Source organism: Ursus americanus, chromosome 10 (assembly GCF_024610735.1).
Source record: "Ursus americanus isolate L20-20 chromosome 10, mUrsAme1.1.p, whole genome shotgun sequence".
NCBI lineage: Eukaryota > Metazoa > Chordata > Mammalia > Carnivora > Ursidae > Ursus > Ursus americanus.
Window position 1 is genome coordinate 77,361,541 of NC_142136.1, and position 144,179 is coordinate 77,505,719.

At 36.2% G+C, this 144,179-nt stretch overlaps 1 protein-coding gene across 2 annotated transcripts; it reads right to left on the bottom strand.

Annotated features, from left to right (window-relative positions):
• Window positions 1–13,034: 13,034 nt before the first annotated feature.
• On the bottom strand, window positions 13,035–117,614 carry ZMYM2 (zinc finger MYM-type containing 2). 2 transcript variants are annotated; one of them, XM_045797139.2, is made up of 27 exons: window positions 117,456–117,614; window positions 116,569–116,634; window positions 99,957–100,016; window positions 87,206–87,707; window positions 86,851–86,944; window positions 82,041–82,326; window positions 79,724–79,889; window positions 78,767–78,979; window positions 66,197–66,268; window positions 62,170–62,320; window positions 61,323–61,438; window positions 58,316–58,432; window positions 56,020–56,170; window positions 53,499–53,671; window positions 46,600–46,765; window positions 45,965–45,999; window positions 39,464–39,593; window positions 38,635–38,750; window positions 37,518–37,689; window positions 35,903–36,028; window positions 35,022–35,116; window positions 33,610–33,778; window positions 33,220–33,371; window positions 16,869–16,983; window positions 15,733–15,984; window positions 15,338–15,458; window positions 13,035–13,909 (listed from the first exon to the last, which is right to left on the bottom strand). In XM_045797139.2, coding segments are annotated over exons 3-27 (3,885 nt in total). In that variant the 5' UTR covers window positions 99,959–100,016; window positions 116,569–116,634; window positions 117,456–117,614; the 3' UTR covers window positions 13,035–13,716. The 2 variants fall into 2 exon arrangements, with proteins under 2 accessions (XP_045653095.1, XP_087721370.1); XM_087865244.1 differs by lacking the exons at window positions 99,957–100,016; window positions 117,456–117,614 and having other exon boundaries at window positions 86,851–87,707.
• Window positions 117,615–144,179: the final 26,565 nt, after the last annotated feature.

The following is a 144,179-nucleotide window of genomic DNA, read 5'->3' on the forward strand; positions in this document are numbered from 1 at the left end:
TTTCTAAATGTAGTGTATTTTCTTGAGTTTTTAACTTTTTAATGTAATCTGCTGATTCCTAACCATAAAGAGCAAGCTCTTCTACTACACACAACTTTCACGTATCCACAGAAATATCTCCCCTCTACTATTGTTGCAATACATCATACATTTTGATAAAATACATTTCAGTGTTTATCGTATTATGTGTGTCAGTTGAGGTCTAGCCGAGGTCTAGCCAGGAGACAGAAACCATACCAGTAATATGAACAGAGAAAATTTAACAGGAAGAATTAATTAGCAATTAGGAAAATGACTGAGAGAGAAGAATACAGAGATACCAGGTGTGCAGAGAAGTTAGTGTTTCCAGGATGGATGAGAGTGCCCAGGGAAGGGCCAGTTCGGAAGAGCCATCTCCCCACGGTGGAGAGGGTGTGGCTGTGGCAGATAAGTGTGATGAGGTGCAGAGGCTGGGCTAATACCCAGGTACCCATCACTGAGGTGCTGGTGAATCTCACTGGGAAGCTGCCCACTGAGAATCTGTTGGCAGCCTTACCGTGAAAATGAGGAAACCAAATTCTGAAATCCAAGAGAAGCCTCTTCCTCTTGCAATGTCCACCAGTGCCCTTTTATTGACAAGGCTTGACACTGTGACATCAGCAAAGGAAATGTTTATATAGAGTCCAGCTCCAATATCACAAAGCAGTGCAAAGAGGAGTGAATGTAGGGCTGAGAGGTAATACAGTGACAAACAGCACACCATGGTTATGAAATAGTTATCTTGAAACCCCTTCACCACCCGTTATTGTCTTACATCTGGGTTGGATCTCCTATGTTCTGGATTCATATCTTCCTCTTTCTTCATTTATAATCTCATTTTGGTACAAGTGTCACTTCTTGACAAAGTTACCAAGAGATAAACTTTCTGAGAATATGCATTCTGAAAATGTCCTTACTCTACCTGATAGTTTGGCTAGCTATAGAATTCTAAACTCATTTTCCCTCAGAATTTCAAGGCATTGCACCATTATTTTCTAACGTCCAACACTGCTGTTAAAAATCCTGATGACATTCTAATTCCTGATCTTTTGTATGTGATCTGTTTTTTGGATTTTTTTTTCTTCCTCTGTGGAAGACTTTAGGATCTCTTCTTTCTTCCAGATTTTTAAAATTTCACAATGATGAGTCTTGGTCTGAGTCTTTTTACGTTAATTACTCTGGGCACCCTGTGCCCTTTCAATCTGGGTAATCCTGTTCTCTAGTTCTGGGAATTTTTCCCATATTACATCTCTGTCATTTTCCACTCCTGCAACTTTCTCTGTTCTCTTTCTGGAACTTACAGTTGTTTGATGTTAGATCTCCTGGATTAAGTCTTTGGGAAGCTGCCCCCTGAGGATCTGCTGACAATCTTGCACTGAAAACAAGAAAACCAAAACCTGAAGCCCCTTCCTCTTGCAATGTCCTCCAGTGCCCTCTACTGACAAGGCAAAAGAAGTGTTTGTGGAGTCCATCTCCAATATCCCCAAAGAGAGAAGTGGATGCAGAACTGAGAGGCAGTATGTTTTCCTCTCTCATACTTTGCCCTTTTTCATCTTTTTTCTCACCTTATGAAAATTTTCTCAACTTCGTTATCCAGTTTTTCTGGAATATTTTGTTTCTGCTATTGTATTTTTAATTTTTCAGTCTTTCTTGTTCAATATTCCTTTTTCATAGCCTGATTGCTTCCTGAATGTGTTTATCTTTCTTCGTGCATTACTTCTAATTTTTTTAAGCTTTTTTTTTGTTTCCTACACTGTAGCTTGTTCTTCCACCTCCTTTTTTATTTTATTTTGATTTCCATCTTTCATTGAAGATTTCCTCAAATGTTTAGTCCATCTTTCTTTTTTTTTTTTTTTTAAAGATTTTATTTATTTATGTGACAGAGAGACAGCCAGCGAGAGAGGGAACACAGCAGGCGAGTGAGAGAGGAAGAAGCAGGCTCCCAGCGGAGGAGCCCGATGTGGGACTCGATCCCGGCACGCCGGGATCACGCCCTGAGCCGAAGGCAGACGCTTTAACGACTGCGCCACCCAGGCACCCCTTAGTCCATCTTTCTTAAAAGTGCAAAACACCTGAAAGGGAGCGCTGTGAATGTGGGTAGGTTTCCTGACTGATGGAGTTCAGCCTAAGTTCACTGTGCAGATTGTAATGTCAGCATCTGTAGGTATCTGTCTTTTGTCTTGGGCTGGTTGTTTCCCAAGAGGAATCCTCAGATCTTCTGCCAGACAGGCTAGAAGCCTGGCCTCAAGCATCTTGGGCACCAAGGGCCAGGACTCTCACTTTCAATCCTCCTGTTTCCAGAAGAGCCTTTCACTCCTGTCTCAGTTTATGCCTGGTTTCTGAGTCCCAGGCCTTTCTGTCTGACCCTCCCCTAAACCTCCAGACTTCTGTAGGTAGAGGGAAAGGCTGCATAAATTGAGGAGAGAGCTAAATGGCTTCTTTCTAGACTTTTGTTTATTATTTATATTTTTAGTAATTTCTACACCCAACATGAGGCTCGAAATCATGACCCTGAGATCAAGAGTTGCATGCTCTTCTGACTGACCTAGCCAGGAGACCCTCTTTTGTAGACTTTTTAACAATCTCCTATATCTTCAGAGTATCTGGTGCCTCCAATTCCTGAAACTTGTGGAGGTTCTGGGCATAAATCACTAGTTTTTTGTTAGCTTATCTTTTTGAAGGCACATATTCTCACCTTCTAGACACTATAGTGAATAAGCAGTGTCTGGAGCCACGATTGCTTATTGGAACCCTAGTTCTATCACTTACCAGCTGGTGAGCTTGGACAAGTTATTTAGCCTCTTTGTAACTCAGTTTCTCCATCTGTAAGATGGGGATGATACAAATACCCTATAATAGCTTATAGCAAAGGTTAACACATTACAATCCACAAGCCAAATCTGGCCCACAGCCTGTGTTTGTGTGGGCTGTGAGCTAAGAATGGTTTTGTATTTTTAAAGGGTTGCAAAAAAAAAAACCCAACTCACAGAACATGTGACAAACTTTAAGAGGAGCACAAAGCCTAAAATAGTTACTATTTGGTCTTTTACAGAAAAAGTTTTCTGTCCCCTGGCTTATAGGATAGTTGTATTAACTGAATTAATGCAGTTAAAGCACTAGAACAAAATAAAGTCATGCATTTATTCCCCAGGTTGGAGATACATATTTCATACATGTAATGGAGTTTTCAGTGTATCAGTGGTATTTAAAGCCGGTGAGACCACATAAGCACTCCAAAGGATTGAGTTAGATTAAAAAAGCCCAAGAACTGACCTCTGGGCACCCCAACTTTAAGAGATCAGAGAATAAGAAGGATAGTAGCAAAAAACATTGAGAAGAGCAACTATATGAAGTCAGAGAAAAATCGGGAGAATGTAGAATACCAGAAACTAGTTTTAAAAGCATTTCAAAAAGAAGGAAGTCATCCGCAGTTTGAAGTGCTTCTCATAGGCTAAGTAATATGATGACTAAGAATTGGCCATTGGATTTAACAACACAGAGGTCATGGGCGACATTAGTGAGCACAATTAGTGGAATGATGGGGACAAGAAACAGAAGAGAAATTAAAGACCATGAGGATAGAAAACTATTTTGAGGAATTCTGCTACAAAGGGAAGCAGAGAAATGAGGTGGAGGTGGAGGGAAGTAGAGTTAAGAGGATGGTTTTTTTTTTTCTTTTTTTTTAAGATGGGATCAACAAGAGATTGTGTATTAATAGAAATAATCCATTTCCATTAGGTGGGTAAATGTGGTGTGATGGGTGGAAGTCTCTTGATTGGTTTAACATTGCATTAATTATTTTCACTGAATTAGGAATCAAGGTAAGCAACTGAAGCAGGCAGGGGTTGGCAAATTTGCAGACTTTTCTTCCTATCCAGACTTGCAGGCCAAGTCTTACCCACAGACTGTTTTTGCCTGGCACACTAAGAAAGGGTTTTATATTTTTAAATGTCTGGGAAATTAACTTTAAAGTATTTTATGACACATGAAAACTACATGAAATTAAAATTTCAGTGTCCACAAATGAAGTTTTATTGGAACACAGTCATGCTTTTTCATCTACATATTGTTATGGCTGCTTCTGCAGACAGGGCACAGTTTTAGTTGCAACAGAGTAGCAATGTGGTGCTCTCCTAGGTTCAGGCTGCTATTCAGTGACTTAGTTATAACATGAGTGTATCAAGGGCCATGTGTATTGCCATAGACCAACATTTAAAAAACTTTTTTACCAGTGCAAACCCATCAAGTCAAAACAAAATGTTTTTTGAATGTCACACTTCCAAAGAACAGTGGAGTGTGCATTATTTTTATCAAATTAGATTGCAATGTCTTTTTATGCAATGACACTAAAGCTGTGCTGAAAGAATGCAATACTCATAGACATTACCAGACTGAGGATTCATCACAATATTTCCAACTCAGAGGAAAGCAATGGTCAGAAAAATAAGAAAAATTAAAATGGAATAGCTCAGTCCAGCAGAATTTCCTCACAAAAATGAAAACATTCACATGAAGCTGCAAACAAAATAAGTTTCCAAATGTCTCATTTGTTAGCCAAGCAAGCCTTACTAAATTGTTATCTGATTGCACTAACCAAAGAAACGTATCCAGATAAAATAAGCTTAGCCTTTAAATCATTTAAAAATTTAAAAATAAGTTAAATGATTTTAAGTGGTTTTTCTTAGCTCTTGATGAGTCAAAAGATTTTTAACCAGTACTGCTTAGGTGTCTTTTCAAGGAGTCAATGTCAACTTTGAAGAGACTGAAGAATTAGCCTCTATGAACAGTTTGTAGGTAACAACTACGGGCAAGAATATTTTCAATGAAGTTGAGAAAATACTAATTTAGTAAAACATGAAAAAGTAATCTGCTAGGATGTGTGCAACAGATGGTGGCAGAAATACGTATGGAGTATCAAATGTCTTAGTTGACATGTCAATGTTTAAAGCCTATGGTTGTTCATGGTACTGTTCTTCAGCAGGTACTTTAGTTGAATCTGTCATGTGTTAATGAACCCAGAATATCAAGAGTGAATTTCATTCTTGTGGACTTAACCATCATCAGTTCTGTGACTAGGTCAGATAAGAAGCTGAGTACCCTGACTTGCCTTACCACACAGCTGTCTGATGGCTTAGTAGTACTAAGGTAGCACTGTGAGGTTTTGAATTCAAGGCCACTGACACTGAATGAGAAGAACCTTATTCAGCCACTATTATTGAACACTGAATAACTTTTGAAATTGGCTTTTGTTGTAGGCTTGATAATGGGTTCTTAATACATTCAACCTAAAATTACAAGGCAAAACAGTGCTTATATAAAGAACATATTGCAGTAACTTCCAACAACTAACGTTTCTTGAATCACAAGTAACATCGAGCTGCTTACACTTCTCATGCTATAGGAAAAGAAGCATCTCCATTCCCACATCTTCCAAGCTCAAACTACAGTACCACCAGTACGTTTCAAGGATCAATGCAAGTGTAAAGGAAATTCCCACAGTTCGAAACTCATTTAACTGTGCAATTGAGATCCCATCAAATTTTCAGTTAGAAGTAATTAATCTTCAACACAATGACATGCTAAAAGGAGAAGAATCTAATTGTATAAATGCCTTCCATGTGACGAATGTGCTGGATCAAAATTATATAGTCATGGATTGATATCAGTATTTGGCAATACGTCTGCTTGAAAAGATACTTTCAAAGATGAAATGCAACAGAACCTAACAGATGAACATTTGCAATAGATTTTGATGATAGTGAACTAACTTTGAATCCCAATTAAAAGGATTCTTCCCCAAAGAGCATTCCATCCTTCTCAATAGATGTGTATTTTAAAAAGTTGTTCTCGGGGCGCCTGGGTGGCGCAGTCGTTGAGCGTCTGCCTTCGGCTCAGGGCATGATCCCAGCGTTCTGGGATCGAGCCCCACATCAGGCTCCTCCCCTGGGAGCCTGCTTCTTCCTCTCCCACTTCCCCTGCTTGTGTTCCCTCTCTCGCTGGCTGTCTCTCTGTCAAATAAATAAATAAAATCTTTAAAAAAATAAATAAAAATAAAAAGTTGTTCTCAATTATTATATTTTGAATTTTGTCAGTAAATGAATTTGTGGAAATTTAAGTATCTACATAACTTTCATGTTGCCCAAAATATGAACCCTCTGGTACTTTACAGAAAGTATGTTGACTCCTAAGCTTGAGGATGGGGTAAGAGATTTGAGAAGAGAGGACAAGGTATGAAGTAGTAATCTAGGAGAGTAAGACAATGAATGGACTAGAGTAGCATTGGTCATGGTTGTGTCTCTCTCAGGCACACCCTGCTGCAGATGTGCAGGGGAAGGCAGGCAGAGTTAAGTGCTCTAGGTGTGGATATTATTGGCTCTAAATCTGTCCATCTCCATTTAGCCATCTGCTTTCTATCTTCCAAAATTTTGCTGCATACTCACCTATTACCTTTTGTCCTGGCGTATGCTTACTGAACATCCGTTATATCATTGAAAAACAGTTCGTGGATAACTGGGATTGACTGAAAGGATTACCTACTTTCATGTTTGTAAGAGTAAATGGACAGCAAAAAGGTTAAGGGGCACACATGAACTTTCCCATGTAAAGACCTAAATTTGGGTCACAGATCCAGCATTGTTTGTGTGACCCTAGGTTTTACTGATCTTTGAATTGGAGAGAATACCAACAAACCTCATGGACTATCACACAAAAAGCACTCCAATAACTATTGATCTTATTCCCACTCTTATTTTTTTAAAAAAGCTCAAATTTATAGAAAACAGAGAAATAGGTTTATCTCAGATAAACCACATTAGTTTTAACTAGCCACTTACTTACGGCAAAATGAAAAGCATGAGTCTCCACAGCTCACAACTCTCTGGAGCTCAATGTAGATAAATTTAGTTACATTTGAACACAAAACAGGAGCTTAAATTATCAATAAATCTTCCATAGATGCGGAGTTTCCCCTTACTGAGTTTCCTAGAGGAGGGGTTTCAAACTTTTGACTAAAATTGTAAGAAATATATTTTACATTTGTCATCCAATACCCAAATATAAAACAAGTCTCACGAGGAAAACACCTTTATTGTGTTCTATTCCACTCAATTCTATTTTTTTATATGTGCGTGGGCCAATTCTTTGACTGTAGGTCTTTGAGGTTTTAACCCAGACATTAAAGTGCAGCTCTGTGACCCACTGAAAATCTTAATCAATCTCCAGGGGATAGGTCAGAAATCTGCATCTTTAACAAACTTCACAAGTCATTTTTAAGCATCTATATTTTGAACACTACTACAAATCAAGTCCTATGTCCCAATCCCCTTTGCCCTCAAAATGGAAAGTTATAGAAACTCATTAGCTGAAGACACACCTACAGAAACACAAGGAAGTGTTCAAAAGCACACCAAAAATTAGGTGTGACTTCATGGATCATATGTCCTATTTGAATGGTTCCTTTATTTTATAAGTTATTAAATTTCAAAGTACTTATAGTCATTAATTCATTCAACATTTATTAACTAGCATATGCCAGGAACTTTGCTAGGTGCTTGAGATACAGCAGGGAACAAAAAAAACTCCCTAACTTCATGAGCTTACATTCTAATGAAATATATTCTGCTGTTGTAGCATGGTGATTAAAAACTGAATTGAAAACACTAATGACCTTGGAGAGGCTTCAGTATGGTAGAGGTTCACTGCTATTTTTCAATTTGCATCTATCTCTGCACCCTAAAAGTAGCTGGCACCTCTCCCTTCCCAGAATGGGAAATAGACTGGTATAATACAGAAATCTGGAACTGCAGTCAGGAATTTAAGAGATGAGCTAAGAGTAGGATCTTGATAAATAACCTGACTGAATAGGAATTTGCTTTCTAATACAAGTGATTGTTCTCAGTAAGGCCTGAGACCCTATCTTATTCTAACTTTCATTTCTCCCCAACTAGACCAAGTCTTTGAGAGGAGGGGCTGGGTCTTACACTGAATTGTGTTCTCAGCACTGGGCTTAATGTGCCTGAAAAAATAATCACTCAAGTATTTGCTGAATAAATAAATGACTGGCTCCACGACATGACTGCATAAGTATATCATACCTATACAGAATAATTGTGCTACAAATACGGATGCGAAATGGAAAGTAAAAGTAGTTATTTTTAAGTTTCAGAATTCAATAATGGTTCTAGAACTGCTTTATTTATGCCTAAGCATTCCTTGCATTTTTTCTTTAAATCTAATATGCAAATTTTATAAAAAGTCTCCAATTATCTCTATCACAACTAAGCAAGAAGAGAAAAAACTAGATATTTTATTAGAAGGAAAATCCTAGATGGGACATCAGTCTGCAGTTCCTTGTTAGCAATTCTGAGATCCAAAAGTCTGAAAATCTAGTTTTTCCTATTTGTGACAAAAACTGACCTGAACTATGTAAAGCTTTCCATAGCTGCACAGTTTATTCCAGTTACTGTGAATATCTGATCTACTGCTGCATAAACAGTGATTATGGAGCACTGCCCCAGGCCCCAGTGAGGGTGTTATGTACTCTATAAGCATGTATTTTTGAAAATTCTGAATTCCAAATCTCCCACTGGGTTTCCGAGATCAAGGATCATCATTTACTCATAGTAGCATTAACAAAGAAAAAAGGCAACTGAAACCCTGTGCTGTATACTATTGCCATCTGCTGACATCAATTTAGAACTACAAATACATAATCAAAATGGGAAGGTTTCATCTTGCTTATAGTGTTAAGAATAGTATACCCATGACTTAGAAAATATTTGAGGGGTTCTATCTTCAAAAGCGCTTACTATGAAAAAAATCCTTAGTGTATGAAGCTTAAGAAATTTCCTAAATATATTGCATCTTGTATGTTCCATCCATACTACATAACCTAGCTGAATTACCCACCTTTATTCATGCCGTTTAGAATCCTCTCTGATGCATAATCAGGATACTCTAAGCTACCTCTTTGGGTGCTACTTTTTTTAAAGATTTTATTTATTTATTTATTTATTTATTTATTTATTTATTTATTTATTTGAGAGAGAGACAGAGATAGGGAGAAAGAGTTAACATGAATGGGGAAGAGAGGGAGAAGCAAGCTCCCCACTGAGCAGGGAGGCCTACGTAGGGCTTAATCCCAGGACCCTGGAATCATATCTGAGCTGAAGGTCACACTTAACAGACTGAGCCATCCAAGCACCCCTCTTTGGGTGCTATTTTTAACTACTCTTGTAACAAGTTGGTCTGAAAGCCAGAGATGAAGACTGATGCCATCAAAATAATCAGAAATTGTGCTGACCATTTTTTAACAGAGCTAAAAGCACTATCCAGCAGGTTACAGGAATCTAATATTTTATGTAATAATCACAGGTGGTGGCAATTCTATGAAACCTACTCTAGACCATAAAAGCTTTTTAGGGTATTTCTGAGTGTATACCATCTTCTCTGTTGTAAACTATCATAAATATATCCTATGCTCCCTAGGAATTGAATGTACCTGTAACAGTATATCTTGTTTACAGCCCACAATTGCAACATTGTCTTCTTAATCTTTTATTTTCTCTTCCTCCTTAACTACCATGGTTGGCAACAGTTCTTTGGCACAGAGGAAATATGTAACAAAGATCTGCTATTTAAGTTTTGAAATAATAAATTTTCATGTGCTTCTGAGGAGTTATTTGAATAGGACTTATAAAAATCAGGACTAACACCCTGTGTTAAGGGTATTTTAAGAAAGATCTTTCCCCTAAGAAAATGTGTGTCTAAATAAATCATAAGCTTCATACATAAATCTGTAAGATTTACTACTTAAGCCTAATATCAACTATGCTTAATTTGAGAATCAGAAATCAAGGTAATACCTTCACTTTACAGATAAAGAAACTGAGCCCAAACAGAATAAAGTACATAGTTGAAAGTCCCAGAAAGAGCTGTAATTGTTCTTTCCACTGCATTATAATAGAAAATAAAATATGCTCAGTTAGAATTTACACCTGCCTTCCTTCAAAGATACAAAGATACAAAGACCTCCAATGGTAGACCCAAATGGTCTGTGACCCTCTCTTTGGTTCTATTCTTAATTCTTTATTTACAGATTAAATCTTAGTTTTCTTCGGTTCTTTTTTCTCAAAAGGCCTAAATTCATGAACTTGTTTAACTCAATAATTAATTAGGACACTATCTGCCCAGATTTTAAGAAACAACTTCCTTTTGTCCAGGTCATTATAAGGCAACAGATCACAGTAACTTTTTTCAGGAGCCCCTCTATCATCAAGCTTCTAAGAAAAAAAAAAAAAGACAAATTGAGACACCACTTTAAGATGTCTCTACTGCCAGACCCAGACTGATGCAGTTAACCTGTTCTGGATATCAACTTCTAAATGTATACGATTTTGTTAGTATCATTTTCAAGTATGATAAACCCAGAAACAACAAAAGTACTTAACACTGGAAAGCAGCATTAAAAATGGTCCACTCCTAAAAACAAAGTAAAGTGGATTAACTAATATTCAAAGAACTTCTCTAAAAATGAGTAAGGGGCTTATTAAGGGGGGAAATCCAAAAGTATTATAATTTAGTTAAAAAAATTTATTCTTTAAAAATATTTTCATGTACACTTTCATGACTATTTTGTTTGAGGGGAACAAGGATATTATCCTACAGTCAGTGTTAACTTAAAACATAAGTGACATATGTATAACAATACATCTTGGAAATAACTGCAAAATAAGTGTAAATTTTTATAGTGATTTAAGACTGCAAGATATTAAAGATCTCGGATTAAATGAACCCACAGTAGAGTAGTACAAACCAAAAATTTGCAATTTTATGACTTCTCCATTACTGTAATCCTTAATACTATGCATAAGCAAGTGATCCCATTTCCAAAGTATCTGATAAATAAGTTACCCCATTCCAAATTGGCCAGAACATAGGGAAATTCCATTAGAAAAACAGTGACAAAAGTTTGAATGCACAGTACAATATGCATCTTCTTCCTATCTCAATTATGCTTAACACACTGGTAATAACTTATGTAATAAAATTATTTTTATGGCCAAAAAAGAAAAAAAAAAGTTGAGCTTCTTGCCTAGAAAAATGCTTTAATGTCTTAGATTACCTAATACAGTTTAAAACCTAAAAATTGTGTTAATGAAGATTCAATCTGCATGGGAAATTCACCCTTCTCAATATGAATAAAAACTTTGATTCATTTTAAATGGCAAAATCTTCAGAACAAAAAAATATAGCATCTCCAATAGACAGACATCTAAAGACAATAAAGTTGTATTTACAGGATGCTATAATCAGAAATCACTTAGAAGCAAAAAGAAACTGCTACCATTTCACTGTCCTTTTTCTCAGCAGTCAGCTATGACCACACAAACTAAGGACATCCAGGAGCCGATGAAAAGTATTATTCTAGGTGAAATAAGTTTCACAGAACAGACAATTCTTATAAAAAATTTTTTTTTCTTTTCCCCCTGAGAGTCAAGTTAATCAATCCTTGGATTGCATTCAAGACAAACACAAGAGCTCTAAATCCTCAATCATGTTAAGATCAAAATTATGTAGACATTTCTGTTTAGAAAAGCTAAAATGTACAATAAAGGAAATGTAAATAGCAAGACAAGGTGCTTAATAGTAGTACCACGGCAGAAATGTATGGTATTTGGTAGAATAAACATTAAGTGACATTTGGGGCAAACATTATTGCTTGATGGAATATAGCACCACTTCGAAGAATAAAAGATGGTTAGGATTAACCGCCTTTTTATCAACAATATGCATTTATAGGAAAAGTGCTTGACGTACTTCCGGAAAAAGGTTAAGTATGAGGAAATTTTTTTAGTATATATTTTAAATATGTTACCCACTTTTCTTCATTAAACAGACAATGAGCAATCTATTTTAGTAAAGTAATATCAGATTTGCTACTGTCAGTCTGGTTATCAAATCAACAAATATAAAATTAAGGGACAGAAATGTTATTCAAACTTATAAAACAAGTCAGAACATTATAATTTTATGCCAAAAACACTTCTGATAATTATTGCTTAAATATACAGTGATTACACTTGTGAAATTTTCCATATCATGATTGAGAAAATTCCTTCTGAATGCTAACATCCTAAGCAAGAGAGAAATACCTAAGGGACATGTAGACATTGCCTAACCACTGTGGAAAATAGCCCAAATTCCCCCCAACAATTTTAAAAAACTAAAGTCACCATGGTGAGTTAGGAATCAGAAACAAGACAATATGATCACACACATGCTCTATGAAGTCAGCCAAATGGTTTCTTTATAATAATTTGCAGCTAGCATTTTGCTCAGTTTATAAAGTAGGATTTTAAGTAAACTTCCTTGTTCTAAAAGAAAAGGTCTGAACGGATAAATTGCTATGCAGAAGCACAAAGTTTTTTAATGCAATCTTCTATAAGAAGTAATTAAATTTTAAAAGCCAAACAATCTTAACATCGAATGTGATTTCTCTCAAGATATACTTAATCTTATCCATCAGTTTCTTTGTTCTTTAATCATCTGAAATACCAGAATTACTACACTGGTAATCTTCATAGTAAAATGTGATACTATCTTATTTAAACTAGCTTGACTTTCTATAACAACTATTTTGGGAGTGGCATTTCTAAAAATAATTTTATCTAACGTATGCATTGGTCATATCTGAAGGCAATACAAAAATTCTAATAAAATCGGTAAAGTTTTAGAGTACTACTCAGATATTGCAACATGATCTGTATCTTTAAGGGGGGGGAAGAAAAATCAAACTTCTATAAATGAATGGGATTTTGAATACTTATGGTTGGCATAGAAAACAGAATTCTGTACTTTCACTGGACACTTTTATAAAGAAAATGTCTCAGTGATCATGTTTTCAACATCATTCTTCATATATATATATACATATACATATATACATACATATATATACATATATTATTATTATTATTATTATTATTATTGACTGGGATGATGCAGAAAGCCACAAATGAGAAAATGACACTAAGGTTTTAATAAGGGGAAGAAAAAGTTGTTTTCACCAGTATAGATTCACATTACAGTACACCAATATTGACAGCATTCTCTTGTCTATTTTTGGTACAGAAGATGGTATCTCTCTACATAACCTTGTAAGGCTTCAGTAACTGAAATGTAAAACAAAACAAACAAAACCCCCCAAAAACAAAACAAAAAACCCAGCCTATTAGTTTACAGTTTATTTTAAAAATTTGAAAGACACTGCAAGTTCTAAACTTTTAGTAGTGCTACCCATACACAACCATCTGGTCAAGAACCCAGTAAAACTGCCTCCTTTCAAGGAAGCCTTGCAACAGTAGAGTTGTGCAATATGGATGTTTCTTACTACAAGAAAAAATTATACATGGCACATTCTCATTCGTATTTTGTAATGTAAAAAGTTACAAACATACCTAATCAAATAAATAATAATAAAAAAAGAATCTGAATGTATTTGTTAAGTATCCTAAAACCACTACATAGAATAATGGCAACTTTCACTCACAGATTATTTACATGGTAATACCCAGTGTGGGTACACTGCTACAAAACTCAAAACAGAAGGAGTAAACTTGAAATGTTTTCCATAATAAAGATCTAGCAGCATGACTATCTAATGCTGTTTTATCCCGATTGCTTCTGAAACGTTCCTTTTTAGTCTGTGTCTTCATCCAGTTCATAATTGTCTTTATCATAAATATCTTTTACTAAAAGAACCCGTACAAGCATATTTTCCAAGGTGTTTCGGTCCAGTGAAGTAGATGTGTACCAGACAGGACTATCTGTAGAACTAGAGCATTCTGGTTGCAAATAAAAAACATCCATTCTCTGATTAAGATTCTGTGGACTTTGGGAGAAAGGAGAAAGTCAATTTCATAGTATATATACAAAATTCCCCACAACTTTCTTTTCTTCTTCCAAAAATAATTCCATGACTACCAACAATATTATGTGGTCAGACCACATCTCATTACTTACATTAAATATTGTATCATTAAGGTATTTTGAATGTTAATTTCTGTGATGAAAGATTATTTTCCCACCATAATGTAAACTCTGTATTTCACTGAGTCCAAAACATCATCAATAGAAACAATATTTTAACCTGCCACTAAACAAGTAAAATGCTGCCAATTATAATTTTAAGATGTATCGATCATTACATGTACCCCAGTTTCAGAGATAGTAAAATCTGAAAAATGTGTCTTAAAATTGATGAAATATGGTAGCTCATAAAATTACCTAATAGCATTATACAATAGAAACTTTAACTTTTAAAATACCAACAAGATAATAATAAGATAGGGATTTTAATAGTTACTACCACTGGAAGGTCTGACACTGTTGCAGCCAAATAGGGCCACCCCAAACCATTGTCAGAAATATTACTATTATCCAAAGATGACACCATTGCTTTTATGAGTTCTTAAGAACTAACTGGGGGGCCCAATTATAATTTGTAAAACTTTACATAAGATAATATGTAAACTATTATCTATAGTTCAAACTAACCCTTTGAACATTGAAGAGTACATATTGCTTTATAGCAATAGACAAGCATAAAATTTATGATCTCTAAACATTTCACTGGTTTAAAATTTTTAAAATTTTCTAAAATGTCTATTGGTATTAGATTAAGGGGGAAAAGTGGTAGTATTGTTGAAAAGTAATGTACTTTTAGAACACTATTATCTTTTAGACATTCTTAAAGGAACATTTTTTCTTATTAAGTACTTCATTTTCATCTTCACCTATACATTCTACATTGAACATACCTTTTCACCAGGGGGGTGGGCAAGTTGTAGCTCGTCACTTGTTTGTGTCAAGTTTTATAGCACAAAACTATATACTATAAATAAATAAATTTTATATGACCATTTATTTAGTATATGGCTGCTTTCTGGCTGCAACAGCAGAATGGAGCAGCTGCAGCAGAGGCTCTATAGCCCAAAAAAGCCTAAAATATTTACTATCTGATCCTTAACAAAAACAGTTTGTGCCCAGTGCTTTATATAATCATTGGGATTGCTGTAATTTAAAAGATGACAATAATGTAATTTCATTAGTAGACAACAATTTCTTAACATATGTTTGAATCCTGAAGTATGAAGTATAAGCTGGGTATTTTATCATAATGAGACTACAAACATTAGATGTGAGAAGATAAAGAAAAACCAGACTTTTCAGTGAAGAAAAGTCACCTCTTGGTAATGTTAAATTCAAGGCAACTAACCTATATTACCATTTAAAAAAATTAAATATCATTAACACCTACCTTTTAGATAAGTAGCATTCAAACATTTTCACAGGACATCTAGAAGGATTGGCTGTATTTTCAATTTGTTCAAATACTGGCTCATCATCTTCATGTTTTCTTTTTCCAGTAGTAATTTTATCTTAAAAAATAAAAATCACATAAACGTCTTAAGACTAATCTTGAAGAAAGAGCATTATTCACTCCTAGTATCTATTGTAACAAATATGTGGCTTCTGGTAATTCACAATTTTTCAAATAAAATGCACTAAGATGTTTTAAGAAGATATAAGTTATCTTATTTTATGAAAATGGCAGTCCTTAGATTCTTAACAAGTGACCCAATGTAGTCTTTACTAAGGCAAAGTTTGGTTATCCCTGCCACAGATGATCCAAAAATAAAAATGTCACCCTACCTTCATTATCTGTTCCACATAAGGAAGACACTTGGTATCGAAGACATGCTTTGTTTTCCATTGTTAAAGGATTTTTTTTCCATTGCCTAAATACAGTGCCAAAGGAAAGTCTTAAGTGTTGTTCCACTGTTTTCAGGCCAAAATACTTAGTGTTAAAGTAGAACAGGGTATTCAGAAGAGCTACTGGAGAGTGTGATCCTAGTTGTTTTATCCTCCAGAGATAATCTTCTTCAACTCGAGAAAATATTGACCCTTAAATAGAGAGAAATATTTTTAAAGAATTACAATAAATAAAACAATTTTCACTTAACCATCTAGAAAAAAATAAAGTTAATTCAAGAACAAACCTATTTCAATTCTCCATTCACACCAGGTTAAAACTGGAATGAATTTCAGAATTACCTATGTAGCTCTTTAAGAAAAGAGGCTAGGGAACACACCAGACTATGAAACTAGCATCTCTGGAGTAAGGGACTAGATGTTTGCCTCTGTTCTTCTGTAGGACAAGCAAACAGTGGTCAGAAAGGAATTTAAATCTGCAGAATTCCTGAAAAAAATTGGCGATTTTGATTCACAAACACATTTTCTTCACACATCTAGAACAGATTTCTTAGAGAAATTTACATCACAATATCCCCTGGAGGGCTTAAGAAACAAACATCCAGTGTCTTACTCCAGAGAAAGTTGGTCACATTTACTACAAATTTCTTCATAAACAGTAGTCATCAACTACATTCATTTCTAATTCAATAAGATGAACAGATGAGTTCATGAATAAGTACACTGAAAAATATGCTAATTTAATTATTTCCTAATTATTTTTAATATACTATTTTTAAAAATAAAAATCCCAGTAGCAAGTTAGCAACACTTTTATTTACAAGGCATTACCCGGGCACCTGGGTGGCTCAGTTGGTTAAGCATCTGACTCTTGATTTCAGCTCAGGTCATGATCTCATGAGGGGTCATGAGATGGAGTCCTGCATCAGGCTCCACACTCCGTGGGAGAGTCTGCTTGAGATTCTCTTTCCCTCTCCCTCCCTCCCAACGCCCTCCCCCCACATGTCCGCACACTCTCTCTAAAACAAATTAATAAATCTTTTTAAAAAATAAGATAAAAAATAAAAGAGCATTACCATCTGGAAGTATGCTGGGTTGCCAACTTCGGAGTATTTTATTCAATTCTTGCTCAAATGTTTGGTATCCCGGATCAATAAATATGTTGTCTTTTCGATTACTACCACACAAGTACTGCAATAAAAAAAAAAGTTTCTTGAAGGAAAATAAGCTAATTATAGGTAGTGAACATATTACTTATATTCTGTATGTCTTAAGAAAGAAAGAAATCTTATGTTTACAATAAATATGCACACTAATACAACATGGGAGATTACTGGCTTTATCCATATTATCTAGAAATCATAAACAATCCAAGTTACCAATTACTCTGTTGCCTAAAAAACTCAAAGCTGAAACACACCCCCAAGAATCCAGAATGTAAGAACTGGGAGAATTCTTCAGTCTGTCAGATAAATAACAGAATATCTGGCCCCAATGTTAATTATATAGCACATGGAGAAAACAAAATTAGACTTTCCAGTAAGAGTAACTAAATTATTAATGATTAAAGAAAAATTCTGAATGGTACAGATGGGATGAAATGTTACTCTGCAGCTGTCTGAGGATCTCTTCTAGCACTCTTTGTTAGGTGAACACTTGTTTACTTATTGCCTCTCTTTGTTAAACTCCTGTGAGTCATATGAATTTATGACTCTAATAACTTACTATGACAAACCTTAACAGTGAGGGTTGTTAAAGAATGATTTAAACACTAAAGTTTGCAAAGTCCATCTCCAATGTAATCTAAAAATAAAATAATGCAAAAGCGAAATATATCACAATAAAGCACAAAGAATGGGAAGCAGGAATTGGGAAATTTATACTATTATAAGGTTCATGCATTATACATAAAGAGGTACAATAATTTTTGAGGGTAGATAATGAACTGAAGATGCATATTATAAACCCTAGGGCAACCACTACAAAAAAACTTAAGAGGCATAAATAAACCAATAGTGGAGATAAAACAGAATCATAGAAAAATAACTAATTCAAAAGAAAGCAGAGAAAGAAAAACGAAACAAAACACAAAAGCCCACACAGAACAGATACAACAAATACAAAACAACCAGGAGGACAGATTTTCATCCAATGTTAGCTGTGACTACATTGAGTATAAAAGGTCTTGGAATCAAGCCCCATGGAGGGGCTCCCTGCTCAGTAGGAAGTCTGCTTCTTCCTCTGCCTCTGCACCCCACCCACACTTGAGTTAGCATGCACACACGCGCACTCTCTCTAATAAAATCTTTAAATTAAAAAAATGTTTTAAAGATTCTCTTAATTATGTGTGTCTGTATACACACATAATTATACACACACACATATATACCATGTACTAATCTAAAATCAGAGTAGCATATCATTCATCTGAACTGATCTAACATTAGTCCTACTAGTCAGAAGGAAGATTAGCCAGCATAATTTCAAAATGGCAGAACAAAAATTCCTAACTAATGCCTTTCAAATAGGATGCAAACCAAGTGCCTGGCAATCAATGAAGTAACAATGTCAGACCTCTCCCCTGCTTTTGGGTTAGTCAGCAGGAATTCTACCATTTCCTAATCTGGAAACTCTCAATGTTATGATTGTAGCATTAACTGGTTAAAATACAGTCTCACAATTCAACCTATTTAATGGGATTATAGGGTTTTTTTAGTTTTATTGTTGTTGTTTTTTAAGTAGGCTCCACGCCTAGCAGAGAACTCAACTCGGGGCTTGAACTCACCAGCCTGAGATCAAGACCTGAGATCAAGAGTTGTACACTTAACGAACTGAGCCACCCAGGCACCCCTACAAATAGTTTAAGTACGGTTCCTAGATAGTTTTTAAAATGTAAATTTAGTGCACCTTATATAAAACAATCACAGAAGTGAAATCCCCATGTTTGGAACAGCAATTTACATCTTTCATTCTTAACATAAAGCAGCATATGTAATTTTTAAAAAATGAGGGAAGTGATCCTGAAATAATTTTCAGCTATAAGTCAAGCAACAAGGGGAAAGCACTTTCTACGTACATTCAGAACTTTAACAATAACAAGCCAAAATTTAGGTTCTCAACTTAGCTCTACTACAAGTACCTCCTAAATGATGTGCCAATACTCAGTCCTTCTAAAGAGGCTTCTTTGGCAATCCCTGATGACTTAAGAGATCTGCTGCTCTTACTGTTACAGAAGGAATACGCTTTAAGAGTCACTGCTGTAGTATGCAAAACAATACTATATTATGGTTGTTTTTTCCATTAAAGACAGTCCCCATTTACAAATACTGAATGTACACAATTTATGAACACTTAATCACCAAAGCCCAATAACTTCTGGTTTTCAAAAGCAAAGGAGAAGCCGCCAAAGACAGCAGCACCTTCTAGAAAGGAACCCTTCAGAAAACGCCCTGTTGGGCCAGGCCTGTCTGAAGATTAGCAATCTTAATTAAAAATTATCTTCACAGGGGGCATTTGGGTGGCTGTCAGTTAAGCGTCCAACTCTTGATTTTGGCTCAGGTCATGATCTCAGGGTCCTGAGACCGAGTGTTACATTGGGCTCTGCCCTCAGTGGAGAGTCTGCTTGAGATTCTCTCTCTACCTCTCTCTCTATCCCTCCCCCTACACTCACACACATGCACACTCTCTCTAAAATAAATAAATCTTTTAAAACAAACCCAAAAAGCACAATGTAAACATAATTCATCATTAATTTAGCTACAAATCAGCAGCTCGGGTATTTCAATAACATTATGCCAACCCTCAGCTGCAAGAAAAAATATCTCCAAGAAAAAAATATTGAGTATGATCTTTAAAAATGCTTAAAATCTTTTCATGTTTCACCTTGGATAAAAGATGAAGTCTAGACAATTTATCAATGAATACAGGCCCTTTGCTATGACTCTTACCTACTTCATACCCCACCCCACCCCCAAAGCTCTCTACACTCCTATTCTACATTCTAGCCATGCCAAGTAGTTTCTGGAAAACTGTACCCGGTATGTATTTTTCTCTCTTCTTGGAATGCCATTGTTCTTCCTTCATCCTTCCTGCCTAGAATTTCTACATCTATTTCAAAGCTCAGTTTAAAGGTCTTCACCAGTGTTCTATTTTCTCAGATTACATCCTTAGAATCAATTAGTCCCACTTCTGTGCCACCAACATACCATACCATGAGAACAACATTGTTTAAATACCACTTGTTTATGTATTTCAAATCCTTGAGCAGAGTATATTACGGCTTTTAAGTCAAACTGCTTACCAGATTCAAAATGCATCAGCTATGTAACCTCAGGTGAGCTACTTAACTTTCCTTCATCACCAAAAAAATGGTGAGAATAACAATAAGGTTGCTGAGAGGATTAAATGACACGTCAAGCAGTTAACACAGTGCACAGAAAGCAGTAAATAGTCAAAAAAAGTAATCTCCAATATCTACTCCAATGTTCAGCATACAATAAGCACTTAACTAATATTTCCTGAAGAAACCAATGAAATAAGGATTAGCAAAACTCTGAATGTGTTACACCACTGCTATGAAAAATAAGGCAAATTCTTAAGGCCCTTTGAATCCAAGAAAGATTAAATATGTTTTAAAATGTTGTATGTATTTTAACAGAATTTAACTAACAAAAAAACCCATTTATACTGAACTCAAATTAACAAGATATAAGTGCATTTACTGTATTTTTTAATTGAGTAACTGGAGTTCTAACTCTTCTTTAAAAAAGAAAAAAAATTATAACCCCTCCAGATAAGAAATCTAGGAAAAACTTTTAGAAAATAACAATCTAGAATAAACAAGGAATTCTCACAAATGGAAAGAGATTAAACAAGCCAACAGATAAGGGGGAAATTCACATAAAAGCAAATTCAAATGGCCAATATAAAAAGATCCTCAATCCTTTTGGAAAGCAATCTAGTGATATCTTTTAAAGTAAAAAATATGCTTTTCTTATGATCCAATAATAATACCCTTTCAGAAATCTTATCTCATAGAAATAGAAGCACCAGTTCTTTAGGATAATTATGTAAGATTTGGGGAAGAAGGAGAAGGAAGATATACACTGTTTATCTACAATAGCAAAATTTTAGGAAACAAAGGGAATGCTCATCATTGTTGAAATGACTAAATTACATGTGGTATGAAATATAATATAGTTAAGCCTGTTCAGCTGACTTAGAGGGACTGCCACAATGTACTGGGAAATAGCGGGAAGGAAACTATAGTACAAAAGTGATTAATATGGTTCCACGTTCTCAGGTGACAAACTACTGTATCTTTTGCCATGTTCATAAAAAAACACAGAGAAGCATATACATCTAGCTAACTGTGATGAGGTGGGGAGGATTCAGGAAAAGAGTATCCATAATTCCACTGACAATACATTTGATGTGAGGGGCATGTATTCACATGTGTGAAGACAGTGGATGAAAGAACAATCATGATTGTGGGATTTCATACAATTTTCTTTTTTTAACAATAATCATTACTCCTTATTCTATCTAAGGGGAAAATCAGCTATTATATTTGTGAGGGAGGAAAAAAAATGCTATGCTCCCCTTTCATACAGTACCCACTTAAACATCCATAATTACATTTAACTTCTCAATATACAATACAGAAGTGGCTACATACCTACCTATGTATATTCATAAGACTTAGTCCTCACAAATAAAGATGTTATTCCTTCTCTAAACATGATCTAAGAAAATCATACTTCTTCAACATTATCTTATTTTTATTGTCAGATGTGAACAAAATCAGTAAATGCAACAGATAAATACACACACCCTTCCAAAAATAGCTTCTATTTCTGTACACATCCTTGAAGTAACAATAAACAGCAATGATTTCCAGAAAGGGTATTATAGATAGCTTATCTTTACAGAGTTTTAGGATTATTTTTAAAGCTGCTAATAAATACCATACAGTCTTTTACAAAATTAAATCAAGTCTGTGAAAATATGTCTAATGATGAGAATAAGGAAAAAAATAAATAAAAAATTTCAATTATGTTTAAAAAAATGAGAAAAATCTATCATCTTAACCATTTTTAAAGTGAAGGGTTCAGCAGTTAAAAATTATTTTGAGGAATCATTTTTTAGTACATAAAGAACCTGTTTAAAACAGGAGGAAATTCTTACACATGCTACAAAATGGATAAACTTTGAGGACATTATACAATAAACCAGTCACAAAAAGAGAAATACTGTGTGATTCACTTATACAAGATACCTAGAGTAGTCAAACTTACAGAGACAGAAAACAGAATGGTGGTCGCCAGGGGCTGAGAGAGGGGAGAAAGAGGAGTTATTGTCTAATGGGTAAAAAGTTTCAGTTTTGCAGGATGAAGAGTTATCAGGATGGACGTGGTAATGTTTGCACAGAATTACAAATGTACTTAATACCACTGACTTGTACACTTAGAAACAATTAAGATAGTTAAGTTTTATATTTATCTTATCACAATAAAAAAATTGGAAAAAAAACCAACTTAAAGACATGCTTTATAATCATTCATTATGCAATCCATTTAGCTCTAAAACCTCTAACAGTAGTTGGAGTTCTAATATTTACATAATCCATTCAATAAGAAGCAATTCAGAGATTCAACTTCCTGTATAGGGTTATAAGGAAGCCAGACAACTCTCTTTACTTTAAGGAAGGAATAATACCAATTCCCACAAATGAAAACAGGAGGAAGGCACACTTCCCAATTCATGTAATGAGTCCAGTGGTATTATCCCAATACCAAAGCCAGGGAAAGACATGGACTAGTATCCTCCATGAACATCTGCAAAGCCATTAACCGTAAATTAGCAAGTCTAATCAGCAATATAAAAAGGATGCTATATCATTATCAAATGGAGTCTCTCAGAAATTTGAGGTTGATTTAATATCTGAAAACTGATATGCCATCATTAATAGAATAAAGGAGAAAAACCATATGATTGTCTCAGTAGATGCAGAAAAAGCAGCTGACAAAATTCAGTAACCATTTATGATAAAAAGTCTCAGCACTATTAACTAACTAGAACTTAAATAAAAATCTGGAAGAAAAAGAAAGGCAGGGGGAGAACCCCTCAGCAACAAAATAAAAACCTAAGAAAAAATTTCAGCCAGTTAGGAACAGAAGAGAACTTCCTTGACTTGGTAACAGGAAACTACAAAAAACCTACAGGCAACATCACACTTAATGGTGGAGGACCTTCTCCCAAGAATTAGAAACAAGGTAAGGGTTTCTACTCTCATCACTTGCATTTAAATGTTGGGAGGAGGGAGGAGGCCTGAGATCCCTAACCAACGTAATAAAGAAAAAGAAGCCATGCAGATAAGAAAGAAAGACATAAAACTGTCTTTATTCATAGACAATATGATTATATCTGTAGAAGTTTCTCAGGAAAAAAAAAAGCATGTACTAGAACTAACAGTGAACTGGTATATAGAGAATATAAGATGAATATACAAAAATCAATTGTATTTCTACATGCAAGTTATGTCAGAGGAAACAACTAACAGAGGAAAGACTATTTGACTTTAGGGAGGTGAACTAAGTGGACTAGAGATGGGTAGGACAGAGGATCCCCCCCCCCCATTTTGTTGTCTTTTATTACACTGTAATTTAAAGTTATATTATCTGATACTGGTTTTTTAAGCTAAAGTTCTAGCAGAAACCATTTTTAAATGAAATTTTATACAGAACCCCAAAACATACCAAAAAGCACAGTTGGATTAAAACACGAATAAAAAGGAGGAGTTCAGATGGAGAAGTAGGGGGCCCCTGGGCTTTCCTCATCTCTCGAACACAGCTCTATTGAGGTCAGATCACTTGGAACACCCAGGAAATCAATCTGAAGATTGGAAGAAGGATCTCCATGGTTGGAGGGAGACAGCATGGCAAGGTATGTGGAAGTAAACTGGGGGAGAGGAAAGTTGCCATGCCCCGGAGGGAAGGGAACCCTTTCCTTAGGGAGAGAAAAGGGAGAGAGGGAGAGAGAAGTTGAGAGAGTGTGGCATAGGGTTCACACAAGAAAACCTCTCAGACCACAGACAGGGGAACCCGGGAAACTGAGTGATGCAGGTTTTTTGCAAACAGTGAATGGAGCTCAAGCTCTGAGGTTTGGAAGTGCGCTCCTGGAGAAAAGAAAGGTTCTGGCCCAGGAACCTTGTTTTGCGCACAAAGCAGTGTAGGGATCTCCTGCTGCATTGGGAGAGATGGTTCCCCTTTGTGGAGTACATTTGGAAGAGGGTTTATTGCCTCTCCAAGGACAAAAGACCTTGCAGGTGCCAGCAAACAGCCCTTCACTGGCAGGGGACAAAGGTGCTCACAGAGGGTGGGTAACCTGGTTGCTGCTTTTCATGGTGACACACCATAGATTCCACACACTATGTAGGTAGGGGACTGTTTTTCTGGGACAAAGGGCACTAGTCAGAGCACACTGAGGCTTTAATCTGGAGGAGGGAGCAAAACTGAGCAATACCGGCTCCTTTAAGATTTGGAGTTTTGGGGATGCCTGGGTGACTCAGCCCATTAAGCATCTGCCTTTGGCTCAGGTCATGATCCCTGGGTCCTAGGATCAAGTCCTGCATGGGCTCATTATTCAGCGGGGAGCCTGCCTCTCCCTCTGCCTGCTGCTCCCCCTGCATGTCTCTCTCTCTCCCTGACAAATAAATAAATAAAATCTTAAAAAAGAAAAAAAAAAAAGATTTGGAGTTTTGAATTCCAGCCACATGCCAAAGATAAAAAGCAAGAGAACTGGGCACCAGATTCACTGAGGGCCCTCACTTTTCTGTGAAGGCTTCTTGAACAGCAGGGGGTGTGAGATCCCCTGTCTGGGGGCAAGAGAGTGGGGTGGCATCATTTTAGCCTCCCTACCAACATGTTCAGACTTCAGAGAGCAACACAGTGGAGGTGGGAGCCACTTACATCAAACCCTGCCCCCGTGTGCCCAGCACATACTTTTTTAATGGGGCAAGACTAACTCCAAGCCAGCACAGCAGGGATCTCTCCCAGAAGAGCAACACAGGCAGCACACCACATGCACCAAGTCTACTGATCATATACTGCTTCAAAGTGTCCCCTTCAGGGGCGCCTGGGTGGCTCAGTCGTTAAGAGTCTGCCTTCGGCTCAGGATGTGATCCCAGAGTTCTGGGATCGAGCCCCACATCAGGCTTCTCCGCTGAGAGCCTGCTTCTTCCTCTCCCACTCCCCCTGCTTGTGTTCCCTCTCTCGCTGGCTGTCTCTCTCTCTCTCTCTGTCAAATAAATAAATAAATCTTTAAAAAAAAAAAAACAACAACAACAACCACAATAACAACAACAACAAGTGTCCCCTTCAGTTGTGGTGGAAATAGGACCAGGCTGTATTTTTCCCCCCCACTGGAATCAGGCTAATAGATTTTTGCCTGTTACTTTGTTTTTTCATTTCCTTTTCCCTCTTTTTTTTGAATCAGGTATCTTTTTTCTTCTCTTTTTATTTTTTTCCTTTCTTTTTCTTTGAAATCAGGCTTACAGTAAATTTTTTTTGATTGTTGGTTTTTTTCGTTCCTTTTCCTTTTCTCTTTTATGTGGAGCAGGCTTTTCTGTTTTTTCCCCCTTTTTTCCCCTTTCTCTTTCTATCCTTTTTTCCATGCTTTTTTCAACAAACAAATCAAAGCACACCTAGATAAAGGTCCAAACACTCCCCACCGGAAGAAAGGAGGAAATCTGCAGAGGACTGACCAGTGGGAAAGAGTAACCAAAATCCAATAGCAGAGTGCACACACCATACCCAGAAACACTTCCCAAAGTACGAGGCCCTGGACAGTATATGACCTCTTTTTAATATAGCATTACTCTCAGATGCAGGAGACATAACAAGCTTTCAGAACACACAAAAGATAGAAACTTAGCCAAAATGACAAGACGGAGGAATTCTCCACAAAAGAAAGATCAGGAAGATGTCACAGGCAGGGACGTGCCCAAAACAGATATAAGCAATATATCTCAACAAGAATTTAGATCAACAGTCATAAGAGTATTAGCTGGACTCGAAAAAAACCATAGAAAACACCAGAGAAACCATGGCTTCAGAGATAAAAGACCTAAAAGCTAGCCAGACCAAAATTAAAAAAAAAAAATGCTATTAACTGCGATGCAAATTGACTGGATATAATCACAATGTAGACTGAAGGAGCAGAGGAGAGAATAGGACAGAAGAGGTGATACAGAAGATAAAATTATGGAAAATAATGAAGCTGAAAAGACGAGGGAAAGAAAACTATTAGATCACGGAAGTAAACTTGGGGACTCCAATAAGTGAAATAATACACATATCATAGGAGTCCCAGAGAAGAGCAGGAAAAAGGGGCAGAAGGTTTATTTGAACAAATTATACCTGAGAACTTCCCTAATCTGGAGAAGGAAATAGGCATTCAAGTCCAAGAGGCACAAAGAACTCCCCTCAAACTCAACAAAAACAGGTCAACATCACGACATACCACTGTGAAACTTATAAAGATAAATATAGAAGTCTGAACGCAGCTAGGGAAAAAAGATCCTTAACCTATAAAGGAAGATACATAAGGCTAGAGCAGGCCTGTCCAGAGAGACCTAGCCCGCCAGAAAGCAGTGGCATGATATATTCAACCTGCTAAATGGGAAAAACATGCAGCCGAGAATACTCTATCCAGCAAGGCCGACATTCAGAATAGAAGGAGAGATAAAGGGTTTCCAAGACAAAAACTAAAGGGGTTTGTGACCACTAAACCAGCTCTGCAAGAAATATTAAAGGGGAACTTTTGAGTGGGAAAGAGAAACCCAAAGTAACAAAGACTAGAAAGGAAAGAGTCAATCTACAGGAACAGGGACTTTACAGGTGATACAACGGCACTAAATTTGTATCTTTTGATAATTAATCTGAATGTAAATGGAATAAATGCTCCTATCAAAAGACACAGGGCATCAGAATGGATTAAAAAACAAGACACATCTCTTGTAAGCATAAAAGAAAATCATTTTAGACCCAAAGACACCTCCAGATTGAAAGTGAGGGGCCAGAGAACCAATTATCATGCCAATGAACATCAAAAGAAAGCTGGAGTGGCTATCCCTATATATCTGACAAACTAGATTTTAAACCAAAGACTGTAATAAGAGATTAAGAAAGACACTATAGCATAATAAAGGGGTTTATCCCACAAGAAGATCTAACAATTGTATATATGTATGCCCCCAACTTGGGAGCAGCTGAATATATAAACCAATTAATAACAAAATAAAGAAACGCATTGAAAATAACACAATAACAGTAGGAGACTTTAACACCCCACTCACAGCAATGGACAGATAATCTAAGCAGATCAATAGGGAAACAAGGGCTTTAAATGACTAAATGGACCAGATGCACTTAACAGATATATTCGGAACATTTCATCCTAAAGCAGCAGAATACACATTATTTTTGAGTGCACATGCAACATTCTCCAGAACAGATCACATACTGGGTCACAAATCAGGTCTCAACTGGTACAAAAGACTGAGATCATACCACGTATATTTTCAGAACACAATGCTATAAAACTTGAAGTCAACCACAGGACAAAATTTGGAAAAACCACAAATACATCAAAGTTAAAAAACTTCCTACTAAAGAATGAATGGGTCAACCAGAAAATTAATGAAAATTAAAAAAAAAAAATTGAAGCAAATGAAACTGAAAACATCACAGTCCAAAACCTTTGGGATGCAGCAAAGGCAGTCCTAAGAGGGAAGTACACAGCAATACAGGCCTTCCTCAAGAAGTAAGAAAAGTCTCATATATACAACCTAACCTGACACCTAAAAGAGCTGGAAAAAGAACAGCAAATAAAACCTAAATCCAGCAGAAGGGAAATAATAAAGAGGAGAGCAGAAATAAGATAATTAAAAGAAGAGTAGAACAGATGAACGAAACTGGGAACTGGTTCTTTGAAAGAATTTAAAAAGTTGATAAATCCCTAACCAGACTTATCAAAAAGAAAAAGAAAGGACCCAAATGAATACAATCATAAGTGAAAGAAAAAAGCTCACAACCAACACCACAGAAACACAAAAAATTATAAGGGAATACTAAGGGCAGTTATATACCAACAAATTAGGCAATCTGGAAGAAATAGATAAATTCCTAGAAACATATAAACTACCAAAACTGAAATAGGAAGAAACAGAAAATCTGAACAGAACCATAACCAGCAAAGAATTAGAATCAGTAATTAAAAATCTCCCAATCAACGAGTGAAATTCTTTGTAGATTCTGGATACTAGCAGGGCCAGATGGCTTCCCAGGGGAATTCTACCAAACACTTAAGCAAGGACTAATACCTAGTTTTCTGAAACTATCTCAAAAAATAGAAATGGAAGGAAAACTTCCAAACTCATTCTATGAGGCCAGTATTACCTTGATCCCAAAACCAGATAAAGACCTCACTAAAAAGGGGAATTAGAAACCAATATCCCTGATGAACATGGATGCAAAAAGTCTCAACCAGATACTAGCTAATGGGATCCAACAGTATATTAAAAGGATTATTCACCACCACCAAGTAGGCTGCAAGGGTGGTTCAACATTCGCAAATGAATCAATGTGATATGCCACATTAATAAAAGAAAGGATAAGAACCATATGATCCTCTCAATAGATGCAGAAAAAGCATTTGACAAAATACAGCATCTTTTCTTGACAAAAATTCTCAAGAAAGTGGGGATAGATGGAAAATACCTCAACATCATGAAGGCCCCACATGAAAGACTCACAGCTAATATCATCCTCAACTGGGAAAAACTGAGAGCTTTTCCCCTGAGGTCAGGAACATGACAGGGATGTTCACTCTCAGTACTGTTATTCAACATAATACTGGAAGTCCTAGCCTCAGTAATCAGACAAGAAAAAATAAAATAAAATAAAACCCAATTAGCAAGGAAGAAGTTAAAACTTTCACTCTTCACATACAACATGATACTCTGTAGAAAATCTGAAAGACTCCACCAAAAAATCGCTAGAACTGATATAGGAATTCAGCAAAGTCACAAGATATAAAATAATGCACAGAAGTCTGTAGGATTTCTATACACCAACAATGAAGCAGCAGAAAATAAAGGAATCGATCACATTTACAACTGCACCAAAAACCATAAAATACCTAGGTATCTAACCAAATAGGTAAAAGATCTGTACTCTGAAAACTACAGAACACTTATGAAAGAAGTTGAAGAAGACACAAAGAAATGGAAAAACATTCCACGCTTATGGATTAGAAGAACAAGTATTGTTAAAATGTCTATACTACCCAAAGCAACTACAAATTCAATGCAATCCCTATCAAAACAACACCAGCATTTTTCACAGAGCTGGAACAAACAATTCTAAAATTTACGGAGCCAGAAAAGACCCTGAATAGCCGAAGTAATGTTGAAAAAGAAAACTCAAAGCTGGAGTTCAAGCTGTACTATTAAAGCTGTAATCAGGGCCGCCTGGGTGGCTCAGTTGGTTAAGAGTCTGCCTTCAGCTCAGGCCATGATCCCAGGGATCCTGGATCAAGTCCCGCATAGGGCTCCCTGCTCAGCAGGGAGTCTGCTTCTCCCTCTCCCCTGCCCCTCCCCACTGCTCATGTTCTCTAATAAATAAATAAAATCTTTAAAAAAAATGAAACTGTCATCAGGACAGTATGGGACTGGCACAAAAATTGACTCATCAGTGGAACAGAGTAGAGAACCCAGAAATGGACCCTCAACTGTTAAAAAGACAATCTCTTCAACAAATGGTATTGGGAAAACTGGACAGCCACATGCAGAAGAATGAAACTGGACAACTTTCTTCCACCACACAAAAAATAAATTCAAAATGGATGAAAAAGCTAAATGTGAGACAGGAATCCATCAAAATCCTACAGGACAGGCAACACAGGCAGCAACATCTCTGACATTGGCTATAGGAACTTCTTACTAGACATGTCTCAGAGGAAAAGGAAACAAAAGCAAAAATGAACTATTTGGACTTCATCAAGATAAAATGCTCTGCACAGCAAAAGAAACAATCAACAAAACTAAAAGGCAACCCACAGAATGGGAGAAGATATTTGCAAATGATGTATCAGATAAAGGGCTAGTATCCAAAATCTATAAAGAACTTATCAAACTCAACAACCAAAGAACAAATAATCCAGTCAAGAAATGGGCAGAAGACATGAACAGACATTTCTCCAAAGAAGACATACAAATGGCTGACAGACACATGAAAAAATTCTCAACATCACTCATCATCAGGGAAACACAGATGAAAACCACAATGAGATAGCACCTCACACCTCACACCTGTCAGAATGGTTAAAATGAACAACTCAGAAAACAACAGATGTTGGCAAGGATGTGGGGAAAGGGGAACCCTCTTACACTGTTGGTGGGAAAGCAAACTGGTACAGCCACTCTGGAAAACAGTATGGAGGATCCTCAAAAATTTAAAAATAGAACTACCCTACAACCCAGCAACTGCACTACTAGGTATTTATACAAAGGATATAAAAATAGTGATTTGAAAGGGCACATGCACCCCAATTACTTATAGCAGCACTACCCACAATAGCCAAAATACGGATAAAGAAGATGTGGTGTGTGTGTACACACACACACACACACGATGGAATATTAGTCATCAAAAAGAATGAAATCTTGCCATTTGCAACAACGTGGGTGGAACTAGAGCACATTATGCTAAGTGGAATCAGTCAGAGACAAATACCATATGATTTCACTCACATGTGGAATTTAAGAAACAAAACAGATGAACATAGGAGAAGGGAAGGAAAAATAAAATAAGATCAAAACAGAGAGGGAGACAAACCATAAGAGACTCTTAAATATAGGAAATAAACTGAGGGTTGCTGGCAGGGAGGTACACAGGGGTATGGAGTAACTGGGTGATGGGCATTAAGGAGGAGACGGGGTTTTTTTGATGCAATGAGCACTGGATTTATATGCACCTGATGAATCACTAAATTCTATCCCTGAAACTAATACTACACTACCTGCGAACTAACCTGAGTTTTAAAAAAGTCTTAAGAGAAAAAAAGCACTAATAAGAGCCTAGAATTCAATCTCCTTCCTTCCTGCTGAGTTTATTTGGCAGAATCCTAGTATGCTCATCAACATTTTTTACAAATGATTGATCTAGACAACAGAACTATTTCTGAGATGATGATATAAACATTTTTTTTTAAAAAAAGATTGCTCTACCATGTTAAGTAAGTACACACAATAAAAAGCAATGGAAACTGGATAGATAGACCTACTGTGTACTAGTCACTGACAATTATACAGGTCAATGAGTGCCTACCATATGCACAGAAAGGTGTAAGACACAGAGTAAGACCCAGATCCCCTATTTGCTCTGAAGAGGATTTATATGTAATAAATAACTTATTCTGATGCTTATTGAGATGTTTTCACCTACATCTGGCACCTGCTATTTCTACTCTTTTTTAGTACTAGGTATAATAAAAAAGGGGAAAAACATACATAGGTCTACAAACCCTGACTTAGACCCACTGTATCCAGATATGTTTTAGAATTCTTAATTTTTTGGATTTTACAGAGGAAATACAGGGCATGTATATACTTACATAATATTCCAAGAGTGGTCTAAGGAAGTACCCTATATTTGTTTAGAAACATTAACACTTCTTTTAGTGAATTACATAGTTAATAGTCTATGGATAATCAAACAGAAAGTGTAATAAATAGTTAACTTGACAACTCTTCAGGTCAGGTCTTACTATCAAATTAGTTTTTGTGAAAACCTAATTTTGGGATTTGGAATGGTGGACCTGTTATCGCCATCTAAATATGAGGCTCAAGGTACATATAAATCTACTAAAGAATAAAAAAAAGTAAATCTACTATGTATTTTTTAGGTTGTTACTGTAAAATATGTGATAGTCTTTGAACGTATAGTAATTTATAGCCATGTGTTATTTCCCCACTACCACTTATATAATCTTAGGCAAATTTCTATTCTAAGAAAATACAAGTGGGGCGCCTGGGTGGCACAGTGGTTGAGCGTCTGCCTTCGGCTCAGGGCGTGATCCTGGCGTTATGGGATCAAGCCCCACATCAGGCTCCTCCGCTATGAGCCTGCTTCTTCCTCTCCCACTCCCCCTGCTTGTGTTCCCTCTCTCACTGGCTGTCTCTATCTCTGTTGAATAAATAAATAAAATCTTTAAAAAAAAAAAAAAAGAAAACACAAGTAAAATACAAATTAAGACAATTCTAATTTTCTGAGTAATTTTTTTCAGTTTCTACCACCTGTTAGGAGCATAACATTAAATTCTGGGCCTATAAACAAAACTCTACATAAAAAGATCTCGTTCTATCATTTACCACTGCTAAAAATACATAGAATGTCAAGCAAGGTCCTGGGCTCAACCCCAAACAATTTGTTCAGAATTACAAGCTGATCTTTATGTTTATTATGGAAAATAGACTCACTATGATTCGCAGACATGTGGTTTACGTTTATCTAAAAACCCAAAGAATGATCTCCTTTTATAAGATGATTCCAAAGAACTAATGAGTAAATGCCCTATTTAACAACTTAGAAACATGAGAAGTGTACAATTGGAAAGAGATCCACTATTTGCAAAGGAACCCGTTTTTCCGTTTACACGTGTATCAGCATGGAAATATATATACACATATAGATCATACTTCAGAATATTAATTCATTTATTTGCAATTGTAAAGAAGAAATGAAGCCATCCTGATTTATCATATATAAGGTAACAAATATACAGCTTTGTTAGGTCTGTTACAAAAGATGCATTAGTTTCAAGTCGCCTGACCCTAATTCCATTTTTCACATAAATTCTCTTTGATTATGGTACAACATTTTTGGAGAACTTGAGGATTTTTAGGAACATACCTCATTATAACAGAAAGACCTATATACAAAGTAACTAAGAAAATCCTTTATAATATCCAGTATTTTCAATAGAGCAAATTCTTTTTGTCTTGGCAAGCCAAGAAATCATGTTCCATAAAGCTGCCCTTAATATTCTTGAAACATTAACAATTTTCTATTCTAAAATACTACAACTTTTCTTTCTTTCTTTTTCTTTCTTTCCTTTCTTTTAAGATTTTATTTATTTATTTATTTGAGACAGAGCGAGAGAGAGAGAGAGCACAAGCAGGGGGAACAGTAGGCAGAGGGAGAAGCAGGCTCTCCCCTGAGCAGGGAACCAGATGTGGGGCTGGATCCCAGGGCCCTGGGATCATGACCTGAGCCGAAGGCAGACAACTAACCAACTGAGCCACTCAGGCGCCCCTACAACAACCTTATTAACATTATATTCTAACGTAGCCATCAAATTACTAACCTCCTGTATTCCAAGGCAAAGATAATAGATGCTGTCAGGTGCATAACTCTCTCCATTTGGCCGTCGGATCTCATTGACAAAATGGGCTAACCCATAGTTAAGCTCAGCTGTGGTGTGAGAGAGCAGATCCTCTTTTAACTTTACTGATTTAGCTAAAAAGAAAGAAAAAATTAGTAATTGTTATTATTTACTCTTAAGATTAAGACACTTTAAGAAACTTTCCAAAATTGATTTATACCATATAAGAATTTTAAAGGAAAATGAAAGCTATATTTAAATGTACTTAAAATACTGTAAGCTACATTTGTTTTTTTTAAAAGTAAAGGTAGTTAATAACAAAAATATTGATTTGAAATACGACGTAGAAGAAACAAAATCAGAACAACTTACGAGATTTTAGCTCATCTAATACCAGAAGATCTTCATCAAGTTGCCTAGTTTTGACCCAGTGTTTCCATGCGTTTACACCATACGTATATTTGAAAGGAAAGGTGCATTCTGAATTGTCAGAACTATCATCATGAGACTGGTATCCTGATACAGCTTTTCTCTTGGCTCCCTATTAGTAAAACACCACTGTAAAATCTTTTTTTTTTAAAAAAAACCTGTATTATTTCATGACTTTGTGTAAGCCATCTCTCGAAGAATGCAAATCAAAAGAGAAATATATTTATATGCTTAGAATTGACTGGTATTCCAGAATCTGAGAACAGTTACTTGAAATACATCTCCAGGAATGCCATATTTCTACATAAACCACTTTGTATAACAAAATCATGTTAACTTCTGTGAGAGTCACTGATAAGAAAGAAATTAGATATAAGACATAATAAATAATCTAAAAAGGAGTCTAAATATTAATGTAAGAGAGAAACTGAACTTACTGTCCAGTAATTCCAGCTTATGGGGAATGACCACTCAGCTCCTTTCACTGTCATGATAGCATTATTTGCTGTATAGAAGTTTTAAATTTTAATGTAGTACACCTAATTCACCTGTTTTTTCCTGCTACTTCTTGTACTTTTGGTGTCATATTGAAGAACTATGCCTAATCCAAGGTAATAAAGATTTAGGCCTATGTTTTAAGAGTTTCATAATTTTAGATCTATTACCCATTTTTTTTAGTTAATTTTTGTATGGTGTCAAACAGGAGTCCAACTTTATCCTACTGCAGGTACTCATTCCTTTTTCAGTTTTTTTTTCTTTCTTTGTAGGGAAATTTGTGAAAGTCATCCTTTTATTTTTTCTTTTGATCTTGTTTCATGTTGCAAATCAGAAATACATAAAGTTGTTGATAAAGTATTTTTAAAAATCACACCTGTTAATACATGTAGATTTGATCTACCTGAACAATTAAACTGTTCCGCATGTCTTTGCATGAGCTGACATGCTGAAAAAAGACCAGATATTATAAACTGTGTATCTCAACCTCACAGATTAGTCTCATCAAAAATAATAGTGGAAAAAACAGATCCCTAGAAAATAGTCTTCCATTCTTGTCAAAGAACTGAGTTTACTTTTTTAGCAACAACGTCAACCTTTTGTCAGGATAAAATTAAAAAGCAAAGTTAAATGGCAATAATATTCACTCTTCTATAAAGTTACAAGTAATTCTGAGACATTTTTATTACTTAGAAATGAAGTAATAAAGACTTCAACTCTTAAAGCCTTTCTAAATCTAGGGGGAAAAGGTCTTCCCATAGTCTCAGGCCCAAGTGGATCACTATATCCTTGCTCCATACCTAAAGGGACACCGCTACACAGAGATAGTAGTTGAATGCAAAAATACTATTAATGTATACCTTTTTTTTAGATCGAGGTCTAGGCTGTTCCTCATATTCTTCTCCAAAAACAGGCGGTAATAAAAATTCATTTTCCATATCAAGCTCCTCAGCAGCTGGCAATCAAATCAGAAGAATTTGTATTTCCAAATATAATAGCACAGGTTTATATTACATAAACACAGCCAACAAAGAACTAATCATAGAATATAAACAAGCACCTATATATGGGGATAACCTATGCTGAAGGGGAGGGTGAAAAGAAAATGGTCTATGAGTTCTGATAAATCCTATTCAGACTCTTAAAACACATGTATAATGAATAACAACATGAAATTTTCATGGAAATGTATAATATCAGAAAAACTATTACAACCTGAAATTCAATTCTAAGATCTAAATGGTCTCAGTACAACTCTGTTTCAACATATCAAATTTTTCTCAAAATAAAATGCTTTACATTCTACTGGGCATGCCTATTAACCATCAATAGATTAAGAAAATAATGAAAAATAGAATACATTTCTTTTACAAAAGACCTGAAAATAATTTTTTCCTTTTGAAGGTGAACTTAATTTTTAAAAAGGTCTTACGAAAAATACTATCAACATTTTATTTAATTTTTTAGAAAAGAAACAATCACTTCTTTATCCTTTTCCTTATCTACAAAGTTTTCTATAATGAATTACTTTGAGAAAGTGTCTTTTTAGGCGCTAGGAAATGCTCTTTAAGTCGCTTCAATTCAATCCTATGCCTCATTTCAGAAAGTAACTGTTGAGTTTTGTTTGGGTTAAAAAAAAAAAGATAAACAGTAAAGGCAAGAACACGAACATTAAATAATTAATGATAACTAAATTCCATAACTGTAGTTCACACTTAAAATAAAATAGCATTTTGAGTACCTCTGGGGAAATCTATTTCAATATCCAAATCTGGTTCATATGGTACATCAGGCATATTGGACTGTGTCTCTGGGTCAGAGTTCTTCAAGAGATCTGAACCAATTATGTCTGTTTCAATTATTACACCTGTAATCAATTCATAATATCATTAGAAATCAAAATAGAAGACTTAACAGTACCTATATTTAATCTGGCAAAGGAAGTCATTTAATGGTAAATATAAAACAAGAATAAATACGTCACAAAAGGAAAAGGTATATAGCTATCTTGAAATGTAAACTATCATAAATTTTATAATTGTTACATAATCGTGAGTACACAGAAACTTTTAATCCTTTAAGTTTCTGACTGCCCCTTTTCAAAAGTTAATAGGCATGCTTTGATAATAAACCAACTCTGGTATGCAGAGTATTTCTAAAAGCAATCTCTTGTCAAAAATAAACTACTGAGGGTGGATAACTGCAATTTTCAATACTCTTTTTTGAATTGTAACCTAAGTTTTCTATATCATTCAATTACAACTGCTTTCTAATGTTTTGATCAGTTGCTTTCATTTTTGTATTGCAACCCACAGTAAGATATGCATTTTATCCATTTCAAGGTGGTGATAGAAAGACAAACATAGACACACACAGGAAACAAAGATTTCACAAAACAATATCCTTTTGATGAGATTCACACTAACATTTTCCCATTTCACTTCATTAAAAAACAAATAAACAAAACCATTGGTTGCAACCCACAAAGTTAATTTGTAACAAAGTCCTCTACAAACATTGTCACATTCTGAAATACATAGAATTCACAGTGTTTCTACTGTACTCTAGGGTAATGGGAATTAGGCAGCTCATGGTTGAAACAGGACTCTGGGTGTTCTGGAGTAAGGGTAGGAATAAATACTCCAAGAGAATCATCTACAACATACTTATGCTATGCCATTTGGCAAACACTGCCCTAACAGAAGTTAGGATAAACCCTGGTTTAGACAATGCAAATTACTTTATTAAATAGAGCCAACAAAACAAAATTGGGGATAACCATTACAAAATAAGAATTTGGGTTATTATTAAAGTCAAGTTATTTTTGTGTCTGAGCTAGTACATTAAAACAGGAATAATTTTGGGGCGCCTGGGTGGCACAGCAGTTGGGCGTCTGCCTTCGGCTCAGGGCGTGATCCTGGCGTTATGGGATCAAGCCCCACATCAGGCTCCTCCGCTATGAGCCCGCTTCTTCCTCTCCCACTTCCCCTGCTTGTGTTCCCTCTCTCGCTGGCTGTCTCTATCTCTGTTGAATAAATAAATAAAATCTTTAAAAAAAAAAAAAAACCAGGAATAATTCTGAGTTGATTTTACAAGTCAAATCCTGTTATAATTAAAACAGGGACCATACAAATTATACAAATTCCTGCTTAAAACTGGGCATGGTGTAAGAGAGCATGTGGCTAGATAGAGTATGGACCTCTTAATACAAAAATACATTTTTGTTTCAGTGCTTCCCCCACTCCCATAGCAAGTTGAAACATAATGATATGTCCTGCAATACACTATAATAATTACAACACTTATTGAAAACCAATGATACACTTATTCACAACTTGAAATAAAGTGCAACTCACTGTTGATGTTGGCAGCTTCTGTCTTCCCCTCATCTTCAGTCATCATATCTGTCATTGTAAGCAGCTCTGTATCAAGAGGATCTGAAGAAACTTTGCTTTTTAGTTCCTCAACTGCTGCAGGGATCTTCTCACTGCTATCCAATGAGGCAGGCAGAAAAACAGGAACTGGCACCTAATTAACCAAAGTATTTATTGTTAGGTTTACTCAATATTAGAAGATACTTTTCCGGGGGTGCCTGGCTGGTACAGTCAGCGGAGTGTGAGACTCTTTATGTTCAGACTAAAAACTAGAGCACCACATTGGTGTGGCGATCTCTTAAAAATAAAATCTTAAAAAAAAAAAAAAGGAGGGGGGGTGCCTGGGTGGCAGTCATTTAAGTGTCTGCCTTTGGCTAAGGTCATGATCCCATAGTCCTGGAATCAAGCCCCACCTTCGGCTTTCTGCTCAGCAAGGAGCCTGCTTCTCCCTCTCCTTCTGCCCTTCTCCCTTCCCACCTGCTCTTCCTCGTGCTCTAATAAATAAATAAATAAAGGTAATTTTCCAAATTAAAAATTATTCCAACACATGATCTTCTTTATAATACCACACTGGATAAAAGCTTTGGAAAAAACACATACCAAAACTAAGATGTCAACTGTAACAAAGAAAGCCCAGAATATAAGCAGCTACTTTTTGAAATAAAAATTGAAGAAAAATAATTTTTGAGATATACCCCAGGGGACTATGATCGCCAAGCCCTGGCATAGTGTCTTTACTGCAAGTGATTTAGGACAAAATAATATAATGATAACTCATACGAAATTCTATTCCATGTTTCAGTTTTAAATCTTAAAACCTCACAAATATTTTTCTCTAAAATGAACTCAAATATAAAACACCATATATATGCATAACTCAGACACAGACATTTGCTAACCTTCACCTTTAAGGATGAACATATACTTGGTTAAACATAAAGCAAACATTCAACAAGATTCAACCAAACCTAAGTTAACTGGTGAAGGCAAAGACTCAACCCTCTTCTACTAGCTTCACTAAGGTAGGAATTACAACACTGTTCTCCCACCCAATGCCTGATAAACCTCAAAATGAAAAAAACCTTAAAATCCGACTTACAGGAACAGGAACTGTAGTAGGAACAGGAATATTCTGACTGTACATGTGCATAGGTACTGGGATATACACAGGCACAGGGATAGGCACTGGAACATATTCTGTCTTCCAATTATCATCTAAAAGTACAAAATGTGTTTAAGGAGTAATGTTAAGTAACACTTATACATAGTTACCTAATGTTAATTTGGTGACAAAGAAAAATTTAAGTGCCTCATTTCCCTTTTATAAGAAATTCCTGGTTTTCAAAAATTAGGTAAGGTAAAAACAAAACCAAACACAGTTAACTGTTTTAATAAAGAAGGCAAAAACAGAATTTAGGCCGTTTTTCTAATACAAAGAAAACATCCCTTAAAAACATTATGTAGTTCCAGATATCCTATAGGATTTCCTTCACAACCCCTGCAAAAAGATTTATCTAATCAAACAATTAGAATATATTTAAATCTCATAAAAATATGTAATCAAATGATGTCATCTCATTCTGACAAGGAAACAGAATTGTTAACATTACAAGTCACATTTACAAAGGTGGTTTTCTCAGAGAGATTACCGTAACTTAGTGAATCTTAGCCCCAAGGAAATTTTTGATACAGCATTTTTCACTTGTGACATAATTTATATTATGAGCCTTTAACAGAGATTGATTTTCATTAATTATTTTAAATAATATGCCATATTCTCAAGGTAAACTTAGATAAGCAAAATCAACAGAAAATGACAAAGTAACCAAACAAATACATTCCATAGCCTATTATTTGAGAAAAGCATGAATTTCAGTAAGTGAGGTATTAAGTACAGGGAAGTATATAAATCAAAATTTTCCTGTTACCTGTCTGACAAGATTTGGTCTGCATGTGAGGTTTACAATAAGTAGCTTTTGTCATTGTTAAAGGTTTGCAAAGAACGGCTTTGTTCTTCATCTCTTTGTTAGGTGTTGGAGAAGGGGGTGGTGCTGAACCCTACAATGGAAGAAAAGAGAAACATTTTATTTTTGCCTCTAATTTTTTTACTGCCTGGTGTTAATGAATATCTGGTTTCTAGGTTATGTGGAGGGAACCCAAAAAAATTTAAGAGTATAACCAAATTATGTTATTATTACTATGTTTATCATAGTCTTAATCTGAAAGGATCAATGTGAATCTGTCCTAACTACTAATAAAGCAGGAGAACTCATTCATTTTACAGAACTATGTAACCTTCAGTGGATACCACCAGCATACTTTTTAAAAGACATAAAAAGACAATTTCCACTTTTAGGTAAAAAACGCAAGATTGTTAGCCTGAATTTTTAAAATAATTAGGTTCTTTTAATTAGTTTTTATGGGCCATCTGATACACACTCGTTCCCTCTACTGGATAAACAGCTTATACATATTACTAAATTTTAAAAGATAAAAAAAAATGATGAGAAGAATTACCATAAATATTACCAAACTTCAAACTGCCTGTGTTTTACATCCCAGCAACTGCAATTTCAGAAACCTGTCCTAGACAACAGTCTCTCAGATGTTTTCACCATGTTCACACCGTAGCATTATTTGCAAGTGAGGAAACCCCCCCTCCCCAGGCAATACACACACACATTCTCTCTCACTCTCTCTAAAATAAGCTAAAGATCTGTCCATAAGGGACTAAGCACAGGTGCCCTCCATACCACCTACTGATATAGGAAAAAAGGTACAGAAAACAGAACATTTGAGGTACTTAACTTCTAGACAGTCACCATGAACATTTAAGTAGTGAAGACAGAACCATTACTCCAAAAGAAAATACAAGGTTAGGTTCCTACAAGCCTCTGGTCACAACATTTTCATCAGCAGATCAATACATAAGAGTGTTTCTGTTGATACACACTTGATTTCATATACATATTTCTTACGAATAATTTTACTGTTTCTTTACAACACATCATGATTACAGCATTTTTATGTACTGTAGTATACTAGGATTATTGACTCAGATGTGTACACACCTGCACAGTACACAGATACAGTACACACATACTATATGGTACTCATGCTCAGTCCTGTTAACACATATTGTATATTGTACATTAATGTAAATAGTCCTGGGGAAAAAAACAAAGAGTACACATTTAACGTTTTATGAAAACATTAACATTTTTCTCTTAGTGGACATGCAGGATGTCCAATGGGGCAGTGCACTGTGTGGTTAAACCTCTCAACCTTTGGCATGCCCATAAAACCAAGGGAAAAGTTGATGGCAATTATTCTGCAGAAGAGGAAGAAGTTAGTGACTTGGTGATGGAAGAAGAGGATGACATCTCACAGTTCTACCTCAAGAGTTTGGCTCTTGTAATTTGTTGACAATGCCAGCGCTTTTCCCTCCCAAACTGGCTTCAAAAAAAGAAGCCAGCCTTGTCTGATTGGCTTTTCATCTCAAATCTTTTAAGCATCTTTACGGAAGGGGAAACCACAGTGGTGCTTAAACTGGAGGCTTTGTTCAAGCATAGGGTCATATTCTTCCGTGTCACTGGCAATTCTTCCCAAGGCAGAATTCCATTCCAATATTTTGGTCATTCTTAGGAGTCCTGGGCTGACTTTCATCACTGAATCTGATGCTTTGTTTTGCCATCTTGTCAAGGTCTTCATTGGTGGGCTCTACTGTCTTCTCTACCAAACTCTCTCCACATCTTCCTGCACGTCCCCAAAGCCTTCTTCACTTACTTGGTACAACATACGTTTTTAACACTGTTTTTTTTTTTATTTTCTGTGACACCTTCAAGACTTTGAAATTTTTCACACAGTCTGGTCAAACATTTTCCGAACAATTATTCATGGTAACCTGCTTGATGCTGTCCTAAGCTGTGCCAACATAATCGATAATGTTGCGTATGGTGACTAACTTCCAATAACCTATCAGGGTGGTTTCCTTGTTGGTGTTGAGAGCCTCGAAAACTTTCTCATGAAGTGGGTCTTGAAAGCATTAATTATGCCCTGATCGAGGGGTTGGATGAGAGAGACAGTGTTTGGGGGCATAAAATGAACTACACTGAGATAGGCATTTTTGAGTTCTTCACAACAATGGAAATTATCCAGCAATAAAACCTCAAAGGCAAAGTTTTCATTCTGGAGACAATGTTCAACTTCTAGGATGAAGCAGCTGGAGAACCAATTCCAAAATATTTTAGATACCATTCATGCTCTGTTCCACCTCCAATGGACTGGCATATAGTTCAGTTTTTCCCCTGGATTTTTTATGGATTTTGGGCTCTATGCACCAAGAGGGGGGTTGAAGATGGCCTTGGCATTGGCACACAATTGGTTTCTAAATGATTTAAAGTCAGGGGCTTTGAAGACCACTTGTATCATATACATTCAGTTGCCACTGACCTTGTGAAAGCAAGCCAGTTCCATCAGTGTTGAAAACCTGCTTGACTCTATATCCCTTTTTCCTGTGTTAACACTTAGCCGGTATTCTTCCACAGCATCTTGGTCTTGATCTGCAGAACCCACCTCGCATGTACATTTAACATTTTTCATACCCTTTTGCTTGAAATGTGTGAGTCAGCCAGGAGTAGGCAAGAAGGATTTAACATTTTCCTGATCCTGCATAACATGTTGTAAGCTGAAAACCTCACAACAATGCTGTTTCACTTTTTTTTTTTTTTTAATTAGTCCTAAGTCCATAAATCCGTAAGTATAATCACTCTTCCTTCTTTTCCATAGTTTCACCATGTACTATAGATTTTACTTCAGTACTGGGAGTTGCCTCATCTACAGACTGGTGAATTTCTTACTCGTTTTTCTGAGTGTACCATATTGTTGATTCATGAACATTAAACTCACTGCCAACTGAATGAGGCTTACCTAACACACATTATTTCCTCCAAAAGGCACAGAGCAGCCTTCTTGTGCTTAGGAACACTAGACAGGGCTTTTTAATACTATGCTTGGGGGATCTTTTATAAAGCAAAATCATCAACAAAAAAGACAAAATATGAAAAAGGTGGTACTATGAAAAGGAAACCTGCTTATAGGATGAGGTGAAACAAGAAGGGAAAGCCTTGCCTTGTTTCACCTCAGCAGAAAGACGCGTCTCAGGAGACTCACATTTATCACCACTCTGCATGTCTGCAAATCTCTTTGAAAGCACCATGGGTATTGATTTAGGGGTCCAAATAAATTTTAGAGAATAGGCAAATTTGCAAATATGAATGACGATCAATTGTACTTAAAGCACTTACTGTTTAATAAATGTATCTGTGCATATTTCAAGGTGTGGAAAGATACACATTTTTTAAAAGACTGTTTAAGGTAGATATTGCACGAGTTATAAATAATGCATATGGCCAAGGGGCTGGTACTATTCTAGATTCATCAGGATTTCAAACCACATTATTAATCAGCTAAGAAAAAGAGATATGAACAAGGAGCTAGGGAACTTAATCCTAAAACTACTGCTGTGTAACATCAGGCAAGTGACTCAGTCTCTTATGTCTCAATTTCCTCAACTGTAAAATGGGAAGAATAATTTAACAAATAGGTGTTGAGTATCTACTATATACCAAGACTAGGTAAGCTTGGTCCAAGCTGGAAAATCCCCTAGAATCCCCACGTAAGAACAAGGGGTCCAAAATCATATATATCATAGATTACTCAATGTTTTACCTCCTGTCATTTAGAAACACCACATCATGTCAATTAAACTATGCCACCTGGTGAAGACCTGCATTTGATAACACTTCTTACTTTTCTGTTTGTCAACAAGCAAGATCTACTTCTATTTATAATGAATACTGAAGGAGGACCCAAAATAAAATTATAATGACAAAAGCTACCATCTGTTCAGTATTTGCTTCATGCCAGAGACTATATGCTACAGACAATGTGTACCCCTAAAATTCATATGTTGAAATCTAATAACCAATGTGATAGTTATTTGAAGGTGTGGCCCTTAGATGGAGATTATATCATGAGAGCAGAGGCCTCATGAATGGGATTAATGCCCTCATCAAAGAAATCCTAGAGATGCCTCACCGTTTTTCTACCACATGAAGACACAGTGAAAAGATGGCTATTTATAAACCTGGAAGCAGGCCCTCATCAGACACTGTTATTTGCTAGCAACTTGATTTTAGATTTCCTAGCCTCCAGTACAGTAAGAAATAAATTTGGTTGTAAGCCACTTCATCTGTGGTATTGCTATAGCAGCTCAAATGGACTAAGACATTACGTAAAGCACCAAATTTACATAACTCATGAGATGAGTTATTTAATTCTCCTAACACTAAAAGAAGTAGGCCTTTTAATCACTCCCACTTTACAGATGAGAAAACTAAGGCGGAAGTTACACAACCTGGGAGAGATGACAGAGCTAAAAGTTCTGAGGTCAGGATTCAAGTAAATTCACCCAACACCAAAGCCTATGTTCTTAACCACTATACACACCGCCTTTATGAGGTCTGGAACATAGCAGCTACTACGTGTTTAATACTTACTATGTGATAACCCTGAAGCAGGTACTATCTTCATCCCCATTTTACAAACAAGAAATTCAAACAAAGAACTTGTGTAAAGGGACTTGTCCAAAATTATACAGTTAAGCTCTCACCCTTTGAAGTTTATGGGTAGGGAATTAAAAGATCTCAAAAGTTTACAACGAAAAGATGGGAGGGGGCTTTTATAAGACAAAAGGCAATAATTGCAGTGGCACACTGACTTATCCTTCCCTAGACCCTTCTATCTGTCATATAATGTAGTTCAAGTGCTATGAGAGCAAAAAAGTACTTGATATTATTTATGCTGGTAGAAGGTGGGCCTTAAAGCCTTGGTCAAAAGCTTACATATTTGAAACAAGGTTGGAAGTTGCCTTATGGCTACACAAAGTTAACAAAATACGGAGTGACCATCTTTATATTCCTCACCATGGATAAAAGTGCCTGGTATTAAAATGAGATGATTCAGCTGAATACTTTAATGTATTTCTGAATTATCTGATTTTAAATATATTTCCATAAGGGGGGGGATGACATATAGGGGAGGAAAGCAAAGAAGAAAGCACTCTTACTTTCCTAGGATTCTTAACTATTAACATCAAAAACAAAAACTGAACAGAATAATACAAAATCACCAATTTTTCATCTATGTCAGTGATCCTAAATTGTGGTTAAATCACCTAAAGAACCTTCTAAAAACACAGAATTTCTGAGTTAGGGGCTAGGCATTGGAAAATTCTAAAAATTCCCCAGGTGATTCAAATGCGTAGCCAGACCTAAGAACCACTGATTTACTCTTTCTTACCAGGACAAAAACTAGCTCAGAGACTTAATATAATGCCAATAAATGAATCCTATAGAGCTTCCCTTGGATAAGGATGCCAGAAATACCAGTATTCCAACACTGATGATATTGTTTACTCAGCGTACAAGAGGGCAGGCTCACTGTACTTCAAAGTATAGCTGCTTTTCTTTATTCATTACACATAAATGGACCCTTTCAACCAAAAAAAAGTCTTAAAATGCTAACATAAAAGCAGAATTTGACGTATTACACCAAAGACTAAAGAAAAAAAATCCACAGGACACGTTATGGAAATATTTCTCATAAAAATATACAAGTCCTGGCCCCCAACATAGACCTTCAGATATCTGTTTGAGAAACACAAACTCAAAGCCATTAAGAATCTGGACCAGCCTATCCTTTTACCTCATTTCCCATGATTCCGCCATAGGTGCCCCTTAAGTTTGGCCCTTATGAATAGTTATGCATGCCCTTAGCACATTCCTCCCACTTTTCATCACTGTCTATCTGTCAACCTTCTACTCAACTGTTCTGAAGCTTTCTCACAGCCACCAAGAACAGATACAATCATTTGGCCAATCATTTCAAACATAGTATTGCTTCTGCCTTAAAGATTATGGGTATTCTGAAGCACATGGGTGGGTCAGTTGGTTTATCGTCTGACTTCAGCTCAGGTCATGATCTCAAGGTCCTGGGATCGAGCCCCATGTGTCAGACTCCCCACTTGGCCCTTTACCCCCCCACACTCGTATTCATGCTCACTCAATCTCTCTTTCAAATGAATAAATAAAATCTTAAAAAAAAAAAAAGATTATGGGTACTTCAATTTAATACCATTTATATGACTATCTCCCCCAATGTGGGTAGAGGCCATAATTAATTCACCTTTACATTCCTCAGCATATATGAAAGAATCTGTTTTAATACTAGATAATTCACCTAAATACTTCAACTGTCCCAACAGAGGAAAGTAAAAATCTTTTACTCTGATCAGATTAAATTGGACTATTTATTTATGCCCACATTAAAAAAATCAATATTTAGCATTTTACTTAAGCAATACTTACTGTCATTTTGGCTCGGGATGTCTGACAACCCTGATCTAAAAACAAACAAATTGAAAATAAGACAAGTATCACTTTCTTCAGAATGTTCTAAATCTGTATTTCTCATATAAATGTTACTGATTTTTTAGAATAGTTACTGAAGAAAACATTTTAAGCTATTTTAAGTAAAGAGTATCAAATCTGAGAGCTGAAATACAAAGCTAAATAAGGAGAATTAACTCTTTTCCCATTTTGTCCTCTCAGAAAATATTCATTGCTTTGAGGTCAATACTATGTTCTTATGCTTAACTCTTAAATAAGTCACAACTTCTAAAGGTTTTCATTGTCCCTCCCAACCTACTCCCAGTACACAGAATTTCCTAAAATTGGTTTTCATTTAAAATTGCCATTTTAAAAAAATAAAAAATAAAAAAAAAAATAAAATTGCCATTTTTTTCCAACTAACAAATTTTTAAGAGAGAATAAAATAAAAAATACATCTACAGAAATATCACACAGGGCACTTCCACCAAGACAAACCATGGAAGTTGCTCTTAAACTATGCCCAAAATCAACTATTCGTTATCATTGGTTTGAATTCAGACCTAAGAAACTAAATACAGGTTTTTCAAGTTACTACCTAAATTATTACATACCATAATGTAAGTTTTCAGGTCCTTTCTGAGTTGTCATATTGGGCTCGTTTTGCTGACAGTAGAAACGTAGTAAGCAGTGTTGATCACAGAAATGTTTCATTTCTCCACGCCACTGGACTCTCTCTTTAAGCGTTCCTTGAGATTTACAACAGTCACACCTTGCAGCCTTAATAAAAAAAGAAAGGCATCAGACATTTCAAATTAAAAAATTTAAAAAGTCAAACTTATACTTTAAAATATTTCTAAAAGTTTAGCAGTGATTATTGCCAAATGTGATAAAGCAATTTCTGATAAAAAATAATATAAATCATAAACATACAGCAAAAATCCACAATAAAAGTGAAAAAAATGTAGCAATTTATCTAATTGTCAAAATCCCTTTCTATACTTACCAGCAGTTAAAGACCCGCATTACAAAGATAGGATAACCAAAAAAACTGAACATTGGTAGACCAAAGTGGTACAATATATTTTAATATTTTAAAATAATTTTGTGGATCCTAATGATATACTGGTAGAAGTTTCCTACAATCAGATTACACTGAAAATCTCTGATTAATAAACAGATTTCCTGTGTTCAACTGATAGCTCAGGATAAATCAATCTAAAGAAGTTGTATAAGACCAGAAAAATTCTGAAGCAAGCTCTTAGGAGAAAATCATAGATGTTAAGTTGAAGTATTTTCAACAGTTTAATAAATTTAAAGAGCTTCATTAAATATGCTGATTTAACTATTAACAAGAACTTTAAGTTCATGTTTGAAAACACTCAAATCTTTCATTTAAAAAGTTGTATTTTAAGACAACAATCAGCCCCAACTAGTAAAATTCATACATAAAACATTAAACCTTATGATGGTGAATCCATAATCCAGGGACAGATTTTCATTTTTAGTGAACCCATTTCCCCTAGATTTTGCCCATTTTCACGATTTCTTAACAACTTAATCAATGAGTGAACCAAAAGATATGAATGATTAATTCCAAATACAGTTCTTTTCATAATTGTTTGATCCAGTTAGAGTAGAAATAAATTACTCTATGTTTTAAATTACCCTTTGGTTTAACTAACAACTTAGAAGTTTTGATAAAGCAATACATATTAAGTTCATAATAATCATGTAGCTTTTCCTCATTACCTAAATAGTCTATAGTTCTATACTGTGGGTTTTGAAATCTCTCACTTTATTTCTCAATAGGAGTTCTATGAATAATTACTATGTCAAAATTCCTAGTCAGGAATATTAACAAATGATTGTGTTGATAAACAGGTCTTATATAACAAACATACCCCAAGGTTAGAACACAGGCTCTTTTTTTTCTCCAGGTCAGGTATTTCTCCTGCTGAATAAATGTTAAATGAATGAAGATTTGTAGTATAAATTATGACTATTAAGTGATGCCAATATCACATCTCTTGTCCAAAAACTGTGAGCTCAAATTTTATATTGCTGGTAATACTTTGTGGTAACTTCAGTAACATTAGCACTTATTATCAACTAAGTCATATTTTACTTAATAATGAAAAAGGTCCCTGGTCACCACCCAAAAACGGTTTTTTAAAATAACCCTGAAGTATTTAAAGTTTCAATGTTTGGCTCCCTTTTTATACTTTATACTTAAAGACAAAGCACAAAGGAAGAAATCAAAAGCTTAACATTTTGATTATTGAGTCTAAACAGTGCAAGAACATAGCAAAAGTGAAGCTGTAGCCCGACTACCTCTCATTCACTGAGAACCTGAAAAACAAAAGCCCAGCATGTTATATCTACTCTCTATAATCCTCACCACAGTACTGGAAACGAAGTAACTTGTCTAACGCCAAACATTAAAAATGCAAAGACAGGATTCCAAGCAGACAATCCAAATCAAAAGCTGGGCTTAATTTAGTATATCAAGTTATAAAGACAATTGAAAGACAAAATGAGTTAATATAAATAACTAGAGAATAAAAATCCTAATAGAAGTAAAATGCTGCAAGAATGTTCTCAATGTAACATCTAAATACCAAATCAATTTGTATAAAATGTATTCAAATCACTACATATACTATGCTAATTCTTAAAATACTTCCATGTACACAATTTAGAAGGTCAAAGACAGGAAGCCAAGCACATTCTACTCAAAGAATCTGAATAATGAAATCACTTATTTTATAATTACAGATATTTGCATTTTGTAGCAACAATATCTGAAGCTTTCTTCCAGAAGGTTCAAAACAAATTTAGATGATTTCTCTGTACCCAAGGAAGGGCAAAATTCATGCCAATTAGTAAATGGAAATAAAATATGTATATATTTTTTCAGACTGGGAGGACAGTAACAGTATTTAATACTAATTCCGAGTTCAATGCCTTAATCAAAGTTTTAGAAGTTGTAAACTTCTTTTCCATTTGGTTTTTTCTTTTATAGCCACTCATGCAAATTCTGGGTAAAGTGTTTGGAATTGAGCTTAAAATACAATGGCTAATTGGAAAACATCGTTAAAAATGACCATGATTCCTTACCAAAACCACTTCCTTCCAAACACAGGAGAGAACTCTTAGAAAAGCTTAACATTTCTACAGCCTAACAAACAAAGTACAGGGCCTGTGGGTGGCTCAGTCAGTTGAGCATCTGACTCTTGGTTTCAGCTCAGGTGGTGATCTCATGAGCTCCGGGTGATCTCATGGGTCGTGGTATCCCCCAGATGGACTCTGTGGTTGGGGTCGAGTCCACTGGAGATTCTCTCCTTCTGCCCCTACCCCCCCACCCGGAGTGTGCACGTGCGCATGCTCTCTCTCTCTCTCTCTCATAAATAAATCTTTATAAAAAAGGAAGAAGAACTGAAGTATGACTTAAGTTGGTTTAAAAAATACCACTTCATCATCTACTTAGCGGTCTTCCTGTCACTATGGAAAATTAGGGATTGTCTGTTATTGGTGGGGTGGGGTGGAGTGGATAACAGTCACCAGTTCAAAAAACCCTAAATAATATGAAGGTACTAAATGCTTAATTAAAAAATCTTAATCCAACTTCTCAGCTAACACAGGAATCTCTCCTTCAATAATTGATAACAGGTCATTCAGTGTATACTGATGCAGTCCCTTATTAGCTGGCAGTTTCAAATTCTCACTTTTGATTGACATACATACATCCTTGCAACTTGCCCATCCACTTGTTTCCCATTTCACCAGACCTAATTTTGAGGAGGGGAATCCATGAATATGAATGAAATAGGGGATTTTATAGTCATCTTAAAAAATCATTATTTATAACTTCCTACTACAGTTATTCACTTAAAAAGGGGGGGGGAAGAATGCAGTGATAAGAGCAGGTGATTGTAGGCAAAGCATTCAAGTGATAGGAATTCCTCAGTTACGCAAAAAGCACATTTAAAGCAAGAATATTAGATATTCCCTTTCTAAAATTATTTCAAAAACAAAGAATAATTTTTTAAAATCAGTATTTCTAACAATTTTTTACAAAAAAAGAGAAAATGTAAAAACCCCAAATTTTTTATTCAGCTATCCTTTTATGACTAAGAATTACTAAAACATAAGTATTAATTTGATTAAACCCCATAAATCATACTTTTATACTATTACAGGGCATTTACATTAAAGAATGCTGCCATTCACTACTGGTTTGTACAGCAAATCAAAACCCATGTTAAAAAAACTGTGATTTGAAGTAATAACATTCAAGAAAAATTATTAGTTCTACGAAGAATTACTGTGAAGTATTCTGGAGAAACAGTAGGTCTTTTGAATTTACTTCACATTATCAAACACCTCACTATTATTCCATTACAATACTAACCCCTTTTTCTCCTAAAATTTAAATAACTTATAGAGATCAAAAGAACTATTCTCCCACCTAGTTTCACATTATGCCTGGAAACATTTATTTTGAGGAATAGTAAAATCTACTTCCTTCTAAAGAACAATTTGGGACAAGGAAAAAACGTTAACTTTATTTTCAACATTTGCTGGTTGCATGATTTCAACAGATTTTGTATTCCAATTTAGAAGAGACAGTATTTAATAAACTTCTATTTAAATCCAAATGCAAATCATTATACAAACCAAAAAACACAGATCATTCAAAACATCTTGTCAAGTAAAAGAAACAAAAGCCAAAAATTTAAAAGTATAATTGTAAATATTTAAATTTAATTTAGATAAATAAAAATATAAAGTTATTTATACTCTAGATGGTCTGTGAAATTGAGGCACAAAGATAAGAAGGCAGAAAATACAATGTCCGTGCTCCTCTGGTTAGGAAGCAAATGCACATGACTAAAGGTGAAGTTAAGAACTAGACTGGTTACCTGTTTAAAGTTTCCTTGATGAGGAACTCTTTTAAAAAATTATTTTTCTAATAAAAGCTGGGTTGACTGTTAAAAGTCACATTTATAATGAGCTAAACTCTAAAACTTAAGTTCTTAAATTTAAAAAGTGGAAGAGGAAAGGTCAAAAAAAATAATTTGGTTTGGGAGTCAACTTACTACATTTTCAAGACGATGACAGGATAGTAGCAGTGAACAGAAGAGACTCATGAGAGTTATAAGAAAATACAATTTGATTCAAGCAGAAAGCACACAGAACAAAGTTATTCTTTGATTATAGTGTTGGTTGCCACTACAGAAAAGCCAATGATGAATAAGGAGGGGCAACTCTTCATCTCAAAGCTGATATTCCTATTGATCATAGAAAAATCATCATTACTTGCTTTACAAATCCCCACCATTATGATAAAAATGCTCTTACCTTTATTCCTCAGGTTAGTACGGTATGTAATAATTCTACTGTGCATATTATACAAACATTTGTTGGGTTTAAAATAAGACAAGGAATAATAATAAAAATGTGTTTAATGTACAAAATATTGACTTTAAACCAACAGATAATTACAACTGGTTATTTAACTAACATGCTGTTATATATTTTGAAATGCACTGCCTCACCAAAATTTCATCTTTAAACATTGTATAAATAAAAACATTAGACACAATTATCCTTTAAAATAAATAGCAAAATGGAACAAATGGCAACATCTAGAATAATGTGGTCTTTTGCCAAAGAACACTTCCTTGCTTCCCCCAAAAAAGAACAAACAAAAAAAACCCCAAAAAGACTTCTCTACTTTAAGTAATATAAAAGAAAACAAGAAGAATTCATTCAAAGGAAGAAGCCAAAAGGAAAAGTACATTCAGTGTTCTGTGGACAAAAAACAAAATCCTCCATAAAGGATTTTAAAATATTAAAGGTTTGGATTCACAATTATACAATTAGGCAGAAATTTGTACAATAAAATGACAGAGAAATCACACTTATCACATGATAATTTTTGTCTCTCAAACTTTAAAGTAAATGATTGAAAGGGTAACCGACAGTAAGACTAAAATGGAATTTTCCCATCTTTATAATGTAGCCACTAAATACCTTTACTGTTTTGAATCCAAAACAAATTTTCAAAAATAAAACCTCCCAAACAGGGGAGAGTGTTTGTATGTGTTAAATAAAATAAAGCTTTTAAAGCTATTAAAGTAACATTTTGAGTGATACCTCAAAATTGCTACTGTCTTTAATAGAACTAAAGGTTGGATTAGACTAAAACAAATGCATGTTAGAAGGTGTTAGTATGTTCGTCCTGTGTGTTTCTAAAATTTGAACCTTAATTGCAACACCTTAACTTTTAAAAATTTATTTTAGAGACAGAGAGCTTGAGCAGGGGAGGGGCAGAAGGCGAGAGAAATAGAGACTCTCAAGCGGACTCCGTCCTGAGCTTAGAGCTTCACAACCCTGAGATCCTGACTCCAGCTGAAATCAAGAGTTGGACGCTTAACCAGATGAGCCACCCGGGCGCCCCTAATGGTAAGACAAATCAGTCAGAAGCAAGAGTAAAATAACAAAGTAATTTTAAAACTGCACCAAAACTCTCAGCCTCCAAAACCTCCTTCAACTTGGAAAGCATCTTCTTTTAATTTAAAAAATGTTACTTGATATGTGGATCTGTAGACATTCAAGAACTATACCAAGAATTCTTGTAATTCTCCTAAATAGTATTGTTTAACACTAATCACTTTCATTAAGTGAGCTAAATAATATTCTACATATTTCAACCATTTTACCCTTTGTTTCTTTTAGCAATATTTCACAGTTTTGGAGTTATGATGATGTCGTCTTCACACGCTTTAGACGTGCAACCATAATGAGTTTTAACATTGAGATGGTTTTCCATGTTATGGACATATGAACTAATAACTTTTTCTTGGGTAATATCTGACCAAACAAAGCCCAAATTTACACTCATTTTTCTTATCTAGAAAAAAAACCAATGCAACGGACAAAAAAGTGATATATCTTTTCTAAAAGTAGATTATAGTAAGACACACACACACACATGCACACACACACACACACACACACATTTACAGTTTCAAATTAAATATTTTTGGTCTCTAGCCATATAGTCTTTTCAATATGAAAATCTCCAAAGATCCACAATTATAAAGGTAAAAAAGAACAAAGTATTTTAAAACACGTCCTAAGTGTCTAAGACAATTACCTGCTAATGTTCAACACTGATAAAGTAGACTATTTCTATTTGGTGAAATAAAGACACATAAATCTTAGAGAAATAATCCATTTTGTTAAACTATATTGCTGAAAATAAAGGTATATCCTAGTTTTGGGTAATAGCTAAATTATAAAAAGATAAAAATTCTATTTCAATTTGTACAGAAAAACTTTCTGAAATGACAAAAATTTTAATGAATTCTATAATCAGGGCAGGGCTTAATGTGTGTACGTTTTTTAAATAAAAAAGCTACCGTATTTGTAATGATAATAACTGTAATACTTTATTAAAGATTTGATAAAGCAGTTGCTATAATAAAAAATTTTAGTTACTCGCCTTGTAGTACCAATCCTGAAATTTCTTACAGCAGTCTTCACTACAGAAATCTCTCACAACACCATCAAGTTCTTTAGTTGCTCCCTTCTTACACAGTTGAGAGCAATAGTTGCAAGTAACACATCTCAATCCTAAACGTCGTGCAAAATCCTGTTTATACAATAGTTTGCAGCCTGAAAAATATAAGGTTTTAATATTAAAACAAAAAAAAATATCACAAACTGTTCTTTGAGGTGAGAAAGAGCTTTTAAGTTAAACAGATCACTAGCTTTATGAAGTGTCTGTAAGTTCACATATAAAGTCCTCTTTTTCTGATTAAAACTGAAATCTACTATAATCAACAACAACCTGTAAATACTGGAACAGAACATGGAATATTTTATTAGATCTCATGTGCATTCAAATAATGTTCTAAGACTTTCAAATCTAGTAATATCTCATAACTATTTTGTTTGCTCTATTTAAACATAATCTAGAAGTATCATATAGTAAACACACCACAAACAGGCACTGGAGAAATGAAACAGTGTAGACTGTTGAGAAGCACTGAGTAAAACTTAAAGATGTTCTCAACTAAGTAGGCATTTTAGCCAAATTTTCTAGCCTTACCTTTCTCTGTCACCCCACATGGACCTTCAGGGAAGTAAAACTGGTTTATGGACTTGATCAAAGAAAGCGTTTTGTTATTCTTTTAATAAAATATTTCTTTTATCTATTATATGAATGCATTATTTTAAGTGTTTTTACATATCAACCTTAATCTCTACAATATCTCTATACGAATTATGTAAGTTTCCATACTTTTTACTCATACTGTGCCACATAAGAATGACCTTGCACTCATATCTACTGAAATCCTACCCACTCATTACTAAGGAGTTCAAATTAGACCTCCTCTGCAAACTCTCCTGAACCTAGTTTTAAATAATCTTTCCTCTCTGTGAACTCAAACTGCAACTGTTTTCTATTACTTGATTTGGCAATTATTTAAGTACTGTCCTATGACTTCTTTTCTGTTATCATGAACTGTATTTAAAACCTTTTTAATATTTTACACCTGTATTAAAGCTTTATCTTTCTAATTAGATTTTGATGGTAGTACTAGGTATTACATCTTTTGTTATTTCTGCCAAGTTCCAGGAGAGAACTAAGTGTAGTTAGAGAAAGCACAAAATACATTACTAAACAAGAAAAAGGCACACATCCTTTTTAAGCTTTTACTGCCTAAAGATACAAGTCCCTCCAATTGAAAATTATAATCTTATATGTCAATTCTCTATTTGCTGCTATTTGTCTATTCATTTAAGTAAAATCTATATACTCTAAATGGTGTTAAGATCATGGACAGGTATGTCAGTCATCAACACATATATATTCAGACTTATGAATCACTAAGATTCTCACTGCATAAAAATTCAGGTGTGGAGTTAAATTAATTCAGAATCAATCTTTTCAATGAAACACTATGTCACTTTTCATCACAACTGTGATCTTAACAGTAAACATGGTTACCTTTCTCATCAGGTGAAATGTACTCAATTAAACCTATATAAACAGGAATGCCTTGTTTTGTAAGCAGTACCCTCCTACATACATAACCTTATATGTGAAATGTATACTGTATTAGATGAAGGCATTAACTGATTGGACTGATAGATCTCTTGAGTTTTCGGTCATTCAATAACTGCTGGCATTAAGGATTTTCCAACCTTTTTCTTGCCCCTAACCAGCAGTAAAAATCCATATAAAAAGTGGATTGGGGGTGGGGTGAACTAACTGGAAAACAACAGATGAGGACAGCAGATAGAAAAGCTGGGAGAGTTTAGTGCCTAGGGCCAAAGAAAGAATAGAAACTGAAAGCCAGCTTAGAGCAAGAATGTGACAGTTGGGGAAAAGTAATAATAACAAGAGCCCCAAACCCATAGTTACAATCCTGGTTCCTATCTCTGAAGAATTAGAATGAGAACAGGCGTTTATTTCTATAATCAGCTGCCTGGTACCAGAGCAGCAAAAGTGTAAATGAGAGGAGAAAAGAATTCTTGAATATACACTAACAAGAGCCAGTGTTTGCCTGGAAACCCAAATTAAAAACCTGAAAGTATTTTCCTATTGTAGTAATGCCACATATGATTTTCTTTCTGGTATACTGAAAACCTCTGTAGGCTAGGCAAGAAGCTGGGCAGGGAAATGAACCCAATGGAAAATAATTCTAATCCACTTTCAGATCACAATTTCTATGTTTACAAAGGACATATGATAAGGCTTTTATTTTCAAAACTTCCTTTTAATGGGAAAAAAGGTTATTAAATTTCTAGAGATAAAATACCTTGAGGCCCAGAGGTCTACAAATTAAAATAACAAAACAAGTCAGTAGAAAATCAAATTCAATTTTTCTTTTCAGCTACACTAAAATTGTACAGCTACTCTGGACATATGTAGTTATATATTTTGAAAATATTTTGGCAAAAAATTAACATTAAATATTAATAAAAATTATGAACAACACTGTATATACACTTGCCTTCACTACAGAAAGGTCTCTTAACGCCAGAGAAATTTACTGTTTCATGAAGAGTCTTCTCCTCTTGACAGTATTCGCAATATGTAACTATGCAATGCAACTTCTTATAGTCATCTGAACAAGTTTTGCTGCAGAATTGATGCACTTTGTTCTAAATGCACAATGGGAACCTTGGTAAGTATATGACAACCACCTCAAGAACAAGTTTAAGAAATAAACAAGCCACTTTTACAGAAACAAAGTTAAATCATTTACCTAGTTAATGTGATTGATAATCTTTGGGGATACATTTCCTATAGGCCATAGACAGCTAATTTAACTACTTCACCGCTATATTTAGAAAAAACTCCACAAAATTCAATACCATTAACTACGCCAAAATTACTCAGTGAAATTGCAAAAGTATCACTAGAACATGATGGCAGTCTGGTGTTGCTAAGGGAACTGGAGAAATGGGAAGAAAACAATGGAAGATACAACATGGGTAAACTACAAAAAGATGAGAAATATGACATTAACATCAGTTTCACTCAAAAAGAAATATTCTTTGTTGAGTATAGTCAAGTAGACTCAATCACATTCCTACCACCGCTAATAGTAACAGACCTATCATGGATAAAGTATTCAATTTGGGGCCATCACACAGTGAATGTGCTGCTAAACTTTAGACTGAGTTGGAACCCTTGAACAGAGCGAGGTTAGCATTATTTAGTCATTTCTCCTGGCCCCAACCTACAACTGCCAGAGCTACTTTCCAGAAACCAGCCAAACACAAACAAGTTACAATTTCCAGGGCAACACCTTTTCCCCTCTGTTATTATGGAGGACACAGACTAGGTCTAATCCATCTACCTAACAGGTGGCAAAGATAGCTGAAGGCCAAGATAAGGAAGGTGAAAGAGTCTAGGAAGTAACTCAAGTAATAAGTAATCAGTGGAAAGTTGCCCCATCGTGAACATATAACTTGTAAGAGGAAAAACAGCAACAAAGAAACCACAACTGCCAACCATGGAATGAGAAGAAAGAGGCCCCTGAATTCTCAATCGCCTGAGGGACAGGCTCAACTCTCATTCAGTTTGATAGTGTTTCTTAACTCCCTCCAACACTTAACCTCCATGTAAATAAAAGCAACACCAAGACTACAAAAGCCAGGTAGCACTAACATGGAGATGGTAGAAAGGACCTCAATTTCATCTAGTATTATAAAAATTCAATCTAGGCAGGATTTTTATTCCCTATATAACATTATTCTCTGTGCTTGCTTATGGATTTCTTTCCCCATCCCCTACCATTCCTTTATTCTTACTAGGCCTTCAACATTTTTTCCTGCTATGATTTAAAGAGGGTGTTAGTCACTAAAAATCATCATTGGGTACCAGCAACAGTCTCCAAGAATAATTTAAGTGCTCTTGAGAAAGCACCAAACACAACAGCAAACTAAATAATTTTCTATGGACTAAAGTGTTAAAATAATGAAATTTCAGATTTCCAAAGTACTTTAGTAATCATTAGTCAGGTTCTGGTTATCACCTTTCTCCTAGGACTCAGCTACTGAGTGACTTAAAAATAGCCACTAACAAGTTTTAGCCTAAGAGCAACCTACTGTTAGTACTATGTCTTGTACACCATTTTATTACATATTCCATGCCCTCAAAAAAGGTGAAAAGAAAGAATGGCCAAAGATGAACACTGATCAAGAAAGCAATATGCAGCCAAGTCCACCTGTCTGTTCATCCATCCATCCAACCATGCATTCATTCATCACTGCTCCCTTAAACAAAAAATAATGACCAGGTGTTGCTAATGGCAAAAATATATGGCAAAGTAAATTAATAAACTGGTGAAAGCAAGAGTGATGAGAAAGGGAAAGTAAAATAAGTTTATATTAGGATTCGTTTATTAAAACAATTATAAAATGTTAAATGACAACATGGTAAATGACTAACAAATTCTAATTTGTACAGGTAGCAGGCAATACAAAATATTATAGTTCAGACAATATTTATAAGGATGGGGGTAAAATGGAAAAATACAGCACAAATAGATGCTCCAAGTATGTAGCTAAACGAAGGAACATCCCATACATTACAAATATAATGTATAGAGAATATGACTTTGATAAACAGATCCTTTGTTGATGCTCTTCCCACAAAAGAAAGTAAATGATTCAATCATCACAAAATCTGAAGAACTAATCTTTATCCACTAAGAAATAGGTCATCAAATGCAAACACCATTATTATTTTACTAGACTCTCATTTAAGCAAGATATTATACATAACAAAATAGGACTTGCCTCCCATTCCAGGATTTCTGGCTTTGAACAAAAGGAATTTTTGCAATAGTTGCATTTCAACTGAATATCACTTGGAGCTACAAACTGACCATTTGAAGATGACTGCATACTTAGAGCCTAAAACAAAGAACAAAACATACTGAGTCTGACACAGATCTTAGAATTTTTATTTGTAATTATTGTTAAATACTATGTCCAGAAAATAGTATGTTTCTTGCTTGAATATTTCCTCAACACATAAAATTGTATTTCTGAATTTTGTCTTTAAAATTACTTACTAGTACACTAAGTTTTATGAAGCTGAAATTCATTTTTTATTCAGGATTATTACTACTTATTTTAAAATAATATGAAAAAGGAAAAAATCATACAGCTCAAATAGATTTTTTATCTTTAAAAAAACTTAAGCAAATAATAGTTAAGGTTAACAGGGTTCTGAACTAGTATTTAAATATTTTTTAAAAACCTGGCTCCAAGTTCTCTCCAATAGCTATTTTAAGTAGTAATTTGTCCCACGTGCAATACTGCTATCATTTTAATTTCAAGTCCATCAGTGAAAACAGCCTATAATACTTTTTAAAATTGATCATTTCTTTTACAAAGTTAGGGGGAAAAAGATTTACAGACTGGAATTGATACCGATAATTTTAGTTTTATTACATTTTAAAAAGTTAAAACAATTTACAGAATAGGAAAAGATATAAGCATACATGGGCTTAAACTGTTTTGCTCTAGGGGCACCTGGGTGGCTCAGTCAGTTGAGCATCCAACTGTTGGTTTCCGCTCAGGTCATGATCTCAGGGTTGTTAAATCAAGCCTTGCATAGGACTCTGCCTTCAGCAGGGAGTCTGCTTGAGATTCTCTATTTTCTCTCTTTCCCTATCCCTCTGCTCCCCCACCACCACTTACGCATACTCAAACACATCCATGGGGGGCGGGTGCCATGGCAGCACTCTCTCTCTCTCTCTAAAATAAATCTATCTTAAAAAAAAAGTTTTGTTCTAATTTCTAACCTGAGTAGTGAGTACACTGATATTTAATTATCATTCTCTAATATATTTTACATATTATATATAATCTTCTGAAAGTATAGAAGTTAAAATTTTTTCAGGGTGGCAGTGAAGAGAGGGAAAAAATCTTTATACAAAAAACCTCATCATTTTTTAAAAATTCTGCATGTATCATACAACCCAATTAAAATTTGTTAAAAAAGAAAACATGCAGATTTAAGACAGTAACTATTAGATGAATAAATTCTTTAAATAAAGACCAGCAACTGTGCCCTTGATGTTTCAAAAAAAAAATTGTGTAAGTCCACTAAAGTTAACTATTCTTTCAGGGGCGCCTGGGTGGCACAGCGGTTAAGTGTCTGCCTTCGGCTCAGGGCGTGATCCCGGCGTTATGGGATCGAGCCCCACATCAGGCTCCTCCGCTATGAGCCTGCTTCTTCCTCTCCCACTTCCCCTGCTTGTGTTCCCTCTCTCTCTGGCTGTCTCTATCTCTGTCAAATAAATAAATAAAATCTTTAAAAAAAAAAAAAAATAAATAAATAAATAAATAAATAAAGTTAACTATTCTTTCAAAATAAATGAATACTATCCTATTACCTTATTTTGAAATGGAAACATCATCTAATGAAAACATAAAGTTCAAAATCTATGGTGTGCTTTAAGATAAAGGAAAAAAAAATGGTGCTTTTCTATTCTTTGTATCACTTTTATGCAGAGTTACAGTGATGAGGCTGCCTACACTTATCTGGATGCATTCCCCAGAAATAAGAGTCTACATTAAAGGTTTCTTTAAAATATACAATGTACATATATACAAATTGTTTCTTCAAATAATGGGCAATACAAGTTGCAGTTAAATAAAAGAAGTAGTTAAAACATTTTCTATTTACATTTCAGTTTACCAACATCAAAAATAAAGTTGAAATCTGAGAAGCAGCATGCCAAAGACACTGTTGTTCTCTCATCTAATTAATCCCTACTCCTTAATTTCTAGTTTAAAAAAAGCCAACAAGTGAGAAGCAATATTTACCACTCAAAGGATGTATCAATGGCCATGATCACAACTTCCAAAATAAAAGTTTAGTCATGAAAATGGTTTATTACCTAAACTCAGTCAAGGATATAACTATTAATAAAAACAACATTCACCTGGCTGAATTTAAAACCACCTCAATTTAAATGCTAATAATGGTTGTAACTACTCTAACATACTTAAGACACTGCATTTTCAGTTTAACACAGAACACAGTGTCTGCAGCACTGTACAACTGCTGGAAGATTATCCTGAAGCACTGGTTTGAACCTTTCAGTACCTTGAAATTTTCACCTACAGCAAGGTAAACCTACCTACTCGTAGCACTTAACTAATGTTAAATTCCCTTTTCAACTATCCCTTCCAAATGGTCAATGAGTTTAAATTTGAACACTTCTAGTAATGCTACCTTCTGAGCTTATCCATAATCTAACTTTGAAGAACTATGCCAGAAAGTTCTTTACATTTATGAAAATGAACAACGTCTCCCTAAACTGATCTTATCTTAAATTAGGGTCTACTATAACAAGTCCCATCCCTATTTTACATGGCATATTTCTAATATATAAAGAAAACATTTATGCTTATCACTTCCAGGCTAAATATACCCATGTTCTTCACCCATTTATCATAAAACAGAATTCCCCTTAAAAGTCACATGTTATTGAAACCATCGACTAAGAAAATAGTACACATCAGGCACTGAGCTCAATTATACTAAAATTTATTTTCCTCCAAGTCTACCATAAACAACAATTAAAAAGTCAATTAGATTCTCCATGCTAAATGGTGAGCTGCTGCAGCTATATCTACTACTGTGACTCTATAATCTCTACCCTGCAGTTTGACCCTCAACAAACTACATAAAAGTTAGCACATTTAATAAAAATAAAGCATATTACACTGTTTATTTTCTATGTGTATTTATATTGGGAGTGAGAGTTATCCAAAATAAATAACAAACCTGAAATTTAGCCACACAACTGGAATTGCAAAAGTTATACAGTTTCCCATCAGGCATTGTGGCTTGATATTGAGGTAAAGAGTTTCGCTTACAAAAATGGCAAATAATTCCCAAACCTAGGAGAGAAAAAGTACATATCTGATTTCTTTATAAAGTGATAAAAGTCTAGAACAAAATTTTAACTGACCTCTGAGAATTTTTTTTTTAACGGAAGCTTCTATAAACTATTCTTTTTAATTTCCAAGATTATTTGCACCTTAAAAAATACCATTATAAAGAGTCTGACATCATGTCTCTAAAATATACACAGACACAGGAAACAATCTCAATTTTCGATCTTTGGAAGAAAAAACAATTTTAGCTAAGAACAGAGACATGGACAGAACTTCACCAATAACTTAAAACTAAAGAAAATCAAAGAAATATGGAACGGTCAAAATCACTAAAAAAAGTCTTCAGTAAGAAAGTTTAGTGTGATAAATAAAAATTATTTACGAGTTAAAAACAACTATAAGGGGCGCCTGGGTGGCACAGCGGTTAAGCATCTGCCTTCGGCTCAGGGCGTGATCCCGGCGTTATGGGATCGAGCCCCACATCAGGCTCCTCCGCTATGAGCCTGCTGCTTCCTCTCCCACTCCCCCTGCTTGTGTTCCCTCTCTCGCTGGCTGTCTCTATCTCTGTCAAATAAATAAATAAAATCTTTAAAAAAATAATAATAATAAAATAAAAAAATAAAAAAATAAAAAAAAATAAAAACAACTATAAAAACGAAGTTAAGGGGAAAGAGTAGTTAAGAAATTGGTCATGTTATTAAGGTTTTTTAACTTCCCAAATACCTGAAACTTACTTTGTGATTTTGCATATTTTGTCTTGTGACTGTTCATGCAAGCAGTTGAACAATATGGCTCCATATATCCATTAGGACCTATACACTGAGTCATATCAAAAAACCTGCACTGTGTCCGGCAACCAGTACAAGTGGTCAGTTTTCCATATTTCTAAAATTTGAAACATAAAAAGATAATTAAGAAAACTATAACTTACTTAGAAAAAAATTTTATATTTTTCAGTACACCTTTTCTCTCTGCAAAACAATTTTGTTAATCTCTAATCAGGTTTAGTGGGTCAGAAATCTTCATCTGGATGCAAACTGTTAACTACAATGCAGCTAAATCAGGTTCAAACAAAAGTAATGATCTTAGCTAAGTCTCCTTCAAAAACTAGGATTTTTCTCTAATAATTAGTTTAATAGAATCCCCACCTATATAGGTAAAGTATAAACTGAAAAACAAAGGCACAGTGTTTTCTGTTTACCATGACACACTTCTTTGTCATTTGACAGAAGAAATTAAATGGACCTACAAAGTATAAGCCTTAATAATCAAATGACTATGTTCCTTCAGAAGAAAAATTTGATCTTAAATATTTTTTTCCACTGAGCTGTGCTGTTGTCTCAAGAACTTTTGGAACTTCTCTTAAAACCAATTAACCACCTATGTATAGTACATTTAAAACCTCATTCAACCATGATAAAACACCATCATTTTAGATTTTTTTAAACTAAAAAAAAAATGTCATTTAACAAGATTTGGGGCTATTAACTAAAGCTAGTAATTAGTCAACAGACAAGACTAGTCAGCCCTTCTGGCAAGAGTATTTGCCAACACGTAATTCAAAGAAACAAGGTAAACTATATAATGGTAAGACCGAAGGAGGTACACTTTGAAAATTACTAGACAAAAGCAATATTACTGAAATATACATAGTCTTACAAAAATACAAATACAGCAGATGAACTGGTGTATTTCTATTAAAAACATGATAGTCACAATTAGAAATCAAACATAAGGAAAAGCAAGTCTTTAGAAAGTGCAACTTGTATTTGATCTTTCTTCTGAGTGGTTACACAACTATCAAGCCGCTAAATCAAATATCACATATCATACTGCAAAATAATTGCATCCATTTTTCCACCTGATGTTGAGATTCTTTAATCACTGTCATACCCAACAGCATCTAGTACAATATAATGATATTAAAAGGCCTCAAAATGTTCCATGGATGGATGACCAACAAATGTCAGGGAAGATGACTATCAGGCCAAAAATAACAAAATGGGTAAACTGCATGGACAAATATCATAAGCGCCACAGGATTTTAGAAAATAAAGGTAATAAATTGAAGGTAAAATAACCAAAACCAAATAACTAACATCAACATCAAAAAAAGAAAAAAAAAAAAACTTTCTCAGCATACAACAAATGGAAGTTATAAAAAAACATAACTGGTACCATAAAAAATAAGCAATGCTGCCTATTCCTCATTTACTTAAATCCCACTTCATAGAAGTCCTAAGTTTTACTTTTCAAAGTGGAAATCAACCCATTCTTCAATCTCTCATAGACTGCAAAAAGAAATACTTATCAACAGTAAAAGAATAGTAACAAGGAACAGAAAAGAATAACTGCAAACCTATTAAGTCTAATTATGACTTTCCCAGTGTTACAAAAACAATAGAGGAGAATGCTGGTTTTTTGCTTGAAATGACAAAATATTTTCCTGAGGCCTATATAATAATTCAAATTTTTATAATGGGAAAAGAGTCAAAGAAAACACATCAATAAAACAATGAAAGAAAAAAGAATTTTTAAAATCTGGCACCATAGTACAAATCAGGAATACTAAAAATATCAGGACACTTGCCATTAAATCACAGGATTACAAAGAGAAAAAGCAAGCAGCTCTCAGCAGATTCTTGTACAAGACCTGCATGTAGCAGCACCCATCAAGAATTCTTTTATTAATATAAATGAAGTCCAACCATCTAACCTAAACCTGGATTAGAATTTTTTTTTAACTTATTAGAAACATCCTTTAAGTTGACAATAATTTTATTGGCAGAATGGTTAAGTAATTAGTAAGTTTTAAGACGTACCAATAAAAAGTAGACCAGTTGAATTGGGTCAAGTAAACAAGGAGCTAAGCAACTGGTCCACACTGACAAATACTTTTATCTGAAGAGAATGAGAAAGTACTATCAGAAAGATAGAATCATTAATATTGAAAATATTTTAACACAGCCACTTTCACAGCCACCACTACTTCAAAAATAAAAGGACCCATTTAATGAAAGAACATTAGTAAAAAAAAGAAATATCTGTTCATGCCATGTTTTCTGTTCTTTGTGTAAACAATCAAAATATTTAAATTTCATTCATCCTACAAATAGACATTGAGTGAGTTAAAAAATGAAATTAACTGTAATAAATTCACAATTATTATATTCCCCATGCAGACATGGGAGAAAATAAACCTACTCACAAATTCAGTGAAAAAGAATAAGGTAAAACTAATTAAACAAGATACTGGTAAGGGAAAGGTATATATAATGGGGAATTTATGGCAAATTGGCTCATTTTCAGTCTACTCATTAAAAAATGGTACATTTAAATTTTACACAATTCCATATGAATATCAAAATTAATCATCACATGATTTTACATAAAACTTCCTCCTAATTTATTCTTTTACATGTATGCAATACATAATTCTTTTACTACATTTTGACCAAGTGAGTGAACCACATGGGAAGGTACTCAAGAGATAAAAGCTTGATGTACTTGAAATTGAGGGGCACTCTACTAAATGTCCTGTAGTATTCAAAAAATGTCAAGGTCATGAAAGACAAAGACTAGGGAACTATTTCATATTAAAGCTGACAGGACTTCCAACCCCAGCCATGATGGAGTACAGAGACTAGATTTAACCTCCCACTTTTAAAAACCAGAAAACGACACAAAAGATATGAAACAATGGCTTTTAAACATTCCACAAAACATAATATAACTCATTATATAGAAATTTTTAAAAATCAAGCTGTGGAAACATATCTAGAAATGACAGCTAAGAAAATACAAGGCAAAAATGTTAAAAGATCTATGATAAATATGCTGATATATTCAAGAAAGCAGTAGAGGAAAACATGAACATAATGAGGAAAGGAATAGAAGATATAAAAAAGACCCAGATGGAACTTCTAGAAATGAGAAATGCAAGATCTGAGACATAAAATATACCACATGGGACTAACAGTGTATTAGAAAAGATAAGTAAAATTAAAGATACAACAACAGACATTCTGCAAAATGAAGAAAAAAAAAAAAGACGAAAAAAAACCCAATAAATAATACAGCAACAGGGACCATGGGACAATAGCAGGAAATCTAATATATCTGGAATTGGGGTCTCAGGAAGGGGTTGGGGGGGCGAAAAACATTTTTAAAGAAATAATGGCCTATGATCCAGGATTGGATCCTAAACAAGAAGTAATTTTTTTTTTCCATTTGCTGCAAGGGACATTAATGTTTTAAAATTTGAATAAGGTATATAGATTAATCATATAGCAGGAGTATGTCAATATGAAATTCCTTGTACTACAGTTATAATTATTAATTGTACATATTTATTATACACATATTTCTGTACTAATCCATTCACCTAGAGTAAGGAATATGAATTTAGAAATTTTTACAAAATAAAGGATTTTTAATATCTTTCAGGTAGGCACAAAAGAGAGGACCTTTTATATCCTAGGTAAATGCCTACTCTGGACAAGGTACTGTGCATAAATTTTTTATCTGAAAATAATTTTTAATAAAAATACCTAAAAGCAAATGAGTATATCACAATACATGTAAAATTTAGTGAAATAAATTTTGCCTATGATAACATAAGAAAACATCATCATCTGACATATTTTAAGTTCATAAATTTTAATATACTTCAAAATCCACATGATTTTTCAGTTACATAATAAAGACAATAGCAGTACATGAAATTGTTAAGGGCTTAACCACAGCTACATTCCTGCTTACCTCGGGTTGCATTAAGAAAGAGTCCTGCATGTGGTCTCGAACCTCCTTCAGAAAGCTTGGATGGCTACCTACCTAAAAAAATATTTAAAAGACATTAAAAAAAATATATAAAGAAGCTGCTTAATTGAAAGACAAATAAGCAAATCAGTAAAAGTTGATTTTTTTTTTTTAATTTTATTTATTTATTTGACAGAGACAGCCAGCGAGAGAGGGAACACAAGCAGGGGAATTGGGAGAGGAAGAAGCAGGCTCCCAGCAGAGGAGCCCGATGTGGGACTCGATCCCAGAACGCCGGGATCACGCCCTGAGCCGAAGGCAGACGCTTTAACGACTGCGCTACCCAGGCGCCCCGTAAAAGTTGATTCTTAATTGTCTGTGTCTTAAAACTCATTCCAACTTTTAAAAATGCCTCTGTCCTATCCCCAGTGCCATTGTTAAATTATTTTAATTATCCTATAAGAAAAAAATCATTTAATGATAAAACAATAACAGGTAACAAATTATAAATATAAACAGACCTTTAAACTTACTTGACTTGCCTAAGTAGACCTAGACAAAAAAAAAAAATTACTTATTTCTCTTAGATGACAGTGTATTCTAAGATCTCATTATAGCCTATGGTACCTCAAAACATTCTAAATTAAGTGATTTGAAGATTATGCAGGTACAGTTTTCATTACTGGCAAATGGGTTGTTTTGGAAACTCTTTTTAGAGCACATGACAGTTTACAGCACATATGAATATACATCTTACTCCTTGCAGAAAGCATCCTCCTTTCCATTAAAGTCAAAATACCATATGAGAAAATGGAAAATAAAATATTGAAAGAGAAGTGTTAAGTATTATACAGTCTCCACTGCCAGGATCCAGATTATTAATTACCTGTATCAGTATATTCCAGAAACTAATTCAGCAATGGGGATACAAACAATGGCAGCTAAGTTAAATGTTAGAGAAAAATGTCAAAAGGGGAGGGAGAGGGCAAGGGTAAGAAAAGATCACCATACAGTTTTAGTTCCCCCAGATTATAGGAAAAGACCTTCACTATAGCATCTTATGTAGTGGTTTCCAAACATGTCTGATTGTGTTCCCTTGTCAAGTAACAATGTATATGCGTGGATTTCCATTTACTTACTTGTAAATTATGAACATGCAATATATGAATTACACATGAAAATAATTTTACAGAATGAAAGATGAAAAACTTTTTAAATAATTTTTATTTTATTTAATCATAGTACAAAGAGTATTTTCTATAGCCATTAGAATGGAATCATTTGGTGTCAGTGGAGGCTACGTGGGGAGCAGTAAGGTGGTATTCCTACTCCTCCCAGTTTGGGTGGATCAGCCAAAGCCCAGAGGGGAGCCAGAATGCCTACCCTCATCCAGCAATAACAAGGAGCCCACCTCAACGGGTATCAACAGAGGCCAAATGGAGAGCCTGGATTTCAACCCCTACCCCTACCCCTTCCTACTCCTACCACAGCAGTGTCAAATAAAAGCCAGCTGAAGAAGGTTTAAATAAGATCCAGAATATAATAACATAATACCAAAAATTTCCAGGCTTTGATTAAAAATAAAATCATGTATCCTATCAAAACCCAGAGAAACAACAATTTGAATGGAAAAAGACACCTGGGTGGCTCAGTTGGTTAAGCATTTGCCTTCAGCTCAGGTCATATTCCCAGAGACCCGGGATCGAGTCCTGCATCGGGCTCCTGGCTCAGTAGGGAGTCTGCTTCTCCCTCTGCTCTTCACCCCTCTGCTGCTCTCTCTCCCCCCCCAAATAAAGAAAATCTTTTAAAAAAATAAAAATAAAAATAAATGGAAAAAGATGATCAGTAGATGCCAACAATGACAGAGATGTTAGAATTATGACAAAGATTTTTAAAGCAGCCAAGATAAAAATGTTTCAACAAAGAATAAAAAACACACTTAACAATGAAAAAATAGAAATTCATATAAAAAAATAGAAGATATAAATAAGAACTAAATGGAAATTCTAGGACTCAAAAAAAACCAGTAACAGAAATTTAAAAAATCAACAGATAGGGTAAGTCAAAAGAATGCAGGAGCCAAGTGAAAGTGCTCCCAATGGCCAAAGCTAGAAAATTTTGATCAACAAAATAAAACTGTATTTTATTATAGCCCAAAATTATAAAATATCTATGAGTCCCTACTAATATTAATAAATGACTGAATAAATTAATAAATGTAGGAGAAAAGACCAATCTCTTATGCAGAAAAATTCCAATTAGCTGTATACTCCACCCGAAAGGAGACAGTGACTTCATTCTCAAGAATACAACAAGGGGAGAGCCTGGATGACTCAGTCAGTTAAGGACTGACTCTTGATTTCAGCTCAGGTCCTGATTTCAGGGCCCTGCCTCAGGCTCAGCACAGGGCATGGAGCCTGCTTAAGATTCTCTCTCTCTCTCCCTCACCTTTTGCTCCTCTCCCCTGCTGGGTGTACACTCTCTCTCTCAAAAAAAAAAAAAAAAAAAGAGAGAGAGTACAACATGGAAATGGGGTGGAGAATTTACAATGGAGAATCCTGACAAGTGCTACTTCAGCAAGGTGATCAACATCAACTTCAACAGTAACTTAAATCATGTTGATAGATGTACTCTTGTGATGTGATGAAAATGGCAGTGTAAAAAGTAAACACCTCTGTGACATTCTTCCTAAAAACATATAGCTCCAATCTGTCTAATGATGAGAAAACTTCAAATTCCAATAGAGGGGCATCTTACAATATATCTAAATCTTAAAAACTGTCAAGGTCATTGAAAACCAACAAAAGTCTGAGAAAATGTCATAACCAAGACTAGCCTGAGGTAACATGATTACTGGATATAATGTGGTATCCCAGATGGGATCCTGTAAAGAAAATGGGCATTATGTAGAAGTTAAGGAAATATGAATAAAAGATAGACTTTACAAAATAACAAATATATTAATGCCAGTTCATTAACTGCAACAAATGTTATCTTACTGATTTAAGGTATCAATAAAAGACCATCACAGGAGAACTCTGTACTATCTGCTTAATTTTTCTGTAACACTAAAACCATTCTAACTCTTAACTATAGAAAACAAACAGAGGGTGGCTGGAGGGGAGGTGGGTGGGGGATGGGGTAACTGGGGGATGGGGTAACTGGGTGATGGGCATTAAGGAGGGAATTTCATGTAATGAGCACTGGGTGTTATATGCAACTGATGAGTCACTAAGCTCTACCTCTGAAACTAAAAAAAAACCCAAAAAAACAAAAAACACCATTCTAAAAGAAATTATTAGTAAACAACAAGAGAAAACCCCAACCAATAGCAGAATGGAGAAGACAGAGGAAAGAATCATTGCAGGGAAATATAGAAATTATCCAAACTTAACTGAAAGAAAACAGACTTGGATGGAAAAAATAAAAAAGAAAAGAGCCTCAGGGATCTGTAGGACTATAAAAAATATACAGAAATTCAGGCTCCCTATTTGGCCTCTTTCAACAAAGAATAAAAGTCACTACAGTCCTGGAGGGAGAGAAGGAAGAGGATAGGGTTGAAAAAGTAGTCAAAGGAACATTGCAAATTAGGCAGAAGATACAAACCTATGGATAAAAGAAGCTGAGCAAATCCCAGAAAGGGAAAACTGAACGAATCACAATATTATCACAATCAAATTTCTGAAAATTTTAAATAAAATTTAAATTTGAATAAAAATAAAGACAAAAAAAATCTTGAAACCAGCAACAGAAAATGAATGACAAAGCTATAAAAGAAATACACTTGGAATTACAGCGTAGAAAGACAAAACGCCTTTAGTCAATAGCCCCTCTACTTGACCCAACCACCACAGGAACAATATGGCATTAACCCCACCCACACGAGAAAAGGACAAGTGGAGAGCTTAGACTCTACCTTGGCCTGGCTGCAATGCAGTGCCCCACTGCAGCAACCCAGCTATGGTGACGTGAGAAAAGGCGAAGTAGGGAGCCTGAACTTCTATCCTATCAGGAAGTAACAAGGTACCCTGTTACCTACCCCCTCAAGATGAGAACTGGTAACATAAGGACTTCCACCAGCAGTAACTAGGCCCAAACTGAAATTACAGTCTGAAGAGCAGAAAGAAAAAAAAAAAAACAACGAAGAAAAGTGAACAAATCCTAAGGAACCTGTAGAACAGATCAAGCAGACCAACATGTGCATTATGAGAGTCCCGGAAGAATAGACAGAACAAAGAATGATTATTTTAAAAAATAACAGGTCAACTGGGTGGCTCAGAGCTCTGATACCAGGATCCTGCGATGGATTCCAGCATAGGGCTCTCTACTCAGTGGGGAATCTGCATTCTGCTTCTCCGTCTCCCTCTGCCCCTTCCCCTGCTCGTGCTCTTTCTCCCGCTTTTTGTCTCAAATAAATACTTAAAAAAAAAAAAAGGAAGAAAACAAAGGAAAGAAAGAAAGAAAGAAAGAAAGAAAGAGAAAGAAAGAAAGAAAGAAAGAAAGAAAGAAAGAAAGAAAGAAAGAAAGAAAGAAAGAAAGAAAGAAAGAAAGAAAGAGAGAAAGAAAGAAGACTGAAAACTTCATAAGTTTGATGAGGCGAAACTAATCTACAAAGCTGAAAAGCACAACAAATTTTAAGTAGGATAAACTCAAAAAGACACACAACAGTACACAATATAATCAAATTGTTGAAAGACACAGAGATTCTTGAGCAGAAAGAGACAAGCTAATTATCAAGTACAAAGAATCCTCAATAAGATTTTCCACCAATTTCTCATCAGAGACCGTGGAAACCAAAAGGCAGTGAAATGACATATGTAAAATGCTGAAAGAAAAATACTTTCAAACAAAAATCTGGCAAAACTATTATCCAAACATGAAGAAGAAATAAAGACATACCCAAATAGAAAACTGAGGGAATTTGTCACCACTAGATCTACTCTACAAGAAATGCTAAAGAGAGTCAAAGATTTATGCCAAACTGGAAAGGAAACTAGACAGTGACTCCAGCAGAATGAAGAAATAAGGATCTTTAGTAAAAGTAACTACATGGGCAAACATAAAACGCAATAGTGCTGTATTTTCAGTTTGTAAGTCCAATTTTTATTTCCTACATGATTTTAAGAACAAATGCACAAAACACAATTGCAAGTCTATGTTATTATGCAAACAATGTTTAAGATGTAATTTATTACAACATAAATGAGGGTGAGGCTACACAGGAGCAGAGTTCTTTTTTTTTTTTTTAAGATTTTATTTATTTATTCGACAGAGATAGAGACAACCAGCGAGAGAGGGAACACAAGCAGGGGGAGCGGGAGAGGAAGAAGCAGGCTCCCAGCAGAGGAGCCTGACGTGGGGCTCGATCCCAGAACGCCGGGATCACGCCCTGAGCCGAAGGCAGACACTTAACCGCTGTGCCACCCAGGCGCCCCAGGAGCAGAGTTCTTAAATGCCAATTATCACCTCAAAATAGATATAAAATTTAGGATGTTAAATGTCAACCACATTCAGCAGCACATTGAAAGTATTACATACCACAACCAAGTGGGATTTATCCCAGTAATGCAAACAGTGGTTCAATAAAAAATAATGAATATAATAAAACACATGAACACAATGAAGGTAAAAACCATTTGATAATCTCAAATGGTAAAAGAAAGATTGACAAAATCCAACACACTTTTATGATTTAAAAAAAAAAAAACCCTCAACAAACTAAGAATAGAAGAAAACTACCTGAACATAATAAATGCCATATATGAACAACCCCACAGCTAACATCAGACTCTACAAAGACACAAGGTTTTTCCTGTTAAGATCAGAAACAAAACATGGCTGCACAATTTCACCACTTCTTCTAGTCTACAAAATAGTGAAACTTCTAGCCAGAACAGTTAGGAAAAAGAAATAAAAGGCATCTAAATTGGAAAGGAAGAGGTAAAACTACTGTTATTCACTGATGATATGACTCTATATGGAGAAAATCCCAAGGGATCCACAGTAAAGCTACTAGAGCTAATAAATTCAACAAAGTTGCAGGTGTAAGATCAACACTTAAATATCAGTTGTGTTTCTAAACACTAGCAATGTACAATCTGAAAAGGAAATTAATAAAGCAATTCCATTAACAATAGTGTTCAAAAGAATAAAATATTATAAATAAATATACCGCAGAAGGTAAAGACTTGTACCCTGAAAACTACAAACTGCTGAAAGAAATTAAGAAAGGTCTAGGGGCGCCTGGGTGGCACAGCGGTTAAGCGTCTGCCTTCGGCTCAGGGTGTGATCCCGGCGTTCTGGGATCGAGCCCCACATCAGGCTCTTCCACTATGAGCCTGCTTCTTCCTCTCCCACTCCCCCTGCTTGTGTTCCCTCTCTCGCTGGCTGTCTCTATCTCTGTCGAATAAATAAATAAAATCTTAAAAAAAAAATAAAGAAATTAAGAAAGGTCTAAATGAATGGGAAGACAACCCATATTCACAAACAGGAAGATTTAACATTGTTGAAATGTCAATACTACCCAAAGCAATCTAAGGATCAGTGCAATCACTATCCAAATTCTAACAACCTTTTCTGAAGAAATGGAAAAGCTGATCCTCAAATTCACATACCATTGGAATGGGTCTAGAACACCTAATTTTTAAAGAATAAAGTTGGAAGACTCATTTTTCTAATTTCAAAACTTACTTCAAAGACACAGTTACCACAACAGTGTGGTACTTGCACTAGAACAGACATGTAGTCCAATGGAATATACAATGAAAGTCCAGAAATAAACCTACCCATCTATGGCCAATTAATATTTGAGAATATGACAAGTCCATTCCATAGGAAAACAATACTCTCTTCAACAGATGATGCTGGGACAACTGGATTTGCATATACAAAAGAATTAAGCTGGATGCCTGTCTCACATCATAAACAAAAATTAATTCAAAATGGACCAAAGACCTAAATGTAAGAGTTAAAACCATAAAGCTGTTAAAAGAAAATATAGGAATAAGCCTTCTTAACCTTTGATTTGGCAAAAAATTCTTAGATACGGCACCAAAGACATAATCAACATAGGAAAAAAGAGGTTAATTGACTTTATTAACATTAAAATTTTACATCAAATGACATTATCAAGAAAGTAAAAAGGCAACCAATAAATGGGAGCCAATATCTGCAACCATAAATCAAATGAGTGATTAGGGGCTCCGGGGTGGCGCAGTCGGTGGAACAGCCAACTCTTGGTTTTGGCTCAGGTGGTGATCTCCAGGTCCTGAGATTGAGCCCCACAAGGGGCTTCACACTCTGCCTTCAGTGCAGAGTCTCCTTGGAACCGCCTCTCCCTCTGCCCCTCTGCCCCACGCTCGGGAGCTCTCACTCTCTCACTCTTGCTCTCTCTTGCTCTCCCAAAGGAATAAATAAATCTTAAAAAAAAAAACTTAAGAAATAAGGGATTAATATTCAGAATATTAAAAAAAAAAGAACTCTAAGGGGTGTCTGGGTAGCTCAGTTGGTTAAGCGTCTGCCTTCAGCTCAGGTCCCGTAATCAAGCCCGTCAGGCTCCCTGCTCAGTGGGGAGCATGTTTCTCCCCCTACCCCCGGCTCATGCTCTCTCTTGCTCACTCTACCTCAAATAAATAAAATCTTTAAATAAAAGAACAAACTCCTACAACTGAAAAACAAAAGGAAAAACAATGCAATTCAAAATGGGTGAAGGACTTCAATAGATACTTTTCCAGAGAAGATATACAAATCATCCATAAGCATGAAAAATATACTCAACATCATCAGTAATCAGAGAAATGCAAACCAAAAACCACAAAGAGATACCACCTCACATCTACAAGGATGATTAAAATAAAAAATAAGGATTAAAAAACAGAAAGTAATTAAGTGTTGGGAAAGAGTTACAATAAATGGAAACCTCATGTACTGCTGTTAGGAATTATCAATACAGCTGTTTCGGAAAATAGTTTTACAGTTCCTGAGAGAGCATAAAATTAGCCTATGACCAAGCAAATCCACTCTTAGGTATATACCAAGAACTAAAAACCACGACTCAAACTGATACTTGCATGCCAAAGCTCATTGCAGCATGATTCACACTAGTCAAAAGGTTGGAAACAACCAAAATGCCCTGCAACAAATGAATGGATAAACAAAATGTGGTCTATACATGAATATTATTCAGAGGTAAAAAGTAACGCTACAACATGGATGATATTGAAAACATTGTCCTAAGTGAAATAAATCAGACACAAAAGGACAGATAATGTATGACTTCAAGTATATGAACTATCTAGAATAGGCAAATTCATACAGACGCAAAGTAGATTAGAGATTACCAGGGACCAAGGAAGTTAAGAGAAGATGAGGAGTTAGTGGCCTCATCAGTTTCTGTTTGAGTCATTAAAAAATTCTAAAAACAGAGACGATGATTGCACATTATGAATGTCTTTCATATGTCACTCAACTGCATACTTAAAAACGTTTCAAAACAATTGGAAATGTTGTTTTGTATATGTTTATCACATTTGTTTTAAAAAACTATGAGTTATTTTCTTCCCGTTTCCTGCTCTGGAATGGTTTGAAATAGCATTGCAATTACCTAGTTTAAATCTGATGGAATTTCCCTATGAAACATCTGAGTTGGGGTTCCTGGGTGGCTCAGTCAGTTAAGCGTCTGCCTTCACCTCAGGTCAAGATACCAGGGTCTTAGGATCAAGCCCCAAGTTAGGCTCCCTGATCAGCGGGAAGTCTGCCTCTCCCTCTCCCTCTGCTCCTCCCTCTCAGCTAGTGCTCGCTCTAATAAATAAATAAAATCTTTAAAAAAAAAAAAAAAAAAGAGAAAAGAAAGATACACCAGAGTCCGTTTCTCTTTGTGGGGTAGTTCATTGATAACTATCTCTATTTCTTCTATGGAAATTTCTCTGCCTTATTTTATCTGCTCTGGAGTCAATTTAGGTAAATTATATTTTCACATACACAAAAATTATATTTTCATGGAAAACTACTCAGCTAGGTTTTCAACATTTTTATATAAAGTTGTATACGAAGTAGTCCCTTTTAAATGATTTTCTTCCATTTCCTCTGTTTTGATGGTTAAGTCCACCTTTTCATTTCTTATTTTTGTAAATTTGGGCATTTTTAAACCTCTTTTCCCAATTAATGATCAGCTGGTCTAGTTTTCCACAGAATTTATTTATCATAAAAGCAGCATTCTGGATTATTTTCGTACTGTTTTTATTTCCTAACTCACTAACTCCTACTTTTATCTTTATTTCTTCTCTTTTTAGTTTGTTTTCGTTTTACAACTTTTTGAGTTAAATATTTAATTCATTTATTTTCATTTTTATTGCTTTAAGCATGTAAAGGTAAGAATTTGGTCTTGAGCATTTTTTAAATGTAACACTGACATCTTAAAGAATGCACCCAAAAAAGGGAAATTAAAGACCAATGTCACTTACGAATACCAATGGGAAAGTACTAAATATAAACAATGACAACTAAACATTTAAAATATGATGACAGGTATGGTTTATTCTAGCAATGAAAGAATGGTTAGATGGATTACAAAACTCATTTAAATAATCCACATATTAATAGATTAAAAGGAGAGAAAAAAAGTCATAATCACCTCCACAGACACTGAAGACCTTCAAAACTCAACATTCATTTTTGATAAAATACTTAATAAAACAAAACTCACTAGGTAATTTTTTTTTTTTTTAAGATTTTATTTATTTATTTGACAGAGATAGAGACAGCCAGCGAGAGAGGGAACACAAGTAGGGAGAGTGGGAGAGGAAGAAGCAGGCTTCCAGTGGAGGAGCCTGATGTGGGGCTCGATCCCATAACGTCGGGATCACGCCCTGAGCCGAAGGCAGACGCTTAACCGCTGTGCCACCCAGGCGCCCCTCAATAGGTAATTTTTTAATATGGTGAAACATATTTACCTCAACCCTAAAGCCAGAATCTAATTTAATAAGGAAACATCAAAGAAATTCCCACTGGAAAAACAAAGATATTTACTACTTCCACTATTCAAAACTGTACTGGAGTTATTAGGAAACGTCATCAGGCAAGACAAAATAATAATGGGAATGAGAAATGTAAAGAAAGACCTAAACTTTCTCTATTTGCAGATGGTATGATGGTTTAGTTTAAAATCCAAGAAAATTAACCAATAATGATGATTTAGTTAGATAGCAGGTATTTAAAATCAATTTAAAAATGTATGTGCATACATATATGTATACACACACATAAAATAATGGAAAAGAAAACCTCATTTAAAATAGCATCAGGGGTGCTTGGGTGGCTCAGTCAGTTAGCATGCTACACAGGTCATGAATCTCAGAGTTGTGAGATACAGCCCAGGGTTGGGCTCAGGGCTCAGTGTGGAGTTTGCTAGGGATTCCCTCCCTTTCCCTCTCCCTCCCCCTCTGCTATTCCCTGTGCTCCTGCCCAAGTCTGCAAGTGCTCACTCTCTCTCTCTCAAATAAATAAAATCTTTAAAATAAAATAGCAACAAGAAGATAAAATATTTATCAATTTATTTTTTTCCATTTGTTTTTTAGATTTTATTTATTTGTGAGAGACAGAGAAAGCATGCACAAGCAGGGAGACAGCACAAGAGGCAGGCAGAAGAAGAAGGAGGCTCCCCACTGAGCAGGGAGCCCAGGATATGGCAGACAAAACAATTAACCAGACACTTAACCGACTGAGCCACCCAGGCATCCCAAAATATTTGTGAATTTAACAGGAACACAATGATATAACAAATAGAATGAAATCCCTTGCCCTATGATAGGACATTCTGACATCACAAAGATGCTGATTCTCAAGGACAGTCATTTGGATGCAGATAATATCTGACCCATAATTCAACAATATACCAGAATAAATTCCATTAAATGCATTAAAGATTTAAATATTAAAATGAAGCCTTGCAAACAGAAGGAAAATATGAAAAGCATTCCTTTATAGTCTGGGAGTGAGGAAAGTATATGAAACAAAATCCAGAAGCAATAAAAGAAAACTGTTTGACAATAAAATTTAAAAATTCACATAATAAGCCGTAAGTTGGTGTGGGTTAAAATAGCAAAAAACTGGAAATAACCCCAATACCATCCAACAGCAAAGTGATCAAATAAACTATCATATAGCCCAGTGCTGTCTGGGATATGCTTAACCACTAGCTCTTCGGAGATTAAGGAGACAACATAATTTGCTACATCTGCCATGAAAATACTCCTACTACGGCTAATTTCAGGCTACAAAATGAAACTAAACATGAAACTGGGAAGAGATGCACAAAAGCACACCATTATGTGTAATATTTCCATTATATAAACACAACAGACACAAGTAAGAATACAGATGATATTAAAATACAATAATTAGGAAGTAATAGGTTTTGAGTACTTAGTTTTCAGTATTGGTAAGGTCTGAATTGTGTTCCCCCCAAAATTCATATGCTAAAGCCCTACTCCTGATGAAACTGTATTTGGAATTGGGCCTATAAGGGGACAGTTAAAGTTAAAAAAGTACTAAGAGTGCGGTCCAATCAGACAGGACTAAGGTTCTGCCTTACAAGAAGAGAAAGAAATACCCAAGACCCCCCACCACCCTTCTGAAAAGAGGAAAGACCAGGTGAGGACACCTCAAGAAGGAGGCTATCTGCAAGGCTCAAAGAGCAGCCTTACCAGAAACCAACCCAGAAAGGCACCTTGATCTTAGACTTGTAGCCTCACACTGCGAGAAATAAATTTGTTGTTTGAGCCCTCTAGTCTGGTATTTTACTATGGCAGCCCTAGCAGACTAATATAAACTTATATTTGTTTAATTTGTTTTTAATAGAGTGTTTTTAATAACCAGCTCACAAATTTCCTGAAAATTTGAGCAGCCATTAAAAAAAAGAGGAAAGTCCATAAATCATTGATATACAATAATTTCCAAGATATACTATGAAGTGAAAAATGGAAGATGCAGCATAGTACATACAGTATGCTGTCTTTTCTATAGAAAAAAGAGAAACTAAGAATGAATTACATATTTTCTTAATTTTTCAAATAACAGAACACACAAAATATTAAGAACTGAAAAGCGAATACCTATAAAAGATGAGTAGAAACCAAAAGGAGAAGATAGAAACAGCAGCTGGTCTTCTCTGAATATATTTTTTATGTACTTTTACTTTTGAACCATTATGTCTATATTCAAAAACAAACTAACTCAAAAGACCTTAACACTGAAATATAAATAAGATAATCATTCCCAAGCTAAGCTTTGAAAAATCATTATTTGCAACCCCTCTCCTCCACCCATAAACAAATATCTCGAAAGAGGAATTACTCTGCTAGCATTTACCATTATATGTAAGATCACACAATGTCCAATAATCTACATTTATCTGTATTCATTTGGGATAGGTCATCTCCAAGAGATGAAGACAATAATGGAATTAAATGAGATTCCAGGATAAACCTAGTTAATAAATGCTGCTAAAGTAAAACTATTAGAATAATTTAAAACATATTCAAACGAATGGTGGATTTTGATTAGATCATGAATTACCTGTTTGTATTCACTGACACAACTTTGACAGCAAAATCTTTTCTGCTGACCGTCAATCACCAGGACATTATTTCCAGCACCTTTGCTGGGCAGGTACTCTCCACACTGTTCACAGCAATTCATTATTAAACCATTGGCCATTCTGTATCTATTAAAGCAGTGGTCACTGCACAGCTTATGAGTCATATTTTTAAAGCTGACTTCATGGCGAATCTAAAAACAAGCAAACAAAATTTTAAACACAAATGAGTATCACAAGTAACTAAATAACAAGGTGCTCCAAAAGAAAGAAAATGCCTCAATGATTTTTCTGTGGAAGGCTTATTTAGGTAAAGAGAAAGACAAAATATGGCAGGGGGGAACCACTACTGACATCACTACAAACTTCTCTAGAGATATCTAAAACTGATAGGAAACAACCCAATCTGGATAGTGGTAGCATAAAATTCTAAAACAGACTGGAAATTTTTAGACAAATCCAAAAGGAACTAAAATTAAGTACACTGCTCTAGAAAGGGAGGAGAGAACCAATATTATAAATAATTCAAACAAGGTATGTCTAGTACACAGGTTTCTTTTTCTTCAAACAAATGCAAAAACTTTAATACCATATTAATAATGTGAAGTTATCAAAAAATATTTCCTCCACTTGTTCTCTTTCTTAAGCATTCTAGTTTGTTGTCTTTCCTTGGTAGTCAGCCTCCATGTTTAAACACTATGGTTTTGCATTTACGTGTTCCAAACCTCAAGAAAATAGTCAATTAATATTATATTTTAATATTTCCTAAATCATTCTCCCCATGGGAGAATGGCATTACATAATGGGATATTTATAAGATAAATTTTATATATCCTCAGTTTTAAGGAAATATATACTGATTTATCATTAACTATTAAATAAATTTAAGAATATTCCCATTAGTTAGAACTAAAGAGAAAAGGCACAAAAATACAAACCTCTGTTAGTTTACCACAAATTGTACATCTTGATTTATTTAGAGCTCCTTTAGTAGGATTCTGTTTGTCCTCATAGAGAGACAAACAAGATGTACTACAGAATTCCTGGAAGGATTCACTTGAATCCACTTGAGCAACAATAGTTCCTTTCATTGTAGTTATATCTCTGAAAAATAAGTGGGACAACTTAAAGTAAAATTCTGTTTTAAAAGAAATCAAATATAAGAATAATAACTAATATTTCTAATTTCCATAAATTGAAGTCTGGGAATCAAACACCATTTTTAGATCCATTAAATCACTTATTACTATTTAAAACTTCTTGGCAATAAAATATGAACACAAAAGATTAAGAAACAAAAATATTTTATACCATTAAATCTTTGCCAGTACTCAATTTATCTTCAAACTCCTTAACAAGACTTTCAGGTATTGGAAATACTTTTAAAAAATTGTTATTTATATGGAGTTTAATATCCAGGCCTAAAACTGAGATATAAATTTATAACACCTAGTCAATTCCTTTCCCATGGGTAAGTAGAAAGGTTGAAAGATCTAGGTCGCAGAAATATGACATATATTCTACAGAGGATAATTGAACTTAAGTATATCCCCATAACCATAACCCAAAATAACCCCCACCTAGCTCTCCAAATGCAATTAGAAATGGTAGAAAACAGGGCGCCTAGGTGGCTCAGTCAGTTAAGCGTCTGCCTTCAGCTCAGGTCATGATCCCAGGGTCCTGGGATTGAGCCCCATATCAGGCTCCCTGCTCAGCATGGAGCCTGATTCTCCCTCTCCCTCTGCTCCTCCCTCCTGCTCGCTCTCTCCCCTGCTCTCTCTCTCTCTCAAATAAATAAATAAAATGTTTAAAAAAAAAAGAAATGGTAGAAAACAATACTGATGACTTGTGGAGTTTTCTTTTAACAAAATTCTGAATTTCACAGTCCTATATTACAGTATGCAAAAGTCTACTACTATAGAGCAGTCAAAAAACTAGATAACTGTTCCAGTATTTGAATTTATTAAATTTGTACAGAACACTAAGCCTTTTTCAAAATTCTAAGATCTAAAAGTATCTTCACAAACTTGGGCTGCACCAAGAGATGGTACAGAAAGAAAATCTACCGGGTTTGACCGTACACATAATATACCATATTGCACGTTCTTTTAAGTAGGCTCAGCATGGAGCCCAACGCAGGGCCTGAACTCACAACCCTGATATCAAGACCTGAGCTAAGATCAAGAGTCGGACACTTAACCAACTGAGCCACCCAGGTACCCCAATATTCCACTTATTTTTAACTAGTTGAAGCCAGACCTAAAAATTGGCAGAAGAGAGACGTGTCTCTCCAAGGCTATCAAAAAACTGGTACCTGAGTCTTAAAACAGTGAGTATTCTAATGATCTAATGTTCAAAAAAACATAGAAACATAAAATCCAAACACTTGCCAATTTAAAATAATCTTAATATGAAGACAGTACAAAATGTGACTTATTTTTATACAGAACTAGTTATATATAAACTGCAAAACAATTTTATCTAGCTAGAACTAAATTCTAATAATTAATAATGCAAATAAACATGTATGCATTTTGACAAATCCAAAGAGTCCAAAGGAGATTACAGACAAAATTACAAGGGTCTAGTATTTAAATCAACCCCGGGGGCACCTGAGTGGCTTAGTCAGCTAGGCATTCGACTCTTGATTTCAGCTAGGGTCATGGTCTCAGGGATCAAGCCCCAACTCCGGCTCCATAATCAGCATGGAGTCTGCTTGGGATTCTCTCTCCCTCTCCCTCTGCCCCTCCTCCCCACTACAAGCTCATGCACGTGCACTCTCTCTCTCTCAAGTAAATCAATAAATCTTTTATAGATAAATAAATAAACCAACCAACCAACCCGAAAGCCTATCCAAATAGGAAGCCTTTTAATCATAAGCCACTGGTGGTGGCAGAGAATCCTCCAAAGCCATCACACATTTGAGTTTGGCTTTAAGATTCAAACAACTAGCTTACCAATTTTTTCAAATACCATAATTCACCTCTAAGACTCTTATAATCACTTCTTGGCCTTTTGGCTAAGATCAAGTCTAAGACTCTTATATTTCCCTAAAATTATATATCACCAATATTCAATCATATGGAATTATGTTGAAAGGTAAACCTTACCTACACTTGTAAGTGAGCAAAGCATAACCTACAGACCTGTCAGATCACTTTGTTGTATACCTGAAACTAATGTAACACAATGTGTCAACTGTATTTCAATATATTAAAAAAGAAAAAAAGAAAGAGAAAGAAAGGTAAACCTTACTTTTTACACATAACACAAAGTTTCTTTGGAGCCGGCTTGTGAGAGAAGGAGGAAAGGCAAGTGGTAGAACAAAAGAGGTGAGCTGATCCTTTTCGTTGATAAGCTGTCTGTCCCTTCTGTAAAGGTTTTTTGCAGTTTGCACAAGTGACTTTAACTGGTTTAGTGGGTTGTTGTTGTGCAGAAGGCTGGAAAATTTGTTTAGGAAGCGAGGCCACTGGTGATAAAGAATCCACTCCTGGTTGTTTCTGATTACGAGGAAATGAAGCTGACTGGGAAATCCAGGAATCTTAAAAACAAAATGCACAAGGAAAAATAATGAAACAGGTATTTACATACATCGACGATGCTATTTACGTGAACAGTTTTAACTTCCCATCTTGTAGAAGTTTAAGACATTAATAAAGCAGCAGTATAGCAGAGAGGAAAAAAACAAAGTTTTGGAGTAGGAATGCCTGGTTGACATTTAGACTCCACCTACTAGACTGGAAAGTTACTTAAACCCTGTGCCTAACTCTTCTCTAAACTGGAAATTGTACCAACCTCACACAAATGGTAACATTAAATGATAATACATGCAATAAACCATACTGACTAGCATAGAGGAAGCACTTAAAAATATCAGCCCATTATTTATTAAACAGAAAGAATTAATTTATAGAACATTCCTGTAAGTAAGGAACACATACATCGACATAAAAATATAATAAAATCTTGACCAATCAGAACCTTTGACAAATATAGTATAGGTCTGATAGTTTATATAGGATTGTATTAAAAATATCTTCTTTTTTAAAGTGGGCTCCACGTCCAGTGTGGAGCCCAACACAGTGCTTGAACTCATGACCCAGAGATCAAGACCTAGGCTGAGATCGAAAGTTGGAGACTTAACCATCTGAGCCACCCAGGCACCCCTCAAAACATCTTTTTAAAAACACCTTTTTTTCATATTTAGTTCCATGGCCTCTAGACCACACAATCTCAAAGAAATTAGAGTGTAACACAGAAATGACAAGCCAACATATAGTGACCAATCCAACATCGTATTACTCTCTCACTGCAAACAGTTTCAGAATCACACAGAATTAAAAGATACGTGTAACATTAACACTGGAGTGCAGAGTAATTTATCTTTTCTTTCTTTAATAATAAGCTTCTTTGGTGCTTAGCAGGAAGTGTCCAGCTTGCTACACTAGTTACTACTCCATAAATCTCACTACACTAACAATACCATAACCTTTTTCCCTTCTGAAATTTTACAGACCACCATTTCTATTATCTCTAGTAATTTTTTTCCTTTCTAGGTTCCTCCAAATTTTGAACTTTCATACATAAAAAGTTGCCCTTCTATACAAAACATTTTTTTTTCCTTCCACAGGAAGTACAAATATATTTAGAGCTCAGGAAAACTTCTCTAATATCAAAACCTTAAGGAGGATGATTTCCTGGTTCCAACCCAGTCCATCAACCTAATGATTTCAAGGAGCTACATAACACAGCTACTAAAATTTTACCTTACCACACAACATCACTCCCCACAAAAATTGCACTTTATACATAGAGTAAACTGAATGCATTCTAGAATCCTGTTATCCTGCTATTATCAAGGTAATGGACCAGTTTTAATAGGTAAAAATATTAATGAATACGAAGAAAATACAGTTGGCCCTTGAACAACATGGGTTTGAACTACATGAGTCCACTTATATGCAGTTTTTTTATAGTATAGTATTATAAAGTATAGTACTATAAAGTATCTTAAAGGTATAAAGGTATTATAAAGGTATATATATATATATATGTATATTACATATCATACAAAATATGTGTTGACTATTTATCATTAAGGCTTCCAGTCAATAGTAGGCTACTAGCAAAACAAAAACAGTAGGCTATTAGTAGTTAAATTTTGGAAGTTATACGTGAATTTTCAAGTGCATGGTAAGCAGGGGGAGGGGTGAGGGGGTGGTACCCCTTATCCCCACAATGTTTAAGAGTCAACTGTAGTCACTAACTGAAAATTTCACCTTGTATTTGAACATATGCTAGAAGAAATAGCTTCTTGAAACACAATTACTGGCTCCTTAGGATTTTTGATTTTGTAGGTTCATCATTTGAATATATACTTAAAGAGACTATTTAAACTTAAGGACGTCTATTAACTTGATTTTGAAAAAATAACACGCTTTTTTTCCAATTTAGTTTTAGACCCTGTATAAATAATATAAGCACCCTTAATCTGTTTTTCAGCTCTTATATTTCTCCTACTTTCAAATTTTCTCATCCTCCAACATCAAAAATACTTTTAGGAAGAGAAGTCTTGTCTAAACCCTCTATTTTATACAAAGGACATCAGGGGATAATAGTTTAATTTGCCCAAGTCACAATTAGTCTGAGAGCCAGTATAAATAGCCAAGATTTTATAACTCCCTATTACAAATAAAAGTAGCACAAAAAAACAAGAGCTAATTCCTAAAAAAAGGAGCAAAAGGTATATCTGTTTAGTTTTTCTGATAAGTAATATACAGTCCCTTATATAGGTTTCAATAAACAGGAACACAATTCTTTTTTCGATTTTTAAATATTTTTTTTAAATAATCTCTACACTCAACAGGGGCTTGAACCTCACAACACCAAGATTAAGAGTCGCATGCTCTACCAACTGAGCCAGCCAGGCACCACCCCCAAGGAACACAATTCTTACAATGATATGCCCCTCTGACTCAGCAATATTCCTAAAGAAATAAGATCCTAAGATATATGCATAAGAATATTCTTAAAAGAGTTATTTAAATAGTAAAACCTGGAACTAAGCTAAATAGAGAATAAAATCAAACATACAGACTTGATATGGTCAAAGGTTCAAGATCTATTGTTAGGTATTTAAAGGGACGGTAGGAGGAAAGAGTTTACAAAACTATACCTAAACTATGATCTCAGGTTAGAATTAAATGTACTACTCTCAGTGGTGAGATTAATTATTTTCCTCTTCATACTCTTATGTTTTTAACATATTTATAATTACAATAAAGACAAAATGGCTATTTTGAAATTAATTTGAGCATTATCATTTCTTAAACTTTTCTGTGAGCCAGAAGGTTACAATGAAAGAAACTAATATATATACAGCTGGTAATATAAATTGTAAGACCTTTCTGGAAGGCACTATGACAATATTATTTCTACAACTTTAAACTGCTCATACAAACTCACACATACATCCCCCCCAACCCAGACCTACATACAAATGTATACACACACACACACATAGAGGAAAAGGGTCTTGGAAGGCAGGAGGAATTTTCCAAATTGAGTAATAAGGAACCTATTCCTTTCAAAATCACTATAAACCAAATAAATTTTTTTTCAACCAAGAATCTTTGGAAGGATAGGGACAATGATATCCTTTGGCCTACTAACTTCACTTCTAGGAATATACTCTAAAGAAATGAGAAGTTTAAACAAAAGATGTTCATCAAAAGCCTATAATAGCAGAATATGGGAAACAGTATAAATGCCAAATATGGGAATGGTATATCCATATCTACTGTGCAGCCATTAAAACTTTTGTGTATAAATGTTAATGGTACAAGAAAATACAACGTAAAGTGGGAAACAAATAAGGAACAAAATTATTCAGGGTCGCGTTTCAACCAAGTTAAAATACAATGGAAAAAGCCTGAAAGTCAGCCACTCAAAAACACTGACAATGGTAATCTTCAGTTAATAATACAATCAGGGATTTTTTCCCTCATTTTTTATAGATTTTCCAAAAATTCTTCAATAGTTAAACATTACTCTCATAACCAAAAAAATAACAAGAAAAAAAGGAAAAATAACTACCATTCTATACCATTCTACACTACCCAAATTTTAGTCATTCCTTATTATTCTCCACAATTTCTAGGCCGATAAGATTGCTAATGAGCCTAAAATGATGAGAAAATGAGAAAGAAACAAAGAGAAGGATGTATGTCAGACAGACATACAAAGATTTGGGGGCAGAGGTGAAAGAGAAAGGGACATACAGACATGGTCATCAAAAAGCCAGAGTTCTGGGGCGCCTGGGTGGCACAGCGGTTAAAGCGTCTGCCTTCGGCTCAGGGCGTGATCCCGGCATTCCGGGTTCGAGCCCCACGTCAGGCTCCTCCTCTATGAGCCTGCTTCTTCCTCTCCCACTCCCCCTGTTTGTGTTCCCTCTCTCACTGGCTGTCTCTATCTCTGTCAAATAAATAAATAAATAATCTTAAAAAAAAAAAAAAAAAGCCAGAGTTCTTGTAACTTCTCTCTTTTAATGTTTTCACAGTACAAAGCTGCCTGAAGAAAAATTGTTCAAATAGTCGAAAAATTTACCAACTTTCAAATATTAAAAAATAAAATGCTAATAAAAAAAATCAGATAAGCGATCAAAATTAAGCACAAGTAAAAACAAATCTAAATGCACCTATTATACAATACCATTGTTCTTTAAGTGTGCTACTTATCTTTTTGCACTATTTACACATTACTACTAAATACTAAAAATATATTAGCAAAAACAAAGTACATGACAAATAAGATGCCAAACTGTTAGACTCCAGTGGTAGTGAATGTAAAGAGTGTTTATTCCAATCCTTTAGACATAGATTTCTATGATTTTCTAATAATCTGCAGAGAAATACATGGTTTTACATCTATTAGCTAAAATTTCAAACTTTTAAGAGTCAACAGAATTAACTTCTCTTACATGAGTAAACTAATCAAGGTAGTACCAATTACTACAATGAAAAAAGTATCAGGCAATTTTACATGGGGTAGATCACTTACTACTTACCAGGATTATGATGAGTTGCAGATTCTCCATTCTGAAATACGTCTCCTGCCACATTCATTCTACCAGGATTAAAAGGTCCTACTCCAGTCTTGGTCTGTGAAGTTAAAGATGGGGTGTATGTTTGTATATTAACACCAAAATTACTTGACTGCAGTCCGTTAGAGACATCTCCCAAGTTGGTATTCTGCAGTGATGTTACATGTGTAATCATTAAGTTCATATCTCGCCCGTCAGTATTTTCTAATTGGCCATCATTCACAGAGCTTACACCTGTTTCTAAGGTTGTAACATTAGCAATCTGAATTTCAGAGTCTGGTTCTGTGGTGATACCACTATTACCCATTCCTGCATTTACCTTACTTCTTGAAAAACTGGAAGTGGAGAAATCCACATCATTGGTTCTGTTTTTAGTCTCAGGATGTCTCCGTTCAATAAAATTGGAGGAATTTTTCTCTTGCCCTTGATTTGTTTCCATGTCCTCTTCATCATCAATGACAATTGTCTCACTTACACTTCCCTTCTGAGAAGCCAACTCTTTTGAGGAAGGCAGAATTTTGGAATCGTTTCCTTGTAGTTCTTCATTTTTTGATGATGTAAATGTTACGGTTCTTTGATCAGCTACCACTGGTGCAGCAGGTGGGGGAGGTTGTACAGGTTCGATAAAAACAACATCGTCATCATCTTCCACTGATGAATTTTGAAATTTATTAGATCTAGCAACTAAAGGATTAGGTGGACCACTAAATGAATTTCCTACATTGGTGAGACTAGTTGCCATGGCCGTACTCCCTAATAAAACAGGAGTCTGCTCAGTCAATTCTAATCCTCCCACTGAACCTGTGTCCATGCCAAAAAACCTGTAAAGGAGATGGAAAAAAGAAAACAAATGTCAACATAATCTTTTGCTCATCTAACTGAAATAATCTTTTAAACTACTTTTCTTTTTTATTCTAAATGATAATTCTTATCTAATAAAGGAAAAAATTGGTATCCAATCTATGATCTCATTCACTAATCATTTTATATAGTTTACATGTGAACCTCTTGAATATAAAAGAAATGTAATCAATCAATTTTCAGCAATGATATGCAGTATATTTCCACCTCCACCACCACCTTTCTACCACTCTATTTAAGCTATAAACTTTAATACTGAAAACATAGATAAATCCTTTGATATGTATTTGAACAGGAAAATAACCAAAATCTGACAATAAAAATACCTTCTCTATACTTTTATCCCATTTATCCACTGTATTAAATAAGATGATACAATCTAATCCCTAATTTCCCTTACCTCATCTTTTTTCAATTCCTTTTTCTCATATTCCCTGGCTCCCTTGTAACCATATAATTAAATCCTTCTGAGAATCTGAAATCTTTCTTGACCTAACCAGAAAGCTTAAATCTTTATTTGCCAGGAACTATGCTGTGTGCTTTATAACCACATATCAGGCTGAATAATGGCTTCCAAAGATACCAGATCCTAATCCCTGGAACTTCTAAAGTTTATCTTATATGGGAAAAGGGTCTTTGCAGATATGATTAAGACTGAGGATTTAAAAACAGATTAGCTGGGTGGGCCCTACATGCACAAGTTTGCAAAGGGAGGTGGAAGGAGATTTCAGGCATAAGAGAAGGCAATGTGACCACAGAGACAGATTGAAGATCAGAGACTGAAGTAACACAGCCAAAGAATATTGGCAGTCACCAGAATGTAGAAGAGGCAAGGAACGGATTCTTTCCTAGGGCCTTCCAGAGGAAGGATGGCCTTGCTGACACCTTTATTTGAGGCCTGTGTCACTGATATCCAACTTCTGACCTCCAGAATCATGAGAGAAAAAAACTTTGTTGTTTTCAGCCACCAAACTTACAGCAATTAGTTACCAATGGCCACAAGAAATTTACACATTACACTTCTTAGTTACATTTTCAAAACAACACTTGATATAGTTATAATTTTTGTCCCATTTTAATGAATAAGAAATTATGGCTTAGAGATACTAACTAACCTGCCTAAGTCACATACCTAGAATGCATGCCCGGGGCTTTATAACTCAATAGTCCAAATTCTTCATTACTCTGCTATATTCAACCAATAGTTTCTAAACACCTGATATATATACAGGGCTTTGCTGAAGCCAAAGAGACAGCAGAGAGTTAACAGTGAAGAGCCAGAAAAAAATAAGTTCTTGAGCAGATGGAGAGGATGAGGTCATGGACATAGGGGTAGAAGAACTAATCCTGAACGTGATTCAGAGAATTTCAGAGAAAAAACAGGGAAGAAAAGAAAAAACTAGAAGGCGGGGGGGTGGGAGGGGGGTGGGAGGGGGGGGAATGAAGGGTGGGTATAGATTGATTGCAGGTTACTCTGTAGATGGAGTGGATGGGAATTTGAAGTGATTAATACATGGTAGCCTAATTTTCACAGAGTAAGTCATCTGAGAAGGTGAGGATACAGTGGTTGTACAAGTCTTAAAAACTGGTTTAGGAGCCCCAAGGCCAACTCTTAAATCCTCTGTAATCCTTTTCTCTAGTAAAGTCACTTAGCACAGTTTTAAAAAAATAAAAAAAAAACAAAAAAGGCTGGTTTAAGAACATTTACTACTTCATATATATATTGCTATTTGTTTATTTTACTGTAACAAGTGGCTGGGACAATGAAGACGATACTAACACACATAAATATCACTTTGGCAGATAGATGCTTACAAAGCACCTAATCTAGTATGTACAAGACACTGATTTGGACACCTGAGAGAAAAAAAAATCAATAAACAAACCAATAAACATCCCTGAAATTAGCAATCATGAATTCTAAATGCCAAGTTTGGATTTTACTGTAACAGGAAACATCGCAGTGTTTTCACTAAAAGGTTAACACGTCGCTTACATTTTTAATACATTGTTTGGGCTGCTATTTGGGAAATGGATTATAAGAAGGCAGGACTAGAAGCAAAGAAACCAAAAATGGCCACTGAATGAAGTGAGAGATGATGGTACCTGAAACAAAGGTTACGATAGGAGAACGGAAAAAAGTTAACAGATTAGGGATTTTTAAAAAGTAGATCATGAAAAGATCGTAAGATTACTGTTGACTGGAAAAAAGTCACAGAACACAGAGCATTATTACTACAATGTTATGCATTCTCCAAAAACCTATACACACACATACACATTTTTCCTAAAGTACATATATTTTTATGTAAATTCATGGGGGGGAACCTCTGAAAGGAGGAGCAAGGAGTCAGAGTAGGAGAGGTGATCAACAAGTTGCACTTCAGATTCAACATTAATCTAAAAGGAATTTCAGGCAGCTGAGCACCTGAATGAATGATGGGAAAAACAGGAATCAACAACAGAAGACAACATAAAGTTGATAAAGCATTAGTTAAACAGAAAGGGATTATCAATCTCCAGAAACAAAAGGGACACAGAATAAGCACTTTTCACAGACATTAAATAGAGGTATAACAACCATATTATGAAAACACTGGATAGACCATAACTAATTTGCTCTTCTCGCTGAATGTCTAGAACCTAAAACAGTGGGTAGGCACAGAGTATATACTCAGTTGTCCCAAATATTTGTGGAAGGGCAAGAAGGCAGAAACCCATATGTTCATTCTGACTACCAGAGTTATATTTAAGTAACATAATTACTTGTCAAGGTATACAATCTAATCCCTTATTTTATACATACTGTGCTATTCTCTGACCTTAAGCATCCTATCAAACTAAGTTTAGTTTCCAGAGAGCACCATACCCTATTCAACCAACATAGTAATGAAAACGAAATATTTTCAATAACAAACTGTATTTTATAGGAAAAGCCTTACTGTATTTTCACTTAACTGTGACAAAACGTCGTTGAGTTAAATAAAACAGATGTTAACTTTTCTATAATAAAACCATAGCTCAGACACAGTAAAACTGCGTCATTCCAAAACCAGTCTCCAAATCATTACTCTAAGAGCAAGAGGTGTGTCTCTGTCAGTATGGAGGACATGTTACTACTGGGAAACAGCAGGAAATACATTTATATCTGCTTTAAAGAAAATAGATTAATTCTATTTAAAAGTTTAAGGGGTGACTATTTGATTTACTCAAACATCTACAAATTACCATTCCATAATCTAAGACATTATTTTAAGTATTTTCAAAACTTAAAATACATACACCAGGGGTGCCTGGGTGGCTCAGTTGGTTAAGCACCCGGCTCTTGATTTCCACTCAGTTCATGATCTTGGGGTTGTGGGATGGAGCCCCCGGTCGGGTTCCGCACTCAGCAGGAAGACTGCATCTCTCCCTCTCTCTCCTCACCTCTGCCCCTCCACCCACTTGTGCATGCTCTCTCTCTCCCTCTAAAATAAATAAATCTTAAAAAAAATAAAATATATACACCATTACTCTAAAACAGCTCCTCACTAAGGAAGACTTCTTCATGGTAAAACAGTAACATATGCTAGGGGAAACCCTCATATAAGGCCTTCACATAATTTTAAGTAAACAAACAAACAAAAAATTTTAACATTAGCTCTATAGAAAGTATCAAAGTTGAAATTTGCTGGATAACAATGATTCAAAATTTTCATCACTAACTTAAATAAATTTGCTTTAAAAAACACAAGTGTAAAAAACACAAGTGTATCCATCCAGTAATATTTAACATTTATCTGATGCTTTTTATGAGTCGAATATTCATGTGAGTTAAAACATTAAAGCAAATCCATGAACGAAATCACTATCGCGATCTCTATATAGATTTAAAAACAAGGGTGCCTGGTTAGCTCAGTCGATAGAGCATATAACTCCTGATCTCCGGGTGGTGAGTTCAAGCCCCACATTGGACCTAGAGTTTATTTTAAAAATAATAATAAGAGACACCTGGGTGGCTCAGTCGGTTAAGTGCCTGCCTTCAGCTCAGGTCATGATTCCAGGGTTCTGGGACAGAGTCCCACATCGGGCTCCTTGCTCAGCGGGAGCCTGCTTCTCCCTTTGCCTGCCGCTTTCCCTGCTTTGCACGCTCTCTCTGACAGACAAAATCTTTAAAAATAAATAAATAAATAATAATAATCTTCAAAGCTAAGCTGCCCACGACCACAGCCAGTAAGCTGGATATCAGGATTTGAATATTCATATTGATATGTAATATGTAATTAAGTATTGAACAATAAATACAGCACAGCTCTTATTTAGTAAAACAATAACCAAATCAGTATTCAAACTACACAAGTATCAAATGGAAGAAATGCAGTTGAACTTGAAGTTAACATTCATGTGCCACAAGGTAGGAAGTATCCTCATCAACATAACAATCTTCAGAGGAAAAAGGAAGGCATAAATATACAGATGTTATGAAATGCATAAACTTTTAATGCATGAGTTCTCTGGATCCTATGGTTTTAGCACACCTAAAACAGAAGACAACAATTTCTAAGACAGAAAAGCTAGAACTGACTTCATAATATCCTCTAGTGGAAGGCGGCTAGGTATCAATCAGAAGAATACATTGCAGCTCAGAATAGGACTTTCTTTACCAGTTAGCTCTCTGTAGTAATCCACTTCTCACAACAGAGTAACTATTCAACTATAATAACTGTTTTCAAATCCTATACTATAAATATATTTGGCCACTTCTATATGTCACTGAGAATATGTTTCAACCACCAACACCCAATTTACTCTGTTTATGTGATTACAACTTGACCTAATTAAATGTGATTAAAAGTTGACCACTTCTACATTATATATGTAAAATCCATTCCATTTAGGCACTTTTCTGCATCAAGTCCCTTCTAATTAGCTATTTTACACTTAGCAAATTCCTTTACTTCTCTGAGCTTCAGTTTTCCCTAGAGTAAATGGTATAAAAATAGTTCTTAGGATTTTTCTTAGAATTCAAAAAGATAACCAGATGTGAAAATCAATTAGCACACTGTTCGCTCCTAAACAATTACCAGGTAATTTTTGACTAAGTTTCTAACATTGATATTCCACTGATATTCCATCAATGTCACAGATTGAATGTTTGTGTCCCCCCAAATTTATATGTTAAGATGGTATTAGGAGGCAGGGCCTTTGAGAGGTGATTAGGTCACAAAGGTGGAGCCCTCATGAATAGGATTCGTGCCCTTTTTATAAAGAACACCCCAGAGAGCTCCCTTCCCTCTTCCACCATATGACGACATAGTGAAAAGACAGCAATCCATCTATGAAGCAGTAAGTTATCCCACACCAGACACCAAATCTGCCAGAGGCTTGATCTTAGACTTCCCAGCCTTCAGAACCATTAGAAATGAATGTTTGGTGTCTTTGGTAATTCAGTGTAGCAGCCCAACAAACTAAGATGTTCATCATAAATGATGAATGCTTTACAGTTTTATTTGGTCTTTATTTTGATTCAACAAGAATCAATTAATACAATACTTAATGTTCTCATAAAAAAAGAAAGTGTAATTAAAATATAAATGTTGACATTTCTAACAATAAAGTATCAGCACTTGCTGAAAAAAGCTTATCAACATTCAGAGAAAAGTCACAAAGAAAGCACTTCAGGGACTCCTGGGTGGCTCAGTCAGTTAAGCGTCTGCTTTTGGTTCAGGTCTTGATCCCAGAGTCCTGGGATGGAGCCCCACATTGGATTCCTTGCTCAGCGGGGAGCATGCTTCTCCCTCTGCCTGCTCTGCCTGCCACTTCCCCTGCTTATACTCCCTCTCTCTCTCTCTGACAAATAAAATCTTAAAAAAAAAAAAAAAAGAAAGAAAGCACTTCAAAATGATTCAAGAAAAACAATTATCATTTTGTCACTGATAAGTCTAAGAGCTTTCTAGGTACTGAAAGTGTTAAAAAGAAAGCTAAGGTGAATTCTTCTCTACAGCAAAGGTTAGTCAATATGTGATCATGGGTACTTTTAATAGTTCTGAGTCAAAATGGCAAATTTTAAATTTTAGGAATAAAAATTCTTGGGGTGCCGGGTGGCTCAGTCAGTTAAGTGTTTGCCTTCAACTCAGGTCATGATCCAGGGGCCCTGGGATTGAGCCCCACCCAGCAGGAAGCCTGCTTCTCCTCCTTCTTCTGCTGCTCCCCCTGCCTGTGCTCTCTGGCTCTCTCTGTCAAATAAATAAAATCTTTAAAAAAAAAAAAAAAAAAGGAAAAAATTCTTAGTCAAATAGGAATAAGGGCGCCTGGATGGCTTAGTCCATTAAGTGCCCAACTCTTGATTCTTGATTTCAGCTTGAGTCATGATCTCAGGGTCGTGAGACTGAGCCCCATGTCAGGCTCCATGCTCAGAAGAGAGTCTGCTTGAGATTCTCTGTCTCCCTCTGCCTCTCCCCCTGCTAGGAGACACACATGCGTGCACACACTCTCTAATAAATAAAATCTTTAAAAAAATAGAAATAGATGGATTTCTAATTACATATATAAAATACCAAAGGATATCACCAAATTTAATGTGAAATATTAAAAACATTATTATTAAAGTCAAGAATAAGATAAGGATATTCTTTATTACCATATAGCACTGTTCCCTAAGTACCAGCCAAGGCTGATTATATGAAAAGGAAAAGGAGACATAAAAATTTGAAAGGACTGGAGCCTGCCTGGCACAGTGGCTTAGGCAGCTTGATTTTGGCTCTTGATTTTGGCTCAGCCTCAGGTCATGATCTCAGGGAGATGAGATTGAGTCCCGCACCAGTCTCCATGCTCAGTGGCAAGTTTGCTTGAGATTCTCTCTCCCCCTCTCTTTCTCCCCCTCCCACTCGTGCACTCTCTCTCAAATAAATCTGAAAAAAAATTTTTTGAAAGAAAAATTATACTTACACGCAAATCAGGTTAATTTTTACCTCAAAGACCAAAAATATTTACATGAAAAACTACTGCAGTGAGATAATTTAATCAAGCACTGTAAACAAAATTAATATGTAGAATATTATATTAATGGGATGGGGGGCACCTGGGTGGCTCAGTCGGTTGGTTGAGCTTCCAACTCTTGACTCTGACTCAGGTCATGATCTCAGGGTCATGAGATCAAGCCCGCAGTCAGGCTCTGCAGTCAGTGGAGAGTCTGCTTCTCTCCCTCTGCTCCACCCTCTGGCTCACATACTCGCTACCTCTCCCCCCACCAAAAATAAATAAGTCAATCAATAAAAAATTAATTGGATGGCAAATTGGAGACAGATATAAAACTTTGCTTCCATCCAAAGACCAACTAAATACAGAGATTAAAAAAAAAAAAAAAAGACAAACCTCCAAAGACAAGCAGAACGGGAAAATTCAACAGCATCAGAAATGTTAGAAGAGGGAAAAGAGAAGAGCATGGATTCATTGTGACTCACTTAGAAGATCTCAAAAAGGTAAAACTCTAAACACCTACTAAAGAAAGTTTTCAAATGACTGGATTACAAATGAGGTTAAATTTATAGTTAACATTCACTTGTCATAAGGCAAAAAGTATCCTCATCAGCACAAAAAACAAGGCAACTGGTCCTCTTCAGTATGATATGAAAAATAAATCAAGACAGGTATCAACAAGATGGCAGAGTGGAAGTTCTAGGTATGGGTACCTCCATGCAAGTAACCATTGAGCTGGACAGAGTGATTGGAACCAAATACTTTAGATCCCTGAAACCCCAATGAACACTTGTAACAACCAGGGGAGTGCTTCAGGAAGAAGCTGTTGATCATTCATAACTTAGCAGAATGCATGAACCAGCAATCATCCCCCATTCCTCACCCTAACTTGTCTATAGGGATAGCATCCTGCATTCCCGGAAAGTCTGGCTGGTCAGAGGATTGGCAGTGAGGAACGTCTAAAAACTTTGGAACTGTGTTTGGGGTGGTCTGAAGCAGATGCTTCTTTTGGTTTCAGCCCTCTAGGCAATAACAGCTTTCCCAGGAGCATCTATCAGATTTAATGAGACATGACTCTTCATTTCATTTTTTTTTTCACCCAGACATTTAAGGAAATTTTTGTCAGGTCACTTAGCTCACCACAGGAATAATGGAATAGATCTTCAAAACATACAAAGAAACAGAAAAGTAGGTCCTATTCACAGAAATAAAAGAATCTGACAGAAACCATTCCTGAGAAATCCCAAATTTTGGAATAACTAGTCAAGACATTAAATCAACTATCTTAAATATGCTCAGTGAGCTAAAGGAAAGCACTGACAGAACTAAAGGAAATCAGAAAACAAGGCATAATAAAAATGAAAATACCAACAGATACAAATTATAAAAAAGTAAACAAAAATTCTGGAAATGAAAAATACAATAACAAATGAAAAATTCACTGAGAGGATCAACAGCAGATTTGGACAGGTAGAACAATCAGTAAACTGGAAGATGGAATAACTGAAATTACCCAATCTGACAAACAGAAAAAAAGGAAGAAAAATGAAGAGAGCCTGAAGGATCTACAAAACAGTACCAAGCATAGCAACACATATGTATTATAAGGAGAACAAAAGGGACAGGAATAAATATTTGAAGAAATAATGACCTAAAACTTAATAAATACGATACACATCCAACAAGCTCAACAAATTCCAAGCCAGATAAACTCAAAGATATCCACAAGACACAAAATGGCCAACGAAGAGAATTTTAAGAGAGAAGTCATCATGTATGATGAATGCTCAATAATAATATTTAGATTATCAGCTTATTTCTCATTAGAAACCATGGAAGCCAGAAGCTAGTGGGATGACATTTAAAGTGATCAACAAAAAATGTCAACCAAGAATTCTATATCCAGCAAAAAATTTCTCCAAAATTAAGGAGAAACTAAGACATTTCTAGATCTACAAAAGCAGAGGGAGTTCATACCTGCATGAAATGCTATCCTTTGGGCAATAACAAAAACACATTACAGAGTAAACTGAAGCCATGAGAAATGAAGAACGTAAGTGAAATTACCTATATAAATTAATAGAAAGCCAGTATCACTGTACTTGTAGTTTGTAATTACTTTTTTTCCTATGATTTACAAGACAAATAGATAAAACAACAATTATCAGTATATGTTAATAAATACACATATAAAGATATAACCTGAGAAAAATAAGGGGGAGGACAGAAATATATAATGGTAGAGTGCATACTGCTGAAAACTAAGTTGGTATTGTTTCCAATAAGTTGTAAATTTAAGATGGTTTTAATTTTCAAGGTAACCACTGAAAAAACATTTTAAACTATACAGTAAAGGGAATCAAAATGGTACACTAGAATAAAGTTAATCAAACACAAAAGGAGGCAGTAAAGAAGAAATGGTGAGGGGAGGGGGAAGACATATAAGATATACAGAAAACAAATAGCGAAATGGCAGAGGTGAATCCTTCCTTATTCATAATTGTTTTAAATGTAACGAGGTTAAATAGGTTAAATTATATTACAAGACAAAGATTGGCAGGTTAGATTTAAAAAGCACAGAATCTATGTATATGCTGTGTAGAAGAGACTCACTTTAGATACAAAGACACAAAGAAACTGAAAGTAGATAAACAGAAAAGACACTCCATGCAACTAGTAACCAGAGAAGAGAATGGAGTGGATATACTAATATTAGACAAAACGAACATTAAGTCAAAAAAGGTTATGAGAACAAGGAAGCCACTATATAATGATAAAAGATTCGACCCATCAAGAAGATATAAATATATATACATATACACAACTAACAAAAGAATGCCCAAAGTATATGAAGTAAATACTGCCAAAATTAAAAATAATAGAAGCAAAAATGGAAAATCAGAAATAGTTAGAAATTAAACAACACACTTCAACAATCAATGCATCAAAGCAGAAATCACAAGGGAAATGAAAAAACACTTTGAGACCAAAGAAAACACAAACACAACATATCAAAACATGGGATGCAGTGACAACAATGCTCAGTAGGAAGTTTAACACTATTAACACCTACATTTAAAAATATCTGAAATCAGAGCGCCTGGGTGGCTCAGTCGGTTAAGCATCTGCCTTCAGCTCAGGTCATGATCCTGGAGTCCAGGTATCAGGCCCCACATCAGGCTCCCTGCTCAGCAAGGAGTCTGCTTCTCCCTCTGCTCTTCACTCTGTGCTCTCACTCATGCTCTCTCTCTCTCAAATAAAATCTTAATAAATAAATAAATAAATAAATAAATAAATAAATAAATAAATAAATAAAAATATCTGAAATCGATAAACTTTATACTTTAAGAAACCAGAAAAGGAAGAGCAATGTAAACCCAAGCCTAGCAGAAAGGATGAAATAAAGATTAGTGCACAGATAAATAAAATAGAGGGAAAAAAGTAGAGAAATCATCAAAACAAAAAGACAGTTCTTTGAAAAAATTAACAAATCTTTAGCTAGATTAACTAAGAAACAAAAATCTCAAATTATTAAAATCAGACATGAAAATAGGACACTGCTATTGATTTTATAGAAATAGAATTATAAGAGAGCACAATGAATAATTGTAGGCCAACAAATCAGATAACCAGGATAAAATGGACAAATTCCTAGATATACACAAACTACCAAAACTGACTCAAGAAGAAATACAAAATCTAGGGGTGGCTGGCTGACTCAGTCAGTAGAGTATGCAACTCTTGATCCTGGGGTTGTGAGTTCGAGTCCCACTCTGGGTGTAGAGATTACATCAAATCAAATCAAATCTAAATAGAACTACAGTAAGCAAAGAGATTAAATCAGTCATCCAAAATCTCCCAATAAAAAAATGTCCAGGAACAGATGGCATCACTGATAAAGTCTACCAAACATTTGAAGAATTAACATTGATCCTTCTCAAATTGGTCCCAAAAAAATGAAGGGGAGAACAATTCCAAATTCATTTTACAAGGCCAGCATTACTCTGATACCAAATCCAAACAAAGACATTACAAGAAAACTACAGGCCAACATTCCTTATGAATATACATGTAAAACTCCTCAATAAAATAGTAGCAAATTAAAACCAGAAGCATATTAAAAAGATTATACATCATGACTATGTGAGATTTATCCAAGGATGCAAGGGTAATTCAACTTAAGAAAATCAAAATACTATACCATTTTAATAGTTAGAAGGAGGAAAAACACACATCATCTCAATTGAGGCAAAAAAGATTTTGACAAAACACAATAGGCTTTTGTAATAAGTCAAAATGGATCAAAATACCTATATTTGAAGAACTAAAACTACAGAACTCTTAAAGCAGAGGGGAAGCTTCATGACTTTGGACTTGTCAATTATTTGTATCCAGAAAATATTAAGAATTCATACAACTCAACAAAAACAATTAAAAAATGGGCAAAAGAATTAAGCAGATACTTTCCTCACCCCCAAAGAAAATATACAAATGACGAGTAAACACATGAAAAGATGCTCAACAGCATTAGTTAGGGAAATGTAAATCAAAACCAAAAGATAACATCTCACATAAGGATGGCTACTATCAAAACAAAAAGTAAGAAATGTTTCTGAGGATAAATCGATTTGGCGGAAGAAACTTCATCCTTCGTGCACTGACAGTTGGAATAGGAGCAGCAGATATAGAAAGCAGTATAGAGGTTACTCAAAAAATTAAAAATTGAATTACCATATGATACAGCAATCCTACTTCTGGGTACATATCTAAAAGAAATGAAAGCTGGGGCACCTGGGTGGCTCAGTCAGTTAAGCGTCTGCCTTGGCTCAGGTCATGATCCCGGGGTCCTGGGATTGAGCCCCGCATTAGGCTCCCTGCTCATCGGGCTCCCTGCTCATCTGGGAGCCTGCTTCTCCCTCTGCCGCTTCCCCTGCTCATGCTCCCTCTCTTGTGCTCTCTCGCTCTCGCTCTCAAATAAACAAATAAAATCTTAAAAAAAAAAAAAAAAGGAAAGCAGGATCTCCAAGAGATATTTGCACATTTACATTCATAGCAGCATTATTCACAAATAGCCAAGAAGTGGCAACCGAAAGTCCACAGGAAGATGATTAGATAAATAAAATGTGATATACACATACAATGGAATATTACTCAGCCTTAAAAAGGAAAACCTATTACATGCTACAACGTGGATGAATCTTGAGGACATTATATTAAGTGAATAAAGATAAATACTGTATGATCACACTTACATGAAGTATCTAAAGAAGTCAATTCACACAAACAAAAAGTAGGTGGGTGGTTACCAGGGCCTGCGGAGAGGAGTAGATGTGGAATTGTTTAATGGGTACAGAGTTTCAGTTTTTCAAAATGAAAAAGTTTGGGGGATTTGTTGCATGACAATATGAATATACTTAACACTACTGAGCTATACATTTAAAAATGGTTATGATAGCAAATTTCATGATATGTGTTTTTTACAATTAAAAATTTTTTTAAAAAAGGAAAAGAAAACAAAATGACAACCACTTCACAGCAATTAGGATGGATTTTTTTTTTTTATAAAGAATAACAAGGTGGGTGCCTGGGTGGCTCAGTCAGTTAAGTGCCTGTCTTCAGCTCAGGTCATGATCCCAGGGTCCTGGGATCGAGCCCCACATCAAGCTCCCTGCTCAGCGGGGAGTCTGCTTCTCCTCTACCCCTTCCCCCCTGCTTATGCTCTCTCTGTCAAATAAATAAAATCTTTAAAATGAAAGAATAACAAGGTGAAAATGTACAAAAATTAGAACACTTCTGAAAGAAAAAATTTGAACACTTCTACATTGCTGCTCAGAGCCATATAAAATGGGGTACAGCCACTTTGGAAAACAGTTTGGGGTTTCCTCAAAAAGTTATACATAAAATTAACACATGATCAGTCAATTCTGCTTCCTGGTATATACCTAAAAGAAATGAAAGCTGGGACTCATATGAATACCTGTGAACCAATGTCCACACCAGCATTATTCACAACAGTCAAAAGGTAGAAAGAGCCCAAAAGTCTAACAGCAAATGAATGAAGACAAGCAAGATGTAAATACAATGGATTATTATTATTCAGCCCTAAAAAGAAAAGTCTAATACATTCTACAACATAGAAAACCTTGAAAACATGATAAGTGAATAATTCAGACACAAAAGGACAAAAATGTTCTGGTTCTACTTATTTGAGGTACCCAGAATGGGCAAACTAATAGAGACAAAAGGTAGAAGAGAAGTCACCAAGAGCTGGGGGAAAGGAGTACTGGCACTATTGTTTAATGAGTACAGAGTTTCTGTTCAGATGATGAAAAAGTCCTAAAAATCGATAATGGTGATTTTTTATAAAACATTTTTGTGAATATACTTAATGCCAATGAACTGTACACTTAAAAACAGAAAAAAATGGAAAATTTTACATTAGTGTATTTTATCAGACATTTACATGGGGGGAGGGGAATAGCACAAATAAACACAATGATGAACTATGAAGAAAATATATGCAACACAGATCAGAAAAAAAAAAAATCTAGACAAAGAAGTTCTATAGCCAATAAGATAAACCAACAACCAAAAAGAATAAAGGACAAAAAAAAAAGAACATAGTTCACTAGAAAAGAAATACAAATGGCTCTTAAATATATGAAATATTTAGAAGAAATATAAATTTAAATTCTAAAAGGACACCACTTTTTGCTTACACTGACAAAGATCAAAGGGTTCCTCAAAAAGTTAAAAATCGAGCTACTCTACAATCCAGCAATCGCACTAGGTATTTACCCAAATACAAAAATACTAATTCAAAGGCATATGTGCACCCCAATGTTTACACAGCAACATTAGCTACAATAGACAAATTATGGAAACAGCCCAAGTATCGATCAACTGATGAATGGATAAAGAAGATGTGGTATATAAATGTATGTGTGTGTACACACACACACACACACACACACACACACACTGGAATATTACTCAGCCATAAAAAGGAATGAAATCTTGCCATCTGCAGCAACGTGGATGAAGACAGAGTGTATTTCCCTAAGCAAAATAAATCAGTCAGAGAAAGACAAACACCATATGATTTCACTCATATGTGGAATTTAAGAAACAAAACAAACGAACAAAGGGAAAAAATAAAGAGAGGCAAACCAAGAAACAAGACTCTTAAGTATAGAGAACAGGGACGCCTGGGTGGCTCAGACAGTTAAGCAGCTTGCCTTTGGCTCAGGTCACGATCCCAGGGTCCTGGGATCGAGTCCCACGTTGGGCTCCCTGCTCAGCGGGGAACCTGCTTCTCCCTCTCCCTCTGCCTGCCACTCCCCCTGCTTGTGCTCTCTTTCTCTGTCAAGTAAATAAAATCTTTAAAAAAAAAATTTCTAAGAAAATGACAACAGGGGTTTGCCCATACGGAAGAGAACTGTGTAGGTGGGTCAGGAACAGAGGAACATCTTCCTTCTCACTGTTTATCCTTTTTACCTTTTAAATTTCGTACACACTTGGATCTGATTAGGGTTTCGTTGAATTTAGAGATTCGGAGAAAAAAATTAACATTCTGACATTATTGAATCCTTCCCATCCAGACATATGCATACCTTTCCATTCTAGTTTTCTTATTATGTCCTATATTATTTTATAAAATCTTTCATAAAAGCCTTGCATATTCATTATGGTTATTCCTATCTCTTGCAATAGTGAAAAAAGATTTTTCCCATTACATTATAAAATGTTTACATAGCAAAGAAACACAGTAAGGTGTAGAAATATACAAAATGAAAAAATATACTGTAGGTACGTATATACATAAATAATTGTAACAAATATAACAAAGAATTGATATCCATACGTTAGAAAAATCACAAACTGACAAAAATTTGGGGCACCTGGGTGGCTCAGTCAGTTAAGCGTCCGACTCTTGGTTTCGGGTCAGGTCCTGATCTCAGAGTTGTGAGATGGAGCTCAGCGGGTGAATCTGCTTGGGATTCTTTCCCTCTTTCTCTCCTGCCCCCTCTGCCACCCCGCCCCACAGGAGTTTGCTGTCTAAAATAAATAAATAATTTTTTAAAAAATATAAATAAGTAGACAAAAATTTAACTATCTGATAATACCCAGTGTTTACAAAAATGCAGAGAAACTAGTGGAAATGCAGTCAATACAGTGGTCCAGTGGAAGACAATTTGATAGTTATCTATTAGAACATATATTCATATAGACTCTGACTCAGCAATTCCTATTGTCACACCTATTCTCAGAACTTACCCCAGCAAAAACACGCATGAACCCAGAGAAACTACTACACATATATTCTGTGTAGCATAATAAAACATTGCAAAAAGACTAAATGTCCATCAACAGAATGTCTAAACTATGTTAAATCTATCACATGAAATATCACACAGCAGTTAAAAAAAGAGGTAGATCTTTATTTACTAACTCAAAGATATCTAAGTCATACCACTAAGTGAAAAAAGCAAGTTGGAGAAAGATATGTATAGTATACATATTCTAAAATGCACACATGAAATTACTATGTAATTTTCATGGGTACATATTAGTTTATGCACAGAAAAGAATTTGAAGTAATCAACATTAAATTGATAATACTACTACTAATCTCTGGGGAAGTGAGGAAAGGGGCCGGGAGACCGATGACTGATGACTTGACAGATAATGCCCTCATGATGCTTACAATCTAGCCACAAAAGTTTCTTTTTAACATATCTTCATCAGATATCTAAAATGATGCTACTCTGACTTTAGAAACTGATAAAAATCGTTTCACTAATATACTAAATTTCCGCTCAAGGGTTATGATAGAGTCTAAACAAAAATCCCTTTGATCTAATAAATGAATAAATCAATTAACTCATACAGGTTATCTCTAGGGCATAGAATTTCTAGGAGTATGGAATAATTTTTTCCCCATAGGACCACAATTTAACTGCAAGTTACTTTCAAGTAATTTTAACTTTCATTGGGGATCTCATCCATTCCCTTGATTTTAAATATTACCAATACCCTAGGTCTCCTTAATCTACCTCAATCAAGATGTTTCAAAGTCCTAAACTGCCTACTTCCTACATCTAGTACTTTTAACTTGCTCTTTCACTCTTATATCCGCACATTCTCCAGTCTGCCATTTAGAGAAGTTACGTGTCTAGCTACTCATACCAGAAATATGCAGGTCATTCTTAATTTCTTCTTTCTTCCCTTACAGCCATGTCATCCCCAAGTCCTACCTACTTCCAAAATAAATATTGAAACTATCCACTTTGTCCATTTCTTCTGATATCCCTCTAGCCCTAAAATTCACCATCATTTTTCTGCTGGATTACTGACATTACCCACCACATTCCCCAGAATACCCAAAGATCCTTTAAAAAAGGATCCTAAAATATCATACTACACACCAATGACTTCCTACATGGCTTTCCAGTGTACTTAGGAGAAAACCTAAGATTTTTCCCCTGACCTGTAAGATTCTTGCCAGATTTGATCCCTGCCTACATGCTAGGCTCAATTTCAGCACTATTCTTCCCCTGCTTTGCTCATTAGGTCTCTGCTAAACTAAGCCTTCTTTAGTTCATGGAAGGGTCCAAGAACCTCCTTGTCCCAAAGGGTCCTTTGCACACAATCTTTCTCTGTCAGAAACAATCTCTTCTGAACTTCTTTCCAGTCTCAGTATAAATGTCACTCCCTCGTCTTCTGAAACAAGGGAAATAAAATCAAAAATAAACTATGGGGGCACCTGGCTGACTCAGTTGGTAGAGCATACGCTTGACCATGGGGTCGTGAGTTCAAGCCCCACATTGGGCTTAGGGCTTACTTAAAAAAAATAAATTAGTTAATTAAATTAAATGCTGGGACTACATCAAAATAAAAAGCTTCTGCATAGTGAAGGAAAACAACCAACAAAACTAAAAGGCAACATTTGGAATGGGAGAAGATATTTGCAAATGACATATCTGATAAAGGTTAGTATCCAAAATATATAAAGAACTTATGAAACTCAGCACCCAAAAAACCAAATAACCCAATTAAAAAATGGGCAGAAGACATGAACAGACATTTAAACAGATGGCCAACAGACACGTGTAAAGATGCTCAACATCACTTATCATCAGGGAAATGCAAATCAAAACTATAATGAGATATCACTTTACACCTGACAGAATGGCTATCAATAACACAAGAAACAACAGGTATTAGTGAGGATGTGGAAAAAGGGGAACCCTCTTGCAGTGTTGGTGGGAATGCAAAGTAGTGCAGCCACTCTGGAAAACAGTATGGAGGTTCCTCAAAAAGTTAAAAACGGAACTACCCTGGGGCGCCAGGGTAGCTTAGTAGGTTAAGCATCTGACTCTTGGTTTAGGCTCAAGTCATGATCTCAAGGTTCTGGGATCACGCCCCTTGTCAAGCTCCTCGCTCAGCAGGGAGTCTCCTAGAGATTATCTCCCTCACCCTCTCCCTTTGCTCTTTCCCATGCTTGAGCGCACACTCTCTCTCTCTAAAATAATATCTTTAAAGAAAAAAAAATGGAACTACCCTACCATCTAGCAATCATGCTACTAAGTATTTACTCAAAGAATACAAAAATACTAATTCAAAAGCATACACGCACCCCAATATTTACAGCAACATTACCTATAATAGCCAAATTATAAAAACAGCCCAAGTGCCCACTGATTGACAGATGGAGAAGATGTGTGTGTGTGTGTTTGTATACACATGGAGTATTACTCAGCCATAAAAAAGAATGAAATCTTGCCATGTGCAACGACTCGGATGGAGCTAAAGAGTATTATGCTAAGCAAAGTCAGTCAGTCAAAGTATGACAAATACCATATGATTTCACTCATGTGGAATTTACAAAACAAATCAACAAAGAGAAAAAAATAGAGCGGCAAACCAAAAACAGACTCTTAACTATAGAGAACAAACTGATGGTTACCAGAAGGGAGGTGGATGGGTTAAATAGGTAATGGGGGGTAACCTGGGTGGCTTAGTCATTAAGTGTCTGCTTCAAGCTCAGATCACGATCCCAGGGTCCTGAGATTGAGCCCCGCATCGAGCTCCCTGCTCAGCAGGGAGCCTGCTTCTCCCTCTCCCACTCCCCCTGCTTGTGCTCTCTCTGTCAAATAAATAAAAATAAGATCTTTTAAAAAATGAAATAGGTAGTGGGGATTGAGGAGTATACCCGTTATGATGAGCACTGGGTGATATATGGAAGTGGTGAATCACTGTATTATACACCTGAAACAAATATTGCACTGTATATTAACCGGAATTTACATATAAACTTAAAAAAATAAAAATAAATGTCACTGTCTCAAGAGCCTTCCCTACCAAACACTTCATTAACCCATCTCAGGTCTAAATAAGTTCTCCCTTATTATACTTGCATCATTATACCCTGCAGTTATCCAGTTTATAATTCTGTTTACTCGTAATCTGTATCCCCCATTAGACTGTGTGTTCCATGAGGGCAAAGACCTATGTTTTTATTGCCTATCACTGTATCCTCTGTAGTTAACATAATGCCTGAATAATTACTGAATGAGAATTCTTCTCTAATAAAGGGAGGTAACAAATAACTTCTGTGGGTTCTTCTTTGGTTTTTCGCTGCTATCCCCTATCACTTCCACACAACTTAATTCTAGCTCTCTCTCTCCCTCCCTTCCTGTGGTCTAAAGAATAATCATTTCACACCTGAGCTTCAGTTTACCCATTATAAAACAGGAAATTAAAATAATGCCCTCAAAATGAAACAATAAAAATCTCTGCCCTGTGTCTTTGGTCATGACTTTTTATTACCTCCATTTTCAATCTACGTATTAGTAACATGGCTTAATCTTAGACCCTAATAAAAGGTTATCATGCCCTATCCCTTTTTAATCCTTAACCAAAAAAGCTAAATAAACCCACACTTCCTTCTCCATACATAGTTTAAAATCTACAACAACACAAGTAAACTTTAACCACATATGTTAATTTGGAAACATTCATTTATTCTTAAAACACTTGGTATTCCAAATCTACGATCAAGTATAATGACTGTCTTTGATACCAAATTTTCCCAGTGTTTTTTAACGTGATGGAATAAAGGGCTTTACAAAGAATATACTTTGTTTACAGTTCAAAAGTCCCATGATTAAGACCCATCTAACCTAATGAAACAATAATACCTGCATCAATAAGCAACTGAGATCACAGATTCAAAAAGGCTTCAGGTACTAAGAATCTATTTCTCCAATACAGATTATTACTAGAAAAATCTATTCCCTGTTTTTGAAAACTCAAAACTCATGACAATTTTTTTTCATGACAAGATTTTTCATTTATTCATTTGAGAGACAGAGTGTGAGAGCACAAGTGGGGGGGAGGGGGTTCGGAGGGAGAGGAAAAGCAGACTCCCCGCTCAGCAGGAAGGCCAACACAGGGCTCAATCCCAGGTCCCCAGAATCACGACCTGAGCCAAAGGCAGAGGCTTAACTGACTGAGCCACCCAGGCACCCCGACACTAATGACAATTTTTACCAGCATCCTCTCCCAGAGATATGCTCTTCAGATGTTCACTGATTGTATTCCTTTCATTTTAAGACCAAAGAGAACATAGAGTATACCAAAGAAAATCTGTTTTCTCCCCTTTGGTAGACAAATTACAGAAAGTAAATACATAAAACTCTGAAGCAAAGGCACACAGTCTTATTTCAGTTTAATTCCTTTTATTCAATCCCTTCATGCCTTGAGTTCTACTTTTTTGTCTCTAAATTTTATCACATATCTAATAAAATAACAGTAACTACCATTTATAAAAGGCATACTTGGTAGCACGCTCATCACAACTACCTTAAAATTTACCTTATAATAGGTATCTTAAATATATTATTATTGTTACTACCCCAATTTGCAGATGAGTAAACTATTTTAGGTAAGCAGGTAGCTTTCCTATGTTCTACCGTTGCTGTTAGCTGCAAAACCAGAGTTTGTGCCTTAAGTCCACATACCTTTCATTATACCACATTATCCCTCAATCACAAAGAACTGAGACTTATGAACCATTCTAATAAATCAACCACTAGAATTCAAACATTAATCAACTGAAGGCTTTTGCAACATAAGGACAGGGAAGGAATTACAAGCATGTCAGACTTGTGTAGAAAATGTCAGTTATTGATAATAATATAATACATGCAAAACATTAGTATGATGAACAGGGAAAAATTAAGAATACACATATAAAAATGTAAACATCTCAAATAAAAGGGACTGGGGGGACTTCCATTTTCTATATCACATTTTTTTTGTACTTAAAGATTTTAAGGGCATGTTTTATTTTTATAACCAAAATATTAAGAACTGTCCTCTCTGACATGCATGTAACTACTCATGTCTGTATATTACCTATTATGCTTCACTGTTTATACTCATTCACTTACATGATTGTCTCTTCAAAATGAACACTGAGAACCTATTAAAAATCAAATATAACACATTTCCTAATTGATTTCTTCTGTTTAAGGGTTTTAAAGCTTAGTTCCTATTTTGTTTCACATGCCAACAAGAATCTCTCAAATTTTTACAAAGTGAGTAATGTGATCAGACTGGGCTTTATGAAAAATTAATCTGGCTGTAGACTGGAATAAGGACTTGGATGAAAGTTGCCTTGTAAATATAACTCCCTATTATTGAACACAATGGACTACAGTCAATGTACAAAACAAAACTGGAGAGAGCTGAGTACCTTAGGACATAAAAACACTTAAAAGTCTTAACATCTGAGTCAGATGAGGGGAAGTAAAGGAGACAGAAGTGTAAGACCACATTACGTTTGCAGTCCCAGAAATCAAGAGTTTCAAGGAGTATTAAATTTCAAATGCTAAAGAATTAAGACAAAAATAAAGCACTTAAGGATTTGACAAATAACTAGCAACCTCAAAAATACAGATTTGGTATAGTGCTGCGAGCACAAATCAGTGAAATTTCTTTTGAAAAATAAGGGGAAAATGAAGGAGTTAGGAGGTGTACAAAGATTCTATAGAGATTCTGAAGGAGAGAGCACTTTAGCATACTTATAGACTGACAAAGGAGCAGGCAGAGAGAAATCAGTGAACAGAAAGAATTCCTTCCCTCTACTAGCAGATGAGCATTCAGTGAGTTTATTTTACCAGTGGTGGCAAAAAAAAAAAAAAAAAAATTTCATGTTTGGCCCATTCAGACAGATTAAGAATCTTAGCAGCTATTAACTGAGCACCTACAGGCCAGTCACATACTCTGTATGATTTTTAATTTTTATCTCAAAGCAATCACAGAAAAGCAGGATTATATTCATTTGTCAGATGAGTAAACTAAGGCTCAGAGGTTAAATAACTTACTAAAGACCACAAACTGGTAAATAAATGATAGAGTAAAATTGGTTTTAACAATTTTATAGGGGCATAATTTTTATACAGTAAACATTTACTTACTTTAAGGTTGCCTGAGTCAGTTGGGCGAGCTTTTCTTGATTTCACTTGGGTCATGATCTCAGGGTCCTGAGATCGAGCCCGGCAATGGGGAGTCGGCTTGGGATTCTCTCTCCCTTTCCCTCTTCCCCTCCCTCCACTAGTGCACTTTCTGTCTCTCTCTCTCAAATAAATAAATCTTTAAATTACTCATTTTAAGTGAAACGTTTGACAATTCTTTGTAAATTTATACACTTATGCAATTATCATCACCATCTAGTTTAAGAAAACTCTCATCCCAGAGGCGCCTGGGTGGCTCAGTCCTTAAGCATCTGCCTCCGGCTCAGGGTGTGATCCTGGTGTTCTGGGATCGAGCCCCACATCAGGCTCCTCCACTGGGAAGCCTGCTTCTTCCTCTCCCACTCCCCCTGCTTGTGTTCCCTCTCTCGCTGGCTGTCCCTATCTCTGTCAAATAAATAAATAAAATCTTTTAAAAAAGAAAAGAAAAGAAAACTCTCATCCCAAAGTTTCCCTCATAAGCAAGGGTAGATTTGAACCCCAATCTCTCTGGCTCCAAACACATGTCACACTGCAAATCCCCTAGCAACATCAAGTAACAAAAATAATTTCTTTAGGCAGAAAAACTCAAGTTAAGTCCACTAGTTCCCCTTCCATGTGAGGTACCAACATACCACTAGAACCACACCCACATTCCATGATCTCAGCAAATTCAAAAGTTTACTGAAATTTGGATATGCCTCATACAAGTAAAGCCAAAAAAGTACAGATACTGTGTGGTATTTTTTTTTTCTAAATGTAAAAGCAGTTAGAAATGGGAAAAACAAATGAACACTAAAGTCCAGGAGGAAGATAGGATGAAACCAGCTGAGCAAGGACATAAGGATGGAAAACGTGTAATACACAAATAAAGAAAATAATAGAAATCAGGAGTTTGGGTCACGGAAGACAAAGACTAACGTGAACAGTAGCTTCTCTTTGATATGCAACATAGAACTGTTCAGCTATAGAACAAAATGACTTACTAAGGAGTTAAAATTTATTTGATTAAGAAACAGACCTATACAATATTAAGAGTCAAACAAAAATAAAAACACAAAGTGAGACAATATTCATAGTAATTAAAGTTGTAAAGTTAAGGGGCACCCGGGTGGCTCAGTCAGTTAACTGTCTGCCTTTGGCTCGGGTCAAGCCCCAAGTTGGGCTCCCTGCTCAGAAGAGAGTCTGCTGCTCCCTCTCCTTCTGCCCCTCCCCCCACTCATGCTCGCTCACACATGCTCTCTCTCTAATAAATAAATAAAATCTTAAAAAAAAGAAAAGTGTCCAACTCTTAATTTCAGCTCAGGTCATGATCTCAGGGTTGGGGGATGGAGCCCCATTGGGCTCTGTGCTGGGCATGGGGTCTGCTTGGGATTCTCTCTCTCCCTCTCCGTGTCCCTTTCCTGCTTGCAAGTATACATGTGCTCTCTCGCTCTCTCTCTAAAAAAATAATAAAAAAATAAAGTTGTAAGATTAAAACTAGCTTAATCTTATAGTAATGATTTTATATAACTAAATTAAAACAAAAAGTTTTCATTACATCAAAAACATACAACCATGAACATGTAAGAATTTAAATATCACGTTAGGGCCAGAAATAATTAAACTGAAATAATTAAAATATGACAAGCTTTGAAGAAAAAAATACAAACACGATGAAACGATAAAATAAAAATTTTATATAAACTAAATTTTTACTTCTACTCTAATATTTCTTTAGTTCTATAGAACTAGAAACACAATTCACTAATCTGATCATTACCGGCCTAACCAAAATCTTACAAATTCCAAATTAGGGTCCTAGAGTGTAGCATTATAAGTCTAAATGAAATGCTCTTCCAAACATTGAGCCAAAGAAAGTGCTGGCCAACTACTAACAGAACATATTTTTTTAATGATTACTTGATATATAATAAACATTACAATACATAAATTGTTGAATAAATTATTTCTGCAGTGCCCTGATTACCCTGAACTATTCTCAGTCTGGTCCAGCCGGCTCAACAGTCCAAGAAATACTACACTTTCTAGTCAAAAGACGTGCCTCTTAGAAATGATTATAAAACTGGTCCAGTATTACGAATAAAATCTCTTTAAGTTACAAAGCATGATTTCAGTTCCAAACTCTTATAATAATAAATCCAGATAATGGATCTATCTAGGGGGCTACAGCAAAAGTATTGGCATTGCCATAAAGTAAAAAACTAAAGAATTTGTCTCCTTGTATGCCATATTTTGTGAACTGTCTTCTGTCTGAAATCTGTAACTAAGCACCACGATCTCACTTAAAATCACCATTTAAGTATTTTTCTTATCCAACCTAAAATGTACAGTTAGAAATAACTTAAAGAATTGTAACATCTTTCTCAATTTTTTAATGAGGTTGCAACAATCCTAATAAATTACGATTACTCTTAAATTAATTTAATATTAATTTTAAATATGAGAACCATACTAAAATATTTAATAACTTAAGAATAAAATATTTTAAAACTTTTTTTAATGAAGATGTAATTGGCATATAACACTGTATTAGTTTGGGTGTGGTTTTTTTAACCTTTAAATTTTAAATTCACATAACAAATTCGACCTTCAAATTCACTAGGAACACCAGAGGAAAAAAATCTAGAACACTCTGGAGAAGTAGGAGAAACCTGACCCTTGGCAGTCTACTGATATTAAAAAGAATGGTTAAAATTCTGTAACAGTAACTCGTCAAGGATAAACAAAAACCAGATAACATGTAATAATGAAACAAATATTCAAAAGTTTTTTCTTAAACCAGACCTATTAAATATTCATTACCTACTTACCCTAATATCCAAAGTTTACTCTCAAATCATTTCTTGTAATAGTAAATATTAATACTTACAGGACAGTAATCAAATCAATAAAATTATTTCTTTCAATTTAAGGACCATGAATTTTTCTTAAATTTTATTACATCTAACTTTCAATGTACTGCTATTAAGTTAAAAATAAAATAGAACTAAGAACAAATCCCAAACTAGTAATGTGACCAAGTGATTTTGTAAACCTCTTTAAACATCCTTTTCAAACTCCATAACAGATTTTCCTAATGGTTTACAAAATTTTTTTCTGCAGTTCCAAAGTGTTATGTAACACTTGATGCACAAAATTAGATTTTAAAATATGAAATGAAACAGATATGCTCACAATCCAAATTTTAAACATTTAAGATGACCAATGTATCTTGTTACCAAGTTTGTGTTTGGTGTTGGCCCTTATAATTCCCTTCCCATTTCTATTTTAATAATAGAAACCTAAGATTCCAAAGTGACTTGTTTAAAAAACAGGTTGCAGATAAAAAGAATTTGCAACTCCAACTATGTAAAACAGAATTTTCCTGCTGGTATACGACCAAAATAAAAAATAAAATACAATTGTTACGCAGAGTCCTGTAGTTAAAAATTACGGATTTGGGGTACCTGGGTGGCTCAGCTGTTAAGCGTCTGCCTTTGGCTCAAGTCATGATCCCAGCATTCTGGGATGGAGCCCCGCATGGGGCTCCCTGCTCAGCGGGAAGCCTGCTTCTCCCTCTCCCACTCCCCCTGCTTGTGTTCCCTCTCTCGCTGCCTTTCTATCAAATAAATAAATAAATAAATAAAATCTTTAAAAAAAATTATGGATTTATGCAACAGCAATTTTTCTCACTGACAAGTTTATAGGTCTTACATATTAGAATTGTGCATAAGAACTTTTAGACTTGAATAGTTCAAATGTCCTGTTCAAGACTAAAGTCCCAATTTTACTCTCTGACAGAAATAGAAGAAAATTAACCAACTGAAATTAAAAAATGGAAAATCCATGGAGTCAAAGTAACTTAAAATGCCCTACACAAATACTATCTGAGAATCCAGGGGGGGAAAACACTTGCATTTGGGCTCACTTAAGAATACACACGCAAGTTGAATATGCCAAAGTCTTCTTAAAATAAATGTTATTCAGTATAATATATACATTAATATTGTTAATGGGACAGAGACAGATATTAATGCCTAGAGGACAAAAAATATAAAATGTCTAATTATACCACACCTTTTGACAACACAGAGATCCCAGTATTTCATACATATGCTTTCCATCACGATACTACTACAGCATCTGATTCTAAGATTCACTTCACCTTAAATGCATTGTTTATGCACTTCTGTACCTCAAACAAGAGCAAAATAGAACAATCTTTAAGAAAAGAACACTGTTGGGGTGCCTGGGTGGCTGTCAGTTAAGTGTAGGACTCTTGATTTCAGCTGGGATAATTATCTTGGGGTTGTAAGATCCAGCCCTGCAATGAGGCTCTCCATTGAGAGCGGAACCTGCTTAAGATTCTCTCTCCCCCCTACCTCTGCCCATCCCCATCCTCGTCCCTTTCTTAAAAACAAACAAAAAAAAACCACTGTTGTACAAAGACAATACTGTCAAGCTCTATATCCATGCAAAAGTCTGAAACATTCCTACGTCAGCATCTGTGTGATATCTGAGTGATTCAGGGTTGTCTCACCACATGAGGCACAAAAGTCTGTCCCATGACATTATATAACATGGAAAAGTAGAGACCACCCTGTATCCTTCCCCCAAGTGTTTAAAAGGACAGGCATGGGGCACCTGGGTGGCTCAGTCTGTTAAGCGTGAGACTCTTGGGCTCAGGTCATGATCTCAGGGTCATGATCAGGGTTCCGAACTTAGCTCAGAGTCCACTTGAGATTCTCTCCCTCTCCCTCAGTCCTACCCCCAACTTGTGCACACCCGCACACGTGCTGTCTCTCTCTAAAATAAATTTTTTTAAAATCTTAAAATGACAGGCAGGAGAAGGGGGATACATACTATTAAGGATGCACTAAAGAAAGATGCCATAAATATAGAAAGTATTTTTAACTGCTGAAACACTTCATATGTACATATAAAAATCACCTAACTCACATTAAGTGCCCAGTAAGTATAATAAAGTACTTATTTAGTCAAGGTCAATTGAATCATCAGGTTACCTTCATCTTACTGTCTGGCACATTAAAACACCACTAGTTGGTCTTTCTAAACAAAGGAATTTTAAATTCTGACAAGGACCACATTTTGGTATTATGAGAAGGAACCATGGCTTTCATTAGCATATGTGTTGACATTACAGATAATCTTGATTATACATTTTGTATGTCCTCACTCCCAATGTCTATTAAATATAAGCAATTACCAACCTTCTCCCATCAACATAATTAAGAAGAAAAAAATCCAAGAAAGTTAAATTTTTTGTGAAAATATGTGGTGATAAAATAAGCATTGCCCATCTTTGTGAAGATCTGATCCTTGATCCATTATATCAATGACTTAATAGCTGAAAAGAGCCTTAAACTCATCAGACAAGTTATACTCATTTAAGTTGCAGTATTTAAGAAACAATTACAGACTCTGTACAGACATACTGAAAAAGAATATATTACTTCTGATACAAATAGACAGGTTTTTTTAAGTTTTTATTTATTTTTGTGAGAGACAGCGCACACACCAGTGGGGGGGTGGGGGAAAGAGGAAGAGACAGACTCCCCCATGAGCAGGGAGCCCAATGTGAGGCTCCATCCCAGGACCCTAAGTCATGATCTGAGCCGAAGGCAGATGCTAAACCAACTAAGCCACCCAGTCACGCATCAAATAGACAGTTTTTAAATAAGGCAGTAAAATAATCTAACGATAACTAAAGTTCTATTATTTTTCAAAAAGGTACTCAGTAAGATTCAAACATTTGCTGTCTATTTACCTGTTCTCTAGGAAAAGAACATGAGCTAAGAGGATTCTAACCTTGGCTTTTTCATGGTTTAATTTCCAAATGTGTAAAGCCAGTATATTATGTACTTTAAAACAGGACAGCATAGTTGCTGAATTTAGGCACTTTTAATCACACTGCTTGTCTGATACTACTATTACTACCTGGTACCTCCCTATGCCTGTTTCCTCCTCTACAAATTAGAAATAAAAACAGTACATGTACCACTGGTCTCTGACAATATCATACCACCATACAGTACATCATTTTGGGAGGATTATGTTAATTTATATTAAAAATCAGTTTGGATATGTGTTGATAATTATAGAATGTAAATGACAGGTATACAAAGGTTCAGCTTACTGTCCTCACTCATAAATTAAGGTTTCCATAATAAGCATTTTTTTTTAAACTTAGAATTGTACTGGCATACAATAAGGGCTCAACATGTGCTACTTTTATTACTCTGCAGGCTACTTGCTAAAATTAAAGGAAATAATAATGAAAGTGCCTTGCATCGTGCCTAGAATGTTGTGTATTAAAATATAAGCTGCCATCCTCACATCATTTTTAAGATTAGTACTCAGCAAATATTCATCATCTATTAACTTTGATCCATTTGGGACTTAATATTTAAGCATGAGCTATATACTATATTTATGACTCACCTCTGACAAAGAGCTACAAGTTACAGCATCAACTGTCAATGAGATACAATGTGTCCAGAGCTCAGGACAATCAACTGTCAATGAGATACATTGTGTCCAGAGTGCTAGCTTCACTGATATTTTGTAACTAATCTCAATTGACAGAAATTTTGACTGGCTATGTTTATTTTGCTGCCTAGTATATTACAAGACTGTTCCTTAAAACCAACAAATTACAAGCATTAAATCACTCAGGCGACACATTCAAGAATGACTCAAGTGAAGACTAATCAACACAGAAGATGGACTACTAAGAGATTATCTGGAGCAGTGGACTAGCGTAATCTGCATAGTAGCTAGTTACCTAGTTGGATAAACTAGAACACTAGAAGAGTGGATTTCACTGCCGTTTCCCAAGCAAAGTCATGAAAGAGAGCTACCAACTCATGAACCCTAAGTCTTTTAAATCAGACACAAACAAAACGTTAAATGATTCTATTTTTCCAAAACCTACAATCAATTTTCCATTGTAAAGGAAGAAAAAGTGTTAAAGATGGTTGCACGCATAGCATTTAAAACGAAATAACTTCAATTCCCACTTTGGAACTCTAGAGGGCACCAGAAATATGCCCTCCTTTGCACCACCCCTCCTCCCGGGTAACGTGAGCAGCTGCAGGAGCCCGTCGTCTGGTTGCTGAGGTTGGTATTGCAGCAGCAGGAGAGATGTCTGCAGCGGTGGAAACAGCAGCGCCCACTCCCAGCTGCCTCATCAGCCATTACCCAGGCTTCACCCCGGGGGCAGCTGCCACCCAAGGGAAAGCTCCTCCCCCTCAAAACAACGGGGATAGTCAACTCCCATGGCTGAACCCCTACAACCTGACAACGTCCTCTAAGATCAACAAATTAGGGGCGAAGGACTCACAATGGGGGTGTTTTCCTCACTTTCTGCCAAAGATGCACCAGATAGGGCTGAAGGCGATTCCTGGTCCTGGGGTAAGAGGAAAAATGAAAAATGGATCAAGACCATCCAACCAGGTGGGAGAACCAAGCCCTTTCCACCAGGAGGAAGCCGAGAAGGGAATAAGAGGTCAAGGAGGTTGGCCCTTCTATTATTGCTCCCCAGCTCGCGACCAACAATCCCCTCCCACGTAAAGTAGAGCAAAACCGCGCAAAATATATATCTGGGACCAAAACCCACGTGAAAGGCAAAATCTGGAGGGAGGAGGCTGGAGGGCACCAAGCCTGCTACTGGGAAGGGGCGGGGGGGAGGGTAAACGTTGCCTCGACGCCAGCAAGGGAACAGTATTCCCTCCTAAATTTGCCCACCCAGCGTCATCCCCGTCACTCCCGGCACCAATTCCGAGGTAAGGGGCGGCTCACGTCACCGCCGGGCTGCTATCTCCCATATTTGCCCCAAGCAGTTGCCCTGGGCCCGAGACTTGCCCCCCCCCCTTGCAGTCGGCGACCGGCAGCGCTGCCTCCCCGTCCGCCATTAGAGACCCAGCCAAACAATACGTGAGGAGCAAGAGCCGCGCAGCGCAGCCCAGGGAAGAGAAGAGCGTCGGAGGGGACCGGGTGGGGGCAGAGGCAGCACCCTCGCCCCGAAAAACTTGGGGACCTCAGGCTACCGCGGAGACGGTGGGAGCGCAGCCCCGAGAGCGGGAGAACGAACTGAGGCGCCCCTCCCCCCACCTTTCCACCCCCCCCCCCCCGCAAGAAAGAAAGGAAAAATACCCCGCGACCTCCCACCGCCCCGGCCCGGGCAGCCCCCGCCCCCCGAGCGACCCCCGCCTCTGGCGTCCGCCTCACCCAGCCCTCCCGGCCTCGCCCTCACTCTCGCAGCCCTTCGGGCCGCACGCGAAGACGCCTGTGACATGAACGGAGCCCGGAGCAGCCCCCGAGGCCCCGACGCGGCAGCGGCGACGGCGGCCGCGCCGCGGGGTATTAATCCCGGGTCGGTGGGAGGCTCCGGAGGCTGCCCTCACCCATCTCCGCCTCCCCAGTCGCCTCCGCCTCCGCCTCCTCCTCCCGAGGCTGCGCTGCTCCCAGCCACCCCCACTATCGGCGGACCTGGACTGGAAAGACAGCGGGGATAAGCCTCACCCGGTTCTGGCTGCGGCTCCGCGGAACGAACCTCCCCTCCCCCGGCCCACCCCCCTTCGGCAACACGCACAACTCCGCTCGGTCCAGTCCCGGGTTTAGCGCTGGTGAGGAGGAGGAGGCGGAGGAGGCGGCGGCGCGGCCGAGCCCGGGAAGGCCCCGCCCTCCGCACCCTCATTGGCTGGCGAGGAGGGCGGGTCGGGGCGCCTCGGGAACGTCCATTGGCTACATCTGCCTTCCTTCAGGACCCCCCTCGAGGGGGTGGTCCGGAGGGCTGTCCATCAGGCGCAGGCCACACCCCCCGGCGTTGCCATTCCACTCCCCCCTTCGCCGGCGCTCGGCCCTCCGCCGCGTCCCCTCCCCTCCTTACCCCCGCCTCCCACCCCGCCCCCACCCTCGGGTCCGTCAGGGTCAGGCCGCCCGAATTTCGCTGCCCGCTGCACCCATCGGCGGCTCGGTCTCTGGGGGACAGGGCTGCCCGACAGGGCTGCCCTCCAGGGCCCGGGACAGCCCGAGAGTGAGGCCGTGGCCGCCTGCCCTAGCTCGGGCCTGGGCGCCCAGGCCCCTGGAGCCGCTCCCAACGACCCTAACCGTGGAGAGACGCGGCCTCGATGTCCCCAACGCCCTCCCTGCCCAGTTCCTGAAGCCCCCCGTGAGGGGCGAGCCCGGGCAAGGGCTGGAGCGAGGCAAAGTGGGAGGTCGGGGCAGCGCGTGAAGTGGGTTCCCGAATGTGCTGAGGAGAGTGGGAACACTTCCACCCTCGCCTCACCCCCGTGGGGAATTGTCCCCCCACCTCCCGTCATGGCTGCAGGAGGAGACGACGTCCTCCATTTTGTCGGGACTGCTGTGGGAACTTGGGACCAATTCAAAACCAAACCCCGTGGGGCTGGGAAACTTGGCCCCGCGAAGCCCCAACTGGGCTCCGCCATTCGGCCGAGGGGACAGCCCCTGGTTCCAGCGTCTGCGCCTGAGGGGCCCTTGGGGGACGGGCGCCACGGTGGAGAGACCCAGACGCCGCTCCCCGCCTCCATCAACCAAGATGGAGGAAGCTGCGGGCTCCCCTGGAGCTGGGCTCCCGCCTGTTGGAGGGGCTGGAGCCTCCCCTCGGTGTGTCCTTCGGCGCTGCCGTCGTTCTCCTCCGCAGCCTCTTTCGCTTGCCCTCCCCCAGCCTCTACCCAGCTTCTCCACTGCCTTCCACCATCTCCTGGTCCTCAACGGTTGAGGGAGACTCCACTCCACAGTTTGCTCAATCGCTTCGCCCAACCAGGGCCGGCCCGATTGCGGGGAGCCGAGCGAAGGTGCGGAGTGTTGCGGCGCGCCCCGGGGCGGGCGTGCCGGGGGAAGCCACATCGACGATGGGGCTTCTCTTTTGTTCGTCGTTTACACCTACGTCTTCGGCGCACGTCATGGTGCTGTGCAATTTCCAAGATTCCACGTAAAGAAGAAAGTGAGGCCTCTTTCGTCTCACCCTAGCGGTTGTTAGTGGGATTACAACCGTTGATGTTGGGGAAATAAATGGATGGATAGACTTCTCGATTTCATGATATCTAACACCACTGCCTATTAATAAATAGACGTGTGATGTTACAATTTAAAGTTTTACACGATGATGATGAACATGAGGTTTTTAATGAATTAATCAACTCAGTGAAAACTGATGTTGAACAGTTTTAGATGCCACTTACAGAACGTAATCCCATAGAAATTGAGATCCATTCATTCACTAGAACTTAAAAAATCAAATAATCCTTCCACCTAGAGCTAAATGCAATAAACATACTGCTCTCTAAGTTGAAGAAGATCCAACATGTATTTCAACCAGCTTTTCAGAATGGTATTACTTTTATTTTTCAGTAAACATTTTATTTCATAATTGAAAATTTTGTTTTCAATACAATATCCTTGTAAGACTTTGTACTACACAGTATTGTTTTACACTGACATTTTTTTAAATTTTTTTTTATTTATTTGAGAGAGAAAGCACAAAGGGGAGCAGGAGAGGGAGGGGGAGATGCAGACTCCCCAATGAGCAGGGAGCCTGACACAGTTGGGCTCTATCCTGGGACCCTGAGATCATGACCTGAGCCGAAGGCAGTCGTTTAACTGACTGAGCCACCCAGGTGCCCCTTACACTGACAGTTTTGATCACTATCTTCACAACAGAAACATCTTCTATTACCAAATGCAGGGCAACATTGTAATAATTCTGTGAAAACGTACACTATCTCTTTTCTGTTACCATATACCACAGCAATAGGTACTGCTCCTTGAGTTTATAGTTGGAAGGCTTGAATAGAGATATTTCCCAATAAGCTCTGTCATAGACTTAAATGCTAGATTGGATTTCCACATGTTCAATTTGAGGAAGTTTTATGCTGCTATGAATTCCCTGGCATTATTGCCATTTTATAATTAACAAGAATAATAATTACAGTAGGATATATTATTCACATTTTGTATCCCTTCATTTAAGTCTTTGTCCAGGAAAATGTTCACCGGGTTGCCTACACAATATCAGGGAGAAATCTAGTTGATGGCTTAGAACTGCTAAAAATAAACCACATTTTTGTCACAATTTAAATAAAAATTACACTTTATTTTATACAAAGGTACTTTTAAAAATAAATATTTGGATGTTTATACCATCATTATTCATAATTTCCATAAAGGTATAAACAATCTAAATGTCCATTAACTGATGAATGTATAAACCAAAAGTGTTATATCTATACAATGAAATATTATTCATCCATAACAAGGAATGAAGTTCTGGTCCATGCCACAGCATGGATGAAATTTGTAGACATTATACCAAGGGAAATAAACTGAACACAAAAGACAATTTGTTGTTGATTGATTATGTGAATTGTCCAGGGTAAGCAAATCTATAGAGACAGAAGGTAGATAATTGGTTGCCTAGGCCTAGGGAGGTGGGGAGGGAATGGAGAAATAAAAATGTCTAAAATTGGCTGTAGTGATGGTTGGACAGCTCTGAATACACTAAAAACCTTGAATTGTTCACTTTAAGTGGGAGAACTGTATGGTATGGAATTATATCTCAATAAAGCTATTACTAAAAATGTGTGTCTGTGTGTGTGTGTAGTTATTCAGTACTCATCACAAAAGCATACTAAGCATTGCAGGAAGGCAACATGAAGATATGAGCAGAAGACGTGCATCTCAAATACTTGCTTGGCCACTCAAAACCTTGAGCAAGTTACCTTCTCTCTGAGCCTCAGTATAGTCACTTATAAAATAAAGTAATGCAGCACTGTTGTAAGGATCAAATAACTTGTGTGCAAGTGATATAAAAATGTTAGAAGTTGTTGGGGCAGCTGGGTGGCTCAGTCGTTAAGTGGCCAGCTCTTGGTTTTGGCTCAAGTCACAATCTCAGGATCACACCCCACCTTGGGCTCTGCATTCAGTGCAGTGTCTGCTGAGGATTCTCTCCCTCTTCCTGTCTGCTTCTTCTTCACCTTCTCCCTTACCCTCTGCCCCTCCCCCTCTGCTCCTTCTCCTCTGCTCTTCCACCCCCAACTTGTGCTCTCTCTCTAAAATAAATAAATCTTGGGGCGCCTGGGTGGCTCAGTCGTTAAGCGTCTGCCTTTGGCTCAGGGCGTGATCCCGGCGTTCTGGGATCGAGCCCCACATCGGGCTCCTCTGCTGGGAGCCTGCTTCTTCCTCTCCCACTCCCCCTGCTTGTGTTCCCTCTCTTGCTGGCTGTCTCTCTCTCTGTCAAATAAATAAATAAAATCTTAAAAAAAATTAAAAAATAAAATAAATCTTTTTTAAAAATGTTAGAAGTTGCTAAAACAGTATATCTTGAAAGTTCTCATCACAAGAAAAACAAATTTGTAACTGTGTGGGCCATGATATTAACTAGACTTATTGTAATCATTTCTCTCTCTCTCTGTATATATAAATACAATTATACTATATACATGTATATGTGTGTGTGTGTGTATAGATATATATATATGGAAACCAAGAACTTACCAGTAATTAAGATGCAATATAATAGCTATTCTGAGTAAAACTTAGGAACCAGAATGCCCAAGTTTGAATTCTGTCTTTATCCACAACTACCTGGGTGATTTTAGGGATGTTTTAACTTTCTAAGCCTAGGGTGCCTGGGTGGCTCAATCAGTTAAGCATCTGCCTTCAGCTCAGGTCTTGATCCCAGGGTCCTAGGATTGAGTCCCACATTGGGCTCCCTGCTCAGGAGGGAGTCTGCTTCTCCCTCTGCCTCTGCTCCTCCCCGCTGCTTGTGCTTTCTCTCTCTCAAATAAATTAAATATTTTTTTAAAAACTCTCTAAGCTTAAATTTTAGCATGTATAAAATGTAGATAATAATTTCACTCTCACAGAGTTTCAGGGGGGATTCAATGGGATACACATGTGAAACTTGTACCTCACACTTATTAGGACCTCAAAAACTTTAGCTGTTTTTATTATTGGTAACTGACTTAGTGGAATATTTTTTAAATTCTTTATAATATTTTGTGAGGAAGACAAACATACTGATATCTCTATCATCAATACTATGCTAGTGTATAATAAAAAAACATGATCATGATAATCATTATCATTACAAATCTTGGAAGAAATGTACTTCAAATCAAAGTCTTTTTTTTTTTTCTTGGAAAGGAGCTTAGTATAATCTCATGGTACATCTCATCTTCCCAGTATAGATAGTAGGAAATTAGAAGTTCAGAAAGAAGAATTGTTTGGGGGCTGAGGATTGGAGAGCTAATGCAGACTAACATTTTAACTTTTACCATTAAAAGGGGGGGGAAGCAATATTTTAATCATTGAAGCACTGAGAGAAATTTTCTGTGGGAAAAGGAACAAAAACAGAGAGAAGCTCAACATGGCTAATTGCTACATAAAAATAGTATGCCTAGGTAGAGTGCTTCCAATATAACTAAACAAAAATAATATTAATAAAAATTGTTTTAGCATGTTTGACTTTTAATAATTTGATATCATATTATAGCAATCAAGAATCTTAATAATGTTATTCTACCATTGTGAAGAAAAGGTGAAGTCCTGATAAAATAAAATAAGTCAGTTGTACAATTTTTCTTAACAAATTGCTTATATAGTATTTATAGTGCCAGGAATTGTCTGTGTTCGTTGTGAATAATAACACATTATCCTCTTAAAAACTCTGTGAAGTAGTTAATATTACTGTCCCACTTTTACAGATGAGAAAACTGAAGTAAAGAAAGGCTGGGGTTACCTGCCTGGCTCAGTCGGTAGAGTATGCGACTCTTGAGCTCGGAGTTGTGCGTTCAAGCCCCATGTTGGGCATAGAGCTTACTTTAAAAATAAATAAATAAAATGAAGAATAATTTTTTTAAAAGGTTAAGGAACTTATTCAAGTTCACGTAGCTACAAAGTGATGGAGAGAAACTCATGGTCCTTGGATTTTTGGCTCCACAGCCCATACTCTTAACTACCTCATCATGCTGCCTCACCAGGATAGTCCTCTCCTGATTCTTCTCTTAAATATGTCATCTTAGATCATTTAAAACACAGCACAAAATAATACATTCTGGAGCAGTGGCGTATAAACCTTTTTGACCATGACAACCACTAGGATATATGTTATACATGGAGACCAAGTACAAGCCCAACTATATTCATTACTAGATAACAAAGCAGAAGTTACATAGAAGAATTATTTCCTTTACTACCTCAGATGGATTCCAATATTTTCTATTCTAGTCTATTTAAATCTAGTCTATACTGTTGTCTTCCTTTTTTAAAAAATAAACAGTGGTTTCAGCCCTCCAAATTGATTTCATGGTTTACAAACTGTGGTTTGAAAAACACTATTCTAAAGAAAGCAAGTCATGGATAAAATCAAGTTCTAAAAAGGAGTAAAAACACAAGATGATATCAGAAACTGAGTAATCTGGAATGAACTATAAGTTGAAAAACTCATTTTTAAAAATAGACATTTAAGCTGCCATTCTTCCTAAATATATAAGCTCCTTATTCCTTCTTAACAACATGCTTTACACTTTATAAAACTGTAATGCAGCCAATTAACAAATGTCTCTGGAAAAGCAATGTGATGATTTAGAAAAGAATGAAGAGTTGGAATGGATACTGATTCCACCATCCCTTAGCTTTGTGACCCTAGACCTTTCCAAGCTTCGGTTTCTTCTTCAGTAAAATGAGGGAATTGTACATAATATGCCAGTAAAGGAAAATCCACTTTTCTTTCTTTATAGTTTTCTCATTCCCTGGAATCCCAACATCTCCAACCAATATTTTCTTACTTGCCCAGCTCATTATGAACATTTCCTTCCTCTCATTTCAGTTCCCATTATTTATTAAATAATAAAATACGTTCACCCCTATTTTCTTAACAACGATTGCTCTTCACTCCTCCTTAGCTGGTTCACACTAGAGTATGGGGATGCATCATACTCCTCGTTTTATCTCCCAGTAAGCCCTGCCACCCCTAGTGCCTTCTAAGCTTTAGAGATACTCACTGGAAAATAGAAGAAAATTTTAAAAGAAACTATTATAAATATTATATTAGATGATTGTGGAGGTTCTTTCCAGCAACTCAATTCTATGATCTTATAAAATCATAAGCTGAAAATAATGATTTAAAAGTTTAATTTTTGCCCATTATGGATTCCTCATATTAACAACTATTATTTTAAGTTTCCGTGTCAAGTAGTAATTCTGCAAGACGTTAAAACCTAAAATTGATCAGGTCTAACCATTTTGAATTTACCATACTTATATTTTTAAATATTTGTTCCTGCTTCCATGGACAATACATACATTCAGTGAAAAAAAAATTGAAAAACCTGAAAAATGCAAAGGAAAAAAATTACCAATAATCCTTGCACCCAAGGATAACTATTGTTTTTAAGATTTTGTTTTTAAGTTATATGTATACCCAAGATGGGGTTTGAACTCACAACCCCAACATCAAGAGTCACACACTCTAGTGACTGAGCCAGCCAGACACCCCAAACCTTCTTTTGTTGTTACTGTTTTTAGGATTTTATTTTTAAGTAATCTCTACACCTAAGCTGGGGCTCAAACTCACAACCCTGAGAAGGATAACGATTGTTAACATTTTTTTTCAACATACCTTATTTTTTAAAGCAGCTTTGGATTCACAGCAAAATTGAGCAGAAAGTGCAAAGAATTCCCATATCCCTCCTGTTCCCACACTTGCATAGCCTCCACCACTCACAACATTCCACACCAGAGTGGTATATTTGTTACAATGGATGAACCTACATTGATGTATGGTACTCGCTCAAAGTCCATAGATTACATTGGGTTCACTCTTGATGTTGTATATTCTGTATGTTTTGCTTAATGTATCATGACATGTATCTACCATTATAGTATCATTTAGAATAGTTGCACTACCCTAAAAATAACCTGTGCTTCTACCTATTTATCCCTCCCTTCTGCCTAACTCATAGCAACCTCTGGCCTTTTTACTGTGTCCAATAGTTTTGTGTTTTCCACAATGTCATATAGTTGGAATCATACGTTACTATAGTCTTTTCTAATTGGCTTCTTTCACTTAGCAATAAGCATTTAATGTTTCTCCGTGTTTTTTCTGGCTTGATAGCTCATTTCTTTTGAGCACTCCCATTGTCTGGATGTATCACCATTTATCCACTCACCTACTGAAGCACATCTTGGTTGCTCCCAAGGTTTGGCAATTATGAATACAGCTGCTATAAAGTCTGTGTTCAGATCTTTATGTGGAATCAGTTTCCAATTCATTTGGATAAATACCAAGGAGTGGAATGGCTGGATATTATGGTAAGAGTATGTTTAATTTTACAAGAAACTGCCAAAAGGCCTTTCATATTGGAATTTTGCACTTCCACCAGTAACGAATGAGAGTTCTTGTTCTATATACTTATCAGCCCTTGGTGTTGTCAGCACTTTGGATTTTCACCACTCTTATAGGTGTGTAGTGGTATCTCGTTTTACGTTGTTAACATTTTGGTGTACCAATATTTTTCCGCTTTTTTTCCACAGAAAATTTTTAAAACATTTATATCACTCACAGAAACTATCTCTTGGTAATCTTTTTTATTACATGGCATAGACATGAAGAAGAGATTCTGTAAGAGCTAATGAGATCAGAGGAGTAAAATTGCCTTTGAGAATAGGGTCACCATCTTCATTTTGCTTTTGTCAGGTAAAATGATGTTAAGAAAGATGCATAGATGGGCACTTGGGTGGCTCAGTCGATTAAGCATCTGCCTTCAGCTCAGGTCATGATCTCAGGGTCATGATCTCAGGGTCCTGGGATCAAGGACCAGAGTTGGGCTCCCTGCTCAGAGGGCAGTCTGCTTCTCCCTCTGCCCCTCCCACTGCTTGTGCCTCTCCCCCTGCTCTTGTACTCTCTCTCTCAAATAAGTAAATAACATCTTATAAAAAAAAAAGAAGAAGAAGAAGAGATGCATAGAGACTAATATATAGCTAGGAAGAGAATGGCACTTTGGCTTCCTTCTACTAGTGAAATATGAAATCAAGCTCAAGGATCCACCCATAAAAAAGTGGAACTTTGGGATAGGCTGAATACTCATAATAGGTAGGAAAATAAAAACACTAGACATACTTATTTACTATGCGATGTGATATAAAATGTTTTGTGGAAAATGCTTTTGAGGCACTATATCTACAGTGGTAAGGAACTAATTTTGGATCTAATCATCATTTTTAAAATGTAACAAGGAGGGACACCTGGGTGGCTCAGTTGGTTAAGTGTCTGCCTTTGGCTCAGGTCATGATCTCATGATCCTGGGATCAAGGGACCCCCTACTACCCCATACCCCAGCATCAGGCTCCTGGCTCTGTGGGGAGTCTGCTTGTCCCTCTGCCTCTCCCCCCACTTGTGCTTACACTCTCACTCTCTCTCTTTCTCCTCTCTCTCAAATAATTAAATAAAAATAAAATCTTTTAAATATAATAAGGAAAAAAGAATTATAATCAAAATTAGAATTATCAAACTTGATATAACAGAAAACTTTAATCAACTAACGTCTAGTGGTGGTTATGAAAATTAGTCATTGTTACTAGCTGAATGTGGAACTTCTGTTAAGATATTTGTTCATTCATTCCACAGATACTGAGTGTCTATGTTTGCCAGATACTATGGTAAGTGCTAGGGATATAATGGTGAGTAAGACAGATGTAATTCCTACTCTCCTGGAATGTACAGTCTGGACTAGAAAGAGCCAACAAATATGGAATTACCAAAATAAATAAAATAATTACAGTTAACTGCTGGGAAGGAAATAAGCAGACCTTCTTTATAGAAAATAACAATGGATACCTATACTCATGATTTTGGAAGATCTCTCTGAGGCAGTAACATTTAAACATATCTGCCAAAGGAGAATTCATTAGAATAACTAAAGGAATATTGTTCTAAACAACAGGAAAGACAAGAATTAAACTCATCCTAGGAACTGAAAGACCAATAGGGTGGAGAGTACTAGACCAAGGTAAAGAGTGACCAAAGACGAGGGTGAAGAGCCTTTAAGTATTCAAAAGAGAAATAGTAAAGAAAGATCTGATGGGTGCCTGGTGGCTTAGTTGGTTAAGCGTCAGACTCTTGGTTTCCTCTCAGGTTATGATTTCAGGGTTGTAAGACCAAACCCCATCGGGCTTCGAGCTGGACATAGGAGACTGCTTAGGATTCTCTCTCTCCCTCTCCCTTTGCTCCATTCATGTGTGCTCTCTCTCTCTTCCTCCCTCCCTTAAAAAAAAAAAATCTGAGCTTTCCAAAGCTGCCTAAAGAATATAAAATCCAAGCTTCTTTTCATGGCCATAAATACTTCACAATTCTGCCCACTAATCCAGCCTCATCTCCCCTCTGGCTCCTCTCAAACAGCTGACAGCCTTGACACCTTGGATGACTTATTCTTCCCCAACCGTTCTGCACACTTTTAATAGACCCCGACTTAGTACTATATCCTCAAACTAGTAAAAAGTTGCCTTCTATTCAGTCTGGTGAGCTATTTCATCTTTAAGGCAGAAACATCACATTTGGGTACACATACCTCTGGGATTCACAAACACTTTCCAAACAGTACAGGAGCAAGAACAGTTTCAGAGTAATCAATTTCCAGGTCCTCAAATTCAGTTGTACTCTTTCCTAAGATTGACCTGCCTGAGAACTCCTTAGGGTAAAGCTGTGCTTTCATATCTACCTTCTCCCACTTTTTGAGGGGGGCGGGAGGGAGACAGGGGCAGCGGAGGAAGTGGGGGAGGGGTGGAGGGCCAGAGAGAGAGTCTTTTTTTTTTAAAGATTTTATTTATTTATTTGACAGAGAGAGAGAGACAGCCAGCGAGAGAGGGAACACAAGCAGGGGGAGTGGGAGAGGAAGAAGCAGGCTCCCAGCAGAGGAGCCTGACATGGGGCTTGATTCCAGGACTCCAGGATCACGCCCTGAGCCGAAGGCAGGCACTTAATGACTGAGCCACCCAGGCGCCCCCAGAGAGAGAGAGTTAATCAGGCTCCACGTGGAGCATGGATCCTAACGTGGGGCTCGATCTCACAACCCTGAGATCATGACCTGAGCCAAAACCAAGAGTCTGACGCTGAACTGACTAAGCCTCCCAGGTGCCCCTACTCTTTCCCACTTTAAAACAAAAGGCAGGCATGGTGCCCAATGAAAAGATGATTTGAAATACTGGCATAAGTTTTAATGTAAATTAATGAATCTTATGGCTGGGTAACAGCTTCTTAAAAATTCTTTATTTTCTTTTTTTTTTTAAAGATTTTATTTATTATTTATTCGACAGAGATAGAAACAGCCAGCGAGAGAGGGAACACAAGCAGGGGGAGTGGGAGAGGAAGAAGCAGGCTCACAGCGGAAGAGCCCGATGTGGGGCTCGATCCTATAACGCCGGGATCACACCCTGAGCCGAAGGCAGACGCTTAACCACTGTGCCACCCAGGCGCCCCTAAAAATTCTTTATTTTCAACAAAACTGAGGGAAGACCCACTTAGGATGTCAGCTGATAAGTCCTTAATATAACTTTTGATATCAGATGGTGTTTTGAATTGAATTTTGTCCCTCCCCCCTAAAACTATGCAGATATCCTAACATCCAGTACCTTACATGTGATCTTATTTGGAAATAGGGCCTTTACAGAGGTAATCAAGTTTTAAAAAGGTCATGAGGGTGAGCCCTAATCCAATAAGACTGGTCTCCTTACCAAAGGGGAAATTTGACACAGAGACATATACAGAAGAAAAAGACAACTTGAAGACACACAGGGAAAAGATGGCCCTGTGACTGGCATGATGCATCTACAAGGCAAGGAACGCCAAGGATTACCAGCAAACTACAAAAGCTAGAAGAGGCAGGACTCTTCTAGAGTCCTCTGAGAGCTTGGCTCAGCCAACAAATTGATTTCAGATTTCCAGCCTCCAAAACTATAAGAGAAAAAAATTGTGTTGTTTTAAGCCACCCAATTTTAAGTACTTACTTAGAGCAGCCCTAGGAAAAGAATACAGATTTCGATATATAGCTTTTAGCATGTAATTTCCAAAGAGATCAAAATATTTGAGAGACAGTATTAAACAAAACTACTTTCATTAACTTATTTAGTTTTCTCATCATTTACATCCATAAAACTAAAAATGGGGGAAATAGGATCTGGCCCATTATAGCAAAAAATAATATTCCTCCAAAGACTCATAAGCTACTTTTAAAATTACTTCCTATGCCATTAAATATTTCTATGAAATTCTACTTTTCAAAAATTATTAATTAAAATGTGTAACACATTGTGTTGGTATAGTAATTTATTAATATTAATTTATCAATTTATTTAATCTTTTTTTTCATATTTCACTAATAGGAAATGTTTAATACTTAGTTTTATGGCCCTAGAAAACTTTCAATTTCAGTTGTTTATTTATTTACATATTTTAGTTCCAGGGCAATATAACAGGATGATCTCTAAAAAACTTCTAAGAATAAATATATATGGGGACTCCTGGGTGGCTCAGTCAATTGAGGATCTGCTTTCGGCTCAGGTCATGATCCCAGGGTCCTGGGATAGAGCTTCACCAGGCTCCCTGCTCGGTGGGGAGTCTGCTTCTCTTTCTCCCTCTGACCCTCCCCCTGTTCATGCTCTCTCTTGCTCTCTCTTGTTCTCTTTCAAATAAATAAATAAAATCATAAAAAAAAAGAATAAATATATGTGACATGAGGATAAAATTCTGTGGGGGAGATGAAATCCAAGTGAGAAAAGAATCATGTAAAATTTCCTACTACTAAAGAATTTCTTATTCTTGTACTTTTTAAAAGAAAGATGGTAAATGCCAAATCAATATATTATTTAGATGTGACTGAATACACTAATAAAAGTGATTTAAAATTTTTATTTTTAAATGTATATGTTAGCACTATCTAGAAATTCTATTAGATGTTACTTTATAATCTAAATGAGTTTATATTAATAAAATTTTTCTGGAAAGTATGTGAGCCAAAGAAGTTTTAAGACCTTTGTTTTTTTGGTTGTTGTTTTTTTTTTTTTTTTAAGTAGGCTCCATGCCCAGTGTAGAGTCCAACTCAGGGCTTCAACTGACCACCCTGAGATCAAGAACTTGGTTGAGATCAAGGGTCAGATGCTTAGCCAAATGAGCCACCCAGGTGCCCCCTTGAAGACCCTTGTTTTAAGGTCCAACTGAAACACTACTTCCTTTGAAAAATCTCCCGGTCCTTCCTTTCTCTTCTTCCTCAGAACTCATTTGCAGTTTGCTACAGCATATAAAATACTGTAATATAGGTTTAAAGGTTAGTTGTTTACCACTCTTCTCCCTATTCTCTTGGAGGGCAGGAACAATATGTTATTTATCTTTGTGTTCCCATGCCTGCCATAACTATAGGTGCAGAATACATACTTACTAATTTATTTGTATTTATAAAGTTCATAGTTTTCCTGATATATCTCATGTCCTAGAGTTTATAGTGGGACTAGGTTATAGCATTTTTCTAGAAAAATATACATTCTAATCCCAAGCGCACTGAGAAAATGTCTGGTTCTATCTAGAAAAGATGTCTGGTTCTACCTAGAGAAAATGAACCGAAGCCAAGTAAATGGCCCCAAGCCATTTGGTACATGTAGTCTAGTGGGTATCTCTTACAGAAATACCAGGAAAGCTAAGTAAAAATGTTAGAGAGTAATTTGGGACTAATTGATTAAAGAAACAAAATCTTTTTGTTGTTTTCAGGAAACTAAAAAACACAAAAAAACTTGTAGGCTAGTACTACAAGTAGAGAATGGGCAGGAAGTTGGTGTGGTAGTTAAGAATTTGTAATGCAGTAAATATCAGATCACCTAATAAGCAGCAAGTTTGGAAAAGAGTGATTTCTTTAAATAAACTAAGGAGGTAAGTTTGCTTTAAATGTTTCCAAATTCTGGGTAGATTAATAACCCTACTCTCTATCACTAGGAGGAAGAAAATAACTGTTTTAACACATTGTCCAGCCCCTATTTTGGCTCACCATTAAGGATGAACTCTATTTCATTTCTTTACTTTTTTCTCTTCCTCCTCTTCTTTCTTTCTTTGAAAATTAAAAATTAATTTTAAAATTAAACAATTGGAACCCTCTTCATAAGTCTTCCAAATCCAAATTATTAATGAAATATTATTCTATATATGATTGTATGCTTACACAGATATCTTTATATAAACCTTTATATTCTCAAAATACAACATGGAATTGTGCTAATTTGTATCACTCTCACATTTGGCTTTTTCAATAAACAGTATGTTGTAGATATTGCTCCAAATCAATACAAGTAGGCCCACCTGACTCATTTTTAATTGCTACATAGTAGTCTGTAGTATTGCTATGACATATTGCCTCGGGTCCTTCATTTGTAAGCTAGATATAATGACAGTATTTATCACATACAGTTGTAATGTGAATTAGAAGAGTTTACATATGTAAAGTGTTTAATATTGTTCTGGTACATAGAAAGCACCATTTAACTTTTCAGGAAATAAATTATATACACATCTACCATATTCTTTTTCATGGCAAATAGTAGGTATTCCATAATAAGTATATCATTTAATTTATAACTATTTCTTTATTGATTAATGTTTAGGACATTTCTAATTCTTTGCTATCACAAATTTAGCTGCAATAAGTATCTGAAACAAAGATTACATAACATTACTTCTTAATAATATTTTGCTTTTTAAATAGCAACAAAAAATTATAAACATCCCATACTGATGAAGTATGGGAAAAGAGTTACTCTCATATACTAACAGTTGTAGTATAAATTAGTGAGTATAAGTATCTATTAAAATTAAAATTTGTAGGGGCGCCTGGGTGGCTCAGTCGTTAAGTGTCTGCCTTCGGCTCAGGGCGTGATCCCGGCGTCATGGGATCGAGCCCCACATCAGGCTCCTCCGCTATGAGCCTGCTTCTTCCTCTCCCACTCCCACTGCTTGTGTTCCCTCTTTCGCTGGCTGTCTCTCTCTCTGTCGAATAAATAAATAAAATCTTTAAAAAAAAAATTAAAATTTGTATATACTATGATCTATCATTCTCACTTTAGGACTCCAATCAAAAGAAATAGATATATACTAATTTTTTAACAATCTGGGGTAAGTATTAGATTTTATCTACTGAATTGACTCTCTATAAGAAAGCTTTTTTTTCAAGAATTTATTTTTGAGTAATCTCTACACCCAACATAGGGCTCAAGCCCACAACCATAAGATTAAGAGACACATGCTCCTCCAACTAGATCAGCCAGTTACCCCATCTATGAGAAAACTTTTTAAAGCTAATCCAAATATATTTTTTCTCTTTCCAAAATAGAATAGTAATTTAGTCTATTTGTAACCATATATTATTTCATTTTTAAGAGATTGCTTTTCTGAAAATATTAATTATATTTCATATTACTGAAGCAACATACTAATTGAAAATATAATAAAGACCTAGTTGAGGCAGTTTTTAAGCCAGACCCTGCCTGACCTGGTCCAGTTTCTATGTAGGACCCAGTTTGACGCTGAACTCAGTCTGGTTTTTAAAACAGACTCAATCTAGTTCCAGTTGACTTCAGAACCTAGTCCGGAAAAAAAATTCTCAAAGTCTGAAAGATCACAACGCAAAGCAGCAAAGGACCTGAGAAGGACTTATGATCCCCTGAGGCAGTGAGAAAGCAGAGAGCTCAAGTTGCTCAACAGGATATTGAATCCCTAACAGGAGGGCTGACTGGTTCTAAGGGGGCTGATCCGCTGGAAAAAAAGATGGCGGAGGAGTAGTGGATCCTTCTTCAGCTGGTCCCCTGAATCGAGCTGGATATCTACCAGGCCATCCTGAACACCCACGAAATCAGCCTGAGACATAGGGAGATACATCTGGATCTCTACAAACGAACATCTCCAGCGCTGAGTATTGAGTACAACAGGGGGAGCCGTGAATCTGCGCACAGACATCGGAAGATAAACAGAAGGGGGAGGGAGCAGCCGCACTTGGGCACCAGGAAGCAGTAGCTACCTGCACTGGGGAGCCAGCCGGACTCGTGGACTGGCACCCGCAAGAAATCAGATGGAGATCGTGAGCCCGGGAATGCCCGCAACCAGACTGAAAACCGGAGCTCCAGAGCGCTCACTGGAACTGGACTGAAACAGGGAAATCGGGAGAGTGCGCCTGCGAACCGGGGGCAGCTGGCGGTGTTAGAAACACAAAGGACAGAGATGTGCTGGCCCTGGAAGCGAGGGCTGGGATGCCAGCTGTGGGGCACACATCCTGGGACCCTGCGGGGTTTTTAGCAGCACTGACGGAAACAGAGTTAGAGTGGCCAGGAGAGCTGAGTGGAGAGCAGACTGCAAACTCTCTGTTCTGAGACAGAGGCTAGGATACAGCCACTGCTGCTCTGACTCTCAGAAGAGGCACAGAAAACTGCCAGGGAAAGCCTCCAGAGAACAAAAGCCCAGAAATACCAGTTCACATTGTGCTCATCCCCATCCCCCCTTGCAGGGGACGTGGCAACTCTACCCAAGCAGGGTTGCCTGAGTATCAGCACGGCAGGCACCTCCCCCAGAAGGCAAGCTGAAAAATCAAGAAGCCCTCATCCCTAAGGTCCCTATAAAACAAGTGCACACTGCCTGGATCCTGGTCAATAATTCGGGCTCTGTGCATCCCCACAACTTCTCCTCATCAGAATGACAAGGAGGAGAAACCCTCAGCAAAGAAAGGAGACAGAGACTGTGGACTCTGCCACAGAACTGATGGACATGGATATAACCAAATAGTTAGAAATGAAGTTCAGAGTAACAATGGTCAAGATGATGTGTAGGCTTGAAAAAAATATTAACAAAAATATTAACGAGAATATAGAGTCTCTAAGGGTGGAAATGTGAGCGAATCTGACAGAAATTAAAAATACTATGAATCAAATGCAGTCTAAACAAGATATTCTGAAGGCCAGGGTAAATGAGGCAGAAGAACAAATTAGTTAATTGGAATATGGGATGGTAGGAGAGAAAGTTAAAACAGAAACTTGCCTCAAAAAAATCCAATCTCAAGAATGTAGATTACGGGAGATTACTGACTCAGTGAAACGTTCCAGTGTCAGAATCATCGGCATCCAATAGGGGGTGGAGAAAGAGAGAGGTCTAGAAGAGATATTTGAACAAATTGTAGATGAGAACTTCCCTAATCTGGCAAAGGAAACAAGCATTTGTGTCCAAGAGGCAGAGAGGACCCCACCAAGATCAATGAGAACAGACCTACACCACGTCACGTCATAGTGCAATTCACAAATATTAGACCCAAGGATACAGTGTTGGAAGCGGCCAGGGAGAAGAAAATGCTTACGTACAGAGGGAAAAATATTAGAATAATATCAGACCTGTCTCCAGAGACCTGGCAGGACAGGAAGGGTTGGCAGGGTATTTTCAAAGCTCTATCTGCAAAGAACATGCAGCCAAGGATCCTTTATCCAGCAAGGCTGTCGTTCAGAATTGATGGAGACATAAGGACCTTCCCAGATCAGCAGAAGCTGAAGGAATTCGTAACCACCAAACCAGCCCTACAGGAGATATTAAGGGGCTTTCTATAAAAGTAAAAAGGCCCCAAGAGTGATACAGAACAGAAATTTACAATCGATAGAAACAAAGACTTCACAGGCAACGTGACATCATTAAAATCATATCTCTCAATAACGACTCTCAATGTGAATAGCCTAAATGCTCCCATAAATGCCACAGGGTTGCAGATTGGATAAAAAGACATGATCCATCCATTTGCTGTCTACAAGAGACTCATTTTGAACCTAAGGATACATCCAGACTGAAAGTGAAGGGATGGAGAACCATTTTTCATACCAACAGACCTCAAAAGAAAGCTGGGGTAGCAATTCTTATATCAGACAGATTAGATTTTAAACTAAAGACTGTAGTTAGAGATACAGAAGGACACTATATTATTCTTAAAGGATGTATCCAAGAAATGGATATGACAATTATAAATACCTATGCCCCCAACAGGGGAGCAGCTAGATACACAAGCCAACTCCTAACCAGAATAAAGAGACATATAGATAATAATACGTTAATAGTAGGGGACCTCAACACTCCACTCCCAGCAACAGATAGATCACCTAAGCAGAAAATCAACAAAGAAACAAGAGCTTTGAATGACATGCTGGACCAGATGGACCTCATAGATATATACAGAACACTACACCCAGAACAACAGAATACTCTTTCTTTTCGAATGCACATGGAACTTTCTCCAGATTAGACCATATACTGGGTCACAAAACAAGTCTCAACTGATACCAAAAGACTGAGATTATTCCCTGCATATTCTCAGACCACAATGCTTTGAAACTAGAACTCAATCACAAGGAAAAATTTGGAAGAAACTCAAACACTTGGAAACTAAGAAACATCCTGCTCAAGAATGATTGGGTAAACCAGGTAATCAAGAAGGAGATCAAACAATTTTTGGAGACCAATGAAAATGAAAACACATTGGTCCAAAACCTATGGGACAGTGCAAAGGCAGTCCTAAGGGGAAAATACATAGCCATCCAAGCCTCTCTCAAAAGAATAGAAAAATCTAAAATGCAGGGGCGCCTGGGTGGCACAGCGGTTAAGCGTCTGCGTTCGGCTCAGGGCGTGATCCCGGCATTCTGGGATCGAGCCCCACATCAGGCTCCTCCGCTATGAGCCTGCTTCTTCCTCTCCCACTCCACCTGCTTGTGTTCCCTCTCTCGCTGGCTGTCTCTATCTCTGTCAAATAAATAAATAAAATCTTTAAAAAAAAAAAAAGAAAAATCTAAAATGCAGTTATATTCTCACCTCAAGAAGCTGGAGCTGGAACAAAACGGGCCTAACCCATGCACGAGAAGGCAGGTGATCAAGATCAGAGCAGAGATCAATGAATTAGAAACCAGGAGCACAGTAGGGCAGATCAACAAAACTAGAAGCTGATTCTTTGAAAGAATAGATAAGCCACTGGCCAGACTTATTCAAAAGAATAAAGGACCCAAATTAATAAAATTATGAATGAAAGGGGAGAGATCACGACCAACACCAATGAAATAGGAAAGATTATTAGAAACTTTTATCAACAGCTTTATGCCAATAAATTAAACAACCTGGAAGAGATGGATGCCTTCCTGGAAACCTATAAACTACCAAGATTGAAACAGGAAGAAGTTGATTATTTAAACAGACCAATTAATTATGAAGAGATTGGAGCAGTGATCAAAAACCTCCCCAAAAACAAGACTCCAGGGCCTGACGTATTCCCCGGGGAATTCTACCAAACATTCAAAGAAGAAATAATACCTATTCTCCTGAAGCTGTTTCCAAAAATAGAAACAGAAGGAAAACTACCAAACTCATTCTATGAGGCCAGTATTACTGTGATCCCCAAACCAGGCAAAGACCCCATCAAAAAGGAGAATTACAGACCGATTTCCCTGATGAATATGGACGCCAAAATTCTCAACAACATCCTAGCTAATAAGATCCAACAGTACATTAAATGAATCCCAAGTGGGATTCATCCCTGCGATGCAAGGGTGGTTCACCATTCACAAATCGATCAGTGTGATAGATTATATCAACAAGAAAAGAGTCAATAACCATATGATCCTCTCAATTGATGCAGAAAAAGCATTTGACAAAATACAGCATCCTTTCCTGATTAAAACACTTCAGAATGTAGGGATAGTGGTACATTCCTCAATTTCATAAAAACCATCTATGAAAAGCCTACAGTGAATATCATTCTCAATGGGGAAAAGCTGGAAGCCTTTCCCTTAAGATAAGGAAAACAACAAGAATGCCCACTCTTGCCATTATTATTCAACATAGTACTAGAAGTCCTTGCAACAGCAATCAGATAAAAAAAGTGATAAAATGTATGCAAATTGGCAAAGAAGAAGTCAAACTGTCTCTCTTCGCAGATGACATGATACTCTATATGGAAAATTCAAAGGACTCCACCCCCAAATTATTAGAACTTATAGAGCAATTCAGTAATGTGACAGGATACAAAATCAATGCTCAGAAATCAGGTGCATTTCTATACACGAACAATGAGACTAAAGAAAGAGAAATTAGGGAATCATTTCCATTTACAATAGCAACAAAAACCGTAAGATATCTCGGAATAAACCTAACCAAAAAGGTAAAGGATCTATATTGTAGAAACTACAAATCACTCTTGAAAGACATTGAAGAAGACACAAAAAGATGGAAAAATATTCCATGCTCATGGATCAGAAGAATAAACATACTTAAAATGTCTATGCTATCCAGAGCAATCTACACTTTCAATGCCATCCCGATCAAAATACTAATGACATTTTTCAAAGAACTGGAACAAACAGCCCTTAAATTTGAGTGGAACCAGAAAAGGCCACAAATCGCCAAGGAATTGTTGAGAAGGAAAAACAAAGCTGGGGGAATTGGGTTACCAGATTTCAAGCTATACTACAAAGCTGTGATCAGCAAGACAGCATGGTACTGGCACAAAACCAGACACATAGACCAATGGAACAGAATAGAGAACCCAGAAATGGACCCTTGGCTCTTAGGCAATTAATCTTTGACAAAGCAGGAAAAAACAACCAGTGGAAAAAAGACAGTCTCTTCAATAAATGGTACTGGGAATATTGGACAGCTACATGCAAAAGAATGAAACTTGACCACCCTCTCACACCATACACAAAGATAAACTCCAAACAGATGAAAGACCTCGATATGAGACAGGAATCCATCAAAATCATAGAGGAGAACGTAGGCTGTAACCTCTTTGACATCGGCCACAGCAACTTTTTTCATGACAAATCTCCAAAGGCAAGAGAAAGAAAAGAAAAAATGAACTTGTGGGACTTCATCAAGATAAAAATCCTCTGCACAGCCAACGAAACAGTCAAAAAAAACTAAGAGGCAGCCCACAGAATGGGAGAATATATTTGCAAAGGACACTGCAGATAAAAGACTGTTATCCAAGATCTACAAAGAACTTCTCAAAATCAATACACGAGAAACAAATAATCAAATCAAAAAATGGGCAGATGATATGAACAGACACTTTTCCAATGAAGACATACAAATGGCTAATAGACACATGAAAAAATGTTCAACATCATTAGCCATCATGAAAATTCAAATCAAAACCACATTGAGATACCACCTTACACCAGTTAGCATGTCAAAATTGACACGGCAAGAAACAACAAATGTTGGAGAGGGAATGTAAGTTGGTACAGCCACTCTGGAAAACAGTGTGGAGGTCCCTTAAAAAGTCAAAAATTGAGCTACCCTATGACCCAGCAATTGCACTACCGGGTATTTACCCCAAAGATACAGACATAGTGAAGAGAAGGGCCATGTGCACCCCAGTGTTCATAGCAGCATTGTCCACAATTGCTAAATTGTGGAAGGAGCCGAGATGCCCTTCAACAGATGACTGGATTAAGAAGATGTGGGCCATATATACAATGGAATATTACTCAGTCATCAGAAAGAACGATTACCCAATATTTGCAGCAACATGGATGGGACCGGAGGAGATTATGCTGAGTGAAATAAGTCAAGCAGAGAAAGACAATTATCATATGATTTCACTCGTTTATGGAACATAAGGAATAGCAGGGAGATCGGTAGAAGAAGGAAGGGAAGAATGAAGGTGGGGTAAACGGGGGAATGAACCATGAGAGACTATGGACTCTGGGAAACAAACTGAGGGCTTCAGAGGGGAGGGGGATGGGGGACTGGGACAGGACGGTGATGGGTATTAAGGAGGGCACATATTGCATGGTGCACTGGGTGTTATATGCAAATAATGAATCATGGGATACTACATCAAAAACTAAGGATATACTGTCTGGTGACTAACATAACATAATAAAAAATTATTATTTAAAACAAACAAACAAACAAAAAAGACCTAGTTGAGAATTATTTAAATCAGAAAATCTTGACAATGTTAATATTCTTTGAACAAGTGTCAAATTCTAATCAGTTCACTTGTAACCTAGTATACTGTAAAAACTAAAATCAAAAAATTACTATTTACTTTCTTTTTTTGAAGATTTTATTTATTTATTTGAGAGAGAGACAAAGATAGCAACAGAGAGCAGGAGCAGGGAGGAGAGGAAGAAGCAGGCTTCAGGCTGAGCAGGGAGCCTTAGAGAGGGCTCAATCCCAGGACCCTGAGATCACCACCTGAGCAGAAGGCAGACACTTAACCAACTGAGCCATCCATTCCCTGAAAATTACTATTTACTTTCTAATAAAGCATTCACCAACCCATTTACAGTATTTTAGTAAAACTACAAAATTGTAGCAATTAGCAGATAGAAAAAAACTGAAGGGAAACTCCCTTCCTTGACTGATATCAATTCTTTTAAAGTTTTTTTCCTTTTCTTTTGAAAAAAATGTATACCTTTTCCTGACTTAGGAAATCCCTCATCTGTAAAAATGAGCCTCTAAATACTAGTAATATTCATGGTTAAAAAAGATGATAAGAATAAAATATTTTATTAACTAAATCCTCAAAATGTGTCCTTGCTATGAGGTATTTAATGGGAAAAATTACAGATAACATAATCCTTTAATTCTGGAAAAGTCTGAAACAAACCCTCCTCATGATAAAGTGTACTTTTTAGAAAATAGAGTTACATAGAAGTTCTTCTATTCACATGTTATATCCTTTACATGTTGGACTTGAAGGATTAATTAAACGCCTAGAAAAGATAATGATTTTCAAAAACGTTATTGTTGCTAGCTAGAGAGGCCCTTATTCTACCTACCAAGTACAAATCATGCTTAGAATTTTAAAGATTCTTGAAACCCTCCTCATAACGTTTTTTGCTTACTAGCATAGAAGTTGAAAAGGGTTATGGAGAGGTTAAAACTCTTGCAGTTCACACAGCTAATTGGTGTTTGCTGATTGAGTCATTTTTTAAATTTCAATAAAAAAGAACTCTAGGACAGGTAGCCTACACTTGTATATTATTTGATAACCCTTCCTAGGATGTTACTCTAAATCCTGTATCAGGCAAAGTGACTGCAGATTATTGAGTAGTGACTCTTACTCAGTAGAATGGTATGGAAAATCTCACTCTAGCAGTTATTATTTTTTTAAAAGATCTATTTATTTATTTTAGAGAGAAAGCACAAGCAGGGGGAGGGGCAGACTCAGTGGGAGAAAGTGAGAGAGAAGCAGACTCCCAGCTGAGCACAGAGCCCAACGGAGGGCTCTATTTCACTACCCCAAGATCACGACCCAAGCTGAAATCAAGAACCATGTGCATAACTACTGAGCCACCTGGCACCCCTAGCAGTCATTATTTATAACTGAGGTGGAGACAATACGACTTAGGGGCTAGGGGTTAAGAAACTTGATGTAGAAGGGCTTTCACATAAGAGCAGAAATGAGATCCTTTTTAACTATGGTGGAGAGGTACTACAATGCCTGAAGAAATTAAATAAGATAGGATCTTGTTAATCAAGAGTGTCTCTAGATTTTTTTAAAAATTATTTGTTAGAGAGAGAGAGTACGCGCACAAGAGTAGGGTGAGGGGCAGAGGGAGAAGCAGAATCCCTGTTGAGCAGGGAGACCAATGCAGCGCTTGATCCCAGGACTCCAGGATCATGACCCCTGCAGAAGGCAGACACCCAACCGACTGAACCACCCAGGTGTCCCCAAGAGTGTCTCCAAATGGATAAAAATAATTTGTATTGCAGATGATCAGCATTTGAAGGATCTAAAAATGGTTGCACTTGAACTTGGTGCTCTCTTGGTGCCAAGGTGGAAAAAGACAACAAATCATACTTGGGTTTCTGTTAAGATGGTAAACTAGCACAGGATGCTGGCTTCTCTCACCACTAAAATCAGTTTTGGAAGAATTTTAAGCCATAGGAATTGGTTATTGAGATCATCTTGGCACCCTTATTAATCATTTGACAGTATATCAAAAGTTTATTCCTGTGCTGTCTATTTTATTCCATTAATTTATGTCTGTATGCCAGTACCATACTGTTTTAATTACTGTAATCTTATAGTGAGTTTTGAAACCAAGAAGTGTGAGTGCCCCAGTTTTCTTCTTTTTCGTTTGTTATGGCTATTTGGGGTCCCTTGAGATTGCATATGAATTTAAGATGGATTTTTCTATTTCTTCAAAAACATTGTTTGGGTTTCATTGGGGATTGCATTGAATCTGTAGGTTATTTGGGGTGCTATAGTCACCTTAACAATATTAAGTCTTCCAATCCATGAACATTGGATGTCTTTTCATTTATTCACATGTTCTTTAATTAATTTCAGTGATGTTTTATAGTTTTCATTGTATAATTCTTATGTCCTTGATTGGGTTAATTCCCAATTCCTTAGTATTGTATTTTTGTTGATGCTATTGTAGAGAGAAAGAAGGGAGAGAGAGAATCTTAGGCAGGTTCCATGCCCAGTGGAGCCCAATATGGAGCTTGATCTCACAACCCTGAGATCATGACTTGAACCAAAATCAAGAGTCAGACACTTAACCAACTGAGCCACCCAGGAACCCCTGCCTGTTGATGCTATTGTAAATAAAATTGTTTCTTAATTTCCTTTTTGTATTGTTCATGTTATTGTATAGAAACATGACTGATTTTTGCATGTGGTTTTGTATTCAACTATTTTCGTGAATTTGTTCCTAATTGGAGAGGGAAATTTTTGAAACTTTCATCATTAAGTATGATGTTAGCCATGGGTTTTTCATAAGTGGCTTTAATAAAACATAATAATGTTGAGGTAGTTTCCTTCTATTCCTAGTTTATTGAGCATTTTTATCATAAAGAGGTGCTGAATTTTGTCAAATTTTTTTTCTGCATCAATTGACGTGATGGATTGTTTTTTCCCCTTCATTCTTTTAATGGGATGTATTGCATTGATTGATTTTCATATGTTGGACCATCCTTGGTTTCAGGGATAAAATCCTTTGTTTGGTCATTTGTTTAAGCTTTTTAATATTTGTTGAATTCAGTTTGCTAGTATTTTGTTGAGTATTCTTGCATCAATATTCATAAAGAATATTGGTCTTTATTTTTCTTTTCTTGTAGTGTCTTTGTTTGGCTATAGTATCAGGTTATGGTAGCCTTATTGAATCAATAAATTAAGAAGTGTTTTCACCTCTTCAATTTTTTGGAAGAGTTTGGTGTTAGCTCATCTTCAAATGTTTGGTAGAATTCAGCAGTGAACCTATTTGGTCTTGGACTTTTCTTCTTTTCTTTCTTTTTTGAAGTATGGTTGGCATACAATATTACATGTTTCAAGTGTACAGCATAGTTACTTGACAATTATATACATTACAAAATGCTCACCATAATAAATGCATTTACCATCTGTCATCATACAAAATTATTACATTATTGACAATATTTCCTGTGTTACAGTTTACATCCTTGTGACTTATTTATTTTATAACTGAAGTTTTTACTTCTGAATCCCCTTCACCTATTTCACAACCACCAGTTTGTTCTCTGTGTTTATGAGTCTGTTCTGGTTTATTTGTTCATTTTTTCATTTTTGTTTTTAAGATTCCACATACAAATGAAATTATATAGTATTCGTCTTTTTTTCTGTTAGACTTATTTCACTTAGCATAATGCTCTCTACTTCCATCCATGTTGTCATGAATGGCAGGATTTCATTCATTTCAATAATAATACACACACACACATACACATATTACATCTTCTTTATTCACTCATCTAAAAATAGACTAGACTTCATCGCAAGATTTTTGATTACTGATTCAATCTCCCTATTGGTAGATCTAATCAGATTATCTATTTCTTTCTGAATCAGCTTTCATAGATTGTGTACTTCTAGGAATTTGCCCATTTCATCTAGGTTATCTGATTTATTGCTGTGCAATTGCTCACAGAATTCTCTTATGATTCTTTTTATTTCTTAAGATCAGTAGTAATGTTTCCATTTTCATTCCTAATTTTAGTAATTTAAGCCTCTATAAACATTGGTCGATTTTGTTCATCTTTCCTCTTTTTTTAAATTTTTTTTTTTTTAGTAATTTCTACACTCAGTGTGGGCCTTGAACTCACAACCTTGAGATCAAAAGTCAAATGCTATCCCAGCTAGCCTGTCAGGCATCCCTGTTCATCTTTTTTCTATTCTCTATTTCAATTATCTCTGCTCTAATCTTTATTAGTTTTTTCCTTCCTTCTTCCTTTCCTTCCTTCCTTTGAGTTTACTGTGGTCTTCCTTTTCTAGTTACTTATGGCATATACCTAAGCGATTTGAGACCTTTGCTCATCTTTAATGTAGGCATTTATGACTATAAATTTTCCCCTTAGCACTGCTTTTACTATATTCTATACATTTTGGAATGTTGTGTATTTATTTTTGTCTCAAGGTATGTTCAAATTTCCTTTGTGATTTCTTCTTTGACACATTGATTCTTTAAAAGTGTGGTGTTTGATTTTCACATATTTGTGAATTTTCTGGTTCTCTAGTTTTCTTAGTAGGTGTGAAAAGTAGTTTCTCATTGTGGTTTTCATTTGAATTTCCCTAATAATGAGTGATGTTGAACATCATCCATATGATCATTGGCTTTTGTGTATCTTCTTTGCAGAAATGTCTATTGAAAAGTACTTTGCTCATTTTTAATTGAGTTGTTTTTTTCTTGTTGAATTTTAGTTGTGTAAATATAATCTAGATTAGAATCCCTTATCAAATATGTGATTTGCAAATATTTTCTGCCATTCTGTGGATTGATAGTGTCCTTTGGTGCACAAAACTTTTAATTTTTATTAAGTATGATTTGTCCATATTTTGTTTTGTTGCCTGTGCTTTTGATGCCATATATAAACAACCATTGCCAAATTCTAGGTCATAAAGATTTAGCCCT

Coding starts and splice junctions, on each gene's coding strand:
- ZMYM2 (XM_087865244.1), bottom strand. CDS start 87,697: ATGGACACAGGTTCAGTGGGAGGATTAGAATTGACTGAGCAGACTCCT. Junction 58,433..61,322: donor GTTGTGTGGCTAAATTTCAG/GTTTGTTATTTA, acceptor TCTTTGTTTTAG/GCTCTAAGTATGCAGTCATC. Junction 16,984..33,219: donor TTTGCCTTGGAATACAGGAG/GTTAGTAATTTG, acceptor TTTTTATTGCAG/TACTTGTGTGGTAGTAATCG.